Source organism: Oreochromis niloticus, linkage group LG11 (genome assembly GCF_001858045.2).
Source record: "Oreochromis niloticus isolate F11D_XX linkage group LG11, O_niloticus_UMD_NMBU, whole genome shotgun sequence".
NCBI lineage: Eukaryota > Metazoa > Chordata > Actinopteri > Cichliformes > Cichlidae > Oreochromis > Oreochromis niloticus.
In genome coordinates, this window is record NC_031976.2 from 37,965,331 (window position 1) to 38,081,805 (window position 116,475).

At 49.4% G+C, this 116,475-nt stretch overlaps 9 protein-coding genes across 13 annotated transcripts; 4 read left to right on the plus strand and 5 right to left on the minus strand.

Annotated features, from left to right (window-relative positions):
- Positions 1-5,331: 5,331 nt before the first annotated feature.
- Positions 5,332-10,884, plus strand: aldh5a1 (aldehyde dehydrogenase 5 family, member A1 (succinate-semialdehyde dehydrogenase)). Its single transcript, XM_019364400.2, is given in 11 exon segments — positions 5,332-5,999; positions 7,285-7,368; positions 7,863-8,033; positions 8,142-8,258; positions 8,365-8,508; positions 8,594-8,737; positions 8,814-8,883; positions 8,886-8,971; positions 9,068-9,231; positions 9,366-9,424; positions 9,696-10,884. Coding segments are annotated over 11 exon segments (1,542 nt in total). The 5' UTR covers positions 5,332-5,708; the 3' UTR covers positions 9,908-10,884.
- kiaa0319 (KIAA0319 ortholog) lies at positions 9,950-19,027 on the minus strand. 2 transcript variants are annotated; one of them, XM_019364396.2, is made up of 16 exons: positions 18,818-19,027; positions 17,922-17,979; positions 16,892-17,538; positions 16,730-16,817; positions 16,452-16,550; positions 15,261-15,401; positions 15,029-15,188; positions 14,801-14,949; positions 14,554-14,705; positions 14,195-14,333; positions 13,951-14,110; positions 13,739-13,875; positions 13,519-13,641; positions 12,129-12,219; positions 11,962-12,053; positions 9,950-11,471 (listed from the first exon to the last, which is right to left on the minus strand). In XM_019364396.2, the coding sequence occupies exons 2-16, from the start codon at positions 17,962-17,964 to the stop codon at positions 11,314-11,316; spliced, it is 2,379 nt and encodes a 792-aa protein (XP_019219941.1). In that variant the 5' UTR covers positions 17,965-17,979; positions 18,818-19,027; the 3' UTR covers positions 9,950-11,313. The 2 variants fall into 2 exon arrangements, with proteins under 2 accessions (XP_019219941.1, XP_005462472.1); XM_005462415.4 differs by having other exon boundaries at positions 15,261-15,389; positions 18,818-19,025.
- A 648-nt stretch (positions 19,028-19,675) lies between these two features.
- On the minus strand, positions 19,676-46,253 carry dennd4b (DENN/MADD domain containing 4B). Its single transcript, XM_005462412.4, is given in 30 exon segments — positions 19,676-22,160; positions 22,880-22,938; positions 23,065-23,230; positions 23,315-23,411; positions 23,814-24,053; positions 24,133-24,271; positions 24,437-24,612; positions 24,695-24,799; positions 24,959-25,054; positions 25,056-25,257; positions 25,341-25,578; positions 25,658-25,813; positions 25,929-26,073; positions 26,428-26,556; positions 26,797-27,003; positions 28,336-28,450; positions 28,764-28,897; positions 28,976-29,121; positions 29,247-29,462; positions 29,548-29,648; positions 29,972-30,147; positions 30,391-30,535; positions 30,622-30,680; positions 31,452-31,518; positions 31,678-31,919; positions 32,151-32,320; positions 32,618-32,687; positions 32,786-33,041; positions 33,884-34,240; positions 46,117-46,253. Coding segments are annotated over 29 exon segments (4,536 nt in total). The 5' UTR covers positions 34,222-34,240; positions 46,117-46,253; the 3' UTR covers positions 19,676-22,014.
- LOC109204080 (mucin-1-like) lies at positions 35,096-40,527 on the plus strand. The gene is made up of 6 exons (XM_019364275.1): positions 35,096-35,139; positions 36,700-37,021; positions 37,252-37,479; positions 37,529-37,793; positions 39,130-39,209; positions 40,378-40,527. Exons 1-6 carry the CDS (start codon positions 35,096-35,098, stop codon positions 40,525-40,527), a joined length of 1,089 nt encoding a protein of 362 aa, XP_019219820.1.
- A 1,836-nt stretch (positions 46,254-48,089) lies between the features above and the next one.
- Positions 48,090-76,683, minus strand: LOC100694646 (CREB-regulated transcription coactivator 2). 3 transcript variants are annotated; one of them, XM_003457594.5, is made up of 16 exons: positions 76,416-76,682; positions 69,708-69,809; positions 68,339-68,449; positions 67,402-67,463; positions 66,110-66,178; positions 64,923-65,029; positions 64,580-64,606; positions 58,507-58,586; positions 58,141-58,190; positions 57,465-57,730; positions 54,513-54,988; positions 54,203-54,421; positions 53,940-54,125; positions 52,472-52,543; positions 51,868-52,069; positions 48,090-51,786 (listed from the first exon to the last, which is right to left on the minus strand). In XM_003457594.5, the coding sequence occupies exons 1-16, from the start codon at positions 76,581-76,583 to the stop codon at positions 51,596-51,598; spliced, it is 2,388 nt and encodes a 795-aa protein (XP_003457642.2). In that variant the 5' UTR covers positions 76,584-76,682; the 3' UTR covers positions 48,090-51,595. The 3 variants fall into 3 exon arrangements, with proteins under 3 accessions (XP_003457642.2, XP_019219946.1, XP_005462466.1); XM_019364401.1 differs by having other exon boundaries at positions 53,940-54,122; positions 76,416-76,583; XM_005462409.4 differs by lacking the exon at positions 66,110-66,178 and having other exon boundaries at positions 76,416-76,683.
- A 2,191-nt stretch (positions 76,684-78,874) lies between these two features.
- Positions 78,875-86,101, minus strand: slc39a3 (solute carrier family 39 member 3). Its single transcript, XM_003457570.5, has 4 exons — positions 85,766-86,101; positions 84,420-84,673; positions 83,588-83,718; positions 78,875-80,407 (listed from the first exon to the last, which is right to left on the minus strand). Exons 2-4 carry the CDS (start codon positions 84,619-84,621, stop codon positions 79,739-79,741), a joined length of 1,002 nt encoding a protein of 333 aa, XP_003457618.1. The 5' UTR covers positions 84,622-84,673; positions 85,766-86,101; the 3' UTR covers positions 78,875-79,738.
- A 2,252-nt stretch (positions 86,102-88,353) lies between these two features.
- On the minus strand, positions 88,354-102,636 carry nat16l (N-acetyltransferase 16, like). Of its 2 annotated transcripts, none has more exons than XM_025911838.1 (4): positions 102,513-102,636; positions 90,320-90,439; positions 89,998-90,222; positions 88,354-89,252 (listed from the first exon to the last, which is right to left on the minus strand). In XM_025911838.1, the coding sequence occupies exons 2-4, from the start codon at positions 90,392-90,394 to the stop codon at positions 88,698-88,700; spliced, it is 855 nt and encodes a 284-aa protein (XP_025767623.1). In that variant the 5' UTR covers positions 90,395-90,439; positions 102,513-102,636; the 3' UTR covers positions 88,354-88,697. The 2 variants fall into 2 exon arrangements, with proteins under 2 accessions (XP_025767623.1, XP_013121065.1); XM_013265611.3 differs by lacking the exon at positions 102,513-102,636 and adding an exon at positions 91,438-92,871.
- creb3l4 (cAMP responsive element binding protein 3-like 4) lies at positions 94,406-99,751 on the plus strand. Its single transcript, XM_025911837.1, is given in 11 exon segments — positions 94,406-94,485; positions 95,040-95,183; positions 95,313-95,441; positions 95,444-95,576; positions 96,297-96,406; positions 96,483-96,572; positions 96,655-96,761; positions 97,501-97,569; positions 98,112-98,196; positions 98,327-98,417; positions 98,772-99,751. Coding segments are annotated over 10 exon segments (1,266 nt in total). The 5' UTR covers positions 94,406-94,485; positions 95,040-95,042; the 3' UTR covers positions 99,083-99,751.
- plekho1b (pleckstrin homology domain containing, family O member 1b) lies at positions 100,460-113,773 on the plus strand. The gene is made up of 6 exons (XM_003457592.5): positions 100,460-101,842; positions 102,545-102,691; positions 106,456-106,596; positions 109,516-109,620; positions 110,877-110,975; positions 111,485-113,773. Exons 1-6 carry the CDS (start codon positions 101,816-101,818, stop codon positions 112,139-112,141), a joined length of 1,176 nt encoding a protein of 391 aa, XP_003457640.1. The 5' UTR covers positions 100,460-101,815; the 3' UTR covers positions 112,142-113,773.
- Positions 113,774-116,475: the final 2,702 nt, after the last annotated feature.

The window sequence follows — 116,475 nt, forward strand, 5'->3', positions numbered from 1 at the left end:
CCTTTTTCCTTAATTATACCCCCAACCCTCGGTTCATGACATTTGGGTGATCCACCAAAGTCAGCCTGCAACAGCGGAAATATCACGTGTTCATGTGTCTGTACCCCCCAAATCTGTGGCCATCGAAACAACGTCCTCCTGCCCTTCTGCAGAAATATAGGGAAAACATTCATTACAGAAATTTCCAGTAATGTCAGTGAGTCATTTCCAGAACATGAAATAAAAGTCGTTTTTTATGTTAAATGGGAGCTGTACCTCGTGTTTATCAGGTGTTACATGGATTTTAAGAATCACACGCCACATGTCAGACACTGTCACAACTGTAAGGAGAAAACTTATGTGATGGTTTCTGATGAATCTGGATAAAGTGGCTGCAGATGCTGCAGTGTGCACCGAGCGGTAAGAAGGTACAACACACTGAGCCCAGAGTGCTGGCGTTGATTGTAGAACTGATTGTGGAACTGTATGACTGTAGAAAACTGTTTTCTACAGTCATTGGTCTGGACTGGGAGGAGACCATCCTGTCCTCCTACAGGAGGGTCCCTGACACACCCACTTCTTTACCGTGGGTTCAGAGTGTGGGATGAGACTCCTCTCTCAGACTGTGCCAGCTGAAGTAGGCCTTGGCTCGGCTTCATTAGACCACTGTGGGAGATGTTGATGGAGGCTGAAGAGAGAATATCATCAGCATAAATTCAGACCTGCTGGTAACCATCACTGAGGTTCACTCATTTTCACCTTTATTCTGTTCTTCTTATTCTGTCCATGGTCATCCCCATATTTAGATTGTAAGCCCAACAAGGGACAATTGTTGAAAATTAGCAGTAGCTATAAACCTATGTGCGGTACATCAGTCTCATGTCTTGCACGTGAACTATGTTAAACTGCACTGTCCCTTTTAAATAAATAAATAAATTCAAATTCAAAAGAAACAACCCAAAGTCTCTGAATGATCTTCGTCCTGTGGCCCTCACCTCCCTGGTGATGAAGGCCATGGAGAAGAGCATAAAACAACACATTGTAAGAGCAACTGACCCCCTGATGGACCCACTTCAGTTTGCTTACTGAGTTTGCTTACTCTACACCGATGACTGCAGATCCACACAGCCCAACTGTCACCTGGTTAAATATACTGACAACCCAGTTCTCCTGTCACTGCTGTCAGGGCCTCACAACACCACGGGCCCGCTCTGCAGGACTTTGTAGAGTGGCGTGACAGCTCCAAACTTGAATTGAACATGAGCAAAACCACAGAGATGGTGGTGACCTTCTCCAGTAGGCAGAGGGATCTGGCTGCTTCAGTCACCTCCACCATCCACGGGAAGCCAGTGGAGGTAGTTGAGGAGTACAAATACCTGGGAACCATCTTTGACAACCTCCTGAAATTCTCTGCCAACACAGAGGAGATTCTCAGGAGGTGTCACCAACGGCTATACCTCCTTAGGAAACTCAAGTCCTTTGGAGTTAGCACACCCATCATGATGACTTTCTACTATGCCTTCCTGGAAAGCATCATGAGCAATGTTCCCTCTAAACTGCGCACGTGCGCAATTGCGCACTGCTGGCACGGTCTCTGCGCACAGAAAATCTGCGTTGCGCACAAAAAAATCTAACCTGAATTGAAATTAAAGTTAATACTTTAGCAATTCAGTTTTGCAGCGTTAGTCAGTAAGTGACTGGCTGCTCCTGTATGGGATTAGAACGATGCCACCTTATCCTATAGTCCAGCCAATGATGCGATTCACATTCGTATATACGCAGCCAATCAACGTCGCTGACAGGCTATGACAGCGTCCTTATGTGCCGACACCGGTGTTTTAGCGAGCAAAGCGGCGTGGCTGATGTGCAGTGAAGCCACATTAATGACAACGTGTCCAACCATTGGAGATGTGAGCAGGACAGACGGAACAACTGACGGGAAAAGTGTGGACTTTATACCAGTTTTTAAATTGTGTTGATCGGCCACGTAAAACCAGAGTTATGATAAAAATATCTGCAATGTTTGGTTTTCTTCCTGAATACTGTCGTTGTTTATATTTACTGCGGGAAGAAACGGTAAAAACGGCGTTTTATAAGGAAAACGCTCGAAAGCCTGTGAGCAAAAACAAACCCCCACCCCCTCTCTCTTCCCTATTGGTCGAAAAAAGGACCGTGTCGACCAATCAAAAAATGATATGGCAACGTGGCATCTAGTTGTTAAGAAACGGGGGAAGTTTTAGGAGTGACGGCGGTGTTCTGAGATGTGAGAGATTTGAGACGTTTAGCGCAAATCTTGTGTAGTTAGTGTGTAGTTAGTGTGTAGTTAGTGTGTAGTGTAGTCAATAGTTTTGTTGTGTGTGTCAGAACAATGAGGCGGCTGCTGAATGTTACAGGTGTTACAGCAGTGATACATCTCCTGCTGTCAGGCCTGCAGGTATCAGGCTGTTGTTCTCCTTTATCTCATAGTGGACAGAAATTATTTTTGGAGTGGCACAAATAATTTGTGTGGCATCAGATTTGATGCAGAACAGCTGATTGTTCTGTAAATAGTTTGAAATGTTTATTAAAAATGCCTTGGCTACATTTAAAAAAAAAAAAAAAGCTGCAAAAAACTTTGTTGTTTGCCAAACTGAGTTACTTTTTTGAGGAGTAACTATATAATTAATTGCCCAACATTGGTCATTATATGCTGTATTTTGCAGACAGAGTTACAGACTCTCTCCCAGACCACAGACTCATAATACAAGTCAGAGCTTTATGGAAAAAAAAGAAAGTTGTGTTTTCGAAATTGGAGTTCAAGTTATTTTTACTTCCAATAGTGTTAACATCCTACACAGGTCAATGGCTAGATTCTTTTTACATGTTCATTGTAAGTGGGCTAAAGCAGTTAATTAAAAGTAGTCTAACATAAATGTAAATGCTGTAATTTGATTATTGTAATAAACCATGTAACTTGGATGGATTAGATGCTGGTGTGACCACAGTGCACATGTCTGATGTCGCTCACAGTGGTCCAAGGGACGCTCAGGGAGTTTGTGTGTTCGCTCAGACACATGAAAGATTTGAGGGAACATTGATCATGACCTTCTCCATCACCTGCTGGTTCCACTCCCTCAGCCTTCAGAATAGGAACAGACTGCAGCACACTGCATCAGTGTGCTCTAAAATCATTGGCCTGCCTGTCAGAACTCTGGCACAGGTTTTCAGCCAACAGGTCCTTAGACAGGCAGCCAAAATCATCAACGACCCCTCTCACATTCTTCACCCCACATTTCAATGGCTCCCCTCTGGGCAGTGGCGGTCCTAGCCTGTTTGACGCCCTGGGCGAACACTCCCTCTGGCGCCCGGTTTTCACTAACCCTACTAATTGATGTTATCTTGTTGTATCTCTGTTGTGGTCAGTGCTATCCTCTATGCTGTTGCATGCTGGGGCAGCAGGTTGAGGGTCACAGATGCCAACAGACTAAATTAACTGATCGAAAAGGCCAGTAATGTTATGGGGATGGAGCTGGACTCCATTAGGGTGGTGTCTGAGAGGCAGGTGTTGTCCAAGATAAAGACAATGTTGGATAATACCTCCCACCCACTCCATGACATGACGTGCCGGCTAGTCACAGAAGGACGTTCAGTGAGAGACTGAGATTACAAAAAAGCACCACTGACCGACACAGGAAATCATTCCTGCCTGTTGCCATCTCTCTGTACAACTCCTCCACCTAACACAGTGTGAACACTGCAATAGTTACAGCCTTTTTACACACACTCTTTTCTACTCTGGAATATTCTTGTCAATTTTCTTGATATTTATTTATAATCACCTCTGTTAATCCTTGATATTTATAACTGAGTGATCTGTATATATTAGTGCTATTTCTTAAATGTATAAAATCTGTAACATAATGTATTGTTTGGAGTTTAGTCTGTTACTGTTGCTATTTTTACCATTTCTTCTTGGAGCAACTGTAACCCACATAATTTCCTTAGGGATTAATGAAGTATTCTGATTCTGATTGTTTCAGGATGACCTGCCATTATCCAATGACACATCTGCTTACCTGTATCTTTTGCTCGTTTCTCCTCTTCTTTTCTCTTTTTTCTAAACTGAGCACCTGATGGCTTTGAACTTTTCTTGTCCATCTTCCATTGGTTTTAATTTTGCACTCCAGTATGAACACCCATCCCCCAACCCGAGGATCACCACAACATAACCTTAGTTCACAGATTGACTTTGTCTAGGGTTTATTTCTGGGATTTCGCACAACCCAGGAATCAAATCATGAATACATAATGGGCTTGGATTTACAACATTATGAATGAAATGTGCTCTATTTGGAAGCTCTATTTCTTAATCTTCTTATATTTATTGTTTGTTTACTTGCACTGCTGTAACTGGAGCCTCGTCGTCTCGTCTCTCTGTATACTGGACTGTATGTAGCGGAGATGACAATAAAGTTTACTTTGACTTCAGCAGCGCGCAGGCGCACCGAGGGCTCTCGCGCTCACTTTTCGCGTATAGAATTTTGAAAAAACATCGGTGCAAACTATAAGTCTGTATCATGATGTCTGGTGTTTTCGTGTTTGTTGGTTTGTTTTTATTTTGTTTTATTTTGCGAGTTGGTTATTAGATGCTGCTCCAGCCAACCAGAGACTCCCCCGCCGCCCCGCCCTCTCCTCCCTGTGCCGCAAGCAGCAGGCGCACCTCGCAAACGGAGGGCGCCCTTACTCCCAGCAAATGGGCGATAGAAAACCGATCGGTGTCTATACCATTCCCAATATTCGCTGGCATGACGTCGGGGCAGCATGAGTACGAGCAATTTTTTTTAATTATTTTTTTTTTTTGCCGATGCCCGTGATGCCGCGATGCCGCCCCCACCACGATGCCGCCTCGGGCAACCGCCCGTGTCGCCAGTATCAAAAACCGCTACTGCCTCTGGGCGACGCCACCTCTGCATTTCCTGCAGGGCTGAGAGGAGGAGAGCCACCTTTGTCCCCAAAGCCACTCTGCTTTTTTTTGTAATTAAAGTTTTTTATTAATTTGAACATTTAAGAAAAACATAACATAACAACCCAAAACAACAAAAACTGCACTCAGTGAAGAAAAAATAAATAAATAAATAAAATAAAATTATTGGTCTACATATGATGACAATGTGAGATACAGTCTGAATTAAGAATTAACTGTGTTTGCCACTCTGCTTTTTAACTCCAGCCGATAAGAACATTTCCCACACCCAGAAACATAAACTACACTCTTCTTATACTACTGACACTTTATTCACTTTTACTCACTTACAGTTATTTATCCACCTTTCAGTCACTTTAATTTTAAAACTGTGTAATTTTAAAACTGTATATTCTGTGTATTTATTATTTCATTGCCTGTTCTTATTGTTCTTATCTTCAACGTTATGCTGCTCGGCTGTTTGTTAATTGCCCCTCGGGGAAAAATAAAGTCTTCTGATTCTGATCATGTTACGATGATGATGATGATGATGATGATGGTACTGGTGCCGGTCTGTGTGTTTCTCCCGCCTCTAAAAGCAAACTTGTCCCCGGCAGAGACGAAGAGCTCCGGGCGGAAGGCCCGCTGCATTTGAACGGAGTCACGTGACTGTCGCACCGGTTGAAACCGACAGAAAGCCGCAGGAGGCTCGAGCTGCAGATCTGCGCGGACGAACGGATTAAACATCCAGCACAGAGTCCGACTCCCCGGCTGCACACCCCCCGGTATGTCCGCTGTTGTCTGCGTGCTGAAGACCCGCTGCTTCCTCCGGCAGCTCCTCCCCGGCCTGCCCGCCGCCATGCACAGAAGCTACAGCCTGGATGTCTCCGCTCCGCTCCTCCGGACGCAGGGCTACGTGGACGGCCGCTGGATCTCCGCTGCCTCGGTGTTCCCCGTCCTGGACCCGGCCACCGGACAGGAGATAGTCCGGGTATCGGACTGCGGCCCCGCGGAGGCCAAGCAGGCGGTGGACGCTGCGTACAAAGCGTTTCACTCCTGGAAGCAGTACACAGCCAAGGTAGGCTGCGCACTCACAGAACTCCACTTTAAAAACCGACGATTTAAAATTATTGTCGCATTTCCGCCCTGAAAATTAAACGAAACAACCCAACGCTGGCATCTTCCCGACTGACAGAAGCCAGGCTTTTATTCGGATATCATAAAATTCACCGGATACTACAATATGTGCAGGTTTCACTTTTTAAACGGGACTCTCTGCCCGTACTCAACGCAAAGCACTGGAACTCTTACGTAAGTGATCCACATTGACTGTCGGAGTTTCTTCAATGATCTTATTCACAGACGTCAGACTTTAATACGGCTAACACAGAAACCACCAGATTTAAGGATTTTCACACAAATTCAAAACTTTCTTTTATGGCCTTCTCCGCCCACCGTACTCCACTAAAAAACTATAAATGTACCTTCAATTATAAATATCGACTCAGTATTCTGTCAAACAGCTTTTGTAAACATTAAATGTTTGGAAATGTTTATTGGGTTAACTCATAATTACCAGGAATCAGTTTTTAGACTAAACCCAAACTTTAACGAGCGTCTTCCTGTTGCTGCGCCACTGCGAGCGGACAGGAGACAGACATGTGAGCCGAGATGAGCACCGTCCCTTAAACAGTCACAAAACACAAAGGCTGCAGTGAGGAGACACGGAGTTTCCCCGCTAACAGCACACTGTTCAAATATGTCGTAATTGTACAGAGTTTCGCGTGGACAGCAGGTGTGCTCCTGCAGCGTTGCGAGCATGTTTAATGCAGTTATCTGCTGTGAGGTTCTTGTTCTTAGAGACGTTAGCAGTGAGTGTGTGGATGCAGCTGAGCTCTGCTTGAACCGTAGGTTAAATGTTTAAACACTCGCAGCCTCACAGGTTAATGTTTCCCTCAGTGCAGAGACAAAGTCCGGCTTTGTTAAAGGTCAGCAGGCTGACTGAGCTCCACCTTCATACAGTCACCAACACAGGAGGTGACCCGCTGAAGGATGAACCAACGAGCAGGGACAGAAATCTGATCCATCAAAAAGAAAAAACTGCAGGAGCAAACTTAGGACTGGATGTGTCCTCACTCTGGTCCTTGACTTTAAACTTTTTCAGAGTATTTTCTCTGATAAAGTTTCTACTTTTTGCTGTAAATGAGAGAATTGTTTGTTTCTTTTGATGAAACTAAAGTTCTCTCTTTGCGTCTCCATCAATATGAGTGAAGCATGGTGGCGGGGGACAGGTGTGAACGGTTAAATTTGATAATGAAGGCGTGCAAGTGACCCGTGCTGTGCTCTGATTGGTTGTCCTGCAGGAGAGGAGCGTCCTGCTGAGGAAATGGTTCGAGCTGCTGCTGCTGCACAAAGACGAGCTCGCCCAGCTGATCACGTTTGAATGTGTGAGTATGAAACATGAACTCACCTGTAGGACACCTGAACATGCAGTACATGTCAGCAACGAGTGAGTACTTGTACTGTAGTACTTTTCAAATAAATACTGCTTTAAAATGTTTGTTTTACTGAAATAAGAAAACATCAAGTTTTTGTAAAAGTGATTATTGTAACAAACTCTTCATCCTGCTGTGTGTCTGTGTGTCTGTGTGTGCGTATCTCTGTGTGTGCGTCTGTGTGTGTCTGTGTGTGTGTGCATCTGTGTCTGTGTGTGTGCGCATCTGTGTCTGTGTGTCTCTATGTCTGTGTGTGTGTGTGTGTGTGTGTGCGTATCTCTGTGTGTGCGTCTGTGTGTGTATCTCTGTGTGTGTATCTCTGTGTGTGCGCATCTGTGTCTGTGTGTGTGCGCATCTGTGTCTGTGTGTGTGCGCATCTGTGTCTGTGTGTCTCTATGTCTGTCTGTGCGTGTGTGTGTGTGTGCGTCTGTGTGTGTGTGTTGCAGGGTAAACCGATGCGTGAGTCTCTCGGGGAGATCTCGTACTCCGCCTCCTTCCTCGAGTGGTTTTCTGAGGAGGCGCGGCGAGTTTACGGTGACATCGTGCCGTCTCCAGCCAAAGACAGAAAGCTCCTCCTCCTGAAGCAGCCGGTGGGCGTGGCCTCCATCATCACACCGGTGAGCAGCCCATGACATGCGTTTAAGGGCCAGTGGTGGCCTTCAGGGCAATGAATACATCACATGACGTCCTGCAAAGAATTTAAATGCGCTGTTGTTCATTTCCAGTGGAACTTCCCCAGCGCCATGATCACCAGGAAGGTCGGCGCCGCGCTGGCCGCCGGCTGCACGGTGGTGGTTAAACCAGCTGAGGACACGCCGCTATCGGCTCTCGCACTGGCAGAGGTGAGTACGTCAAACATCTGGATAGGTGTCGGCACTTTGTTTCCTCGTGTTACACAGATCGTTGACTCACTTCCTGTGTTTTGGCGTGGGTTTTTTTTCCCCTCAGCTGGCGGAGCAGGCGGGGATCCCGGCAGGGGTGTTCAATGTGGTTCCGTGCTCCAGAGAGTCGACGCCCTCGGTCGGGCGGGTCCTCTGCACCGACCCTCTGGTGGCTAAAATCTCCTTCACTGGATCCACGGCGACCGGGAAGGTCAGAGCTGAGCGCCGCCTGCCTATTTAAGGAAGCGTTTCACTAAAAAGCAGAAACGCTTCCTTAAATAAAACTTTGGTTTCAGGTGTTGCTGAAAATGGCCGCTGACACTGTGAAGAAGGTATCTATGGAACTGGGTGGCCACGCCCCCTTCATTGTGTTTGACAGCGCAGACCTTGACAAAGCGGTGGGCGGAGCCATGGCATCCAAGTTCAGGAACTCGGGCCAGGTGAGGGTATCTCCTGCTGACCTGTTCCACAGGTGAACGCCGACGTTGTGCACGCTAACGCTTCTTCTTCCTGCAGACGTGCGTGTGCTCGAACCGGTTTCTGGTCCAGAGTGCCGTCTACGATCGCTTCGTGGAAAAGTTGGGGGAGCGATGGATGCCGAGCTGCGTCTGGGTCACGGCTCGGAGCCCGACACCACGCAGGGGCCGCTCATCAACGCCCGCGCCGCAGAGAAGGTAAACGCCGTTTCCACGTTAATGCCAACAATAAATGACTGAAGTTTATTTAAAGACCACACCCGCACGCCGCTGAACGCCGTCTCTCCCCGTCAGGTGCTCCATCAGATTTCGGACGCCGTCTCCCGCGGGGCGAAGGTGGTGAAAGGTGGGAAGCGCCTCGACGGCTCATTCATGGAGCCGACTCTGCTGGCCGACGTCACCGCCGACATGCTGTGCACGAAGGAGGAAACCTTTGGGCCGCTCGTGCCCGTCATCAGGCAAGTCCAGACGGGTGATCGAGATTAAACCCGACTCAAAGACGGGATTTGTTGATCTGCGGGTTTAATCCCGGCTTGACGCAGATTCTCGTTTATTATGAAGCCGTCTGAGCTCACCTGTGTCTGATCTGCAGGTTTAACACGGAGGAGGAGGCTCTGGCTGTTGCTAACGCGACCAGCGTCGGGCTGGCAGGTGAGTCCACCTGCGTGCAGCTGATTGGTTCCTACACTGCAGATCGCGGGCTGTTCATGCAGCGTCACAGACATGTCGGTTTCTGAGAGCTGTAAATTAGCCTCATTATGCTTTTTCCCGCCCCGTATGGACAAACGAGGAGGGGCATGTTTGCAGTTAGTTTAGCGACGTCTCTCTGGACTCCGGCTCGGCCGACTGTAACGTCTGACACCATAGAAGAAAGGTTCACGCGGCGGCGCCTTGTAGCTCTGACCTTCTCCTTTGTTCTCAGGTTACTTCTACTCGCAGGACGTGAGGCAGATCTGGCGGGTGGCGGAGGCGTTGGAGTTGGGGATCGTCGGCGTCAATGAGGGGCTGGTGTCCACGCCAGAGGCCACGTTTGGCGGGGTGAAGGAATCCGGCCTGGGCCGTGAGGGCTCCAAGTACGGCATCGACGAGTACCTGGAAGTGAAGTACGTGTGCTTTGGAGGCCTCAAACCATGAGGAGGAAGAGGAGGCGGTACAAGAGCTGTGACTCAGTGGAGGTGGTCGGATTCTTTTATTAACACGTGATAACTCCTTCAATAAAGTTTGAATTCATGCAGGATCAAAAACGTTGTTTGTAAATCACATTTTGAATCAGCTGTCGCTCCTCGCTTCTCTTTACTCCTTATGCTCACACAGTCGGCATCAGCGCAAAGCTTTTCTGATTGGCTGCTTATGCTTGTCATATTACACGATGGTTCCGCCCACCAAAACTAAACATGAAACATCAAAGTTACATGAAAAGCACAAAAGTTCAACATTTACAATGTATTTCAGCCTCGCCGTCAGAGCGCCGGCCTCGCTGCAGCACACGAACCATAAACGCGCGTTGGTCAGTCGCTCGCCACACGGGTGTTTAAACTTATCTGAACCCATCTCTCAGACTGGTGCTGAACTGCCTAAACTCATACCAGTAGGAGGCGCTAATCAGTGTTTTTAATCTGCCCTGCTCTGCTGTGATTGGCTGGTTTTGCTATCAGTGTTAAGGGATTGTAAACTGAAGGGGAGGGGCTAACAAACCGCCACATTGGACCACTGAAAATTAACGAATAAATGCGATCAAACTTATTTTTTTTTAAACTAATTTTCTGCTTCACTCACGACGCAGCGAGTGTCCATAAAGCTTCACTCACATGAATCCTCCTGAGTCGGAATAATTTATTCATTCCTAAAGAAATTATGTACGTGATGCGCGACACGCCTGATTCTTTGGAAACGAAGCCGACAGAGCGACAGCCGGGCGCCGCACGGAGCCATGAAAACATGAATGGGTACAAACCTGTCGACTCGGCTACATGTGAAACGTTAGCATTTTAATGAAATCTGTAGCAGTTTAATAACTGGATGTTTGTCTCTGTAACTTTAGCGGATGTGGTCAAAGTTCATGTGTACATTTTGTATTTGGGACTAAATTAAAGACGAGTTTGTGATACTTCGAGCTGTGTTGGTGTTTTTATGTCGGCTCACAACCTTCATCACAGTTTCACTTTAAAAACTGTCTGATTCACACGCTGCTTCTCGTTAACCAACAAACATTGAAGTTGAACCTGGCGGATGGCGTCTGTGAGGCGGGCTCAGATGAACCATGACTCTGCCGTGTTTCCTAGCGAGCGCTCTGTTAGCTAACGAGCTCACAGCTGTGAATCGGACGCCTGGCAGTGGTGTGATGCGATGCCTGACATGTCCCGCCCTCTCGCTCTTCCTGTTATCTGTCCGAGCAGACGCGCGTCCGTCCTCCGGGTCTAGAGTTCCTCGCGTCCTTTGAAATGGGACACGTTAGAATTCTCTGGAATTCTGGGTAATGTGGTCTCTCATACATGTCCCAGAATGCACCATTCAACGTCTGCGAGAGATCGGCCGTCCCGTCATCCGAAGGCGTCGCCGTTGCGGGCGGCCATGGCGCTGATGCGGTTCCTGCTGCGGACCGGCCGGTCGCGGCTGAAGATGGTGTCCTGGTCGCTGTCCAGCTCCGACTCGGACATCATGAGGCTGGAGTTGTGCTCCGTGCTGCGGTGCTTGATACCTGCACAGGGGAAAGGTCAGTGGGGGTCACCGGTGTAAGTCTCAGTTACTGAATAAAGATGGAGGACGACCTCCCGCCGCTCCGGGGAAACATCTGCTCCAAAGAACACCAGGACATTCCCAGGAACGTGGGAACAGTCAGGTGCTTTAAAAGAAGGAGGCGGCTTCGTTTCGGTTCATGAAGACGACTCGCCTTTTACCTGAGGTCCCGAGGCTCGCTGAGCTGAACTCAGTCACATGACCCAAGGTGGAATCCTTTAGGCGAACGCATAGGTCACCTGGGAAAGGACGAAAGCAGTGAACCACACCCTGGTCATGTGACAGCTACAGAGTGAATCAGCGACCCCGCAGGACCGCCTCCAAGGTGACGGCTACCTGAGCCGCCGTCAGGTTTGAGAACCGAAGATGAAACGACTTCATGAACCAACAAGAATGCCGCCGCAGCCCGACCTGGACGATCTCCGCAGGTGGATTGTGGGGATGTGACTCACTGAATTTGGGGCGGAGCTCCACCCTCTCCTGCTCGTCCATGTTGTCCAGGATGGTGTATTTGGTTTTCTTCCTCGCTTTGGTCTGTCGTCTCCTGAAAGCAGCAGAGACGAGTTCACACACAGAAACACACCCGGGATCAGTCTATCACCTGCAGCGGCGTCCTCACCTCTTACAGCAGCAGATGAACGCCCAGCCGAGCGACAGGATGAGGACGACGAGCACGAAGCTGGTCAGGATGACGTACAGGACCCTCCACTCTGTCAGAGGAGCACAGCCAATAGGGTCAGCGGCTTGTGTGGAACTGTGCTGTGCTGTGTGATGCGTACAGGTACATTTACAGGTGTGCACACAGGCTTCGCTGCTCGTTTGGAGGCCAGCTTTGATTCACATCGATTTTAGTTTGAATAAAAAGTGCTCTCTCTCTCTCTCAGTGCACTCAGAGACCAGTTTACCATCACATCTCTGTTTTCTGCATTATTCTCTGCTCATCACGCCGCAGCCTGCTGCTGTGCTCAGTGCTGTCGGCCTCTGACGGCAAAGCCTCATCTCTGCTGTTCAAACTGAAGACATTGAGACTTAAACGATTGCTCAGCTGTGTCTGTAATCAAACTGTGACTCTGCTTCACTTCAGCAGCATCAGGTCATGTTCACATGTTGATTCATGGTTTGCTTCAGTTTTTGATCGACTGCAGAATATTTTGAAGGTTCTCTGCTATAAAAAGCCAGAACAGGAAAATCTGCTTCCTGTTTTATCCTCAGTTACTTTGACACAAAGACGTCTGCTGTGATGCTCACACCTCTGATGGAGTCTCACAGTGTCAGCTTGGTTTTATAGATATAAAGTATGGATATGTGCTGATAAATGATCAGAGTTATAATATTTCAGACTGAGTGTGAAATGGCTTCTAACCTCAGTGAGATTTAGTTTCTCTTGTAAGTAAATTAGTTATTTAATTAATTTACTTTTTCTTTTATTTGGCTTTCATTTATATCTTATGTGATTATATAGTTCCAATGTGCAGCAGTTTGTGTCAGCTGTGGTTATTTTAAAGTGCTTTATAAATAAAGGTGATGATGCAGCGTTTCAGCTACAGCCTACACACATCATCAACAACAACAAGACACAGTTCTTTCTGTTTTAAGCCGGCGAGGCGTGATTGGGGATGTCGCTCAGTTGCGTCCGCCCCGCAGCTGCATCACAGACCACGCCCCCCACAGCTCTGCAGTCAAAAACAGGCTGACTGCAGCCACTAAGAGTGAAAAGTATTATTTTTCATCTCTGTTCACAAGTTTCTGGATTTCTTTTTTTTATAAGACTGAACTTTATGTTTCCATGTTTGTCAACGTTCACGTTCTGTTGACGAATGAAGCAGTCGAGGGACAAACTTTACAAATTTGTTTGAAATGAAAGTTGTTTAAAACAAAAATGACTGAAGGATTCGTTGTGAATGAGTTTGTTATTTAAATAAAGTTTTCTGTCGTTTCTTGCTGCCATGTGAGGAATGATGTAAAATGTGGAGAACTGCTGTGACTGAAGACTACAAATCAGACTTTACCACAGTTGCTCTCTCCGTCGCCGAGGTAACGACGAATCAGGTTCTCGGTCCAGAAGGGGTCGCAGGCGCACTGCTTGGTGATTGGATCGCACTGACCACGCCCGGAACAGCTGAGCAGACACACTGAGGGGAAAAACGAGCATGTTAAACCCAGGCAAACGCCCCGCCCCTCTCTGAGTGCACAGGTGTTACAGGTGAGCCGTGCCCCGGCTGGACTCACAGACGGTGTCCACCCTCAGGACTCTGAACAGCAGGTAGTCGCTCTTCTCGAAGAGCAGCTGGCTGCGCAGCACGCCGACCAATCGGGAGGCGGAGAGGGGTCCCGAGGCGCCGCGCACGGAGAACCGCAACACGGTGCTACAAGCAGAGAAATCATGACAGGTTAACGCGAGCCAGCGCGTGGAGCAGCGGGTCTGCGGCGCATGCCGGTACCTGATGTGGGAGTGTCCCTGCAGCGCTCGCACCTGGACGTCGCTGTCGAGGACGGGGATCAGAGCGGCGAGCTGTCGGACCACCGTGTCCCTCTGAGCCACGCTCACCTGAGACACCGACACCAGCATCTCCAGCTCCACCTGCTCGCCGCCGCCGGGCTCTGCGGGCACACGGGAGGACACGTCTGCGTCGGCACAAGCCCGGGTAAAACAAAACGAAACGTACGGCGAGCTTTCAGCCTCACCTGGTCGCACCTCCACGGTGGCCGTGGCGGAGCCGGAGCGCCCCTGCGCGTTGGTCACCTTCAGCTGGAACAGGTAGGTGCCTTCGACCAGGTTAGCGAGGTAGAGCGAGGGCTGAGTATCGGAGCCGTACAGGACGTCCTGGAACCAGCAAAGGTCAAAGGTCACTCCGTCACACACACACAGTGTTTCCCCCAGTGCGAGGTCGATCAGCCGTCACTGATTTAAAGTTTAATCACTGCAGTAAAATTAAGGAGATGATTCCGACCAATGGTCACAAACCTGCGCTCGTTAATAAAGTTTGACTTGAAGCGTCACACTCATTCTTACGTAAACCACCACAGCGCCGGTCGGTACTGACCCCGGCAGCAGGACTCTGGCTGTCTCGGGTCCACAGGAAGTGGACCGCGGTCTGATCGGCGTTGGTCACCGAGCCTCTGAGGACCAGAGAGTTGTTGGGCAGAGTGAGCGAGTGGCTGCCGCTGGCGTGGGCGACCGGAAGAAGACTACTGGCTGCAGGAGGAAGCAGACGACCTTAGATTAGCCCGTTTGTGATTTAAACTGACAGGAAGAGCTCTGCCTTCCCTGAATAACACCGAGGCGCTCACCTTCCAGGACTCGGACGGTGAGCGAGGCACTGTCTGTCGCCCCCTCCTGGTCAGAGACAGTCAGTCTGAAGGTGTAGCGCCCCGCCCGAACCCCTGAGGCTGTGGCGACAGGCTGATCCGCGTCATCCAGCCTCAGACCGGGAGGCCCGCTGGAGGAAAAACACGAAACCCGACTGAACAAATTTGATCTTTCAGTCACAGAAATATGAGAAAAGCCTCCAGACCCACCTGACCGCCTCCCAGCGGTAGCTGACGATGCCGCGGTCGTCACTGCTGCCGCTGCCGTTGAGCAACAAGCTGCTCACCGGGAGAGACAGGCTCCTGTCGGGGCCCACGACAGCCACTGGACCACGGTTTGACCCTCCAACGTGTGACACCGACGCTGAAGCTGGAAAAGGTTTAAAGAGACGGCGTGAAATCGGTGTGAAGACACAGAAAACAATAAACCTGTTTAATTTACCTGCTGACTCAGTCGCCGCCGTCGTGGTGGTGGCTGCTGACAAGGTGGAGGTGGTGAGGTCAGAGGTCACAGTCAGGTGGGTGGTGGAAGGTGGAGTTCCGGCTACAGACTGAAGCACCTTCACAGTGTCTGTGCGAGAAACTAAGGTTAAATGTCGCATCTGTTCTGCATTTCTTACACAAACAAAAGCACCTCCTCAGTGTTTAGGCATTACAGAGCCAAACATGAAAATGAGGAGACAAACACACCGAGAATGAACACACTGAACAGCTTTATCATCTTTTTTTTTTATTAAAATGTGTTTTATTATTTTGAAATCAAGCATCTAGGAAGACTGCTCTGGACCAGACAGTCCTGAATTTTATTATAAGGGACTGCCAACCCCTTAGTATTGTGGAGAGTGTGAGGATCCTTTAACGTACTGGGGGAAAAGGAAGACATCCGAACCTTTCCCACCTGGCTTTACAGTTTGTGTGCCCCAGCTTCATCTATACCTCTGAGTTTTCCAAAACTGGGGAAATGGTGTCAAAAAAACGCAATAGACTGAATGCAAAAATATTGGATAAACTTATTTTTCTGAATAGAAATGTATAATAAACTGTGAGTCAGTTACATTTAAATGGGTAATGTTACATTCACAATACCTTCATTTTAATTTTCACTTAATGTCATTCACAATAAATGACTCTCGGCCATTTGACCTTAGAACTGAAGAAGCTTCTCGGATGAGAGGTGAAACGTCTTCAAGCAACTTAAAGAAGTCCAGACGCTTTTCTTTGCAAACTCCTTTGTCATTCACAATATATTTTAAAGATGTCTACAATATTTGAACTGTAAAAGATATAAAATGATTCCATGGAAAGTACAATACCTTACAGTGTACAAGTATGACGAGGTCAGTGAATCAGTGTCTGTTGTGAGTCTCAAGTAAGTTGTCTGCAATGATATTTAAGGTCCAGCAGGTGTCAGTATGGAGCAAAACAGCAATGGATACAGTTTGGGGAATGTGCTGAAACGCCTCACGAGGCCTCATCTACCCATCACTACTATCTACAGTGACCAGCAGGAGGCGACTCCTCTGGCTGACACGTGACCTCAATAACCTGTTTTTCCTTTAAAATTACTAAATCAAAATATCAAAAAAAGATCAAATGTTGATTTAAACAAACATTTTTTTAGTCATAAACTCACCTGACGTGGGTCTGCTGGTGGGTTCAGGAGCAGCTGGAGCGGCGGGTTTCACCGTGATCGCTTCTACGGGGTTTCCAAGATACACCAGCAGGGGTGGAGCTGCAGGTGGAGGATAAGTTACTGCTCCACCGGTCAGAGGGACAGGACCTCTGACGCTCTTCAGACATGTTTGCTAAAGTTTATCTTTAAAACAACAAACTGGAGTGAACCTGCGACCTGACGGAGGTGTGACCTGATGGAGGTGTGCTGACCTGACCTGACCTGACGGAGGTGCTTACCTGGGTTTGCTGTGTTGCTGCTGAAGGTGTGGGCTGGAGCAGAGCTGGTCTCGGGTCTCAGGGGTGGAGAGGTGGAGCTGCTCTCCGTCTGCAGGGAGAACAATGACAGGCTGTAGTGTGGTCTCCATGGAGACAGCATATGAGCTCACGCTCTGAACTCACCGATTTCTGTGGCGCCACCTCCGTCTGTCTCCCGGCGCCACCCTCCTCTCCCCGGCTCACGTTCGGGGCCACGCTGCTCTCTGTTGGCCTCCTCTCTGGACCATCCTCAGCCTCCGATTGATTGAAGCTGCCCCCCCCCTTCAAAGGCGGCTGATTAGTCTCCCGTTCTGGGCTGGCTCCGCCCCTCTCCTCCTGGCTGCCCTCTGAGTACTCGACATCCAGCATCCCAGGGTCCGGGAAGCCCCGATGTGGTGCGTTGAACAGGGAGAGATCCTTCAGAGCCTCCAAGTCGCCGGGCGCCTCGGACGAGCGTGAGAGGGGCCTCCAGCGTCCGCTGTACGGCTCCCCCCTCACCAGGGACTGAAGCACCAGCGTCTGCGGGGACGGACGCCGCAGGAAGGCGAGGAGCGAGTCAGCACCAGGCGTCTGCCGGGGCTGGCAGTTCTCCCTCTGCTGGCAGCTCAGCACGTAGCAGCGGCCCTCGAACAGCCACGCCAGGTCGTAGCCGGGCAGGTCGCAGCACGCCGCCACACACTGCGGCAGGGACGCCACGCCGGGCACCCGCAGAATACCGCTGCTCTCGACCACGGGAGACACCACAGCCTCGGAGAAGGTCGCCCCCTGCCAGCACTGAGATGCCACTGCAGCTGCAAAAGAAACACGTTTACCTGATCCGAGTTCAATAATCAGGTTTAATAAGATGCACCTGCAGCCTGCAGGGGGCAGTATAAAGGCAGCTCAGCTTCACTGCATACCTCAGACAGGTTTACCATAAATGGGCTTTTTACAAGTCTGATCGTCTGAGGGGAAACGCCACAGAGCCTGCTGTAGTCGTCACTCTGTGTGTGTTTTTACTGCACACTTATAATTGATCCTTCCATCACCAGAATAAGATTACAGGCCGACAAGTTTAAAATTTCAGTTTAAATAAATGAATTACAACGTGTTAAACAGTCCTGGGTGTGACACGTTTTAATCCGTGCGGACATTTTTAACACGTCCACATTTGGAGGTTTCTAAATGTTTTTACCTTCCACCGCGTGGATCAGTAGCAGAAGCATGTTTTCCCACATGGTTGGTCCTTCAGCCTGAAACGATCAATCACAGCAAGTTAAAAATCCTCGCTGCTCCTCACACACCTGAAAACGAACCCGTCAGCAGTGACGTGGTCCTCCCTGCACGGTTTCAGCACCGTCACGGTGGACAGCGCCACCTGGAGCCCCGCCCAGCTGCACGAAGCCGCCACGCTGTCACTGAAAACAAACGCAGCTTCGCCCCGTGAAGCCAAAAAACCTGATTTGATTTTAAAATCTCCCCATAAAGCAAACACATGCGAGTTTAACAGGAGCTAAATGCACAAGAATCACATCCAGGCATCACTGTGGCTGTTCCACGCCGTTCAGAAAATTACTAGCTTATGTTCCATTATTTATAAGTATTCATATTCATAACAATTGAAGCACCCAGATTAGTCATTCTTTAATTCGGCAAAGGTTTCGGCCAGTAAACCCGAAACCTTGCGCTAAAAAATCTAAACTCTGTGAGGCCGTTTGAGGGAAACCTGACAAACAGGACGAGGCAGGAAAAAAAGCCTGATCACTTATAAACGAGGCGAATCGCAGCGCGTAGTGAAGAAAAACTGAATTTACGTTAGTCATCTGATTCTTTTTGTCAATACTGAATAGAAATCCCTAATTTTGATGATTTTTAAATGTAGTTCTGCATGATGAAGGCTAACAGCGCAGATTACGATGAGAATCCAACCTGCCGTCAAATGTCGCCGTTTGTAACATTTAACCGCTGCCAGACAAAAGCAGACGTCACAGTGTGCGCACGTTTCACCGATTACACCGTCCTCGCGCCGTTTGCGGGCTTTTATTATGGAACCCGCAAACGGCGCGCGGGTTATTATTAACCTGGATGTACCTGACTCCTGCCGGCGCTCCAGGCCTCCCAGCGGGCCTCCCAGCGGGCCTCTCCGCTCCTCACTGCTCCTCCCGGCCGGACCCCGTCAGTCCCGCGGGCCTCATACTGGACTCAGCGGTGGGGGTTCAACCTCAAAGATTTACCTGCTCACACTGTGCCGCTGAGAAAGCACGAGCGCCGTCGAGTCCGCGAAAATCATACGCATACACATCCGGTAACACCTTTCAAAATAAACCCTACTAATGCTAGTGTTTCAAATGAAACCGTTATATCAGCATCATGTCAGGGGAAATGAACCGGAAGCGAGCGTACACTGGAGGCTTTTTATGGATATCTGCTTCATGTAACGCAATTTAAACACATTTTTCTTTGTTTGAAAAGTTGTCCTTTACTGGAAATTTCAAAACCCAACTACGCTTTTATTTTGTAGGGAATAATGTGTGATTTCCGTTGCGGATTAAATGAACTGCATTAATTTGCACTTTGCTCTCCATTGTGTGCCTTTATTTTGTCTCCTGCGTGTTATTTATTCCTCCACGGTTGGCGTGCAGCAAAATGATAATAAAGGTCTATTCTATTGTGTTCTATTCTTAAATTGTATTAAGGCTTAAAGTTAGCATTTTGGGCGCGGCCTCTTTGACTGACAGGTGGTGGCTCCATCTGCTGGCTTCACCTGAACTGGACTCGAGTTTTCAACTATTTTTAATGACATCATGTGACCATGCTGCCAGGTTACGGAAGTTGGAGCTCCAGTTCAATCGGATATTCACTAAAATGCTAACGTGGATGTTTCACAATGGTCAAAGTCCAGCAGCCCAGGTGTGAAATATCACACCAAAATAATCATAAATCCATAAATTAAATGTTGTTGCAAACTCTGCTCACTTTTATTTGTTTTCTTAAAAAAAACATTTACAACTGAAATCACGAGCATTTATAAATTACAACACCAAACACAGTATCAGTTTAAATACGCTCGCCTGAGCCAGCCCCAACCACAGGCGGTCAGCTGGTTGGTTAAAGACTCGTCATGTCAAACGAGTTTAACCACAGTTTGAAGTTCACGTCTGGCTCCGGGGCGCTCGGCTGCAGCAGGTACAAATTCACTGATGAAGCAGTCGTCAGTTCCCCCCCACGCACACACACACAGTTTCAAATTCATTCCTGTAAACCAGAAACTCACGTTTATTCAGCCCCTCCGCATGCATCTGCAAGCTGTCCAATCAGAGGAAAGCTGCCATCTTAAAGAGACGATAGCCAAAGCAGAGGGTGATTGAGGGGCTGAGCCCAGACACAGGAGCATTATTTTGAACTGTGAATCATGCAAAGCTGCTCCATGACACTAAAAATATGAAGCTGGAATTAACAGAAGGTCCCACATGACCTCCGCCAGGTTCCAACAGAGGGCGAAAAGTCGCTGGTTTGATTCCTGCTGCTGCCGAGGTGCCCTAGAGCAAACTGTTAGCTTTGTGGGTCAGCTGACAGACCACACATGAACGTGCATCACGTCACAAACTGAGCATGCTCCATAGCGCCGCTGAGCATCTGGTTCAGGACAATCACACACGACCCAACAAAAACATCAGCCGTGCAGTGATTGTGGGCTCAAAAGGAAATGTGAAGTTTTTTGGTTTTTAATATTAAAAAAAAAAAAAAAAAAAAAAAAGATCTGCAGAGGCTCCACCCACTGCTTATCTGAACAACCAATGAGCTCTCAGATCAGGTCAGGTGTGTTACCCGGAACGCCGTGGACGCAGTGATGCGGCACTCCTGACACAGAAGAAGCGTGCTGCTCAAAATAAGCAGGGGTGCTATTGTTGACAGAAACCACACCAAGCTGCTCAGAGCAGACGAGGAGAACAGGAAATCAGAAACAGGCCACATTTCAAAATAAAAGACCCCATGCAGGCTAAATGCTCCTGTTACAACTTGAAGACCATCAGAGACGTGACGGAGCGATTCAGGATTCTGATCATTTGGATCTGTGGATTCATCGGTCAGGCCTGCACCGTCTAAAGGGTCGCTGCTGGTGCTCGCGGGGCGGACAGGAAGGAGAAGGCGACGCCTTCAAGGGGAACTTATCTGTAAATTGGATCGTTTATTTCCTCTGACCTCGCTCGTCCCAAACCAGACGCTCCGAGCTGAAACCAGCGACGCTTTCGAGCATCAACACATGACAGCGTGCATTAAATCCCTCCTCTTTCCTCTTCAGCCTTAACGCTGAGTCACTCAGCTCCATCAAAAAGCTCTGCTCTGCATTCTGAAACACACCCTCTCTGCTTTATTAGAGCCATAAATATCTACACTTTGTTATAATACAGATTTCACATCACACAGCACTTCCCGAATGAGTGCGTCGGGCCTCCAGGTGAGTCTCCAGGTCCAAAGAGAGATGATGAGAGGAACTTCCTGTACTGCCATCTGGATTCTAGCAGGAAATAGTTCAGGCTTCATCCTGGAGGTCAGGCAGCGGGCGGTGGATGGGGGGATTACAGCCGTGTGTGTGGGAGGTTATTCTACTCTTTATGATTGGTCGCCGTCGCTGTCGGTTTTACAGGTGACCGCTGTTGTTCTTAGTTTGCTAACTCTCTCTCCGAGACTTTCACTCCGGCTCGGTCTCAGTGGAAGCGTCTTCGTTTCTGTGACTAATTCCTGAGCTCATGTCAGGTCACGTGCTTTAGTCGCATTTCTCTAGGTCGGCTCCGCGTCATTGTGACAGGCCGACCATCTTCTGGAAGATTCCCAGCACGATGAGGACGATCAGTCGTGCAAAAAACAGTAATAAAAAACACCTGAAAGTCCTTCTCGACCACGCCTTAAAAATAGACTGTGAGGCTCGCCCATGACCATGCAGTGCATCTTTAAATCAGGCAGCCCAGCCCGAGCTTCTAACGAGCCCTCGCCTTTGACGCTGCACCAATCACGGCTCAGAATGCTGCTGAGAAAAGTGCGTTCCTTTTGTCTCCTGCTGCCGGATCTACTTTCAGGATCGTTGATGGAGGCGTAGAGCAGCTGGATTCACACCGACGAGGCAAAAGAAGGTACAGAGGACAGGAAGGAGCACGGCACTCCGACCTCCACCTGGAGGCAGCAGAGAGGTGAAGAACACGAGCAGGTGAAGGCAGCGGGGATCCGGCAGCTCGCCGTTTTCCCTTGGCAGGGATGAACGAGCGCGGGGGAAGTCACCGGGACCGGTTTCAGCATTCGAGAGGCGGGTGGAAGCTGCGTCTGCAGTCGACGGCCTTCGGGCTGGGAGGCTGGGCTCGCTTCTTACGCAGCTCCTCCCGACCCAGAGTACCGCTGAGCCGAGAGTACGCCGCCTTGTACTTTTTATCGAACGCCGCTGTAAGAGAGAGAGAGGAGGAGTTACCATCGAACAGCTGACCTCAGAGATGATGAAGGTTAAAACCTGCGAGTCTGTGATTGAACTACAGACCACACCTATGTAAAGGAACAGCCCTTCCTCTGATCTTAACACTGTTTAACCAGTTACTCTGCTCTGCTGGGAGCAGTCTCCACACATCAGCATGAGCATGTCGGCTGACGGTGCCTCGAGGAACTCCTAAGAAACGGCCTCAGTCATGCTGCAGAATGACACGACAGGAGGAAGGACCTGACCAGGAGTGATCTTCAAGCCCTGCAGGGCCTCACGGTTTGGCTCCCTGATAATCTCGCTTTACCTTCCACAGGACACGTGTAACACGTGTGTGGAGATCATCTGAAACCAGGCTACACCTCCTGATGACGTGTTAGGAGATTAAATGGTGGACTCCAAGTATTAGCACCATCAATTTAGGGATGGATGGGTGGATGGAAGGTTGGATGCATGGATGGGCGGATGACTAAATGGATAAGTGGATTGGGTGGATGGACAGGTGGACAGCCTCAACCTCTGACCTCCAAAATCTAAACATTTCTTCCTTTGGTCCATGTCTGTAATTTATTTACAGACGTCAGCTTCACAGGAAACGCCCACAAACACAAACGCAGAACATACTAATAATAACAATGCTAGCTGCTAGCCTGTGGTGTGTTCTTATGGAGCGTGGTCGGGAGTCTTACCGACGTGATCTTTGCCCATAGCTGCCAGCGTGAGGAAGAGGAACTCTCTGTACAGGCTCCTGTCAGACGCAAAAAACACAAAGTTCACCAACAGACAAACAGACGGCGGTAACAACACGTCTCACCGCATCAAAGTAAAACCTCAGCTGAACGTTTATCAGGTCGTCTTGCTGCTGCCGGCTCACCTCTGGATCCTGGGGGTTCCTGGCTGTTTGGCCAGCGTGTCCAGGAACAGCGTGACGGCCTTGTGCACCTCGTTCATGCCCACCCACCGCAGCACCTCCTCCAGGAAGGACAGGGTGAACGGGTGGTTGTGCCTCCGCCAGCTGTAGCTTCTCATCAGGACGCCACCTGTTGGAAGGAAAGAAGAATGGCGGCTTAAACGCTGGTAAAAACGTCAACAACTCAACAATAAACGCTGTGTGTTCATCTCACTGTGGATCCTCCAGAGGACGTAGAGGGGGGGCCACTGGTCTGTGTCGGGGGTCAGGGTGTCCCACAGGAGTCTCACTCTCACTGCCGAGTTCTCCGACTGGGAAACATGAACGACAAGAGTCAGCCAGGCTTCAGCTGTGCTGTTGGAGCCTTTTTAATGACATAATCTAACCGATAACGTGGCTGCCGTGAGGTCACCGCGCTAACGGCCTGAGCTCTGGTTTTTTTTGGATGTTACTGATTAGCAGGTGTGGCTGTGAAGCTCCTGTACAGTCTGCCGATGCAGACCCAAAAAGCCACCCTGGTGGTGGAGATGATGCTAAAGTGGAGGCTTCAAATTCAACATCAGGAAACCCAGCCGGCACATTCCCACAGCACCGACCCCACATTCTCCTCCACCGAAGTCGACCTCATTTCTTTCCCATTTTGCCCTTTTTGTTTTTTCTGCTCTTGGACACGCCCACCTAGGCTGCCATAATGTCACCTAACTGGATGTTACCTGTGTGAACTGGCTGACAAGCGGTGAGGCTCGGACCAGCTGCAGCAGGTTGTTGGGCAGGCCGAGGCGCTGGAAGTACCAGACCAGGTTCCAGAAGATGATGGAGTGGTTGTCCAGGAGCTGAGGCTGGGCCAGGACTGCCTCACCTTCGTTCTCCAGCAGACTCTCCAGCTCCTTCCTCAAAACCAGAGGGCTCAGGTAGGCCACGGTCACCTGGGGAACTCCACCCACTGATGAACCCTGACGGAGGGGGTGGAGTCTGTGAGTGAGATGTCCGGTGAGGACGATGTGTGAGAGAAGCAGCTTTGCGGAACGTTACCATGGTGGTCCTGCTGGTCTCGGAGCTGGAGTCCTCGCTCAGCCCGTTACACTGGGGTCGCAGGGACGCCTCGTGACCACTGGGGGGCCTCACGGCACTCTCCACCTCGTCCTCCAGGTTCCAGTTGCAGCGGTCCGCACTGACAAGGCAAAGAAAAGTCAGCTCTGGAAAAGAAACACCGATTTATATAAACGATCTATGCTTCTGGAGTTTGACCACCAGCAGATGACGTCTGTCCTGCAGGAACACCTCTGGTCACGTTAGAGCACAGCAACATGCTAAACCTGCCCAGGTGGGCTTGTACCTGCTGACGGGTCCAAGGTCACAGATCTCGGCGTTCAGGAAGGGAACAAAGGAGGAGCCGCAGAACGGACAGGAGGAGTTCAGGTTGGAGTCGTCCGATGTCCAGCCCGCCATGATCTCCTCGTCGTAAACCAGCGAGTTGCAGCTACGACAGAGCGAGCAGCTGGACATCAACACCTGGACACACGGGGGGAGGGGCTCAGGTTAATCAACAGGACCAGTCCAGTTGCTGCAGCCATCCTAAAAACACTCCATTTACCTCTATTCCCACCCCCTCCTGATTGGCGTCCCAGGACCGGCGTAGAGGATACGCGGGACTCGGCACGTCCATCAAGTCGAGATCGCTTCCTACAGACAGCGAGCTCTGAGAAGACAGGAAGTAGATTAGTAACAGAGAGACCCTGTTAACACCTGCGAGGAGCAAAAACAAGGAACACACTTTAATATTGGAATGTATGCAGACGATGCTCATGAACCAACAGCTGACAGAGCGCACGTTCAAACGTGAAGACGTCGCCGTTACCTCTGACGTGGCGTTGACCAGCTTCTCCTTGGCTTTCAGGAGAGTTTCGGCCACTTGACCTTTCCTGGACGGCCTCTGGTCCGACACTCTTCGTCCAATCACTCCACCTCCTGCCCTGCCCCCCTCCCGGCCTCCGGTCGCCCACACTGGCAGCTCGTCGCACGGACACTCGGTGTTTGGTCGGCGTGAGGAGTTGCTGCAGTTTGCCCGCCAGTCCTCCTCGGCTCGGGGAGGAGACGTTGTTGTAGTTCTCATCTACAGCTTTGTTCCTGCCGGCCGAGCTCTGCACGTCCGCAGGTCTGAGGATCAAACATGCACACGGGTGAAGAAACATCCAATCAGAGGCCAGAATCGATGTCAGACAGGTGAAGGTGAAACTGACCGTCTGTCTGCCTCAGCGGGCTGGCAGCTGAAGTCCAGCTCCGAGTCGGCCAACTCCACGCACTCTTTGTAGAAGCTGGAGAGGCAGACCTGACTCCGCTGAACCAGAACTCCACCAGAGGGCGCTGGAGGCGGCGTGGAGGTGCGCCGCCGTCCCAGCGGGGGTTTACGGGAGACTGCATCCGCGCAGCCATTGGCCCCCGCCTCACGGAGGACAGACTTCTTACCCGGTTTGACCTCTATGGGGTAAAACAAAAGAGTCGGTGATGTCACAGAGGAAGAGGAGGACGCGATGAAGCCGAGCAGGTCGCGTCTTACTGTCGCTCGCCGTCTTCATGCTGCTCAGACTGTTGCTCTTCACCAGAGGGCCAGTCAGAGACTCGTGACTCGAGCTTTCACTCAGACCGCTCCAACTTGACTGACGAATCAGAGTGGAGTGGGGGCGGGGCCTTCGGTCAGACTCCGCCGCCGTTTCTGTAACCAAACATATAAATGAAAGGTCAGGGCTACTTCCTGCATAATGGTGGGGTCATCCATCAACGTTTCCTGCCGTCTGAAAATTAAAATTATAAACTTAAAGATGTCTGACCTCCTCGCGACCCCACAGAGCCGCTCTTCTGCCGCCGTTTGATCGGCTGTCTGAACTGGGCCACAGCCAGCAGGACGTTCCTCAGCTTGGCCCAGCGGAGACGCCCGCCCTGATTGGTGGACGGCCACTTGCTCTCCAGCACCGCCTGAGGAGAGAGAATGGCGTCGGCGAGGACGTTCAGAGTTCATGCTGTAACTGCAGGAAAACACCTGAACAGGTGATGCAGGTGACGAGCAGCGTCGTCGACACGTCACTGAGCAGTCACCGTGTGTGAGACCGTGTGTGTGTGTGTGTGTGTGTGTGAGAGAGACCGTGTGTGTGTGTGTGTGTGTGTGTGTGTGTGTGAGAGAGACCGTGTGTGTGTGTGTGTGTGAGAGAGACCGTGTGTGTGTGTGTGTGTGTGTGTGTGTGTGTGTGTGAGAGACTGTGTGTGTGTGTGTGTGTGAGAGAGACCGTGTGTGTGTGTGTGTGTGTGTGAGAGACCGTGTGTGTGTGTGACCTTGTTGTAGTATCCGTAGGTGATGGTGTTCGGTGTGATTCCCGCCTTCTTCATCTCCAGCAGGACTCGGACAGCAAGGACCGGCTGCCCGAACTGACCACACAGCTGCATCAGGATCCGGTAACACACCTGCACACGCACGCACGCACGCGCACACACACACACACACACACACACACACGTTCAGTATAACCTGGTGCTCATATCATTATATTCGAGTCCGTCCCACGTGTCAGCGCTCGGGGCTCCAGCGACCTGAGAGTTTATGTCACACCTGACGCTCGGACGGATTTCTCTAAGCGTTTCCTCAGGGCGACGAGCAAAATAAACATTTCACAGCAGCGACCTTTGAGCCCGTCCGAGCCTCACCTCGTCCGGCAGCACCACCTTGCGGTTCTCCATGTGTTTGAGGACGTCGTAGGCTGTGTGCAGGGCGCGGACCTTGGCGGTCTCCGCACGGACGAAGGTGGGCAGGTAGATGAACCAGAGGCCGTAGCAGTGACCCAGCAGGCACTTGGACCACATGTCCGGCACCGCCGAGTACTTCTGGGCCCGCTTCTGAGCCAACTTGATCTCCTAGAGGGAGGGAGGGGGGGAGGGAGGGAGGAGGAGGTGGTCAGAGCAGATCCTGCAGGTGTGGCAGCGACTGAATCATGACTTTAAAATCAGCTTTTTAAACTTAAACACAGAAACGTGAATATCACAGCATGACGTCTGAGTCACACTGACTGCACGCTGCATTACAGCCTAAATGAAGTCATGCTTACACATTTAGCCCTGAGATTATTCTGGGCTGTCAAGATTATTGCAAAGTTTTTAACTAGTGTTTTAATGAAAGGCTTTAAAGGTCATCCTTCGAACTCTCAGTGAACAGCGGAGAGCCAAACAATGTCACCTCGAGTTTGGATCGTTTAGCTGCAACACGCACGCCGCGAGCCGTCTAATCTAACAGCGACTTCTAGGACTGGACGCTAAATACAGCTGTAAATGTTGGTGAATGATCTGACCTGGAGAGAGCACGTGCAAAAAAAACAGGACGGGGTCCCGAGACAGAACCCTGTGGAACTCCAGATCAGGACACGGTCCCAAGTCTGTTACAGGGTTTAAGTGCTCCAACCAGCAGAATCAGGATCGTCAGTCGTGTTACCTTCCTCTGCTCCCAGCACCAACGCCAGCCAAGAAACCTGTGGATCCTCCTTCAGCCGTCAGACTTTGACCTGAATCATAATCCCAGACTGTGAACTCACAGGACTCAAACTGGGGATCGGACTCATTACTGAACGCATGTTAGTGGTCTAACAGCTGAGTGTTAGACCAATCACAGCTCTGATCACAGCTCTGATATCAGTTATGATTATTCGTTTGATCAGGATGCCTGTCGTCTGTGTTTGCAGAGCGTCCAGTGAGTTAGCGCGACGACAGCAGAGAGCGGGCTGAGGCTGGGCGAGGAGCCTCGAGTGGACATGGGAGGAACTGTAGGCTGTGATGGTTTTCAGTGAGCAGTAGAAATGAGCTCATTCACTCCCACTGATGACACTGCAGGTCTCCTTCAGGAGGAGCTTTAACAGCAGTGCGATGTGTACATGATTAAATCCTCCCAGCATGCTCTCCTCCTGCTCCTCAGATCAGAAAACACCGTCTGAGTCCTCTGAATGTTTAATGAGCGCTGCAATATTGATACCAGTTCATTAAATTACAATGATGCAAAGGACGCCTGTTAAAGCTCCTCCTCTCGCCTTCACTCAGAGGGAAACTGGGTCACAGCTAACTTCAGCTCAGAGGATGGGAGGAAACCTCCACGCTCAGCGCTCTCCTGAACGCATCGCTGCTCCCGTCGGAGCGTGCTCCGTACACACGAATTAACACAACACGGGACCAGATCATTTCTGCTCAGCATCTTTGTCTTACCTGTTTGGTGCGGCGGGGGGCGGGGCTACTGGGGGCGCTGCCCTTGGCCGGGACGCGGAGTTGGTCCTGGGGTTGGTCAAAGAGCTCTAGTTTGAGGGTGGGGAAGGTCTCATAACTGGACAGGTGAGAGGGAAACAAGTGTGAGCAGGTGGTACGGCTATCGTGGCTCCTCCTCCCCGAGAGGACGCCATACAGTCTGTTTACACGCAGCAAATAAAAACGTGTTTAATGAAACTTGTTGAAAGCATCTGTTTACATCGAGACCCTCCATGATGGCAGGATGGAAGCTCATTGGCTAACATACAGAAGTAAACGGGTCACCTGGGTTAGCTGTGAGGAAAAGCTGAAAATATCCCGACCATCCTCCCGCCTCCACAGCAAACAAACCAACCCACCCGTTTCCACGTCCCCTGAGGGCGGAGCTGTACCTGTAGAGGGCGGGGCACTCAGACCCATCAGGTTCCTGCGGTTCCTCGGGAGGCATGATGAAGACGGTGTGCTCGCCGCTGTGCGTCTCGTCCAGATCGATCAGCCTCACCTCCTCCGGCTTCTCCACGTCCACCTGCTCAGCGAGAGAACACCAATCAAAACCTTAGCTTCATGCTAGCCGAGCAACGCAAGAAAGCGTCGCCACTCTAACCTTCTGCACGCACTCGTCGAAGAACTCGAGGCAGGCGTGGCGGTCGCTGACGAACGAGCACTCCTCGATGAACTGGGTGAACATCTGCGTCTTGGTCAGCTGGGTGTAAAACTTCTGCTGCGTTCGATCCCGAGACTTCAGGAAACCTGCGGCACAAAGAGGAAGAGGAGAAGCGTCACTCACACGGCTGCGTGTGCATCAGCAGCTCACGACGATTGTGTCAGATTCACAGCTCTGCACACAAAAGCCAACAGCGTTAAGAAGGGCGCACCCTGCAGGTTGAACAGGGAGCTGCAGTCGGTGGTGGTGTCGGATGGCGCCTGCGTGATGGGCAGCAGGAAGGCTCTGTACCCTCGCAGCAGGCAGCTCATGAAGCGCAGGAAGGCCTCTTGGATCTCCAGCTCCAGCTGCTTCTGACGCCTGTAGATCTGGTCGTAGTCGGTCAGCAGGAACTCCAGCGTCGCCTCCTCCTGGCCAGGAGTGCAAACTGCAGCCACAAGAGGTGAGAGTCACTAAATGACGCAACTGTTTTTACGCATTGGTTTATGTGTTCAGCCGTTACAGTCGCTCACTTTTCTCCAGCGTCTTGTGGAGGTTGGTGAGGACGTTGAACAGCATCTTGCCGTGTTTCCTGGGCAACGAACGCCACGACAGCGGCTTCTTGTCATCTGACCTGAAACGAGGAAAAAGAGGAGGAAAGGTTTTGTCCAATGAAGATGACGCTGAAACATCAAATGCTGCAGTTCCTCTGACGTCCAGCAGAGGCAGCAGAGAGTCAGTCCCATAGACTCCCATGTTAAAACTTTGCAGCAGAAATAAACATGTTTACAGCCTGATACACAAACTGTTTGGTTCCTGTGGATAATCAAAGCACCTGTTACACTACAGAGGAGATGCAGGAAGAACTCAGAGAAGAGTGCTGATGCTACGAATAAAGGGAGATCTTTTTTTTAACCATCTATCCTCGGCTTGGTGCACAGGTGGTATCAGACTCACTGGAAGATGGTGTTGGCGTCCAGGTCAACACACACCACGTCGGTGGGCGGGTCATGCAGGTCGAAGTAGCTGGAGTGGACGCCCACGATGAAGGGCATTGGTGCCAGCAACACGTCTGCCATCTGCAGCGGGCACAGAGGGATGTAGGGACAGAGCCAGCGGAGCGGGAATGTCATCTGGACACAGAAACAGGAGTTACAAACTTCCGGGACAGATTCAGATCTTTTCAATCTGTCTGATGAACCTGCTGACGGGACCAAAAGGAAAGATTTATCCTCCTGCCTGGAACAAACTCTATATTTGCTTTGGATTCAGTGCTTTTAAACTGCGGCTCAGGGGCCAGTGGGGGCCCTCAGGTACATTTTAATTGGCCCACGAGAATAAAGATGAAGCACTGGGACTTTTGTCATTTGTCTTACGGAGACGAGGGCCTCGCTGACGGAGGTGAGGACGTCGGGTCGGAGCGAGTGCAGCAGCAGCTTGTGTTCGGTGAGGACGGCGAGCAGCAGCGTGCAGGCGTTTTCTGGGCCAAGGTTCTGCAGCAGCTTCAGGAAGCTCGCGCCGCTGTCATAAACACACAGAGGTCAAAGGTCAAACACAGGCGTGACGGTAAAGGTAATTTGGTTCATTTGGATAAAGCTGGCACTCACCTGAGCGGGAGCGGCGAGGAGACAGGCTGGCAGAGCAGCAGGTTGTCGTATGGTGAGAGCTGCAAACACACACAGATGGCATCAGTACACACACACACACACACACACACACACCATCTTCTCAAGAACTAAACAGATCTTTGTACCAAGTACCAGACAAAGAAGGATTATTCTGAACTGTGACTCATGCAAAGCTGCTCTGGGAAAGTCCAGGAATAAACCGACTGTGATGTGATTAATCCGAATCAAGTAAAATCACACGTGAAGCCCTCACTGATCATCACCCAGTGTTTTTTTCTTATTAAAAATCATGATTTCAGGATGAGAGTGATTCATGGAGAGGCTCTGAGTGGGCGCCGTTACCCGGTTTGTTCTGCAAACAGATCGCCTCCTACGTCCTGTCAGGAGGGAGTAAAGAATAAAGTCACAGTGTTTTCGTCCATCTACCTGTTTTTCCGTCAGAAAAACACGATCCGATCTACAAAATGAGGATAATTACACAACTTCAGTCACATTTGATCTCAGTGTTATTGACACCGTCCAGCAGAGGGAAAACTTGGCAACTGTGGGGAGGAAGAGCTGCCTTTAAGAGGAAGCAGTCACACAAGTAACACATTTGTCCACCGTGCTGCGTCACGGCGCTCTGCAGGGGCGCTCGGGAGGAAATCCAATGCAAATCCTAAAGTTGTGACCTGGAGGACAGGTTCGCAAACACTTCCTGTTCCAGTGCACACAAACCTGTGTCAGGTTTATCAGTGTGTAACAACGTTACTGCCCTGTGAACATTTCAGAAGGCGAAACATTCACACGGTTGGTTTGTGGGGTCTTACCTGAACGAGAATTCGAGGACGCTGAGGGGAAGGAAACGGGACGTTGTGCATGAAGCTGGAGATGTGTCTGCAGGAGGGGAACAAAAAGCAGGAAACGGACATCAGTACGCATCACTTCTGTGCACAGATCAAAACGTGATAACGTGTTTTTAATCAGCTGGCAGACGTTTATCAGTCAGAGGCCGGTGTGAAGGCCTCTGACCGAGAGAGAAGGCGGTTCACGGACTTCTCGATCGGCAGCACGTGGGGCCCGGAGATGGAGTATCTGTAGACGAAGGTGAGGAACTTCTGGAAGACGGTGAAGAAGGGCCAGTGAGAGAGGACGCAGATGCTCTTCTTCACCTGCAGGCTGCGGTTGGTGATGGGCCGCCGGTCGACGACGCTCAGCAGACCGAGGCGGATGCTCTGCCGCTCCGACAGCAGCTCTCTGCAGAACGACTCATAAAACTGGATGGCAGCGCCGTAAACCTGCAGGGACGAAGCAAAGATGGAGACGCAACACCGGTTCATGCTTGAGTTAGGAGCCAATTTATGGTTCAGAGGTCAGACTGAAAGACGACGTCGCTGCTCTGTGTGAATTTTATAATAATGGTTTTTAAAGCATCAAAGTTGTAACTGACAAAATTTTTTATCACAAACAGTAAACAACACAACGGATCACCTCCACCTGCTGATCATCTATGGTTCCAGTTAACCCACCTTGTCCCCGGAGGCGGAGGTGAGGACGAAGGTGGAGAAGACGGGCAGCTGGTACTTGGTGTTCTGAGGCCAGCTCTCCACGGTGACGCCCATCGGCAGGCAGAAGACCGGCACCGACTCGGGCAGAGGAAACGAGTCCAGGTCCTCCTCCGGGTAGCGGCTGATCAGATCTGCGGGGCAGCGATACTCTGATTACTTCAGCACAGATCCTGACCTTTTCTGTTCTGCTTGGATTTTATTCCGACCCTCTGTTCTGGTTTTACACGTTCTCGTTTTTCCTCCCTCGTTCCCGAGCGCTCCCTGCGTACTGCGAGCTCCATATGATGAAAGACCATCACCTATCTGAGCAACTGGGAGCTGTGGTGCACAGACTGGGGAACCCTCCCCGTGTCTCTGCACCAGCAGCGTTTCTAACCCTCGCCCTCCTGCAGGAGGCTGAAAACACACGGGGTCACGCGGGTACTCACCGGCCTCGAACACCAGGGCGTTGGCTGTAGCCACGGCTCTCTTGTAGCACACGTGCAGCGCTGGACCCCACTGCAGACACACAAACACCAGCACAGCAACAGGGTCAGTGATGCAGCACCCACAGGGGGGCTCAAACCCCCGAAACATCCCCGCCTCCCCGCACTCACCATGCCTGTGTTCAGGTTCTTGTCAACTCTGCAGAAGGTGTGCGGCGCCACCTCGCCCTTGCTAGGCAGCAGCAGGGCGATGTCGGTGACGCCCAGCGTGTGGAGGCCCTGCGAGTCCAGAGCCCGGCGGTACGTCATAAAGACCCGATGAGCTGTGGGGGCGCCGCCCGCGCTCAGGCTGGCTGAGCGGCTGTACGGCGTGGTTTCAATGACGTACCAGCCCTGCTTCAGCTGCTCCTTCCCCTCGTACAGAACCCTGCAGAGAGGGCAGTGCATCAGAGCGCCTCCATTGGTCGCACCATCAGTGCGATGATCGCTAACCACAGAGCCTGAACCACCGCAGGGAGGAACGCTGCTCACACCTTTTCTCACCCTGCCTTCCTCACCCTCTCCCTCCCTCACCCACAACCGGTCCCTCAGGCGACTGTCCTTCCTGTTTAAACAGAGTTCTTCCTCCCCACTGTCACCTATGCTGCTAGCAGGGGGCGGTCTGGCTGGGTTCCCTCTGAGGTTGGAGGTCTCTCCAAACCTGCAGCTCCACCTGCTGCTACACTCCATGAAGTCAGAGATTAAACACATAATCTGAAAGGAGTAAGCTCGTTATTCCCCAACACTGAGTGTAAACTAACGAGGTGAACATGAGAGAGCACGACTGCATGCCCACTGCATTACATAATCCTGTGGATGACATAACCTCGGCTTTAATAAGCACTGCATGAGCCAAAAACCCTGCAGCTGCATCAGAGCCTCGCACACTCCAGCTGTTACAGACACTCAGAGCAGGAACACGAAACAAGAACGCTGGATGAAAAAAGTCTCATGTTTAGGAAAAACTTCACACTGTAAAAAATAAAGACGATTTCTTATTGATATACAGCTGAATATTGATAACGATGCAAAATAAAACACGTCGAATGTTTTTAACATTAAATTCTCACAAAAATGAAGAAAATGTTTTTTCATTCAGCTTCAACTCTGAATCGAACAAACACGATAAAATCTACCATCACTCGGATCTCAGGTGGAAATCGTGCCGGCACCAGTCTGAGGATTCAAACACAATCACAGCTCATAACCACAAACGTGTGTGTGTCTCACCCCAGGTCCAGGATGGGCGGCTTGTCCCGCCCTCGGCGGTAACACAGGTACAGGTGCGGGTTGTTGATGAGGCCGGCGCTCAGCTCGGCCGAGTGTCCGCCCAGCGTCTTCTCGATGCAGGTGAAGCCCTCGGGAACTTCCTCCCCGAGCCCCCGGGCGATCACCACCAGGTCCGTCACGGGCTCCGCCGCCCGGCCCGTCGAGGAAGAAGACGAGGACGTCGTCGAGGAGGCGGCAGCGGCCTTCCCATCCTCGTCCAGGGGCCTCCATGGCCCCACGGGGTCCAGGCCAGCCACTACAAAGTAGTCCACCAGCTGGGGACATTTCTCCTCTGTCATGCCTCCTGTCGATCCTCCACTGCAGGACACAGAGAGCACGGGTCACCACAGCTGGGACAGCAGGCGGGCTGCAAAGCAGCTTGCAGATGAACATCAACAGAAAATACCGTCAGTCATACCAAATACTTTCATTACTGCAAACGTGAGCTCTGGGTGACATCACCAGCACGCGTGACCCAACGCCGTTATTTACACAAGCTCCAGGGTAATAGATTACTTTTTCAAATTAGTTAGATGAGATTATTACTGGGTCGTAAATCTGACGTATTATCAACACACACACACACACACACACACACACACACACACACACACACACACACACACACGACGTGCTGGAGGTCGGGACAATGACTCGCAGCCCCGAATCAACCAATCAGAGAGCAGCAGAGAGGCTGCTGTGTGGATTCAGATCTGCCCTGACGTGCGTCGGGGCGTGACGGTAAACACCGACGCCGATTCTGCTACAACGTGTGATTAAACTGAAGAGAGAGAGAGAGTGTGTGTGTGTGTGTGTGTGTGTGTGTGTGTTTTAAAGTCAGTCTTCTCTAACTGTAAACTCTCTCTCCTCTCCGATTGGCTGTGGAGCCTCTCACTGATGTTTTCACGCCATCACGTCACGTCACAGCGAAGAACCCGATTTAAAAACTCGACACGTCACTGCTCATTCAGATGAGACAGGAAGTGAATAGACAGGAAGTGAATAGACCATCAAATCCAAATAAACAAAGATCAGAAAATTAATCTGCAAAAAAGAAAAAAAACAAACAAATGAAAGGAAAACATGAAATAAAAACTTTTTACTGATTCTGCTGATGTCACTAATGTTCACGGTACAGCACTGGGCTATGTAATTAGCTGGTTGCTAGGCAACATGAAGACATCTCCATCAGCGGGCTCAGCCGTGTGCCAAGTTTGGTTAGTATGGATTTAAAAGGCACATGATCACATGACCACAGTACGCCGCACAGAGCCATGTGCAGGTAAACAATCATTTAATATTAACATTAAACATGAATTACAGACCAGCTCGGTCTCAGCTGAGCGCAGCGTTCGGGAAACCCGGCTAACTTCAGCCTCAGCGACGGCATTCGGACAAACTCCGATCACAGCTTTAAGTTTAAAACGAGTGTTTTTCAGTCGCGGCTCCACCTCAGCATAAACGCTCAGCATCTCTGTTTCACCTGAGAATATCAGAGCGATTCATCTTTATGGTTTATTGATGACACGGTCGCTTCTTCAGCTCAGACTAAATTTAAACTTTTATAGCTGATGTCAGCAGACGCGTCCAAACAGCTGCTTTCCTTCCTGTTCTGTGAGGAGGAGATATTCAGTCGTGCAGGGCGGCGCCGCACTTGTCGCTGTCATCGCAGGGTGAAAGTGAGAGGGACCAGTTGAAGAGGAAGGAGAGGAGGAAATGCAGTAATTGGAGGGTCAGAGGTCAGCTGGCAAACAGGAAGCGGACAGGCGGACTGCTTCCTGTTCATCGATGACGTCACACAGCGTGACGAGCGAGGTGATAAAACACGGTGTTATCTCTTTAACACAAACCTGCTGTCCACCGTCACCGAGCACAAACACACCTCCACCCCCTCAGCAGTTTGCACATCCACACACAACACCACCCACCGAGGAGTTTCCATCCCAGCATCACAGGGCCGCCTGAAGAGATGGACCCACCTACAGGAGCTCCGCCAGACCAGTTCGAACCGGCCCGAAACCAATGTCCTAGATGAATCAGACCCCAAACGAGTCCATCCTAACCCAGAGTAAAACCAAACCAGTCTCCATGAGCAGAATCCCAGTTAAAACATTTCAACATAACCTGAGATGCTGCAAAGCTTCTCATTCATATTTGTCAGCAGGCTCTGTGTAAGAGTCAGAAAAGCCTCAGTTTGACCTGAAACCAGAATAAAGCTCAGCATCTGAGACTGAAAACACAAAATCCCGCAGAGTTCATCTTCATGCTTCAGTGGAAGCTTTCTAGGATATCTTACCTGGATGGTCGAGCACGCATCCACACATGAAATATCTAAACTACGTGACCCCGGGGGAGGGACGCGACGCTGGTCAGCACCTCAAATAAGAAAAGGAGAAACTGAGCTGTAGTGAGTCACAGTCAGCTGCTCTGGTAAACACTAAAATACTTCATCCTGTGCAGATACGACACAACTTCCCCGGTGACAAAAGAACCGTTTACTAAGAAGGGAAAAACCCCAAACACTGTTACCTGACACCTTTAGACCAAGACCACACCCAGACCTGGTCCACGCTGTGAAGCCTGAAACAGGAGTTTAAAGTCAAACACGAGCCAGAAACAAACCCATCCAGGTCTGTGACGCAGGAACACGCATGGGCTGAAAGTCCAAACCAGCACTGACCCATCCAAACCCATTCTTCACCCAGCTCCTAAACCCAGTCTGAACCCAGTTCATAAACCCAGTCTAAACCCAGTCTAAACCCAGCTCCTAAACCCAGTCTGAACCCAGCTCCTAAACCCAGTCTGAACCCAGTTCATAAACCCAGTCTAAACCCAGCTCCTAAACCCAGTCTGAACCCAGTTCATAAACCCAGTCTGAATCCAGCTCCTAAACCCAGTCTGAACCCAGTTCCTAAACCCAGTCTAAACCCAGCTCCTAAATCCAGTCTGAACCCAGCTCCTAAACCCAGTCTGAACCCAGTTCATAAACCCATTCTTCACCCAGCTCCTAAACCCAGTCTGAACCCAGCTCCTAAACCCAGTCTGAACCCAGTTCATAAACCCAGTCTGAACCCAGCTCCTAAACCCAGTCTGAACCCAGTTCATAAAACCATTCTTCACCCAGCTCCTAAACCCAGTCTGAACCCAGCTCCTAAACCCAGCTCCTAAACCCAGTCTGAACCCAGCCCCTAAACCCAGTCTGAACCCAGCCCATAAACCCAGTCTGAACCCAGTTCATAAACCCAGTCTGAACCCAGCCCATAAACCCAGTCTGAACCCAGTTCCTAAACCCAGTCTGAACCCAGTTCATAAACCCATTCTTCACCCAGCTCCTAAACCCAGCTCCTAAACCCAGTCTGAACCCAGCCCCTAAACCCAGTCTGAACCCAGCCCATAAACCCAGTCTGAACCCAGCTCCTAAACCCAGTCTGAACCCAGCCCATAAACCCAGTCTGAACCCAGCCCATAAACCCAGTCTGAACCCAGTTCATAAACCCAGTCTGAACCCAGCCCATAAACCCAGTCTGAACCCAGCTCCTAAACCCAGTCTGAACCCAGTTCATAAACCCAGTCTGAACCCAGTTCATAAACCCATTCTTCACCCAGCTCCTAAACCCAGCCCCTAAACCCAGTCTGAACCCAGCCCCTAAACCCAGTCTGAACCCAGCCCATAAACCCAGTCTGAACCCAGTTCATAAACCCAGTCTGAACCCAGCCCATAAACCCAGTCTGAACCCAGCTCCTAAACCCAGTCTGAACCCAGCCCATAAACCCAGTCTGAACCCAGCCCATAAACCCAGTCTGAACCCAGCTCCTAAACCCAGTCTGAACCCAGCCCATAAACCCAGTCTGAACCCAGCTCCTAAACCAGGTGAACACTGGCTCGAGTGCAGAGCTCGAGCAGCAGCTGATTCACAGAGGTCACATGTAGAATCTGCTCGTGTTCACGTAAACACAGCGCGTCACCTGCTGTCTGCGCACACCTGAGGGGACTGACCTGGTTAAATAACTGTGACATCAGACGGCACGCCCTGGTCTTTAAATCAAACGCACCAGCCTGTGTTTGCTGAGCCGGGAAGTTATAACAGAAATTTCAGCTGAAACAGCTGCTTTCATCAGTCAGTTCCCTTTTTAATATGCAACAGTGGAAACACACACACACACACACACACACACACACACACTGGAAATCCCAGAGACGCAGCAGATTTCCTCACAGACCAGCATCAAACACTCAAACCTTTAAAATCCCGTCGTTGCCAAGCGTGAGGGGCATTTCAGCACAACCACACACTCTGACCTCTGACCTCCAGAACACAGACATCACCCGCTGGTTTAAGTCACTTCTGAGGTCTGGATTTTACATTTTAGCTTTTTGTCTCCAGAGTGAAGGGTGGAGCAAACTCCTCTCATCAAACCAGAGCCCCGCCTCTCTGGACGGTAAGCTCGCCTAACCTGATGTCATTAAAATGCTCCAAACAGCACAAACACGGTGGGGCTGTCGGTGTCGGGCCTCCCTCTCTGCAGCAGTCTAACCTCTGACCCTTTAAGCAGAGTCACTCAAACATTTCAACAAACTGTTCGAGCGCAGCAGGAAATGAAGCACCTAAGAGGAAGTGAAACGGTTAATAATAATCCCGATCGCAGCTGAAACCGGAACCTCTCCTCTGCTGCGAGCGGTGGTTTCTCTCGCACACCTGAAGAAGCGCTTGGTTTTCTCATGCTCCCCTGGTACTCCCTGACGCTGGTTAGAGGTCAACGCGGCGATGACACGGCGTGAGGGAAAGTAAAACAGTTGTGTAATCAGGTCACCAAAATACATGAAACTACATACTACAAGCATGGAACCACGAGCAGGAGGTCACACCTGAAGAAGATCAGATCTGACCTACAGGTGCAGCCAATCATCTGCCTCCATCTGCTCCTATCCCAGCATCCTCCTGTGTCACACACACACATCTGCACGTGTGCAAACCAAAAATCAGCTCATCACCTGTCACACCTGGCTCTGGTGATGTGAGCCACATGTCAGTTGTGTTGTTTGGGCCATGAAACACCTGAGCTGTAGGTGCCTGACTCAGCCCAGGTGAGGCTCAGGTGTGCCTGTTCTGTTAGAGCCCAGAGGACGGTTTCAGCTCAGTCAGGACCCTTACTCCTCTCTCACACATGCAGTGTCTGAGCTCTGGTCGGGTCTCTAACTTTCACAGACTCCACGCTTCACTTCCTGCTGAGCGACGCAACGATCCCCAAACCGACCAATCTGGCAGCTCCGGCAGGACAAACCAAGGTGCCGAGCTAACGAGACGGCGAGGTTTTACTGACCACGAGCGTGACGAAGCCTAACACACGAACAAACACAAACGGGGTCTTACTGTGACGGTGGATCGGTCCGTGCGTCCCGCCTGACGAGCTGTCAGTCACACGCCTCGCTCGCTGCAGCACGTTAGAGCGAGCAGCTGCCACAGGAAGTGAGCGGGGCAGCGAGCGAGAAAAATAGAGCTTTCATTTCCAGTGTGAGCGCGAGCGACGAGGCAGGAAGGTGTGAAAGCAGCGTTCTATTTCCCCCGAAGAAGAGGTGACAGCAAAGAGGAAGTGGGTGTGTCTGTGTGTGTGACAGAGTGTGTGTGTGTGTGTGTGTGTGTGTGTGACAGAGTGTGTGTGTGTGTGTGTGTGTGTGTGACAGAGTGTGTGTGTGTGTGTGTGTGACAGAGTGTGTGTGTGTGTGTGTGTGTGTGTGTGTGAGACAGAGTGTGTGTGTGTGTGTGTGTGTCAGAGTGTGTGTGTGTGTGTGTGTGTGTGTCAGAGTGTGTGTGTGTGTGTGTGTGTGTGTGTGTGTGTGACAGAGTGTGTGTGTGTGTGTGTGTGAGACAGAGTGTGTGTGTGTGTGTGACAGAGTGTGTGTGTGTGTGTGTGTGTGACAGAGTGTGTGTGTGTGTGACAGAGTGTGTGTGTGTGTGTGTGTGTGTGACAGAGTGTGTGTGTGTGTGACAGAGTGTGTGTGTGTGTGAGTGTGTGTGTGTGTGTGTCCGAGCTATGGGGTAACTGGTACTGGCTACTGGGGGCGGGGTTTGTTAGATCACAGTGCCTCTGTGTCTCCCGGGGCGTCACGCTCCGGTCACTGGCATCAGCAGCCTCAGTGACATCACTGTCACATGACATCACAGCCTGATGGAAAGTGAACGTCTCACATTTCCTTCAGGTACCATCAGGCTCTGGGTGTTACGATGGTGCGTCACTTCTTACCAGGTACATCGCCATGGTAACCAATGCTGCACACCTCACCGTTCAAGATTAGAGATCGACAGGTATGAAACCATCGCCTGCTGACCAATCAGATCTCAGGAAAAGGGCGTGAGCCCAGAGAGAGTCAGAGGTGGGTTTATGTGAGCATCGGTCACGAGAACACTATTGTTATTGGTCTGTTAGGACGAGCATGTGACCCTGTGTCCAATCAGGAAGCGTCCAGTCAGACCATTAAACTTCCCCCCCGTCTGCCCCTCCGAGGCAGTGGTGCCCGTTACGTTCCGTTAGTCATACCAAACGGCGCAGAGGGCAGACCGGGGGAACCGTACGAGCATGCTCAGTACTTCACCTCCACACTGTAAACACATATTCAACCCGGATAAAACCCTGACCTTTAACCCTGATGGTCGGTGATCAGCTGAGTTGATGTGCAGCTCTCGGTCCTGAACCACGCCCACTCAATTTTTACCTGGATGCTTTCTGCACCCTCGAAAGATGTCAGGTGATTACTCAGCGAAACGGCGTGTAGCTCGCCGAGGGACCAGAACAAAACCACCGAGTGTGCATCAGAGGTTAGCGAGCACGCGCTCTGCCTGAGCAGCTTACTGGGACCGCCCTCAGAATGACCCTGAACCTCTGACGTGTGGGTGAGATTCGCTGAGGCACAGGTGAGGTCATCCTCTACACTTCTGGAGCTTTTGGAACGTGTAGCTTTCTGAAGAACAACCTCAGTGAAGCAGACCGGCATCATCATCATCGTCGTCGTCATGATGTCACTGGGTGCCTGTCACTCCAACTGCACCGGCCTTCTTCTTCTTCTTCTGTGGTCTCTTTAAAACAAACACTAAAACTCTTCATTATGACCGCCATGCCGAGCTCAGCAGTTCTCACCTCCCTCAGAGCCCCACAGCGCAGCTGTCGGAGACTCGATGAGTTCGTCACTGAGGCTTCTCACAAAACCGCGGCGTGTCGCTAACCGTGTTCACGTGTGTTAAAGGGGAACAGGTGAACTCTCACTGAAGGTGCTCATCAGTCAAGCTCCAAGCACAGGAAGGAGGCGGAGTCTGCCTGGACAGGTGCCTGTGTCACCTGTGACACATGTACGTCTGATGTCACCCAGTTACAGGTGAGACGCGTCCATCGGTCTGTGCTCACCTGAGCTCAGAATCCACAGCAGCAAAGTTATTTAGTCCATAGTTAAACAAATTCTTCAATCTGACGACAGCAGGGAGCTGAAATTTCCCATAACTCTGTCAGGAAGTGCATTACTCCTCTGGAATTCTTCCAGGAATACCTGAGGTGTTCAGGTGGGTCGGCCTCGGTGTGAACGCAGCTCCATAAACAACAAATGGGGAGAATAAGCTGCACATTACTCAGCGATGAAGACCTTGGGTGTATATGCAGTCGTCATCCTCAGCTGAGGATCAGTCGCCTTCAGTCCGTCTGACTGAAGCTCGTATCCCGACCCGTCCTCGGCTGCGGCCCTCGGAGCTTAGAAATCCCACAGCAGGCCGAGCTATTTAAAGCATCGTCACAAAGGCCCGGGACGGTCAGCGACGCTCCGGCTGCTCCTTAAACTCTGACCGGCAGCCGGAATATTCCTCACACAGACAGCACGGAAGGAGATCCAGATACACGAGTCTAAATTTAGTCTGTCCACAGAGCGCCGGAGCTCCGAGGACACGCTGCCAGCTTCCAAAATTAAGTCACATGATGATGATGCAGCAACTGTGACGAAGAGGAACAACCGAGACACACAAACAGGCAGCAGGACGAAGCTTCAGCTGTTTGCTTCATTCACACCTCAGACCACAGCACCTGTTCCCACATAGGACGATGATGTCATCACGGATAACAGTGATGACATCAGTGCTAATGTGAATGTGTCAGGAAACACCAACGACAGCACAGGAAATAAAACACTATTCGTCACAGTGTCTGCTGCTTACAAAGCGTCATCAGCATCATGTTATTATTATTATTGTTGTTAGTGTCATATTAACCTGACTGATGTCAGCAGAGTCCAGGTGAGTCCAGGTGAGCACCTGAACCGGAGGATAAACACGAGAGAGCAGCAGGAGACAAGAACGGATTACAGAGGACATCCTGAAACAGTGTGTGTGTGTGTGTGTGTGTGTGTGTGTGTGTGTGTGTGTGTGTGTGTGTGTCTCTCTGTGTGTGTCTGTGTGTTGAAGGTTTGGAGGCTCAGCAATAAACTGAAGGACAAACAGGAGAGCGGCTGACACACCTGTGCACAGGTGAGCCGTTAGAATAAAAACTGAAGAGCACCGAGACAGACAGCTGACTGTCTGCAAGCAGGAAACCTGCACTTCCTCTGCTTCTGGAGCCTCCAGCAGTCACACTTCCTGTCTGCTCTAAAACAGGAAGTTATACCAACCCAAAACAAAGATGCTACGCTTTCAAAATAAAATCACTTACAGATTAAAAACACGACAGCTGCAGGCAAACACCGAGTGTGCGGTGTGATCGTCCTGACTGAGCGACTCCTGCATGGTTCAACAGACTAAAAATGACCTTTGACCTCTGTTTAGTGGCTGTAGCTCAGGAGGTCGCTGGTTCGATCCCCGGTTCGATCCTCATCTGCTCCATAAATGGGGCAGCAAACTAACCCCAAGTTACTCTGTGATGCATCCATGGGAGCGTGCAGTGTGCGTGTTGGGCAGGAACTGCGCCACGTAGAGCGACACAAGAATCAGACCAATCAGGCGTTTTCCTCGACGTCACCTCCACAACAACACGCACACTGTGTCTTCTGCATGTTGTTGTTCCAACATGGCTGACGCCCACCTCCCCACCGAGGTCGAGGAGGTCAGAGGTCATTTTTCAGACTCTGCTCTAAAACCAAACTAAGCAGGCCTTCGCCGGGTCGGGTTCACGCTGTTCCCTCGATGACATCATCATTAAAGACTGCGTTTACTCGAGTCACCTTTGAAATGTTTGACGATCTCAAACATGTAAGAAATACTTTTCACAGCGCTGCATGTGACCACGCTCAGACAGGAAGTGAGGATGCTCAAACTAACTCGACGTCATGTTTGTTCACAGGACGCGGCATCTAAGATGGATCTGACACATGTGTGATGTTTAATTTCATCATCATCATCACAGTGATGTCACATTTTACTTCCCACTCTGCTGAAAGTCACCAGGATTAGCCCCGCCCACTGTCACGCGGCACACTCAGTCTGTGGAGCGTTTATATTTTGTTTCCTCATTACTTTGAATTTCATGTTGACCTTTAACTCAGTTTCAGTGTCAAATTTAATTGTTTAATCACTGGGTCGAGGTCAAGGGTCGAGGTCAGGGGTCAGGTTCAGGAAACTTTTTAGCAAATCAACAAACAATAAACACTAAATCGGTCTAAAGTTCACTCGTGTTATTCTGAAGAAAAAAACTCTGGACTTCGGCCAACATGGCTGCAGGCACAAAGCATGCTCAGACCGCTGAATCCATGACACCACGCACAGCTAACAGGTCAGAGGTCAAAGTTCAGCTTCCTCCTTCTGAGTCTGCTTCAGTCACAGGAAGTCATCCTGCATTGACTGCGGATCAATCCGCTGCTGAAAATAGTCCCTGCAGATTTCAGCTTCAGGAAACCTCCGAGGCCTTTTTCAAAAACGCGGACGTGTGGCGACCGTTCAAAAACACTTCCATCATAGGAGGACCCGCAGACAGAGGTCAGAGGTCAACCCAACCAGTCCTGTTACATAACTGTCAGCTCACGCCCCGCAGCAACGTTCGGGACATGAAACCGTCCAAATGTTGGAGCCTGAGTCGTTGCGTAATCTCCTGGAAACAGAGTGGCTCATGCGTCCCAGTTCAGTGCGGAGGCAGTGAACGCATCACAGGAAGAATGCTGAGCCACGAGTCTGCAGACGAGGCGTTCCAGTTTATTCTCCATTCGACTCGTTACGGTCCCATTCCACCACATCCTGCACCCCTAAAACCACCCGGTGCTAAAACCAGCACAAACCAGTCCTCATCCACAAACCACTAAAACTAAACCAGCTCCTGACCTGGTCTCAGAGTTGACCCACCAACTACCTGCTGCCCCACAGATTCAGTCCTTCACTATTTACAGTTAATCAGGTCAAAGGTCAGCCAGGTGTTACACCGGAGGTCAGGTTATGAAGTTTTGGGTTCAGGTGGAGGGCTCGGCCTCAGGTTTGGAAACGTGACCACGCCCCCTTTATTGTTACATTCATAATAACCTCCTCATATCCTCAACCAGCTCCGTTTGAGCTCAGTCAGACTAAAGGTTAAAGGTCACATTCAGGTATCAAAGGTCTCATTTCTAACACGAAATAGGAGCGCTCCCATCAGCACGCCTGCGAGCCGGCGCCAACCCCGCCAAAACCACCACAACACCACAGACGTCCAATCAGGAGCCTTATTTAAATAACTACTGCAGGGCCACGCCCTCTGATGACATCATACAGTCTGGGCTGTTTTCATATCAGCGTCTGACACGCTCCTGAGTGCGTTCTTTGTGATCCGTCACATGACCGCAGCTTCGCTCTGCAGCTACAAATTCTTTACAAGAAGCGACACATCCTGCAGGCGTCTCAGGTTTCCTTGCCGCCGCGTCTGCCAACACTAACGCCAGCTGCAGGCTCAGCTTTGCTGTGTTTACCTGTTCTACTCTCACGGACCAATCACATCCTAGCCAGGCCTCAGGAAGGAAGTCATGTGACTTACATGAAGCTAGTTTCACATCAGAATTATTAACATTTCATTTTCAGTTTGATTTATTTTGAGTTCTTGCACTTTTTAAATATTTTCTTTTTTATATTAAAATTCTTTTTTATATTTTATTAAATTTATTTTTAAAAATATTTATTTTTATTACCACGATTGTTGCTGCTCATGTGTTCACTTTTCCTCCTTTGTTAATCACCGACATGCCGTACAATGAAAATATGAATCTATTGATTGTTGCTTGTATCAGCAGCAAACTGATCGATCGGTATCGATCAATTTTCAGATGATCGAGCTCACCGTGCTCATTTCTGATTTGTCAGTTTTTACTTTAATAATCTGATGATTTGGTTCTCCATGAGAGCAAACCTACAACACACACGGACAGGGACAAATTAAAGGGAAAAAAAACGGGAAGGTGAGCTTGGCTCTGACTGAGGAGGAAGAAGAGCCTCTGTGGATTTCACCTGAGCTCAGGCTTTGTGGCTGCAGGTTAGAGGGCCCTGTCCACCTTCAGGAGTTTGAGGATGATGGTGGAGAGCCAGAGCTCAGAGCTGGAGGAGTGATGCAGAAGAGAAAGCAGCAGCAGCAGCTTCCTCCATGCAGGCTTTTCCTTTAATTTGTCCCCCGCTGAACATGACTCACAGCCTGTGTGCAACAAGGAGACAGACAGGTGTGCAGACAGGTGCTTGGGGGGGGGGGAAATCAGCTGCTGGACATCCAAAACCTCCTCCAAAGCATCCCCAGCGGGGTTCCATTATCGGACAGCGCTCTGCACGCTTCAATAAGCAGGTTCGTGACTGAAGCACGTCCGAAAACCGAACCACGGTGAAACCACCACAGAGCTCCGGGTTCGGTCTTCTCTGAGCCCGCGGACCGACGCTGGCCGTCCCCGGAGCGCAGAGCGGCCCCGGCAGGACGCGGGTTCCATTATCGGACGCAGAATGCCCGCCTGGGTGCGCTCGTTTTCGAGTCCCGTTCTGCGCATTTAACGCAACGCGACTCGCTTTCGCGGACAGCGGGACCACGGCGAGCCCACTGAGGGGCGCTGGAGCATGGTTCCGTTCCTCCCGATTCGCACACCGGGCGGCTGCAGATGTTGACATTAAACGCGGTTCCGTTAAGCTAGTTCCACCCGCAGCTAGCGCGGCGGTCGCTCCGAGCCGCGCGTGAAACACGGCCAGGCCTCCCCGGTCCCGGTCCGGTCCCCGGCCCCTCCGGTCCCCCGGTACCTGTGTGTCGGTGCTGGTTGTTCCCGCTGCGGGCTCCACGGACCATGATCAGGTCATTCTCTCACATGTGACGTCCATGTTTGTCCGTCTGCTCCGAGGAGCCGCAGCAGGCGAGCAGCCAATCAGCGGCAACAGCGCCGACAGCTTCCGGTAAACCCCTTCAAAATAAAATCATTTTAAATGGCCCTCAACCGCAACAACAAAATTCCAGTGTCTCGTTATTTCGCCATATTAATTAACACAATCGTTACATTTGATATGATTTAATGTTTTTATATATTAAGTTACCACAGAACACCTGGACAGGTGCTAACACTGAGAGACAACCAGTCACTCTCACACCTGTGGGCGAGAACCCGCAGACTCGATACAGACAGGACCTTCTAACTGTGAGACACCCCCCCGCCCGATAAAAACAGGTAAACATATGAATCTCAAGGCTTTATAAATATATTTATATAATAATACTCTAAAAATTCAAAAGTATGATCAGAATAAAATATCAGAATATATTTCAGCTCGTTATTAGCAGAAAGTCTGAATTTTGTTTCACACAGGGGACATAATTTCACTCACTGTTTCATGTAAAAAGGTGAAATGTTTGGAGGTTCCAACTTCAAACACAGGACAGGTGAGGACGGACAGGTGGGGACCACCAGAATGGAAACTGAGGGACGAAGCAGAGCTGCTGCTCCAAAGCAGCCTCCAGAAAACCTGATCACAGGTCAGCAAGTGCCTGATGACCTTTGACCTGGGTACATTGTTCCTCCATAATCATGAGAGAAAGAGCTCGTTCAAGCAGCTCTTCTTCTTCAATACTCTCATGTTTTGGGGAGTTTGTGGTGATCTGCAGCTCTGAGATCCACCTTAGGCAGGTAAGGTGCGCTATGACATCAGAGGGTTGGCTTTAAAGGTGGTGAAAGACAAATTGCACCTGCTCCCCTCTGATTGGCTGGCAGGTGAGAGCGACCCTCTGCTGAGTGTGAACAGGAGAACACGCCAGATTTTCTGACCACCTGACCTGCCCTGAGAGTCAGGAGTTGCCTCTTGGGGGCGCTCTTCATCCATTTTTCATCAGCTGCAGCTGAAATTATCTGCACCTGCAGAATTTACCTGAGCAACTTCACTCCATCTTCATCAGTCAGTTTGAAGCCTGTCATCGTCTGAGCATCCTCAGAACATTCACGGCCCAGACTCGAACTGGTCCAAAGTCAGGCTGAGGCGTCCTCGCGTCCACACAGAGGTCAGCGCAACCATCTGCTCACACCGATCTCTCATCGTAAACTGATCGGGGCAAACGCGACGAAGAGCTCCGATGAGCTCTGCTGCGGCGCTGCTTTCACACCTTTGTCATCCTCAGAAACCAGGAAGTGAACACCTCACCTGCTGAAGCTCACAGCTTCATCATCATCAGGCTCCTCAGGCCGATTTGCACCGTCACCGCTCAGGCACGGTCATTGTCAGTGTTCAGGAAAACATCCTGCTCACCTGCACAGGTGACCTGCACAAGCAACAACACCTCAGAGGTCAAAGGTCGTTCCTCCCCAAATCCTCTTTAGTTTTACTTTACAGCCTGATCAAATCAGCTGTTCATGGCGACCAATCATCCGTGAGAAATCAAATGTCTCGCTGCTCCACCCTTTTTTACTAAATGACCCATCCGTGATGTCACCAGCGTACTCCTCAGAGCTCCCCATGTAACGTGTTGGTCTCTCTTGGCAGATGTTTGTCCTGCATCAGCCACTGTAGGGTCAAAACACACATCCAGCAGCAAGAGACAGGTACTGCCTACTGACCAATCAGAATTTTGGGAAACCGCACCCCCCTCCGCCCAGTCCTGGAGCGCTGCTCAGCAGTCAGTAGTCCCGATGTTCCTGCAGACACCTCCCAGTATGTTCGCTGGTTCCCAGGGTAAGCAGCATCACACCTCTGTGATACTTTAACTTTTCACAGAAACAAAGGAAGAGTCAGCGTTTCAGTTTCAGCTTTATTTCTTTATTTTCTGTAAAACACGGTGAACCTCCAGCCGCTGCGCTTTAAAAACACCTCTGGGTTCAAAACGTTTTCATATGTACAACACTCAACGTTCCCTGGTTATGACAATAAAAATCTCAATAGAAACAAACTTTATTATTCAAATATGAAGCGACAGACGCAGAGCGCTCAGCTGTTTTTGTTTTTTAGTTTTTTAAACTCTGGAGTCTAAAAAATATGAAAAAAAACTGAACATCAATGAGAGAAATTAATATCATATATCAATAAAAAATATGAAAAAATATGAAATATGGCCTTTAACTGATCCCTAATCCACACACAGGTCAGCAGCGCCCTCTACTGGCAGAGACTGAAACTGCAGGTTAACTACACATTTATTGCATAACAAGGAAACACACACACACACACACACACACACACACACACAGAGAGGTGAATTCTGGGATTTCTTCCTCAGTTTTGAACTTTTTGACCTACTGAACGTCGTATGAAAGGAAAAAACAAAACAAAACATTAAACAGGAAGTAAAACACGATTTTGTTCCGGGATCGCCGCACGAAGCTTCTCCGTCCGTTTGATCGAACGCGTTTGGGTTTTATTCTAACAGAAGGGGAAAAAAAAGAAACGCTGCTGCTGAACACGTCGCCGATTCCACCAAAGAAACTTTTAATAAAATATTTAATATTTTTATTCGTATTCATGGTGCAAACGGTGACACGGGCGAAGGAAAGGAAAAAAGGAAGGAAGGAAGGATGGAGGATTGACTTTTTGTGGCATAACATTAACATGTCACATGATCAAAGCTTCATCTATAAACACTAAAGTCACCTCTGAGCTTTTCTTTAAAACTTTTTTTTCCTGCGTCTGTGATGGCTGACGTCACCTCGGCACAAACGTCCTTATATGGTCATCTGCTCCCAGCCTGCAGGTGCTGCCCTTCTGCAGGCTTCCAAAAGCTGACCAATAAGGCCTTAGCGTTTGTAGTGAGACTGGAGGTCCGATTATCCAGAACTTTTCAGCCTGGAACAGGAAATGCTTTTCAAAATTATGGCTCTGCCAAAATCAGTCATTTATACGTTTTTAAATGATTTGTTACGGCGGCCTGTTAGGGTCATTACAGGAAAACTAGAAGAAGAAACGTTTAAGAAACAAACCTGTGAAACGTGTCCAATTATATTTGTAATATTCTCTCAGATTCAAAAAGTAGAAAAAAGCATTTTAATAAAATTACGATTTTAATCTCAGAAAATATTCGAGCTTTTTAATCTTTGTGTACCTGAAGTGGTTCTGACACAGACGCCGCCGCGGTCCGAAGGCGCCGCCTCGCCTCCTCCAGGAGGAGGTGCAAAGATCACACGTCCAGACTCGTGTGCAGCACTTTGACTTCTCGGGTTTTTCATGACGTGACCTGATTGGCTGACGCCTGTGATGACGTGAAGTGCGGTGCATTTTTATTGGCTGCTCTACGGCAGCCTGTTAATGTGAACATATTGATCAGATCAGGCTGTGATCACAGGAGATCAATGAGCTGATCGGGTATCGATCGACGGAGCGAACGCTGAAGATGAAGCTGACCTCTCGTCTCGGGTCACTGAGACTGAACGAGGAAGTCAATCGATCAATGACTGGAGCGGCTGCTGCTCCTGACGGCCGACTCAAGGTGGGAGGAGCTTGTCTGCAGGTCCTCAGAGATCAGCTTTATTTCGATTTTCTGTCCTCGACTGTGACCTTTATCTTGTGAGCGACCTGCAGGGGGCAGCAGTTACACCTGAACCTCCAGTCCCACTGCTCTTCCTCACCTTCGTCGCCTCCCGACCTCCTCCTGAAAACCAGCGAGGCTGCTCTGAAGCTCCTCCCCCAACACTCTTGCTTTGGATTCAAGGTTTCCCAAAACCTTCCAGGCTGGAACAGGAAGGATTTTGGGATTATGTTTTAATCGTTTGGTGTGGTTCCTACGGCAGCCCGTCAGGGCCATGATAGAATATTTTATCTTTAAATATAAAAAACATTTATTTTGTAAATTCAGAGAAAGTTGAATCCTTTCAGGATTATAAATAATTTTTTCTAATAAACGTCATCAGGCTGCTATCAATAAACTATTTGTTTATTTTGGTTATGATGTTGAATTTTCAGATTAAAGCAGCAAACGAGGAAACATTTAAAAATCATTTTCCTCGTAAATGTACGACTTTTATATTTTGCCTGATTTTATTTATTTTTTGCTCCTCGTGAAACTTCCGTAAATTTAAATTCATTCAAACATTTTCAGAATAAAATAAAATCTGTTTAAAACATGAGAAATAATTTGTAGTCGTGCAGCTTCCTGTCAGGCTCTGATTGGCCAGAATCACATGTGTTGATAACGCGCTCTTACATTTGTTTTAAGGCGGGGCCTGGACTCTGCTGGGACCTCGCCGTCCTGGGCGAGCGCATCGCGACGAAGGCATCGAACACGAGCTTCTGACATTCAAGCAGTCAGACGGACGTGCGGCTGATCTCACAACGGCGGTGGCGAGCTAAACGTTTTCCTCTTAAATATGATTTTTATATCTGAGTTATTTACAAAAATAAAAACTTTATACTCGAGTTCATAAAAACACAGGAGGAGGAGGAGGAAGGCTCGTGCTCCTCCTCCTCTTTGAAAAGCATCACTTCGGGTTCTAAGGTCAGCTGATGATCTGCAGGCGGCGGGAATGTGGACGTAACAGACAGACATCAGCTGATCGAAGGCACCGTTGATGCTCCGCCTTCAGATCAGCTGACGCTCACACAGAGAAGCAGCGAAGAGCGAGCGGATCGTGTGATGACACGGGACGCGTTGACTCACAGCGCCGAGGCGGGTGTGTCCATTCTTTATGTACAGTCTTCGTGCAGCCACGGCAGTTCTCCAGCTGAGGGGCGTGTCCTCCTGACGAGCCTCGGCGGGAGAAAACTCGAAGCGCCCCGTGTGACCACGGCGACGCTCAGCTGTTGCAGGTCGACGCTCGTGTCCGGTCAGAGGCAACATAAAGGTGGGCAGGTCCGAGCACGCTCAGACGTCAAAATGAGTTCTGCATAAAAGAGCGGAGTGGCCCGAGCAGAAGCAGCACGCAGGGTCAGAGGTCAGGGGACAGAGGTCAGGGGACATGGCTAAGTTCCTGTTAAAGTGGCTGTCAGAACAGAAAGTGGCTTCTACACCGCTCTCACGCCTCCGCTCCTGTGGCGCGACGCCATCATGGAGGCCGGGTGTGGGCGGGGAGCGGTCAGAAAGCTGCGGCAGGTCTCTGACTTCAAGCAAGCGAGAGCATTTTCAGTTTAAGTGCCATTGACAGTGAGGCTCCGCCTCCTTCAGTTTACCCCTCCCCCAACACAGATCTCAGCTCCTTCATCGACGAAGGTGCATTCTTCAAAAGCTCACTCTGCAGACCAGCTGTGGGGGAGCGACGGGAGGGCGGAGTCCTCTCAAGCTCCAGGTGCGGGCGCCGTTCCCGGAGCGTCGGCGGTGTCACTTGAGCCGGTCGGAGCGGAAGGAGTCCTCCACGGCCGGGTCGGCCAGCATCAGGTTGCCCTCCAGCATGTCCAGGGACAGCGGGTCCATCCGGAGCTGGTCGTCGAGCGAGAAGGAGTCCATCTCGAAGCCGGGGACGTGGGACAGCGCGCTGGCGATCTCTTTGGACAGGCCCGTCGGAGAGTCGCCTGCAGATGGAGGGGGAGGGGTTTAGAGGCGTGCAGGAGAAACAAACAGAAAACACGGCGCTCGGCTCGCGTCTCACTGACCTGTGAGGATGATGTTGGGCACGTTATGTCGTCCGTCACCGCCGCTGAAGTTCTGGTTCTGATTGTTGAGGAGCTGCTGGTTGCCGAGGTCCTGCAGGTCTAGCGCCCCCTGGCTGTTGGAGGGAAACTGGTTCTTGTCTGCGCTGCAGCTCAGACCGCTGTGGTTCAGGGACAGCACGTCGGCCTGGGTCTCTGTGGCGAACTGCAGCAGGAAGAGAAAACTGAGGTCACGTGACTGGATCGCGACAGGTTCAACGTCTGAGCGTTGAATGATGTCATGGCGCAGGAGGGTCATCCTCAAACACATCAAAACCTGAAGAAGTATGAACTTTAACTTCTTTAACCAACCACGCTACATACACACGAAACTCTTCCCACTTTTGGGAAAACTACCCTCCACCTGAGCTCCACAGCCAATCATCTGCCTCCATCTCCTTCTGTACCACCCACCCTCTGCACATCCTCCTCTTTTCCACCTTCACCTCCACCCTCCCTCCTCCGCACATGCTCAGACAATCTCAGCCCCTCTTACAAACACCCTGCAGCTGTACTGACAACCAATCAGCTCCTTCTATTCAAACATGTGACGTCACTCCGTCTTTACCTGATGCTCAGATCTGCCGGTGAGCTGCAGGCTCAGGTAGGGGTCGTCCAGCAGAGAGCTGAGCAAGGCATCCTGGGAAAAAAAAAACCCAAACAAAGTGATTAAATCCAGTTTCAGCCGAGGACGTAAAACACAGACGCGCACAGACACACACACACACAGCCATCTTTAACATGTTCGTGGGTGTGATGAGTTTTTATTTAATCTCTTAAACTAATCTAATGTTTGGTGTCAGCCTCATGTTGGTCACATGACTCTCAGCCTCCTCCTCGTTAGCGTGCTGCCGTGTTTACGGCCTTCTGCCTCCTCCAGGACACAGACACACACTGGCGTCTGTCCCGGGAACGCCACGATCGCTCAGCAGACAAACTTTCATAGCAGAAATCCTTCGCTGACGTTAAACTACGAGATCAACGCTCACAGTGCCGCTCCTGATTGGCTTATTTGCCTTTGTAGAAACCACACTCCTGCTGCAGTCATATCCCAGAAGTCACAGCCAGGTGCCTCCGGCATGTTTCACATCCTGGAAGCCGGAGCAGCAACACACTGAGCGAGGAATGGTCTCTTTCACGCATGACTCCTCCCCCTGTGACCTGCAGACGGATGAAACTTGTGCTCATTTTACAGACGTCTCCGTCAAAATAAAGACAGAGCGTCCTCCTCCTGGCTTAGAGCCCGCTCCACAGGTCTCCGCAGGTACCCCTGATGATCCTCTAATCACATGAGCCAAGGTGTGAAAACGGGTGTAGGTCACCAATCAGCCAGGGTTTCAGGTGAGCTCATTGTGAGACCTGGCCCCACCCTATCATGTGATTTCCTGAGGTCAGATGGCCCAGGATGTGAGTGGGCGTTAAGGCGTCTGGGGAGGGAACTCAAAACTGGATTATAGATGGCAGACAATTGGTGTCGTAAACCACCGCCTCTGTTCAAAGATGGTCGCTCACAGTGGACATAGATGGCCTCTTTCACTCCTCTTTCAAACCATCTGTCCTCTCTGTCCAATATGTGAACATTGGCATCCTCGAAAGAGTGACCTTTGACCTTTAGATGCAGATGGACTGCTGAGTCTTGTCCTGTGGAGGTGGCTCTTCTATGTTGTGCCATGCGCTTGTGAAGTGGCTGTTTGGTCTCTCCAATGTAGAGGTCTGGGCATTCCTCACTGCACTGTACAGCATACACCACGTTGTTAAGTCTGTGTTTAGGAGTTTTGTCTTTGGGATGAACCAGTTTGTGTCTGAGTGTGTTGCTGGGTCTGAAGTACACTGGGATGTCGTGCTTGGAGAAAACTGAGTTTCTCTGGGTCTTCACTTTCCACGACTTGAACAATCAGAGCTGCTCGTGCAAGGGCGCCGCGACCTTAGCGTCTGCAGAACGAAGCATTACGCTGCAGTGACAGCGGCCGGCTCCGCCTACTTTAAGGTAAGTGGGTGTGTGTTTAACTTGAGCTCTGGCGGCAGAGGTCACTCACGTTGTAGATATCGGCGGGGAGGCCGGCGTGCTGCTGGTGCTGATGGAAGCCGCCGGCTCTCTGCTGCTCCGCTTCCTGTTTGGCGTGGCACAGCGAGGACGAGGAGGTCTGGACGCACTGCTCCGGCACGCCCTCGCTCTTCACGGGGGGCGCCGCGCTCGTCTGTGGTCCCATTGGCCTCTGCTGCTGCGAGGAGACATGGCGGTGAGCGCCAGAGCTAATGGGGGGGAACTTTAGAATCAGGACTGAATTCAGGGACGTACCGCTCCGAAGTGCTGCTGCAGGTGCTGGTTCCGCATGTTCTGCAGGTGGAGCTGCTGCTGGCTGCTGGGCCGCGGCTGCTGGAGGCGGAGCGGCGGCTGGTGGTGGTGCTGGGGCAGTGGTGTTTGCTGCGCGCCGGGTTGGTGCTGGTGGGACTGGCTGAGCGGGTACGGAGGCAGCCGCTGATCCAGAGGAAGCTTGCTGGTGTCCAACGGGACACCCTGCGGAGGGAGGCGGGACGTTAACCCCGGGAAACTCAGTTAAACTGCATCACTTCCTGTTTGTATCGATTTTGAACAGGTGATCGCTTACCTGTGTGATGGAGGACAGGGTGGGCGAGATGGTCGGGGAGAACTGTTTGGAGTGATGCCGCCGTGAGTCGCCGCCCAGCGGCAGGATGAGTGGGGACAGCTGGACGCGGCGACGCGGCGACGTGCTGAGCTGCGGCGGCGGCTGGCCCTGCCCGCTCATAAGTGTCGAGTAGGAGGAAGAGCAGGAGCCAGAGCCACCCACGCCGCTGCTGTAACCAGGGTTACCGCTGGACGCAGACTGGAGGGAGGAGTTACTGAGGGACGAGTGCAGCGATTGGCTGCTGAGGGAGGATGGCAGCGATGGCGAGGAGCTCAGGGATGACTGCAGCGAGGGGTTGCTGAGGGACGAGTGCAGGGAGGCGGAGCTAAGAGAGTTGGAGAAGGAGTGGCTGCTGAGCGATGACTGGATGTTGGGGTTGCTTAGTGATGACTGCAGGGAGGGGTTACTGAGCGTGCTCTGTAACGATGCCAGGAGTCCTGAAAGACACAAGAACAACAACAAAACGTTATCGCCGAGCACTCGATCAGCTGATCGCACCTCGCCATCTACCAGCTGGCGGCTCATCTGAATGAGTCACATGACCTTTTCCAACATTTCAGGCGCTTCAGCATTTAACCAAAAGTTTGTGGAGGCGGCGTCCTCAGAGCCGAGGGCGAATGAGGACACGAGCCTGCATGGTTTCTTCTTCTCTGCTGATTATTGATCTGCAGATGAGACGATTAGTTGATGCGAAATTGCCACAATCGTCTCATCTGACACATTAAAGACGAAACAGACAAATGAGCCGTGTCGTCGAGGGCAGGGCCAGAACCTTGTGGTCACGTGACTCAGACTTATCCAATCCAGCTCCATCGGCACTCCCTGCTCTCTTTACTGTCCCACTCCTGATCAGGAAACTTTCAGTTTTAGAGCCACAATAAAATTAAAAACTTGTGTTTCTCCTTCCAACCCGACTCCGACGCACCTGCGCTGCTCCTCACTGCAGCAGGACAAACCACGAAAACAAGCCGTCAGTCAGGAGCTCACATCGGCTTAGGGGATCGACCCCGCGGAGACCACCGGCCTGTTTTCACCTGAGCGCCGTCCCAGCAGGTGTAAACATTCCCCAACCACCACCAACAGGCTGTAGGTCCTGTCTGACCTCATTTACAATAAAAACGCGTTCCCTCATCCACCTGGTCCGCAGCCTGTCAGAGCACGGGACGATGATGCAGATGGCAACCTGAGGTCGAGCACTCAGCCACTTCCTGCTTGAGGTCGCCTCACAGACGATTCAACATTTTCCGACGGTGCTTCCTCCCTCGACAAAAATCCTCCTCTCGGGTTAAATTTAGCGCTCGCCCACAGACTTCCTCTGCCGACTCTGACAGTAGAGCTCAAAGGACGAGCCGCTTGCTGTCAGAAACGCCGCAGCAGGAAGTGTGGCCTCTGCTGCAGGGACTCCACCCTAAACTCTCGTCCTCCTACGGCAGCGTCTTCCCGATTCTCCCAGACCTTCACACGTTTCAGCAGCTAACAGCACGACCTGTCTGACTCGCCGTCACAGACATTACTCTGAAACACGGGACCACAGACTCACTTCCTGTACCGTCTGCGGTCCCACCGAGTCACCGCTGCCCCAAACAGCCGCTCGAGAAACATACTGAGACTCGATGTTAGTCGCCACATTAAAAACCCCGCCGCCGAGTCTCCTCTCTCGTCCCCTGAACGCGTTTTTCCATCAGTCTGCTCTACGGCTGCAACGATTCATCGAGTCATTTGAATAATTTGATTATAAAAAATTCTCCACGCAGTGCTTCGTTTAATGTAGCGCCCCCATGTGTTCAACAACATAAACACGAGTGCATTTCCAACTAAAAACAGACGAGCAGCGCGAGTAAGACGTGTGACCACGCAGAGCCCCCACTGTTAAACAGAAACACTGACAACACAACAGGAGGCGGAGTCTGTTTACACACCACAAAGAGGCGGAGCCGTTACCATGAGCTCAGTTCGAGTGGAAGGAAACAGCAGATGTTCCTGGGATCACCGTGAAAACCTTTACTGGGTAAAGCGAGCTGGAGCAGGCGATCAACAAACTCTGACGTGAAGAAACGCGAACTCTGCACCGGCTCCACCCACCGCCGTTTGTTTCACGCAGAGACAAATTTGCAGAAATTCCTGATACTGATACTGGCCGACCGCGGCCGTCCTATTTCACGTGGAAGCGAACAGGGGTGTGTCTAAAGGGGGGCCTATCAAGGCTTTTGTAACATTTTTCAGATTAAAAGTGAAATAATGTTAAATGTTGTTTATTTAAAAGCTTTTTTCACCAACCAATACAAACGTACATGAGGCACTGAGACCTGAGGGTCATCAGACTGGACGCTGAATTATTATTCATATTAATTAACATGTGCAGCATCATGACGTTGTTCTCAGCAGCACAAAAACTGGGGTTTAAAAAATGTTTTATTTAAAAATGTAATTCTAATATAGCGCGTGCATACAATCAGGGGGTTTAGTTTATGTTGTGTGCAGTGAAACTTTAAAACACTGCAATGTTTTAAAACCAACGTTCGTTCTGACAGACCTGTGCTTTTTCTCGTTTGAATATTTATTGCTCATTAATAAGAATAAAGTATTTCTTATCCGAGTACTCGATTAACCGATGGAATAATCGATGTGTGAATGGGTGGATGACTGAATGTAGTGTAAAGCGCTTTGAGGTCCTTAGGGACTAAGTAAAGCACTATACAAATACAGGCCATAATCGATAGATTACTCAATTACTAAAATAATCGATAGCTGCAGCCCTTTTCTGCTCTCACCTGCACGGATTTCACACCTGTCAATCATTTCACTGCTAACACGACAGACTGCAGTTCAACGCATTACAGAACGTCTGCGGTTACGAAAAGACGTTGAACACCTGTAGCCACGCACAAACTCACAGGTCACAGCTTCACTTACCTGGTGGGTGGTGGAAGCTGCCGTTTCCTCCCTGCGCGTTGGCGGCGTTGATCCCCAGCTGGGTGAGGGTGGAGGCCAGGTTCCCCGTGCTGCTGCCACCACTCAAAGAGGACGACCCCGGGAAACCCGGCTCGTCCTGGTCCAGTGGCGTGGGCAGTGGCGAGGGGAAGTGGAGGCTGGAGAGGTCAGGCAGCGAGCCGCCGGTGTTCAGCGCTGAGGGGACACCATGAGCCGGTGTGGACGGCTGCTCCGGGGAAGTGAAGATACTGACAGGAAAGAGAACAAGGTCAGAGGGATTCACACCACAGCTGAACTTCCTGAAGCTTTACCTGTCTCCAGGTAACGGTTAAACCAAGCTATTCTTAATGAATCAGGCCAAAGCATCACTCAGACTGACAGAGCGTGGCTAACAGGGGCTTCAAATTAACAGAGCACGGCTAACAGGTCTTCAAACTAACAGACAACGGCTAACAGGGGCTACAAACCAATAGCGCACAGCTAACAGGGGCTTCAAACTAACAGACAATGGCTAACAGAGGCTACAAACTAACAGACAACTGCTAACAGAGGCTACAAACTAACAGTGCACAGCTAACAGGGGCTACAAACTAACAGAGAACGGCTAACAGAGGCTACAAACTAACAGAACGGCTAACAGAGGCTTTTTGGGACTTACTTGATGCCGGGAACTTCGCAGGACTTCGGCCGCGATGACAGCAACGGCAGCTGGGAAATAAAAATCCAGAATAACGGAAATGACTCAGAACCATCAAACACAAAATCACTGAGTAAACTTTAGAACAACCTAAAAAACACAAAACTTAAAATGTCAACATGTTTCTAAAACGGACTCTGCAGCAGCTGTGTGTCAGAATGATAAAGGATTTAATGAGATTTTGACTCATTTAACTTCCATAAACTAGTGAGAAATGTCCTTCACATACTCTCAGGACATTTATGGAGATTAGAGGGAGAAATTAATATAAATGTGAATATTTAATGTAAGGGTGAAACAGACAGATGGTGTTTCTGTGGGTTTTACCTTCTTGGTGTCCCAGGGTTTCATCAGCTTCCCCTCGTCCAACACGTTCTCCTCGATGGGAGGGACAGGATACGGAAACACTGAGGGACACAAAACACCGTTACTCACTCACACATGGAGAGGAGGGCTGTGACGCTTTAATGTGAAAAGCTCAAAGAGGAAACAGCTGGCGTCCTTCATGCATTTGTCATTGTTGTACAAACAGCACAAGATTATCCTACTAGCTCTACATTCCTTTGAAACCATGTTGCCTTTGATAACTGTACAGCATCCCTCTCATGTTTGGCCTGTACAGTCTCTTATAGAGATTGAAGATGCGACGTCAAAACCGCAAAGGATTGTAGGTACGAGTGGCAAGTGGTGCTGGGCATGCAGGCTTTCACAAGAAAACAGTCACACAGCGATAAAAAGAAACAAAAAATGGCAAGAAGCTGTTGTATTGTTAACTGCAATAGCCGGTCGCATGACAGCCACGGGAAGCCGACGGGTAAAGAGATCGGTTTTTATCGGATTACGTCGTGGAAGAGAAATTGTTCAAGCCATGTTTCCGAAGTAACAAAGAGCCGGCAGATGGCCTGGATTGCAGCCATTCAAAGACCAAATATAACGTCCCAGAACACTCCAGCTCACATGTTAGTCTGCTCCAAGCATTTCCACAAAGGTAAGTCTTCTGTTGTAGTTAATAATAATAATAATAAGAAGAAGAATACATTTTATTTGAGGGCGCCTTTCAGAAACCCAAGGTCACCTTACAAAAATACAATTAATAAATGGAACAGTAGTCATAAAATACATAAAATAAGTTAAAATGACAAAACAGCGTGACAACAGATAAAATCAGCATTAAAGCGAATAAGCCAGTTTAAACAGATGTGTTTTGAGCTGTGACTTAAATACGGAGAGGGACTCAATATTTCTTAGTGCAGGAGGAAGAGAGTTCCAGAGCCGGGGAGCAGAGCGACTGAAAGCTCTGTTCCCCATAGTAATAAGGTGTGAGGACGGAACAGTAAGTTGAATAGCAGATGATGATCTGAGAGAGCGGGAAACAGTGGTGATATGGAGCAGGTCACACAAATATGAAGGAGCAGATTTATGGATACACTTGTATGTAAGAAGTAAGATTTTAAAATTTATCCTGGCTTCTATGGGCAACCAGTGAAGCTGCTGAAGAACTGGGGTAATATGAGCACTTAACGGAGTACGGGTTATGATCCGAGCTGCAGAATTTTGAAGAAGTTGGAGTTTATGGAGGGACCGTTTAGGGAGACCAAATAGGAGGGAATTACAGTAATCAATACGGGATGTAATAAGACTATGGACAAGGATGGCAGCAGCATGGGGGGTAAGGAAGGGACGGAGTCGGTTAATATTACGTAAATGGAAGTAAGCAGACCGGGTTATGTAATTAATGTGAGACTGGAATGAAAGAGTATTATCAAGTATGACACCCAGACTCTTAACCTGAGGGGAGGGAAGGGTGGGAGAGTTTTCAATGTTAATGGAGAAACTGTGGGATTTGGTTAAGATAGATGGTGTACCAACAAGTAAAACTTCAGTTTTATTACTGTTAAGTTTGAGGAAATTGGAGGAGAACCAGGATCTAATCTCAATAAGACAGTCTGAAAGGGAGGTAGGTGGGAGGGATGAATTGGGTTTAGAAGAAAGGTGGAGCTGGGTGTCATCGGCATAACAGTGAAAATTGATATTATATTTTCGGAATATATAACCAAGAGGGAGCATATAGATAATGAATAGAAGAGGCCCTAATACTGAACCCTGGGGCACACCAGCAGAAACAGGAAAGAGAGTAGAAGAATGGGATTTAAATTGGATAAACTGAGTGCGGTCTGAGAGACAGGAGGTAAACCAGGCAAGGGGGGTATGACTAATACCAATGGAAGCTAACCGGTTCAGGAGAATATTGTGAGAAATGGTATCAAACGCCGCACTAAGATCAAGAAGGATGAGAATGGATAGGAGACCAGAATCAGCTGCCATCAGAAGGTCATTGGTAATTTTTAACAGAGCAGTTTCTGTGCTATGATTGGGGCGGAAACCAGATTGAAATTGCTCATAGAGATTATGGTCATTGAGATGTAAATGAAGCTGGGCGGCGACAACTTTTTCAAGAATTTTTGAAATGAAGGGGAGATTTGATATAGGGCGAAGATTATCAAAGTTATTGGGGTCTGCACCAGGCTTTTTGAGAATTGGGATAACAGAAGCCTTTTTCAGTGCTTCAGGAACAATTCCAGTGTTCAGGGAGGAATGAATAATATTGGTTATAAGAGGTGCTAACGAGGGAAGACAGGCTTTAACTAACACAGTAGGGAGAGGGTCAAGTTGACAGGTGGATGACTTAGATTTTTTAATGAGATTAGATACGTCAGTTATGGAGGGAAGAGTAAAGCTTGAGAATAACTGACAGGAAGACAATGGACGAACCAGGAAATCTACTTCAGAGTCAGGAGCTCCTAAAGAGTTAAGTTGACGGTGAATGTCTGAGATTTTACAAGTGAAAAAAGAGATAAGAGAGTTGCAAAAATCAACAGAACACATGTGGGAGGGGAATGTGTCTGGAGGTTTTGTAATTTTACTGAACAATGAATAGAGGGACCTGGAGTTACCTTCATTAGAACTAATTAAACCAGAGTAGTAAGCAGATTTGGCTGAGGCAATGCAGTCCTTATAAAACAAAACATGATCATTGTGCATTTCTTTATGTACAGTAAGTCCGGTTTTCTTGAATAGACGTTCGAGTTGGCGTCCTTTAGCTTTAACGTGACGCAGGTCGGAGGTGAACCATGGAGCTGAACGGGAAAATGACACAGTTCGATGTTTAAGGGGAGCAAATATGTTAAGAAGGTTATGAAGGTTGACATTATAATGACAAACGAGTTCATGTGGGGTTGAGGAGCAGTGGATAGATGGAAGATCATGGACGGCAGATGAAAAAACAGCTGGGTTGATATTACTAATTTTCCTAAAAGTGATATTACGAGAGATACAGGTTTTGGAAGCGGTTATGTTTGCATCAAAAGAAATAAACATATGATCAGACTGAGGAAACAATGTGGCTTTACAATGGGTGGGGGTAATGCCAGAACAACAGACCAAATCCAGGATATGACCTTTGGAATGGGTAGGAAATTTTATGTACTGTAGAAGCCCAAAACTTTCCAGACAGGAGGTAAAATCTCTGGAAAGAGGGATTTTATCATTGTCCATATGAATATTGAAGTCACCAGCAATTATCAGATTTGGAGAAAGTACAGAGAAATGAGTGAGAAGAGCAGAAAATTCATTTAAAAACTCCTTGTTTGGCTTAGGTGGCCGATAAACAGTACATATGATGGTGGGGGTAGATCCAGGGAGCTGTAGTGCAGTGTATTCAAATGAATGGGAGGGAGGGGCAGAGACAGGGAGAACTTTCCAGTGCCTCCGGTGAATTATCGCGAGACCTCCGCCCCTAGTTATTACGTAATTTATCATAACATAATTGTTGATGTAGGATACAAATTAGTCTTATATTGATTTGAATTGAATTCGTTGCGCTATGCTGCTTTGTTCACTGTGGCTTTACGGGCTAATGTTTGTTGTGTTTTGTAGGAAAACCAGCCTACAAAATGCTGGAATGCGATCCAGACTCGGTATGACCAAGGTTGATAGAGGGTGCCCCTCTGCATTGTTGATTTGTTTTTCACGAAGCAGCTAATAAAGCGTAATGGAATACAATTTTTCCTCTTTCTTGTAAGATTCTACAGGTCCTTCTCAAAAAATTAGTATATTGTGATAAAGTTCATTATTTCCTGTAATGTACTGATAAACATTAGACTTTCATATATTTTAGATTCATTACACACAACTGAAGTAGTTCAAGCCTTTCATTGTTTTAATATTGATGATTTTGGCATACATAACTCATGAAAACCCAAAATTCCTATCTCAAAAAATTAGCATATTACATCCGACTAATAAAAGAAAAGTGTTTTGAACACAAAAAAAGTCAACCTTCAAATAATTATGTTCAGTTATGCACTCAATACTTGGTCGGGAATCCTTTTGCAGAAATGACTGCTTCAGTGCGGCGTGGCATGGAGGCAATCAGCCTGTGGCACTGCTGAGGTGTTATGGAGGCCCAGGATGCTTCGATAGCGGCCTTAAGCTCATCCAGAGTGTTGGGTCTTGCGTCTCTCAACTTTCTCTTCACAATATCCCACAGATTCTCTATGGGGTTCAGGTCAGGAGAGTTGGCAGGCCAATTGAGCACAGTAATACCATGGTCAGTAAACCATCTTCATCTCCATAAAGCTTTTCAGCAGATGGAAGCATGAAGTGCTCCAAAATCTCCTGACAGCTGCATTGACCCTGCCCTTGATAAAACACAGTGGACCAACACCAGCAGCTGACATGGCACCCCAGACCATCACTGACTGTGGGTACTTGACACTGGACTTCAGGCATTTTGGCATTTCCCTCTCCCCAGTCTTCCTCCAGACTCTGGCACCTTGATTTCCGAATGACATGCAAAAGTTGCTTTCATCCGAAAAAAATACTTAGGACCACTGAGCAACAGTCCAGTGCTGCTTCTCTGTAGCCCAGGTCAGGCACTTCTGCCGCTGTTTCTGGTTCAAAAGTGGCTTGACCTGGGGAATGCGGCACCTGTAGCCCATTTCCTGCACACGCCTGTACACGGTGGCTCTGGATGTTTCTACTGCAGACTCAGTCCACTTCTTCCGCAGGTCCCCCAAGGTCTGGAATCGGTTCTTCTCCACAATCTTCCTCAGGGTCCGGTCACCTCTTCTCGTTGTGCAGCGTTTTCTGCCACACTTTTTCCTTCCCACAGACTTCCCACTGAGGTGCCTTGATAAAGCACTCTGGGAACAGCCTATTCGTTCAGAAATGTCTTTCTGTGTCTTACCCTCTTGCTTGAGGGTGTCAATGATGGCCTTCTGGACAGCAGTCAGGTCGGCAGTCTTACCCATGATTGCGGTTTTGAGTAACGAACCAGGCTGGGAGTTTTTAAAAGCCTCAGGAATCTTTTGCAGGTGTTTAGAGTTAATTCGTTGATTCAGATGGTTAATAGCTCGTTTAGAGAACCTTTTCATGATATGCTAATTTTTTGAGATAGGAATTTGGGGTTTTCATGAGTTATGTATGCCAAAATCATCAATATTAAAACAATGAAAGGCTTGAACTACTTCAGTTGTGTGTAATGAATCTAAAATATATGAAAGTCTGATGTTTATCAGTACATTGCAGAAAATAATGAACTTTATCACAATATGTTACTTTTTTGAGAAGGACCTGTATAATAGAATGAAACAATAATGCCAGTTATAAATAAAGTCTATAAATTGAATGAATTACGAAACACTCATTTTATTTCTATTAGATCTGAAAATGTTGTGTAATACTACAACCTGAAACGACAAATAGATGCGTTTGCCTGTACAGGAGATAAAGGAAAAGAATGTAACAGCAGCTGTGAAATGGAACAGTCCAAATCACCAAAGTAAACTGGACCTGGGCTTGTTGCAGGGATCTGAAGTTAATGAACATCTTGTGAGTGTCTGCACTCACACTTAGGACCATATAATAATAAATATGTGTGTGATGAAAGTTGGGCAGCACGCTGACGTCCTTACTCCGCTCTGTATGCTCGTACGGGTCTAACCCTTTCACTCCTTTGATTTTTTCCTCGTCCTTTTCTTTTGCCTTTTCGTCACGTCTGTCTTCGTACGGACCTGCCGTGTTCTCCGTCGTTTTGTACACAACTATTTTTGGGGCAAATAAAATGCAAGTAGGGATTAAAACCGCAGAATTAATGATTACCGGTGCTGGAAATACTAGCGCCTGATGCAGTGTTTGATTTTGTTGCCACGGGTACCCACAAAGCAATGCGCGAAAGTCATGTGGTCTGTCGATCTCTATTGTTCTTTACTTTTGTAAAGATGCTCATCTGCCTGACAACAAAGAATATTTCTATTCTATTGACATCCACAGTCATTCATCAGTGACAGAGGAAGCTTCAGTTTGACCTTTGGACGTAGGATAAATGTGCATTACTCACTTCTTCTGCCCTCGCCGTCGCTCTGACCTGCAGCATCACACACACACACACACACACACACACACACACACACACACACACAGAGGTGATTACAAACATGCTGAATCACAGAAACCGCTCAGGTCGTCACCTTTACAATCAAAGCTGGATTTAAACGTTTTCCTGTAATTATTAAAACAGGATAATCCTGCTGAACAGTTTCACTTCATCTTTCCAACATGTTTGAAGCTTCGCACCCTGAACACGGACCGTCTTTCACGTCTCTGATAACATACACCTGCGCCGGCGTCTGTTCAAATCTGACTGACGCAGCGGTCAGCTTGTTGTGTTCGGTTTCACTCACCGCCGATTCTGGCATTCTGAAGGGCGAGCGTTGGTCCGCCGGTGCTGAACGGGTCTCCGGAGGGCGGATTCATCACGCTGGTGTGGAGCGCTGAGTCGGAGTTGGTCCTGAGGGGCGAGAGACACCGACAGAGAGTTAGAGGGGGAGAGAGAGAGAGGAGCAAAAGCTTGGAGGAGGTGAAGGTTAGCGAGCGTGAAACAAAGAGATGAGGAGACGCCAAAGAAACGCTGTTTCAAACTACGGAGAGCCAAAAATGCCAAAATGAAAAAAAAAAAAAAAAAGACTCAAAATAAATGAATTTGCCTTTAAAAACAAACAAAACGTAAAAAAAATAAACGCAGACATTAATTAATTTTTCCGTTTTAATTCATCTGTTTATGTTTTTACTGATCCTCGGCTGTTAGTCATGTCAGAGAGTAATAACATAGTAATAACAATGATTATTTTGGTCTTTTCTCCATTTTGAAAATTAAACTGAAACAGAGTGCACAGTGCTGATTAATCATTAACTAATAATCATTAGCATGTATCGCGACTCTCCTCGCGACCCGATGTTTGGATGTTTTCTTTCAAGATTTAATATTCGTCCCGGACGAGCAGCTAAACTCCGACGACGTCGGTTTTCTGTGTTTTACTGCTCACTCATCGACCTTTGACCTTTCACTCTGATTTGCTGCCTTGGAGTAAACACCCGACCTTCAGGATCATCTGCAGATCGAGTTCCAGATGTTTCCACAGGGGTGAAGGTCATGTGATCTCTCGTCTTACTGCATTTGTGCTTCTGTATGTAAATGAAGGCAGAGTCATTCTGATCCATTTACTTGGGCCTGATGTTTAACCGACACTCACAGGAAGTAAAAACGTCTAACAGGTAATAAGAGGAAATATTGGAATGTTTAATGTGATTTTGGCACTTTTGGCTCTCCGTAAGAGGCTCGCTCTGACTGCAAACAGCTGCACAACATGACCTCTGACCTCTGAGAGCAGCTGCTGCACCCGAGCTCAGAGGTTTTCACGAGCAGCAGCTCGGGCCGACCGATGAAGGAAGGAAGAAAGCTTCAATGTCTGAAGCATCGAAAAGATCTAATTCTTCTAAAAGTCCACTCTGAAGGTTACAGCTGCAGGAAGGAAGAAGAGGAGGAGGAAGTGAAGGTAGGAGGAGGAAGAGGAGGATGAGGAGGGTTCACCTGTTGAGTGCAGTGGTGGGGAGACGAAACAACTGGCTTTTATCCCCGGGGAAGTTTCCAGACCAATTCCTTTATAATCGACAAAAACAAAGTTATTTTGGTCCGACGAGCAGGAAGCAGCAACAAGAAGTCAAAGGGTGACGAAGAGGAGGAGGAGGAGCAGGAGGAGGAGGAGGCTCAGAGACAAACAAGCCAAGCAGAGAGGGAGGCTCCGCGGCTTCGAGCTGCCGATCAGCCGGAGGCGTTTGCATCACAGAAAAAGAGCACGGCATCCTGCTGTACGGTGGCCCTGAGCTGCCAAACAAACCCGAGTGCTCGAATTCTGTTCGTTAGTTTGTGACGTCAGGATGAAGATCGAGCGTCGAGCTTCTCCCACTTTTCATGTGTCTCATGGTTTTCGCTCCCTGTGGCGGCATTCGCGCTCGTCCTCGAAAGATTTCAGGTCGCGCGGCTCCTTCAGTCCTCGTAACGCTCCGGCTGGGGGGGCGGAGAGCTCAGCTGGAGGCTTTTTGGACCTCCTCCAATCAGCTGATTCTGCATATCGTGACATTTAACCGCCCCGCCCACATGCCCTTCCTGCTTTGTTGTGATTTTTCTGAGTGCGTTTTCGCCCTTGGGGGCCACCGTAGTTTGTGCCCAGACCTCCAACCTGATCAGCTGACTGCAGCAAGCACGCCACCGTGCTCCTACAAAGGAGGCGGAGTGAGCGCAGGCCGACCTGAAACCAGTCAGCAGCAGAAACCTGCAGGGGTGGAGCTTCAGGGGATGCCTGGAGGTCGGAAGCCGGCCTCCCTCTGAAGGAAACGCAGTAAGAAAGCAGGAAGCAGCAGAAGAAGCCAAGAAGAAAGAAGCAAAGATTCCCAGAAGAAGAGCAAGAGGAACACAGAGGTCTGGTTTGGAGACGCCGGCTGGCTCCTCTCGGTAAGCGCTCGGAGCGGCGGGACCTCTGAAGCCTCAGAGTCACCTCGCCGTCACTGCAGCGGGGAGGCAAGTCTTCCTCAAGCGCTGAGGCGGCACGAGTTAAACGCACGTCACACTCACAGGACATCTGTGTACAGATGTTATTCACGGCTCAGACTGCAGCAGAGTTTCTTCTTCACGGCCTGAGGAGGAGCTTCATCTCCTCCTCATCCGGTTTCTGATCTCAGAGGAGCGTCATGGTTTTACTGCAGAGACACTGAGGCTTCAGGAGGGACAGCAAGCCGGAGCGAAACGAAAGAAACAGACCTGCCGACAGACACACAGATACACAGACAGCGGGGAGAGCAGGGGGCGGGGTTAACAGACAGCACCTTCTCCAGCTGGGGTCGGGCGGCGGCGACAGGTAGGCGGGGCTGTACGGGGAGCTGTCCATCTGAGGAAGCAGTGGGTTAAGGAAAGCACAGAGCTTCATCAGTTTCAGTTTCAGGAGGAACTAAACGAGCTTCAGATGGCGCCGACACCACGCTGACCTGCTGTGCAGAGCGAACGTCCACCTGTAGAAACTCACCTGTGTCGTTTCTCGGGTGCTAAATCAGCTCGTCGGGTTTGAATGACCCTGTCAGGACACGTTAACCCCGACAGCCCGATGTCGTTTTTTTCTTTAAACTTATTTGTAAGTTCTCTGATTCGTCATCAGAGTTTTCTGCGGCGTTCGAGGCTGCAGGACGTAAGCGGAGGAGGATGAGCTCTGAACTCTGAGCTCTCACCCTCGCAGGGAACGCTCAGAGCTTCACCACAACTTCTTACTCAAACCAAGGTCAAAGGTCGCACTTCTGTCAGGCGGGAGGTGTCGAGACGAGCGTGCCTCCCTGACTGACTTGTTTCGCTAGTTTCTCGTTTCTCTGAGCAGCTTTTTCACTGCTGCTGTGACACAAACTGAGCGATTCCAACGTGATCAGTTCCTCACAGTGGCTCTCAGCATCAGCCCCGCCCCCTCGCCCCATCGACACCGAGCCTGCAGAGGACGACTGAGAAAGCGCGCGACACAAATGACCCGTCCAATAAACCATCAACATCTGTGAGCTCGCTGCCCGACGCCTTTCCTGCACTTCCTGTCTCCTTCTGTTATCCTAAAAGCCGAAACGCCGGCTTCATGACGCATCACAGTGACCACCGAGGGGATTTTACCGCCACACCGAAATCTCTGAGGGCTCACTGTCAGCTGACAGGTTTCAGTCTTTACAGGAAGTCAGGAGCACAGGAACAATCTGGAATAAGACGTGGAGCCTCGCGTAAACGGAAGGATACTTTGCGATATGGTCGGACCGGCGAGACGAAGCGGCGGTCCCTCTGCACTCGCTCCACCAGCCCGTGATGCCGCGTCGCCCGACTGGACTCCAGAGTGGACGGGAAGGAGCCCTGAGGAGGATAGAGAGGGGGACAGAGAGGGGGAGAGAGAGGGGAGGACAGAGTCAGCATCATTTCCACACCTGTAAATATTAAGGAAAGAGGAAGCCTCAGACACTTCAAAATAAAAGCCCATAATCCTGTGACCTGATCAGCATTACTCTGCTCACTATTTGTAATCTCAGATATTTACTCATTCACTGACACATGTTGCAGTTACTGAAACAGCATTTGTCTGATCTTCGAGTACAATTCAAATAAACTGAACAAACTGAGGTCAGCCTGTAGGGACCAACGGCTGTTTGTAAAGTAAAGCTCGTCTCCCGGGGCGACCGCGGTCCCAGAGTTCACCGCACGACCCCAGGGGAGGACTCGAGAGCCCCGAGCAGGTGAGACCCTCGGAGATCAGAGGATCAGCAGCTGCAGGAGGGCGTTAATGAGCCACACAACAGAGACCCCGCTGGATCAGGGGGAGGGGCTTCTGCAGGCTACCTGTGTCTGTTTGGGTCGCTCTGATGCAGATCAGATCCTTTAATGTGGGATCAGCCGTCCGCATCAGACCCACAGGAAGAAACTCAAACACCTGAGGGACGTTCTGTCCACGCTCAGCTCCACTGCAGCAGAGGAGGAGGAGCCACAAACAGCGCCATTACAGACTGAGTGTGATGGAAACACTGGTGAGTCAGATATGATGAGCTGACTCAGGTTTCTAACTCCTGCTGCTCACATCTGATTGGAGCTCACAGCAGAGACCCGGCGCCTGACTGAATCCAGAAAAAAGGAGAGATAACACTGAACCAATCGTCTTCCTCGTCACAAAGTAATCAGTAAACACTGACGTTGAGTGCAGAGTGATGTTTCCTCACATTTCTTTTTTCAGGAAGGAAAAAACCAAAAACATTAAAAATGTACACGAGGAGAGTAAAAAGAAACAATCAGGACGAAAGATTCAAACCAAAAGAGAAACTAAGAGCATGAGAGGCGACGACAGAGACCGTCTGTGGCTTTGATCACATCTGCCACACGCAAACCACCGAAAGCATCAGACCGCCTTAAATCTTCTGTCCCACAGGGCTCCGTCCTCAGCCCACCTTTATTTCCACCTTATATCGATCACTCCAATACTCGAATGTAGGCAGTAACGTTTACACAAAACAGGCGTCTTTATCATGTCAGCAGAGACCGACCGATACTCTGACGCTCACTGACCTGCACCTACGACATAAGAAGAAAAGAAACAGGAAGTGACATCAGGGTGAAAGTTGCTCACCTGGAAGTCCTGAGGGGTCCTGCCGATCTGGTTCACGTTTGGTAATGAGCCGCCATAGTACGGCCCCTGACTCCTGGCAAGGCGGAGCTTCTGGGCCTGGAGCTGTGAAAGAAAAACGCCATCAATCAATCAATCAATCAGATGAAACACACAAGATGACCACAGCCTCAGCGAGCCGTAACTCGCCAACCGTGCTTCCCCAATACAGACTCTACCTGAGCAGGTAACCAGGTGAAATGATCACCTGGTTACCTGCTCATTTCAGTGATGTCGCTGGTGGTGTTACAGATAAAACACGTCAGAGTGAAAAAAGCCCCGCTTTGTTCTGATCGTCTACACCACGTTAACCTGTCTAAGAAGCTTGGAAAGAAAAGCGTCTGGACTTCTTTCGGTTGCTTGAAGACGTTTCACCTCTCAGCAGAGAAGCTTCTTCAGTTCTAAGGTCAAATGGTGGAGAGTCCCAGATCTGAACCCTGTGGGAGTGTCCCCCCCCAAAGAGGGACAAAGGGACCCCTGATGATCCTCTACCTAATTACATGAGCCAAGGTGTGAAAACAGGTGTGGGTCAATCAGTCAGGGTTTCGGGTGAGCTCATTGTGAAACCTAGCCCCACCCTAACCTCCGCCTGACTCCGCCTCTGCACAATTCGCTCAGCATGCACAGAAAAACGCCGCTTCCTCGCACCGGTCTGCACCACAGATTTGGGATTATTGATGACATCACTGATGACGAGTGCATTTCGGTTCTTTCACTTCAATTTTTTCTGTGTTGTTTTTTCGTCGCAAAAACATCCAAATACAAAGATGGCGGCCTCACTGAGGGCGCCGTGGTTACCTTACACCCGAGTCTCTGAAGCAGAATTATGAAGAGAAGAATCTTTGCAGACCTGTAAATACCAGTGCATACATGAGCAGCAAGGGGGCGGAGCCAGAGCGCGCTCAGGCTCAATCCACTGACAGACAGAACTCGTTCAACCTTTTGACCACACCCCTGCGGACTCCAGCTCCAGCTCTGATTGGACAATCACCAAAGAGGAGCACAGCGGCAACTTCCTGTTTAATCTTCGCTTTAAACAAACCCGAGGGACGGATCTGTCCGTCAGAGGAACAGATTTAAGTCATTCACCGTCCGCACGGCTGAAATGCATCAAACCAACGACGGAGCCGCGCCGCGTTAATGTCCGAGGTCTCAGAATCGACCCGGCTCCAGGAACTGGGGACCGAGTTAAAGCAGTGTAGCGCAGGCGCCGTTTCTTTCTTATCTGAAGTGAAGTGACGGCACCAGTTTTCACGGTTTAATCGAAGAGCAGCCGAATCGCCTCCGCAGATTTTACAAAGATGCTCAAGATGTGAGGAGACAGCGAAGGACGAGTTCTGCTCTGATGGTTTCAGGTTTTGTGTCCGGTTTATTTCACATCCACGTATTCCTGAAGCATTCCTGGAAACGGAATCAAAGCACAGGCGCGGTGAGGAGGAGGAGCCAGGATCGTTCTGCTGAGCCAGACACAGCACCTCCTCCTCCTCTTTAACATCAGCTGCTCCTCCATGAAGGACCAGAAGGACACCTGCGGTAAACTTCAGGAGAAGGAGGAAGGAAAATGTGCTGCATCCTTAGTTTTCTAAGCGGCGTGTTGGGACGCTCCCATTTCCATGTCACAGTAATATAACCACGCTCGACTTCGTCCACAAACGCAGTTTATTTCAGGCTGAGCGGAGCAAACGAGCAGCGATTCCGTTCACGCGTCAGGCTGCAGTTTATGGTCGTGCTCGCCAACACGGGGGTCAGAACAAAGAAACACAGCAACAGGTACACATGTCTGCATCCCAGAATACGGACTATGGACAGATGTACTGATGAGCACATCTGTACAGCAATATAAACATCTGTAGACTCAGTTATTTGTATATAATCTGCTCTTATTGCACTTAAAGTCAAATCAAATGAAGTCAGAATACCGGCTCTGAGTGTGGCGGGTCGACGTTGGGCTCTGGAGGGCCCCACAGACCAGAGCCAGGACCGCGAGCGGCACAACGTCGAGGAGGAGGAGGCCTCTGCAAAGGAAGCTGATGATGTCACTCCAAAGATGTGCACAGAAACCATCAGCAGCTCAGAGCACTCGCACGGCGCCGTCAGCGCCTACTGTGACGCCACGAGGCTGTCATCTGTTCCCCACTTCTGAACTTACTCATCACAACACACAATTTCCTTTTTTGTCCGTGAAGTTTGGGGAATTCAGAGACATCAGGCCCGAACCACACGTCACATCCAGAAAGCCTCTGTTCCTGCCTCAGGACTCTGGCCGCCGCCCACCACTGCCATCATCTCCATCGTGAGAAGAGGCGGGCCTCAGAAAATAAACTCAGACTTCCAGTGCAGAGCACAGAGCAGCAGCTCAGCTGGAACATCACAAACTGCACTGAAAAGCTTCCCCTCGATAATGAGATGACCTCCCTCACAAAGACACCCCCCAGCTCCAGCTCCACCCACAGTGTCTCCTCAGGCTCTGAATGACCTCCTCTCTGCCGAGGCTGACGAGGACCACGACCCATCTCCATCGCTTCAGGCTGCAGGCAGCGTACATGCTGCAGTATACATCAGTGCAGAGACGGCGTGATCAGCATGAGCTCGTCTGTCTGCCTCTCAGTCAGGACAAAATGTTTTTAACCCCTGCAGCGCACAGCAGGAGGCCACGCCCACAAAAACTACCTTAAGTAACACCCAAACAAAAGCTCTGACAGCCTGTTCGTGCAACTATTTTCTTGTTATACTGTCACAGAATCAGAGTTTCATGTTCAGAAATGCAACTTCTTAATGGACTAAAGCTGATTGACTGTAATTCTGAACATAAAATTTGGAAAACTGCTTATGTTATAATTAAAGATGGCTCTCCGTCGCTTCCAGTCCTCGCCTTGAATCTCAGGTTCAGACTGTTTTTATTTGATAATATTTCCACTGTGGTTTGAGAACTTGAGGCAGTGTAATCACAGCAAACCACTTTGTGCTGGTGAGAGCTGTTTGTGGATGCCTGAGCTAACTGAACGGCTCCAACACGGATCCATTTTATTTTGTAAAAATCCTCCTCTATGCTGACGACGCCGTCCTGTGTCCACGTGACGCTCCACCTGTAGTGTGAGAACGCCCGACCGCTCTGCTGAGTTTCAAACTGCTGATAAGGTTTATGATCTGGGGGGGGGGGGGGGGTGTTATCATCCTTACATCTTAATGGAAATGTGCACTGCCACAGATCTACATTTATTTGAAGAACACACCCTGCTCTAATTTTATCCCAAGAAAACACTTGAAAGCCGACATCCTGCCTGTGAGAGCGTGACGGTGATTTACTGCACATACAATCACCTCCTCACAGCCCTGAGTCAGTGACCCGTACACGTTTCCTTACAAACTGACTCATTGCTGAATTCTTTGGGAGTCGTGAGTTTGGTTGCAGCTTCAAATGGCTGCTTTTCAACAAGCCTTGAGTTTGGACATTTTTTCCCTACTTCAGATATGGAAGAGTTTGCAGAAACAGAGTCATAGGGACTGCGATCAGTAAGGAGCAGGGCCGCTCCTCTTCAGAGGCTGCTGGGAGCGTCTGTGTAGCCTGCTGTCCTTTGGAGGTGTCGCCCTCTGAAGCCCTGAAAGCAGCGAACTCACCAAACTGGAGACGTCTTCGGGAAGATCTCCGTGCAGTGGCTTCAGTTCATTAAACACCTGAAACACGCTCAGAGCTACAAACTCAGGTCTATGGGGGGTTTACCCACCTCTAAACAACCAACACCAGCACCGCTGACCAGCAGAGAGCGAGCACCAAACACTATTCATGTTCAGGGTTCGATTATTCTGCATTCATTCATTTCACAGGCAGAAAAACCATTTACAGCACCCGTCTGTCTGAAACTCGTCCGTCCTTACAGAGGAACTAAAGAGGAGCAACCAGCTGCTGCCCACTGGTTAACTCATCAGCAGCAGGTGTGAGCACCTGTGTAAAAGCAGAAGTGTTGCAGCACTCAGGTGTGCTAACAGGATGCCACAATCTTCCCAGGAGTGAACATCCCACCACATTCATCCTGAAACCCCCCCCCACAGATCTCTGACTCTACAGGCCTCATTTAGAAGGTTAAAGGTCACAACAGCCAGCTGAGGTTTGTAACGCTGCAGCAGACTTCAGCAACAGACGAGAGTAAAGTGCACAGCAGCAAACGGCTCACTGTGAGCGCGGTGAAGGAGGGATGACGATCCGAGTGGACCGTGAACTCCTCTGTATATCAGAGTATTCCAGAGCCAGAGTGAGGCCGTGTGTCCTGCAGCTGAAGCTCGGACCAATCGGCAGGACGGTGATCCGAGCACAGACTTCAATGAGCTGAAGCAACGCTGTGAAGAAGAGCGGACCCAAACTCCACAGAGATCTGATAAAGGCTGATAAAGTCACACAGGAAAGCGTCACTGCTGAGGGAGGCTCTACGAGCTGCTGAATCATGGGGTGGACTCCGTTTGCCTCACACTGCAGAGGGTCCAGTGAGATCCTCCTTCTTCACATGACTGTATGAGTTCAGAGAGAGCTCGGTCATGTCCTCGGGTTAAACTCCTGGATCTGCTCCAGACCTGCAGGTTTCTACCCGACGAATGACCAAGCAGCTCTGACACGATTCACCTGTCAGCGAGGTCAAGCCAATAATGATGGAGATCATGAAATCAGAGGGTGAAACCATCAAACCTGAGGATATTTTCTGTTTTATCACGCTTTCATAATCCCTGGAGGCCAAAATCTTTACAGAAGACCTAAACAATCAGCCCTGATCCACAGTGCCCGACTAAATCCATCTGAGCTACACAGAACCAGCACAGAACCAGGACCGTTCTCAGGACCAACTCGACCCCACAAGGAAACTAAACAGCCCCTCATAATGATAAGAAGCTGCAGCTGCTGGTCCTGGACCTGCTCGGTGCAGCACCTGCTGCAGCTTCTGGTCTGAGTGACTCTCCAGAACCAAACCAGGACCATCAGCAAGAGCTGCAGTTCAACAGAGAGGGGAAGAAGCCTGTCTGACCTGCAGCAGCGTCCAGAGCAACTCACACCTTCCAGACAGGAAGAACAGAGCAACTGAACTTTCAGAATAAGAGTGTGGGAGTGTAAAGATACCTGCACAGCCTCCCACGTTCATAAACAGTGAGCTGAGCCGTTTCTCATTCACTCGTGTATGAAATAAACACGTTTATGAAGGATGTGACTGGATGTCAGCCTGAAGCATTTGTGTTTCTGTTCAGCCGTCGGGCCCACGGCTCTTTGGTTTGAGTCCAGGAGAAGGTGTGGTCTACTCTGGTCCATAAGTAAGTCCCACCACTCAGCAGCCACCTTCAGGCATTTCCTGAACTACCTTTAATTTTGTGCTCTATGTGTAGAATCACTATCACATCTAAGGTGAAACTAAAATAAATAAAAGGTTTATTTTGAAGCCTTCATTTCAAAATAAAGGTTTGCTGACTTTGACCCAAAATAAGTCTTGAAGGATGAACTTTTACCACTGTGTGATTATTTCAGTGCCACATCTCTCTGTGTGTTCTAATACTGTCCACTTCCTGCTGTGACAAAACAAATTTCCCACGTGTGGGACTAATAAAGGTTATCTTATCTTATCTTAATAAAACTACACAAACGCACCTAAAAACTCCAAACCCCACTGCAGCATCACGGGCTGGACTGAGAGAACAAAAACACCAGCTTCATTTAAGCATAATAACCCACAGCAGGGAGACCAGGATCAGTGAAGTCACAGCTTCAGAAACACACACCTTTAAACTTGTAATAATTCGTCAGAAATGACCTCAAACATCAAAAATAAACTGACAGCCAGACTCCCACATTTTCCCAGGGCAGTAAACACACCAGCAGAGACCACCTGCCTTCACACTCCGACCCTCTCACCTGCTTCACACCTGAGGGTGTGTTTCAGATCACAGTGACACCCACACATCACCAATGACAGGGTGACATTAACACATCCGAACCAATCGCCCACCCTGACATTAAAGAGGCGCCGCCAGGCCAGAGTCCGTGTAAGGCATGCACGATTTAAGGTAAACTTTCCCGGACAGGGTGGACAAAGATAAAATCACCACGTCAGATCTGTAAAACGCACACATTTGTTCCACAAGTCAAAGCGGTACGAAACAAATCAAAAATAAAATCAGACTATTTTCCTTAAGAGACACAAAACATGAGTAATGGAAGCTTCCTCTACCTGCCGTGAAACCAAAGCCTGTCAATGGCTGACATTAACGCCGAAGTTGCCAAAGGGACAAAATAAACACCCCGAATTAATTAAGTCGTAGGTGTTGGATGTGTGTGTGACGTGAGGTGACGTCGCGTTAAAATGTCCGGTTTTTGGCCGGAGTTCTGCGGGGCGCTGCGGGGCTGACAGCGACGTTCACGTAACATAGTAAACAAGACAAGGTAGCCGCGTTAGCTTCGAGCGCTAACTGCGCTAACGATGTATCGGAAATGAAGAGCAGCGCGTCCCGGAGAGCACAAACACTCAACAAAACCCACACACTGCGTCCCCACGAGGTGATCGCCGCTAAAACTGCGCAAAATCTCAGTAAAGCGCCGCGCAGAGACACCGCACAGCGCTCTCCCGGAGCCCGACGAGTCCGGGCAAGGCCTCGCTTCCTCCAGCAGCTCTCCTCCTCCTGCCGCCGCCTCTCACTCACCCTGGTCGAAGTGATGTCCATCATGACCTCCTGGAAGGCGGCCGTCTCCTCGGCCTGCCGCTGGGTGTGCAGTGCTATCTTCTCGCTGAACTTTCGCGGGTTGGACGCCCCGGAGCCGGCGCCCGAGGCGGGTCCGGGTCCACAGCCGCCTGAGCCCGTCGCAGACATCTTCACCGAGCGGACGGGACGAGCTGACGTAGTGGAACGATTTCAGAGAGGGGCGGGGTGAAGAGGGATCACTCCGCCGCTTTTTCTGAGCACCAAAACCAGCAGCGAGTCTGCGCCGAAAGCCCGCAGCGGGACCAACCGAAACCCGGCCGAAAACACCCCGCCGGAGGACCGGGTTCACAGCCCGCTGGAGGACCGGGACCGGGTTCACAGCCCGGAGCTGACGAGGCAACAGCTCTGTTGTTGGTTTTTCTTTTAATTATTTTTTCAATCCTGAACAAACAAAACAGCGTGTTCAGTCCTTTTGTGTTCATCTTGCTAATAATTAAAAATATTTACAAAAGTAATTTAATTGATTTAAATAATGGAACGTATTTCTGTTCTCTTAATCATTCATTCATTTCATTTTTAATTCAAAGTTGAATTAAAAAGTCTGTGTGGGGGGGGTGTCCTATGGTAACAGCTACTTAAGTGAGGTCACGTGGACGTAGTTCAGCGTTTCTTCGTGGGAAGTGAGACCTCTGACTCACAGACCAGCTAAGATGGCTCGGCTGAGGTGTGTTGGCGCCCACTGCCGGCAGAGTTCAGCCGCTGCAGGCTGAACAGCTCCTGCTCCTCAATTTCCCCCAGCTGCAGAAATTAGAGGTCAAAGGTCAAGGTGGGGATCCTCTTCTTCCTTACTGTGTGAATATGAGATTAATCCGAGTCTGTGGACGACAGAATGCAGAAGAAGAAATCTTCAGACCACCTGTAGTTCAGCCGCGTCACCTCGTTTTTGAGTCTTCACTGTGATTTAGGGTCAAAGTTCCTGTTTTATTTCTGATGTAACGATGAGGTCAGCTGATCACTTTGGCCTTTTCATTGTTTGCTAATAAAGTTTTGTTGTAAACACGCTCTGTGACTGCTGCTGTCACCTGTGTCAGGGCTCGTTCGCCACCTTCGTGCGCGTCCTTAAATTCAGCTCCTGTCACGTTTGTGGTGATTGTGTTCAGCTGCGAACGCTCTGCTACTGTCCTCTCAGGTGCACTGATGAGGTCACACAGGTGTCACTGTGTTGCTGAACTGTTGTGCGCTCACACTGTGTCATCACTCCCGTATGTGTTTTTGGCTCACCAGTGAAACTGTGACATGAACGAGGTGATCACACACACACACACACACACACACACCGTGTCAGCGTCTGCGGTGGGAAAGCTGAAAGCTGACCGACCGCAGGTGGCTCGGACTGAAGTGAAAGAGGAACGCTCAGCGGCGCTCCGGCTGCTTCCCGTTCTGATTCTTCACCTGAACAAGGACACGCATCACATCCTGACATCAGCGAGGTCATCACTGAAGAGCAGCTGCCAAGAAACCGGCCTATAACCACGGCAACCACAGGTTACTAGGGAAAAATGAACCGGCTGTCAGCGACCCAGAAACCTGCAGCGACCACTCAGAGTTGACGTTTACCGCAGGGGTCGCCGTTCGGTCTGTAGGCCCGTGCCACCGGGTCGTCGCCACGGTGGTTTGTTTTTCGCTACGCTCCAAGGTCACGTGGTACAAACTTGTTTTCAGGGCAGTTCTCATTTAGCTTTAAAAACACAGAACACTTGTTTCCTGTTTCACAGGAACACAGACTGTATGTAAAAGATGGACCTAGCACAGTGACCGCCGCCATGTTGGTTTTCTGCCTGCAGTTTACATAAAAACACTTTTTTGTTTGTTCCTCAGATAAAATGAGAATAAAAACGTTTTCCGTCGGCTCGAGCGCCCGATGTGTTTGGATACGATGGACGGTCGGCGGCTAAAGCTGAGGACAAAAATCCATCATGATGCGTCATCGCTGCTCAGACTGTTTTCACGCGTGGCGAGGTGGTCATGTGACTGTCGAGCTGTCGGACTTCGTCCTGGATCAGTGCTGCTGATCCACTGATAAGTAATCACAGTTTATCTTTGCCGAGTAATCAGATTACAGGAGCTGAGAAAGCGTCACGCAGCAGAGGTTTGACTTAACGTCTCTGAAAATACTCGAGTCTTATTGTAATCGACTACTTTTACTTCAGTACAGACGTGCGTGTCTGTCCGCAGCAGCTTTATGTTTCTGCATTTCTGCTTCCTGTCGCTTCGTTTGACGAGCTGCTCGGTGCTGCGGCCATCTGTCCCGTGCGGCTGCAGGACGCCGCCTCATGAAATAAACATTCAAACACGCGTGTTTATTTTCTGTATAATTTGATACAAACTTGATTACAGTAAATTTACATGTTTAAAAATACTTTAATTACAAAAAATAAGTGTTTGAATCCTGCTGTCAGTTAAAATAGAGCTCTCCACTAAAAATATACTCTCCTCCGGCTCGGCGGCTCCAAACGTTCCAGTCAGATTTCTGAAGGTTTTCCAGACGTCGGCTCAGAAATCCTCGTTTAGCAACACGTTAGTCCTAAAAACTGAAATCAGCCACAGCTCTGGGTCGCTCCTCTGAGGCGAGCACATCAGAGGTTTGTGGTTGGTGGATCACTTCAGGCTTTCCTCGGGATTTTGTTCACGAGGAGGTCGGAGTATTGGTCATGTGATCGGGGTCTTTGCTCCGTTGGTCGCTTCTTCGATGCAACTAAACAGCCAAAGCGTCTCCACGTGGAACCTCCAATAAAAGCTGCCAAACAGGAAGTTCGGACGGGTCGACGACCTGCCGTCACGCTCCGTCAGCCATCAAATATGGCCGCTGTCCCGCTGCACCCCGAACTCTGAGATCGCGCCGCAGCAGGCCAGTCTGCTTCCCATGATGCACTTCTTCACTCCCTGGGGGTTCGATCGCCTGCTGCGGCTCCTTAGCTTCATCCCGCCTCCCTGAGCCTGCCAGAAGTTTCTTCCTGTTAAAAGGGAGTTCTCGCTCCCCGCTGTCACCAGGTGCGGCTCACGGGGGTTTGTCTGATTGGTGGGTTTCCGTCAAACCCTGCAGGTGGTCGGAGGAGACCTCGAAGGAGGACACGAGCCAAACTTTAACGGATCAGGTTTGTGGGGCTGTTCTGCTCCTCCCCCTGGCGCTCTCGCGTCGTCGTTGGTTTAAGTCTTCCTCTCTCAATAACGTCAAAGAAATTAAAAACGTGTTCCTAATGAAGCTCTGAACCATGTGACGCATCTGAAGTCGCACACGGAGCTCGCCCTCTCGCCATCTGCGTCTACAGTTTGATGAAGAGCACGGCGGTCACTACGGCAAAGCCCACCAGTAGCACAGCCACCTTGGCGATGCGGTTCCTGCCAGCGGCAAGCTCGTGCGGCAGGATCTCCATGAAGGTGATGTAGATGAAGGTTCCCGCCGCCAGCCCCTCCAGTGTGCAGCGGGCCAGCTGGTGCCCCGGCGATGTCTTGGTCTCGCTGAGGCCAATGCCCAGGCCAACGCCCAGCGGCGACATGACGGCGAACAGCAGGAGGCAACCGACCACCACAGAGCGGCGCAGCCGGGCCTGAGACAGCTTCACCGTCAGGCTGAAAGAGATGATGCTCTTGTGGATCATCAGGGCGAGGCAGATCTCCAGCACCTCCTGCCCCTTCTCCAGCAGCCCCACCGCCAGCCCCTCGAACACCGAGTGCAGCGACAGCGAGAAGACCAGAATGAAGGCGCGCAGGGCGGACTGAGATCCAAAGTCCACGTGGAAGTGACCGTCCGAGTCCGCCGAGTCCTGGCGGCGGCGGTGATCGTTGGATTGGATGCTGGAGTCCACCAGCAGAGAGCGCCGCTCCTCCGGGGACGGCGACGTCTGGTCCTTGAAGGCCAGGATGATCTGCTCCAGGACCAGGACCAGGAAGAAGCCCATGGCCACGATGAACTCGGGCAGGGGGAACTGCAGCTGAGGGAGGAAGAGGAGGAGAAGAAGAAGAGTCAGCTTGAGATACCTGTGTCTGGATTTACCTCCAGGTCCAAAACTAAGAAATGTTCAGAAATCTGAATGTCCGAATAAATCATCGGAAAAACATCAATATTTAATAAAACGTTAAAAGTAGAAACTCCAGAAGATTCTCATCGTCATAGAGACATGATCAATAACACGTGACGTACATAATCGGAGCTGCAGCTACAACCAGATTACATCCCTGGAAGTACCTGGGACAATTTCGTGGCCTTTGCATTTTTTAATTTCAAGCCATTTTCACTGTAATTTTTGTTTTTAAATTTTATTTTAAAATTTCAGTCTGAGTTCCTTAAATGAGCTTAAATGGCTGAGCTACAGACACATTCTCTCGAACCTCGTGGTCGATTTCTGCCCCATTGAAAACCATTATAAACGCTATTTTTCATTGCACGATTATTATAACTTAAGTTAATGCAGTCCTCTAAGTCTGCTTTAAAAAGTGAAAAAAAAGTGGTGTTGTGTGTCACTATAAATGTTGGATACTGGTATGTGTGCTTTTTTTAAAAAATATAAAGGTCTTTATGCCTAAAAAAAGGAAAAAAAAAGACACAAACACACTTTTTTTTCAAAAGTATTTCACAGTATTTTCTCTCAGACGGCCACACTGCAATGCAAACAAAGTAAATATAAAAGCAAGGACCAAAACCAAATTAGATTTTATTTTTCCCTTCAAGCTCATTTTTTAAACACGGCTGCAGTTGAATGAACCCCGCCCCGGAAGTAGTCATTGACGGAAAGCAACACAGCCACAGAGCGCTTGGAACGGAGAACGGAGCGGCGCACCATCTGCAACTGTCACGGATCGGGTAGCGAAGAGGACATGGACGGGAACAGTCACAGGAGGATTTCAAAAATCTGACGGACAATGGCGAGGCTCCGCAACGTCCTATCAGCCCACAGGTTTGATCTCGGTTTGTGCCAAAGCGCGCACTCCCGAACAGAACACGTCGCTCCCGCTGTCGGGAGTACCCACAAAGTGCGGTTTTCATTTTGTGAATAAGTGAAAAATTAGTATGGTTACATTACCATTCAGTTTGAGGGTTACAACAGAAAATTATATTTTAGGTCTAAGATGGCGCGGTCACGTCCAGACGCCTTCCTGACCGCTCGCTCAGACTATGCGCCTTTTTAGTTGTTTACTTATTTTGTGCTCTGTTTTACATCCCTAAATCCTCCAGTTTTATAGTCTACGACAGCAGATCACTTCTAAGCATCGGTGATAAGGTTGCACATGTAATCTTGGACACTTTTAAACCCGACCTGTCCTGGCCGCCTGTGATACTACGAGGCGCAGCCGAGGCCGGGTGAGCGGCCAGAACAAAGAAGCGCCGGGGAAACGCGCTGGCGTTCGGAACTTTTTTGATACATTTCACTGCGTGTTGTACTTGTATAACTATGCATGTGACAAAAAAAATAATCTTCAATTTTATTGTTCACACGTGCTATGTGACCTGTCGTGCCAAATTAGACAGAACATGTTCCACTGCGTTGGGATTATGCACGAAGTAGTGTCGTGGTTTTGTGAGAAAGAAAAAGAGTGAAAAATTAGTATCATTACATTCAGTTTAAGGGCTACAACAGAAAATTATATATTTGTTTTCACGTGGTATCGGACGTGTAGTGCTGGGGACACTGACACCGGGACCCAAACACCGTCCCACCGCTGGAGCTGCGCCGGGCACCGGAAATCACAACTTTCCCTGATTTCCAGCAACATAAATGTTCATGTTCATCCTTCTAATATAAATGTTTTTCTGGTTCAAAGTGAACCTGTATTGTTATTTAGACAATTTTTTATTTTATTTTAGAACACAACAATAATAAGCATTTAGTGTAAGCAAAAAGTGAAAAACATGATAAAGCTCTATATTACATTTAGTGTGCTTCTGCAAAAAAATAGTAATTGATCAAAATGAATGTTGGTGCCAATCTCTGACCCATCTAAAGGCCTAATTATTAAGTTTTTTGTGTTTTTCGGCTAAAAAAACAGTGCACTCATGTGACGAAACTGGGATTTAAAGGGTTAAAACAATGAAAATATAATTAAAACTCAATATGAATATTTTAGGCAGAAGTAGTTTTAAAAGACTGACTCATTTAAAGTGGAAAAAAATATTAATATATAACATTTTTAGAGCACTTTTGGGGCGGGAACATTTTTGGTCCTGAGGACCACGAAAGGATGGATTTTTGAGGTTCTCCCAATTAAATCTCCAAATATGATTTTAAATGTCAGATTTAAATATGACATTAAACCATAAAAATTCATAAAAATGTCCAAATTTGTATATTTTTTTAAATCCTCCAAGTTTAGATAAAGAGGAAATAAACCAGCTGCTGCTTCAAAATAAAAGCATTTCAACGCTGACAAACTGAATTTCCAGCAACGAGCTCTACGGAGGCCCGACACAACCAAATCTATAAATAAACTTGATTCAACAATTGTGAGAAATAATATTAAATATTTATTATTTATTTAAAAGTCCTTATTTTTGTGTTTATTGCAGTATTACTTTTTTTCCAGAGGGTTTTCCTGTGGACGTGCTGATGGAAGTTTGTGGTGTAGTAAACTGGTTGTGGTGGGAAAACAAAGACACTCGTTAACATCTGCGTGGCCGCTGACTGCAGGCTGGGTGCAGCCGGCCTGAACAGCTGGAGTGTCGGAGCTTGTCAGTGTGACTCACACAGGCGCTCCTCGTCCACAGGCCTCGTTTATAAAGCGCTTTACGAACACCAACATTACGACTCACAGACGGATTTGTCTGTTCGAGTGCAGCGAGTCAAACAGTCACTTCCTGCCACAGACAGACGGTGAAGTGAACAGTTTATCCTCGCTCTAACATCAGCTCATTGTTGCAGCACTAAAGTGTTTCCTCAGAGTTATCGATCCTGTCACCAGTTAGCGAACATACACTTATGCAAGCCTGTCAGCCGCAACCAACCAACCACATGACGTCACATTGATGCTGACACAAGATGGCGCTAAATCTGTGTCAGTGTCTGAGAGCAGGATCAGTGGGGTTAGTCTGCTCAGACGTTAAAGCATCTCTGAGCGTGATGGCGAGGCTTTACCTGCCGTTTCTCTTCAGGCCTCTTCAGGCGTGTGCGCTCTCCTACCTTAATCCCGGCGCTGCTGAAGGCCTCATTGATGCTCTGCAGGTAGTCTGGCAGCAGGTCCAGCAGACAGGTGGCAAAGAACACGCCTCCAGCAAAACAGCTGATCAAGCTCAGCAGCAGGCGCCGGATATCTGCAACACGGAGAACACGGGTCAACCACACTGATCAGTCACACGGATCAATCACACTGCTGCAGAGTCATAGGTTGAAACTGAAAGCAAACAGAAACTCAGATTCCTGAAAGGCGCCGTGTAACGCCCCTGCAGAGCGGCGCTCATGGATTCATGTTCTCGTGCTGCAGCTGATCGAGTGACTGCACAGAGATCACACGAGGTCACATCTAATCAGCTGGTCAGGAGAAAACAGGAAGTCGAGCTGTCAGATAAAAACATTGGAGACTAATGCTGGAGCTCCGAGCATGACTTCGGGCTCAGCGGGATCCAAACCTAAAGCCGTTATCCTGCGTCTCCCCACTTCCTCTCATCTATTTCCCATGTACTGCCAGAGCACGTCAAGCCCCACCCACCTGCCTTTAAGAGGCATGGCCAATCGGAAAATCGTTGGCTAAAAGTGGGAGGAGCGTGTTTCTGACCTGCAGGACTCCGTGTGAGAAAAAGAAGAATTGTCCATGCAAAGCCGGTCTGAGCACGAGCAGAAGAGCACGGCTGATTTCAGCCACCCAGTCCAAATATTTTCTCTCTGATATTCTGAACTCCTCTCAGAGAAACCGATGCTGGAAACGTTTATCTGCTCAGCCAAATGGCGACTAAAATGATGAAAACCCTGCCAATCACAGGCTCGCACGCCCTGTCGGTAGATGTCCCCAGTCTACCTGGCTGCATGCTGAAGCGCCCCGCCCCTCGGACGATGCAGAGTGGGGCAAATCCGAACAGCACCGTGACAGACAGCAGGACCACCAGCGCTCCCAGTTTGATCTCCAGGACGGGGACATCAGCCGGGTTCACCTTCAGCGCCGCCGTTTCCTTTGCCAAAGACACAAGGACGGAGGAGGACGCTCCGCCTGCGACAGTCATCTCAGCTCTCTGGGCCGGACCCCGACCCTGGACTCGCTCTGAGGACAAGAGTCTGTCAGACGGAGGAAGAACAACACAGTGAGACACACGTTTCATTTGAATTATGATTTCATGCAGGTACGGGCGGACTGCGGCGCTCCACCTGGATCACACCTGTGGACGCTGCACACCTGTGAGTCTGCAGAGACTAACGCATTACGTACTCCTAACAGCTGACGATGAAAGCTGACGTATACGTTGTTCACAGGCTCCTCTGAGCCAGACACACACACACACACACACACACAATCAATCAGCATGAGGACGGTGCTGTTAAAGTTTAACCCTCGCCTGCGGGTCGCTCGGTGAGGTCACAGCTTCGCAGCCCTCCTGTGGGTGGGTGTGTGTGTGTGGGTCAGGGCGTGGGCGGGGTGATGAACTTCCTGTGTGGTGCTCAGCTCATGCAGTAAACAGAGATGTTTGTGATGTGCAGAGCGCCATGAGTCATGTGACCCCAGGAATCGATAGGAGCAGATAAGCAAACAGAGGCAGCAGCGCGCTGACAGGAAGTGCGGTGAAGAAGGCGGAGAAACTGAAAGTGGCAGCAGGTGTGAGTGACTCAGACGGAGGGGCGGGTCTGATCTGATTTGGGGGGGATTTCCACGTTATTTCAGGAAGTGTCTGAAACCGGAGTGGGCGGTCCTCCTGCAGTTCCTCTGCTGTGCCGCAGGGGCAGCAGCGAGTCAGCCACAAACAAACATGTTTACAGGCTGAGGCAGACTCCGGGCTCTGCACAGGTGAGCGTGCTCGGATTACACCTGATCACCTGACCCCTGCTCACCCCAGCACTGGGGTCATCGGTCAGATGGGTTTGTATCGTACTGCTGGCGAGTCGAATAACCGAACACTAAGCACGTGCGCAGATTTACCACAACTGTAACATCTGCTCCGTAACAAAGGTGTGCAACGACTCTTCCTCGCGCAACTAATCAGACGTTAAAGGGGTTTTAGTTAGTGCGCACGCGCAGTCTGTGAGTCATGGAGGCGTAACCGTGGTAACCATCGTGTGTTTCCCGCTGATGATCCCGAGGTAACAGAATATTTTTACTCTGAGCGGCTCACGGTCCCGCGCACGGACTCCGCTCAGGTCTCCGCCCAGCCTTACCTGTTCAGCCGCGGGCTCGCGCTCAGGTGAGGCTCTCGGTATCAGAGCTGATCGGCGGTGTGAGCTTCTCTCGGTGCTCCTCTCCGGGAAGTGGTGACTCAGTTCCCATCAGCTGATCCCGCCTCGTGAGGGAGCTGCTGTGAAGCGCTCCACAACAAAACCCCGCATTTCCTCTTTACAAAATAAAAGCCCGTCGGTGTTTGGTGTCCGGTTCGGTCATGGGTCCAGCAGGAGGAGACCCCGGACCATCAAACGCTTCCTGTCCCTCATGTCTGTGACGTCATAATGCTAAAGTTTTCATTTATGTGGAAAAATAACAGATTTTCTTTATGTTTACCCTCGATGATCAGTCATTAGTAACAGTCTTGGTGTGTACTCAGTCATCCAGGTAAGTAAAGTAGGTTTCCGTCCACATGAACAGAATCAGCTTTTTAAGAGCCACGTCTTACGTTTTTAATCATTGATCTGTAATATGTATGGATCTGTGCGTGGGTTCGTTTAGCGCCGCAGCACAGGTGCTCTGTCACACCTGATCCTATTGATCCAAACGTCTGACCGGTGATTGGTGGGAGAGCAGAGCCTGCCTCTCCTCTGAGGTCAGCGTTCGTCTTCAGCTTTATTTTCCTGATGCGCTTTAATCTATTCAATTAATAAATTATTGTTTTAAAAAAAGTTGGTGCGTTTTTATTTCGCTGCAGTGAAAACTGTCAGAAGCTCATCTTTATTTTTATTTTTAGTTCTCAGCCTACACAAAGGCATTTACTGATTCTTTTCTCAAAAACTAAACTTGAGGCTTTTATTTTGAAGGCCGCATTGCCCTGTCGTTTCCTGACTTCACTCTGCTGGAGCGGGAGGCGGATCTTTCCAGCTGTTGACTTTGTAGCTTAACAGGAATCCCGAAGAGTCCGTGTTAGTGTCACTTTCCATCACTCATTAATCACAGAAGGTCAGAGGTCAAACGCCCCTGCCTGGAAGTCTGTTAGTGACTGTGTGCGTGACACTGTGAAAGCTTCAGAGGTACATAAATTACATGACGCTGCATCAGCGCTCTGGCAGCAGTAAAACGTCTGATGAGCTGTTTGTGGTTTGAGCAGCTGTGAAAACTTCGGGATCAAAGGTCACAGTAAGCACAAACTGAAGTCCCTGTCCTTTGGAAGCAACGCCTCATGATCCAAAATCATCATGGAGACACAGATACCATGGAAACCACACCACAAAAATTCAAAATGACTAAAAGTCTGCTTCATTTACATGAAAAAACATAAAAAAAACAAAGCAGATGACCTGAAATTTAGGACCAGTCACAGTAAAAAAAATAAATTATACACAAAAGGTTAGACAGATGCCATGAGAAAATACAGACGTCCAACTATCAACTTCATTTAGATGCAGAAGCACAGAAAGGAGCCTGAAACACTCTGAAATAGCCAAAGACTAAAATGTGACGCACAGCACGAAGTACTAAACCACAGACTGTAAACAAAGATGGACAGAGTTCCTTAAACCTGCATTCTCTCTGTTGTCCAGCAGGGGGCGACTCCTCTGTGATCTCTAATGAGTGGCAGGTGTGGCTGATTACATGATGCTTTGATTTGATTACAGCCCACACTCAAAGTTCACAACCTTTAAAGCTCTCCGATAACTCTGGAGAAATCCAGCACAGCGTCTGAAAGGTTTTTATAATGTGAGAAAGAACAGTGGGATTCGGGGAATCTGAAGGTTTGTAGTTTCCGTCCACTCTGAGCCGTCTTTGGCTCCCTGCAGGAACATCGAGAGTCAATCAACAGACCAACATTTAACTTTTAATTCACCTTTGTAAATGTGCATCTGTAAACAGTGGCTGGAGGACAGAAACAGAAAAATCTTCTGACTTCACTCGGACGATACCAGAAACTGACCTTTGCCCCCAGAGGTGAGGTCAGCTGGTGGGTTTCCCGTCTGATTCGGTGGATTTACAGGCCGAGGCACTCAGAAAGTCCACAGGAGCCACATCAACATTCAAATATCTGATTTTATTTAGATTCAAGCAGCAACAACCTGGTGATTACTTATTGACACAGTCAGAATTTTAAGGAGGTTTTGTGCGTCAGTCAGCAGGTGAAGATAAAGGTGTGTATCCGGTAAAGGTGCATCACATGAGATCATAAACAGTAAACCTTATCTTCCGGAGAAGTGATAAATTTTCCACATACAGACAAGCGTGTCGACACTGTTGTGTCTGTCACACACAGACAGTAAATATCACTTTATGTCCATCAGACGTTTAAAAGTCTTAGATTTAAACACGAAGCTTTGTTTAGCAGAGAAACTCTTGTCATAGGTACGTGTCAGTGCGAGGAGCCACTTGAGGCACCGCTGTTAACCATTCAAGGATGAAGAAAGTCCTCACAAAGCCATTTCAATCCTCCAAGAACACAGAGAAAACGTCCCGATTGTCACACGTGGCTTATGAACATTTGGAAAACTGGAAAATATCTGAAACATGCTGAAACTATACGAGAACCCCTAGCAGCTGACCTAGAACCAAGGTTCTAGGTCAGCTGCTAGGGGTTACCTCTGACTGACAATGATGATTTACTAATGAACTGTTAAAACTCACACTAACACTCAGACAAGCTGCAGATCCACTTAAGGACCAGTGCAGCTCTCTGAGGAGTCTCTGCTGGGCCTACAGATCCTTTTAGGAACCTTCTAGAACTGTAACCCAACCAAGGCACCCATGAACTCCTCACTTGAAATACCTGACATCCCCAAAGCTTTTAAACAAATCTATAACATTTAATTAAAACTGCATGTGGAACCTCACGGGATCCTGGGAATCCAGGACAAAAGGTTTGGAAGTGTTTGAAGGAATCCTGGCAGAGGTCAAAATATCCGCCGGAACATTCAAGCTTGGTTTGGTCTCCGAGAGGAGCAGTCACGCCGAGTCCAGTCAGAGGTCTGTCTCCAGTATGACTTCCTCCCAGTAGTCCTTAAAAAATGACACGTTTGCATCGTTCTGACAGAACTGACGTAACCCCGCCCACAGCCCAGGATCCACGTAGGTGTGGCAGACCAGGTAACCTTTAAGACTCGGCAGGAAAGCTTCCAGCTGTGCCAGAAACACGGCGCACACCGATGCCAGACTGCGGCCAAAGATGTTGATGTTGAGGCGCATGGCATTGTGGCGGTAGGGTACGGCGTACGGTGGCGTGCCCAGACTGAGGGCAGCGGGCTTGAACTCGCGGTCTACGATCCACGTTAGGCCTCTGCGCTGCAGTACCTCCAGGTTGGCCTCCACCGGCTTCAAGGGCTCCCAGTCGTTGATGACGGTTTTGCCGGGCAGCAGGTTGGAAACCACGTGCTCGGACAGGACCAGCGTCTCCGCCTGCCGCCAGCTCAGCATGACCGGACCACAGGAGGAATCGGCGCGGAGCAGAAGTTTGGATTGAAGCTCAGTGATGAAGGAGCCCAGGTTGACCACCTCACAGCACAGAGACAAGATGGCCTGCAGGGGGCGACAGAGAGGACAGGGTGAGTCTGTGGTTTACTTACCTGTTCTGGTTCGACTTGTCGCAGTCGCTTGGGAAACAAGTCCAAGTTCAGGCTTGGTCATAACACGCCACCAGACCATTCGTGCTGTGATCCAGTCCATCAGCCAATCACGTGGCATGTGTGCTCTTTATCCCCGTCACGAGTCTGAGGCCAAACTAAGAACCGCACATCTGTAGTTTCCATTCATTGGACGGGGAGGGATCGTTTACAGTCCAGGCTGGAAAAACCAGGTGGACTCTTCAACTGTAAGTGCTCAGAGCACGCTCAGTCTTAGGATGTGTCTGCAACGTCACGGTAACCACGGCAACAAAGGCCACCTCGCACGTAACTAGAAGCCAGCTGTGATCTCTGACCAAACGTCAGTGTGATGACGCTGTGCTGGTCCTGCAGTCCTAGCACGAAGGAGAGTAATTATAAATTAATTAGAGTCGTTATTTGTTTTTTAAAAACCATTTGATTTCTTTCCTATGAATATCGACACATTAGCTTTACTTTTCAACCATGAGGTTCATGAACTGAAAATCTGCGTGCTTCAGGAGGACGCGGCATTTCTGCACAGCAAGGTCAGAATAAAGGGAACGGCTCCGCTCGAACAGACGCATCAGCGTCTGCAGACAGCTGCACGATGTCCCTGTGATGAAGAATTATCATTATCACCAACTTTGGTCACGATCACAAGCCAGTGGACTGTGACACACCTCCTTCGCTATGAGCCTGTACTTGGCAAGCGTCTGCGCTGAAGGATTATCTCCTCGGCTCAGCCTCACAGCAGAGACTTCTGGGTAGTGGCGGCGGACGTAGTTGGTCACATGCCTCTGGAGGGCGCCGGCGATGCCACTGCCCCTCAGATCGGACACCACCCTGCGCCCCTGAAGCACAACTGTCTGACCGCCGTCCACCAGAAGCGCAGACTCCAGCGCCACCTGCAGGGAGATGGAGAATCCAGCTCAGTGTGGACAAAGCAGAGCCGTGAAATGAAAACTGCGGTCTGCTTCCTCGGGGCTCGCCTTCACGCCTCACCACTCTGCCGTTGATCCGGGCGATGAAGACGACGCGTCTGGACTCCTGCAGCCAGCGGTGATAGAAGGCGGCCATGTAGTCGAGCCCGTTGTAGTCCTCAGGCGTGCAGATGTTCAGGACCTGTGGGACAACACAGCGCTCTGTTAGGAACGACGCTCCGAGGCCACCTGGCCGTTCCTGACTCCGCCTCAAAAAGACATCAGAATACAGACAACTTCTAACTGGCGCAGAGAAAACGACGACACACGGGTCCGTGACGCTCAGCACTGATTTTAAGTTTGGCTGTTAAAGCCCTCCGTCGATCACCTCCACAACATCTCCCAGGTTAACCACAGGTCAAAGGTCATCGCTGCTCCCAGCAACCACCCTCGCCTGAAACTAAAGGTGGCCGCTCTGTCTGTCTGTCTGTCCCCACGGAGACCCCGTCCAACAAATAACGCTTTAAATCAGCTCTGACCACGTCGTCCGTCTGAGGCGCTCAGAGTTCATCACTGTGATCGTATTTAACTGCTCAGAGTTGATTCAGGTATCGATTCTAATTTGTGAGTCCTGCAATTCATAACCACGTTTTTTTCTACTGTTTCATGTGTGTCATTTGAGAAATAAACCGGCCTGACAAACCGAGGAAGCAAACCGGAAATGAGGCGATGAAGTTTTTTAGTTAGTCACAGCAGTAAATTATAGGATGTTCAAAGTTATTTAAAGCTGTTCGGCTGGAGCAGCTGGAGTTAGCGTTAGTGACGTGTTTCCAGGGGTCTACCTGCCCGGCACTAAACTACACACAGCAGGGAGTTAAACAACCTCATCGGTGTTCGTTTTGAAAGCTCAGAGGAGCGACGGGCAGTGCCGACTGTGAAAGTCTGACATGATGAACACAGCTGGCTGCAGATGCTTTGCAGATGTTTTAGCAGGTTTCCATCTGCAGCGGCATGCACTCCTTCACCTTTTATTGTTTTATGGGCAAACGCCATAAAGGCGAAGAGAACCGCTCGAGCAGCCGCGGTCAGAGTCGTCCTATCAGCAGCTTCAGCCTGTGCTTTCAAACCGAGTTCACATCTCACACTCTGACCTGTGATCTTTAGAGAGTCATGTGACTATAAATGGAAAACTGTTGGCACCTGTTGGAAGTCCTGCTCCTGGGCCAGGCAGTACACCACATCAGCTGCTTCCCCTCCTGCAGACATCCTGGTCCTGTTTCAGTCCCTGAGGTGGTTCCTGCACGCTTCAGTTTCCAGAACCTCTGAAGCACTTTGCACCTGCAGAGAGCGGTCGAGGGTTCCTCTGTGAAGCTCCTGGAGAGACCAGAGGTCAGAAAGCTGCCTGCTGAGCCAATGCTCAGGGCTGCGTTCAGCATCCACACCCCTGCAGCGTTCAGCTCTCACAGCAATAGTTTCATCTGTCAGATTACCATCGTTTGTGTCTCTGAGTGCTTTAGTGGTAAAACTGATTCAGATTTTCAGAATAAAAGCTTTGTTTCAGCATTAAAACATGTGAAATCCTTTCTGCGGGTGTGTAAAGTTCAAACTGTTCTTCTGCAGAACTTCAGGTGACTGTGAATGCAGCTTCTGAAGCCACGCCCTCTGCCGAGAATTTCACCGGCGGCGGATCCATCAGCATCCAATCAGATGGTGGAGGTGGGAGATTTAAAGAGTTACCTGTAAGAGGAAACCTTCAGAGACCAAACAGTGACACCTGGTGGTGAAGTGTCAGCGCTGCAGTCACGGTGATGGGGCAGGTGTTTAGGAGCAGTGCTCTGGTTCTGGTTGGGTTTACTAGTTTACACATACAGTTGTAAATACTAACAAAAGTGAATAGAAAAACACAAAGGGGAGGAGCCTCATGTTGGATTAGCAAACATGTCAGCACAGAGTGTGCTCGTAATTACAAATGTTCAGGTTTTCTGCTGCTTCAGCCTGAGGCACACATCACATTCGTGCTTCTGCATCCTCTGCTGAGTGGCCTCTGACCTCTGACCTGCTGCTCAGGTTCAACAGGTACTGGTCAGAGTGAATCGAGTTGCTGTGAGATTAACTTTGAGAAAATGCTTCTCATGGCCGTCAGGATGGGCATATGGGTGAAGTGTGGGGTCAGGCCTCTTAGGTCTAAATCATTTGGTTCTCCTCTCAGCGTCTCTACCAAGGAACACCCGAGGCCCCCCCCGAGTCCTCACAGCTGACGATGACACAGAGTCATGTGACGGCTGATAACACGGGAACCGTCAGAGGAGCCGTCATCAGAGCACCTTCAGCAGGAGCCTCAAACCTCCAGAGCCCAGAGGCAGGAGAGCAGGTCCAGGGACACGTGAAACATTTGCAGGCTGCCAATGGAGGCGATCCCTCCATCTTTGTCCAGGATGGGCTCCTGCACCGGACGCACGGTCATTTATCAACTCTTAACCTTCAACAACCTGCTGCAGATTTGAACTCACTGTTCAAACTGGCTAATTCGCTTTAGTGCTGATTTTATCTGTTGTCAAGCTTTGTTTTGCAATTCTAACTTATTTTATATATTTTTATAACTATTGTCCTTTTTATTTTTTCTTTTGTAGGTGACTTTGGGTTTCTGAAAGGCACCCTCAAATAAAATGTATTAGTATTATTATTATCATTATTATTATTATTATTATTATTATTGCTGCTATTACCATTACTATTATAATTACTACTGTAATTACTATTATTATTACTATTAATGACTATAATGACACTAATAATAATATTATTAACATTCCTGTTGGTGGCACTCAGACAGCAGAGGGCTCTGTTTAGTCTGCCTGATTATAAGAAGAGAAGAAGAAGTCGGGCATGCGCAGAGGAGGCTGTGAGCTGCCAGCTGGACTTTGTGTTCCTCTGTGAAGCGACACGAAGGTCCGTGTGTGTGTGTGTGTGTGTGTGTGTGTGTGTGTGTGTGTGTGTGTGTGTGTCTGTGTGAGTGAGAGAGAGAGAGAGAGAGAGAGAGGAGGAGGAGCACTGCTGATGAAGATCCGGAGCGTTTTAACCGGAAACGACGACAGCAGAGCTCCGTGTGTCAGCTGTGAGTATCCTCTGCTGCTGCTCCGGTCCGACCGGGACCGCGCCTGGAGAGTCCTGGAAAGTTTTTGAATGGCACACAAAGAGGAAGAGTGAGAAAAGTACTTGAATACTTTAGTATAGAAGTACTCTGTTACAGTAAAAGTACAGGAGTGTGTTATGAGAAGTCAGAAGTGTCTCTGCAGGTGTGACCTGTGGGAGTCTGCACATGCTCAGTTCGACCCTCTTCTGGGTAGACAGTAGGAGCTTGGACCATCTGTTTTGGAGGTAGGTGAGTTTTCCTTCATCTCTGACTGAGTAATCTAAAGTAATCCCATCCTGGGTGTCCCGCCTTAACCGGGGACCTCATTAGTGAATGAGCCCGGTTGGATGAGCTCTGCTCCACCCTGGCTGTGATGAGCGTGCTCTGGGTTGGAGCGTGTCACCTTTTGTGTTTTTGTGATGTCGTTCGTCTCAAGCTGAGACTTTGCAAAGACTGTATATCAAAGATGGACATGGTTGCTGTGACACTGACCACTGGTTGAAGTCCCGCATTGATTGTTGATGTCATCGGTTGTTTGCAGCCACCAAACGACCAATGAACCCCCCCCTTCTGCTCTCTGATTGGACCAAAATCTCCATGTTTTCTTCAGTCAGACCACAAACTCAGCATTCGAGTTCACTGAGAGATCAGCTGAGCTCATTATCTCAGAGTCGCCCTCTTCTGGACATCAGGGAGAGTGCAGCTCACAAGCACAGTTCTAACATCCGTCCATGGACTCTGTTGGTTCTGTTACCGTATGAACGTCAGCTCTAATCAACCCGAGTTTATGTGAGAGACAGAAAAGTTGATGCAGTTAATTAACCTTTTGTGTCATGTTGGACCTCAGTCTGCAGGAGGAACCTCCTCGTGGTTACTTTGGGTGCTTGCAGGCTGCCGTAGCGGGCTGTAAACATGTTGTAAAGTTTTAACCTGAGGGTCTGTAGGGATCACCTCACTGCTGGACTGCAGCTTGCGTCCATCTTTTACATACAGTCTAACAGGAAGACCTTTGCTAAACCAAAATTGTGACAACAGGTGATGGTCCAGGTGTGGCGGGTGCAGCTGAGGCTGTCTCGGTGGACTGTCTCCCTCTGAAGCACGACCTGGATTCACGTGTGAGACTTTTTTTTGATCGGCTCTTGTGACTTCAGGTAAATCGGAGGATTGGAGGCGGTCTCAGTCTGCAGGTTCCTCGCTGTCGTGTTTGGAAGCTAACAGACGTCGGACAGGTCTGGTTTGTTTGCAGAGAAACACGTTTGGCAGCCTATCAGGTTTCAGCTCAGGTGTGTGCATTTGGGTGTGTGCCTACCAGGATGTCCTCCTCAGAGCTGCTTTACCTGCTCTCCACACACATACACACACACACACACACACACACCTGCTTTGTCTGTTTGTCAGCTGCTGCTGGGTCATGTGACCCACACAGATGCCTTCTGCACACTGCTGCAGCGTCTCAGGCTTTCAGAACATTGAACATTGGTAAATGGTAAATGGCCTGTATTTATATAGCGCTTTACAACATTGGTGTCGTATTCAGGAACTTGAGCTGAAGATCCTCAGCTGTGACCTCTGACCTCTGCTCTGCTTTCCCACACAGTGTCCGCCTCTTGCTCCTCCTCCTCCCCACACTCTGTCTGGTACTGATCCAGGTGTGTACCTGTGTCTGCAGGTGATGGATGCAGAGAGCGGGGAGCTGTTTCTCGGCGCCATGGCATCCGGGAGCTGGCAGCTCGACGGTCCGTTCTCCTCCTCAGAGCTCATCCAGGCCGGCTCAGAGAAACCCCCGCAGGACTGGGCGGTGGACCCCGAGTGTGTGAGTGCCTGTGATCACATGACCACTCAGAGAGGAAGTGTTTATCTGAAACTTTGAAGCGGCGGCGAGTTTTTCCATGTCTGACGTGGCCTCGCTATTTGTGACTGTGTAAAATATGACCTTCATCAGACTCTCAACGACAGCGAGTCTGAGGACGTCCTCCACGCCGTCGATCCAAACGAGGTGTTTCCCAGCGGGCCGCCGGCTGACCCGTCATCAGAGAGCGACAGCGGGATCTCCGAGGACCCGCCGTCGAGAGTCCCGTCACCACGGTGACAGTAGCGGGCACCCAGCTGGCGCCAACGACAGTCTACCAGCTGGTTTATGACATCAGCGGGCTTGGCGGTGCTAAGACTGGAGCTGGACAGGAGAACATCATCTCCATCGAACTCGGTGAGGCCACGCTTTGTTTCTGCTGTTCAGGATTCAACGAATCAGGCGACATTCAGCGGCAGCAGCTAGCTTCGTGCTCGCGTCGACTGAACTTAAAGAAGTTTGTTTAATTAAAGCATCAGCAGATGATTCATGCTGAGAATCAGCTGAAGTCCAACTTTAATGTAGTACCAGGTGGCTCCATCAGGTGTGTGTGAGTATTACCAGGAGTTATAGCATATATTTTCAGATGGCCCCGCCCCTCCTTGAGCCTGGTTCTGCTGGAGGTTACTTCCTGTTAAAGTGGAGTTTTTCCTTCCCACTGTCGCCAAAGTGTTTGCATGTTTGTCTCTATGTTTGGAGGGTCTTTACAATATAAAGCGCCTTGAGGTGACTGCTGTTGTGATTTGGTGCTACATGAACAAAGTTAATTGAATTTAATTACAAATTCATTCTGATGTGAAACTGCGAGCTGGTTTTGCCCACGGGTGAAACACTGCCCCCTGCTGGTGAACGTCATGGTTAGTTTGGAACGATGATGATTTTAAATCATTGTTTAATATTTTTAGGTGGCGTTCATGGCACAAGACTAAAGCTTTCAGCTTCCTGTTAAATGACCTGGCGTGAAGCCAAAAACTATGACTCCACCCATTTTAAAAAAAAAAAAATCGACAGTGTGATGTAAGCGTGGCAGAAACAGGAAGGAGTGGCGTTGTTAATGGTGGCGTGCTGTCTCTGCAGATCAGTGGAGCTCTCAGCTGCTGCTGTCGGACTCGTGTGTCGTGAGCGAGCTGCCTGTGGTTTCGGCGCCGCGGCCTGCTGTTCCTCCTCCCAGCCTTGACGACGACCTGGTGAGCCTCTGCTTCTTTTTTTTTTGTCCTTCTTCAGGCTCCGCCCTAAGGACTCTCTCTTCTTCTTGTGTTGCAGCTGTGCCTGGATCTTCAGCTGACCGAGGAGGAGCAGAAGCTGCTGACCCAGGAGGGCGTGTCGCTGCCCAGCAACCTCCCCCTCACCAAGGTCAGGCGCACAGACGCTCTCAGGCCGCAGCGTTTCTGTCTCAGGTGCACGCTGCTGACTTTGAACTGAACTTTATTCACAGGCTGAGGAGCGAATCCTGAAGAAGGTCCGGAGGAAGATCCGCAACAAGCAGTCGGCTCAGGACAGCCGGCGGCGGAGGAAGGAGTACATTGACGGGCTGGAGAGCAGGTAACGGGCCAGCTGACCGCCGCCACGTCTGCTAACAGAGACTCCGTTTCCAGACGTGTTGTGAGGTTTTTCCAGCGAGTCGATAGTCCGTCCCCCCGCTTTCGTTTATCAGCTCTCACTTTTAATTTGAACTTCCCTCCATCCTCCAGGGGTCGTGACCCCGCTGCCCTTCAGCCATCTCCAGTGTCGTAGTCCGGGTCACGAGGGTTAACACTGAGGGCGGCGTTGTCACATGTTCACCTCCAGATTGGCTGCTATGAGCAGGAGAAGGTCGGGCTCGCTCTGTGTCAGTCAGAGCGGCTCAGGTGTGTTTTTGTTGTGGGTTCAGACTAACAAGGGAGTCACACCTGTGTGTTAAATCGATGCCATAGGTGCGTCGTGACCACAAACCCCGCCCCACATCGCGTTTCCTCCTGCGACTTCTTCAGCTCAGAGAAACCTCAGCGCCCCCTGCTGTATTGGTGATGAAACCGCAGCGCAACAGAAACAGCGGCTTCTGTCAGTCACGCCTGTACAGCGAGCGGCGCCGCCGGGTTACAGAAGTTAAATTGTCATTAATGAGGACGGCGCTAAACGTGTTTTTAAAGCTTTCAGCCTCACAGGCAGAGTTACGTCTGTGTGAGCAGTGATCTAACTAATCTTTACATGTATGGCTTCATGTCCTGTTTAAAGTCCTCACGTTTACACCTGTGTGTGTGTGTGTGTGTGTGTGTGTGTGTGTGTGTGCGCGCGCTGACAGGGCGGCGGCGTGCTCGATGCAGAACAAAGAGCTGCAGCGGACGGTGGAGCAGCTGGAGAAACGTAACAAGTATGAACACGCATTACTGATTATTGATCGTTAGGAGATTGCATAAAAGGTCACAGAGAGGTCACTTCCTGTGACATAAACACAGGGAACGATGTCGAGCTCACACTCTGTAGGTTTTATTGTAATCTTACACAGTTTGGTGACATGACAGTTTATTTATGAGCTTTTCCAGGACAGTTGATCAAGTGACCCTCACTCCTGAATCCTGACTCAGCGGGCAGGATGAAGGAGGAAAGTTGGGATTAATTGTTGGTGTGTTGAGGAATACCACAGACATGTTATTCCAGACACTTCTGTCACAAACGGGATCAGAAACGTCCACATTAGTGAGACCTCCCTGTGGTTCTGACTCCCACCAGCAGGAGGCACTGCGCTCTTACTTTAAATGTAAACCTCGGACAGCACAGTCACGAGGACCTGAGTCTGTCTGAAACAGATTTACTTTTTAGTTTCTTTTTGAATTTCCTGCTGAGTTTGCTGCTTGCTGATTGGTTCACCTGCTCAGGTAAGCCCTAACCAGCCCCTGTGTTCCTGCTCCTCAGGTCTCTGCTGGCTCAGCTGCAGCAGCTTCAGTCTCTCATCAAGCAGACGGTCAGTAAAGGAGCCCAGACCAGCACCTGCCTACTGGTACGACCACCTTAAACCCATTAAGGTGGAATGAAGTTTGTTTTAGTTCTGCTCCCACACACACACACGCACACGCACACACACACACACACACACACACTCTGACCCTGCTCCTCGTGTGTGTCCTCAGATCATCCTCGTCTCTCTCGGTCTGATCATCCTGCCGAGCTTCAGCCCGTTCAGCCGCCACCGTGCAGACGATGACTACAGACCCACAGGAGGTCGGTCCCTCATGACATCACTTCCTGTTTGAGCATCTGTGATGGCAGCACAGGGTTTAGATGGAGGCTTTTGGGGAAGCTGAGAGTTTGTAGGATCGAACCTCTTAAATAAAAATAGTTCTTCAGGCGCTCGAGCGCGGCTGATGCTTCCTGACGTTCGCCGTGTAAATATGGCGGCGCAGGTAAAGACGTCTGGTTTACAGAAAGATGCGTTTCAAATCCTGGTGTCGTTGGTGTGGAAGGAATGTCGCCTGAGAGACTGGAAAATGAATCTTAGGAATAACTTTGGTGGCATTTTCTCCTTGGCACTTCGAGCCGAACCTCTGAACTCATGATTTATTTTCATCTTTCCAGTGATTTCCAGAAACATCCTGACAGATCCGTCGTCCTCCCAGCCGACCTCAGACGACGCCTACGGTGCGACGTCCCTGCAGTCTGAGCCCCCCGCTCTCAGCCAATCAGAACCTCCAGAGGGAACGTCGAATCTCCCAGAACCAACAGAAAACCACGAACACGCAGCCGCCGACGGTACGGAGGGGAGCCGGTCGGGAAACGACTCGGCGGTTGTTGCCAAGCAGATGGAACCCGGCGGCCTCAGCCAGAAGTCGACGGTCCGAGGAGGACGGCGCAATCAGGCAAAACCGGGACACGCCGATGAGATGTAGAAACCGGACTTCCTGTTTTAAAGGATGTAAAAACCCGACCTGCCCGATCGATCAGCTGATCGGTGCTGATTTATGGTGGTGGATTTCAAATGATCAAAAACACCAGACGGTATTTTTCACACCGAAACAAACCCTGTTAGCGTGCGCCAGATCTACAGACATCTAGCACGAAGGTGAAGGTTCAGACTCGCCGTGGCTTTTCACTGTCGCCTGTTAGCATGCTAAGTCACGAGTACGCCAAAAGTCTTTGTTTGTTTAATAAATAAAAGGTTTTCTTCAAAAATACTTTGTGTGCGATGTAAGCAAACGTTACTCGTTTGAGTTGCAGCATCGCTCACACACCACGTAAACGCAGCGTGTGGAGGTTAGTGGCGTGGTGTGGTGTGGCGACCGCTTTTCTTTTTCTTTCTGGGATGAAAAATGAATCTGTTGTGACGTCTGGAGTGATTATTGCCAAGTTTGATTAATGTTTTTATATTGTAGCGTGTCCTGATCATAAAGGAGCTAAATCATCTACAAACTGCCGCGAGGAGCTCGCGCACCTTTGTGACACGTGGTGACATCATCATTTCAGACTTTGGCCACGCTGAATGTGCAGAGCGCCCCCTGAAGTGAAACGTGTGTAAATGTCTTTCTGGGTGAATTAAACTGTTTTTGCTGATCTCAGTTTCTTGGATTGATTCGTTTGATTTGCTGCGTCTGAACTTTGACCTTTAAATGCTGTCAGACTTCACGGACCTGCCGGTTCCTGCAGGCCGAGCAGAGGAACTCGTTTCCATTTCACCTCCGTACCTCCCAGCTTCGTTTCAAGATCTGCTTCATTAAAGGGAAACTGAGCGTGTGCAGCAGCGCAGCGAGGCCGACTGGTCTGACTGGAGCTGCCAGCTGTTATTTTTTTTTGGAATGAATAAAAAAATAAAGTGACGTTTCCGTGCTGATGTTTGGAATCATTCAGACACTGCTGCACTTCACACATGAACCACCAGAGGGCGTCCCAGACCAAAGGCAGTGAGTCTGCAGCTTTGATCTGATTGGTCGTCTCATGAAACACTAAAAATAAATCGATGTTTATAAAATCAGGTTTTACATTCGTAAATCTTGCAGGTCACCCGTCACATCTTTGATACGTTTTTACTTTTTGATTTATTATATCATGAAAACACATTTTTAGATTAATATTTATAGGTTTCTTATAATTAAGTTTTTATTATTTTTATGATGCGTTTTGATATCTTTTCCAGTTGTGTCTTCATAATTATTACTTTAACAATTTGTGTTTTTATTTGTTCTGATTTTTATGATTTGAAATTATTTTTGTCAGTTCCTTATTTTAATATTTTTTCTATTTCTGAGTTTTTTTTCCTTTTTAATCATTTATGAAGTTATTTTTATTGTTACTGTTTATTATTATTTATAGGTGCTGTGCTGTTGGCCGTGGGTGTCGGCTGCTGGTGAGTCCGAGCTGATCGGGTTGAACCTGCGGCTCTAATCTGCTGTTGTTGTTTTGGGCGGATTGTCCCTTTAATGATGGGGTCGGGGATAATCTGCAGATGAGCCGCCGCCTCTCACTGTGACCCAGTTTGTGATCTGCACTGGAACTGAAACTGACTCCAGATCAGAGCCGAGCCTGGAAACATCTGTAGGATTAACCAGATGCAGATCAGAGACGAGGACTTCAGAGCAGCTGCAGACTCGTGAGGACGTGGCGTCTGCGGTTCTTGGCATGAGTTCAGAGTCGATGAGGATGTCGGGACAGTCTGATGCGCGTTTCATCACAGTTTTGGTCGATGCTAACAGTCCAAGCACGAGCTGCAGTTCATGCGACGGCCACAGGAGGGCACTAATTAAAGCTCCTGTAATGGAGCACAGTAAAGACAGTCGGTCGTGTTGGTTCGGTGAGCAGGGACGGAGAAAGAGTCTGCGTTTTATCATCATTCTGATTAAAGTTTGTTTCCCTACATTTGAGTCGTTTGGTTTCTCGGTCGATGACACGCTCGCTGTGAGCTGATGGCGCTCACCTCCATCCATAAATCACCAGCAGTTTCTTCATTTTTTGAAGCTCTCAGGTATTTGTCAGTACTTTAGAGATCACCTTCCTCCTCTCTTCCCCGCTTGTGTCCACAGGCTGAGGTCCGTTACCTTCGCCAGTGTCTGTGTGACACGTTTCACCCTCGTGGATTATCTCTGTGAACACGCCATAATCTACATCATGCTGTGGATTGTCCCGTTAATGATGGGGTCGGGCCTGCAGGAACCAGGCCCAGCTTCAGCTTCAGGTCTCGGTCTGTTCAGCCCAAAAGGAGGAGACTGTCCTTGCGTGTCGGAGGCAGCGGAGCCTCTGCTGGACACCAGAGGAACTGCAGGTTCGAGCGTTACTGCCCACCCTGTGACGTCAGCGCTTTCAGCAGCTGTCACTCTCGGCCACTCCCGCTGTCCGCCGGAGGGGGGCGCTGCCGAGCTGCCGATAAGCCGCTGAGCCAGCGGGGAGACGGGGGGGAGGAGGAGGAGGAGTAACCGGACACCCAAGCACGGAGCGGCTGCTGGCCGGTCATAGTGCAGCGGAGCCCGGCGGCAACCACAGCAGCGGGTCGCTGTGCGCAGTGAGACCGAGCAGCAGAGCCGAGGAGCGGCGGTTTGACTGCTTTAACGGCGCTCCGAGCCTCCATCGAGCGGATAACGGAGTTCCCGTGAAAGTGGGAGAAGTGTCGCGATCAGCCGCCGGACACCGGCAGCATGAAGAGGAGCAGCTCCGGGAAACGGGTGAGTGATACCGGGACAGAGGGCGACCCCCGGGGCTCTCTCCGTTAAAGCGGAGCTCGAAGAACAAAAACCCGAGGATTAGTTTTATTCTGAAGGCTGAGAGCCGCAGGCTGCCCAAGAACCCACGTCCGGTTTTCACAATAAAGGCCTCACTCTGCTGATGCTTGAAAAGTGCCAAAAGGCCAACAAACAGACGGAGAAGTGATGTTTTTAACAGTGACCCGGTCTGTGAGGGTCTGTGAGGTCCAGCCCGGTCCTGGAGGCTTTAAAGTGACCTGAATGTGGTGTGATGGTTAATCTGCTCAGCAGCTCCAGTTTCAGTTACAGCCTTTAATGGACTTGCATAACAACCATCTGACCCCAAATCGGCTGAACTCAGAATGAAAGCAGTTAGAGGCGGGCTCTGTCGGTGCTACACACACCTGTCTGTTCACACAGGTGAGGGTGAGGATGAAGAAACAGAGAAACAGACGACATAAAGGACAAAAAGTAAAATAAATCAGCGTCTCCCAGTCTGTACAATAAAAAACAGAGTAGAAACAGTAATAGAAGCATGAATAGAAACACGAGTAGAGTATTATAAATAAAGACTAAAAATACAAACTGAGGAGATGAGGTTGATTTAGGCTGAGCTTCTGAAGCCGTGCTGACAGGTTTCCCTGCTGCTCACCTGCTCTGACAGCTTCCTGTTTCCTGTCGCAGGGCGCGTCTGAGTCGGCGCCACAGAACGCGCCGCCTGATAAGGTGGGCTGGATCAGGAAGTTCTGCGGCAAAGGGATCTTCAGAGAGATCTGGAAGAACCGCTTTGTGGTTCTGAGAGGAGACCAGCTGTTCATCTGTGAGAAGGAGGTGAGTCAGAGAGCGTGGGGCCTACAGGTGATCAACAGTTAACACTCACTCAATCAGTCAATCAATCAATCAATCAGTGGACATGATCAGAGGTAGAAGGTCTCTGATCCTCACAGCGTGATCACCTGTAACCAGCAGCCAGGTGACACCTTACCTGTGATGTCATTAAGAAAGTTAACGAGGAACAGATTTAAAGTGACTGTGCAGCTTTTTCATGAAACTGTTACAGGACCTTACAGGAGAACTGACATGTTAAACCTGTTAACCACGAGACATCAGAGTACTCCAAAGTACCTCAGAGTACTCCAAAGTACCTCTGTGTACATGCATTGAGAGTATTGTGTGTAGTATTTTTAGCCTTCCTCCAAATTCTGCAGTTCAGTTTGCAAACAGAAAGATTCTCCTCGAGTTTCATCAGCCGACATTCTGCAGGAGTCGAGTTTCAGTCCGAGCTACAGATACGCAGACCGCTCCGGTTTCACTGCTGCAGCACAGCAAAGGCGTCCTTACAGAACCCTTATCACACAGGGAACGTCTTCATAGAACCCTTATCACACAGGGAACGTCTTCATAGAACCCTTATCACACAGGGAACGTCTTCATAGAACCCTTATCACACACAGAGCCTAGTTTCCCTCCTAAATCTTTCTCTCTGTGAAAAAGTTTTTTTAACACGTTCTCTCGGGTTCTGGGTGTGGTACCTGTGTGCAGCGGTGCAGTAACGGACACTGTGGTTAGCTCGTTCGGTGGTCAGTGAGTTAATAGCTTTGTTCCAACACATGAAGCAGGGCTGTTTCCTGACCTCGTCAGCTCATCTTCCGCTTTTTCAGATTCAAAGATTTTAAATGGTTGTAAAATCTGTTTTGTGTTGTGTTGTTTCACCTCTCTGTGTGAGACGGGGCTGGAAATATCTTTTTGCTCCGTGCATGAATTAATGTGTGTGTGTGTGTGTGTGTGTGTGTGTGTGTGTGTGTGTGTGTGTGTGTGTGGGTGGGTGGGTGGGTGGGTGAGGGACATTGTGAAATGAGGCGGCCTCTGGTTTGTGTTTGTGATGATGCGTTCACATCAGTCTCTGTGGTGCGTTCAGGTTCCTCAGCTCCATTTCTTCAGTTCCTCTTTTCACCCGTCACTCGTTTGGCAGCATCAGTGTGAAATTACACATCGAAGCTTCCTGAAAACTGTCTCACCACCAAATTAGGATGTGTCTGTGTGCGCGGCGTCTCTGCTGTGGGTCGACAGACTCTCTTCTGCTTCTGTGGCTCTAAGTTCAGCGTGTGTGAAGCTTCAACATGTCAGCAGCTTGACTTCCTGTCCTACCAGGAATAGAAACCCAGTGTGACACCAGGGAAACCACACACACTGAAATACACTCTGAAACCACACACACACAGGTTTGTAATCCTGTCTCTGTGGGGACTGAACCACGTGTGGGCACATCGTCGTTTTCGTCTCTCAGAGTTGGCAGCGTAGTTTAGGACAATAAAGTTTTAGTGAAAGCGTCGTTCCCGCTCTTTTATGGGTTTATTTGTTTTTTTAATCGATTATTTGTCGTCAGCTTGTTGGTATTTTTGACCCACAGCAGAAATAAACTGAGAGTTGTGTAATTGGTGCCAGAGGAGGAGGAGTTACGTAACAAGTGTCGCATCCATCATAATCAATCACTTCCTGTCTGCTGTTACAGCAAAAAACCATCAACAGCACAAGAATCACCTGCAGCCTCCGCCTCAACGTTCCTGTGAAAACTGACTCAAATATAACTGGCAGGTGCAGCAGCCAATCAGAATGAAGCAGGCTTTCTGTTGTCTGTAAAGAGAATCACATCTGTGTGTGTGTGTGTTAAGCTGCTGTAATCCTCAGGCAGCATCTGTGTTACACACATCTGTCTGCATGTGTGTGATCAGGTAAACAGCTGATCAGCCGTCCTGAGTCTCAAGTTTCTGGTGTCGCGGTCAGACAGACTCCTCCTCCTCGTCCTCCTTGTTGGACTGCAGCTGGCAGTCCTGGTTCGGTTCTGGAGGTTTGCTCGGACCGGACCCTCCTGCAGGTGTAGGACAGCGGTGGTTTGCTCTGACAGAGCGTGCGTGGTTTTGGTTTCAGTCACTGAAACATCGGACCTCATTCACGAGCGCAATCCCGATGACCCCGTGACCTCAGAGCACCGCCAGGGGCGGGGCTACACTGTGAATGATAAGTCACTTCTATATGACTGACTTGTTTGGTTTCAAAGCCAAGTGAGCATGCTCAGATCCATGGTGCCTGAGCTGGTGGCCTCGTGCTGCACGCTTAAATCCAGCGTTCCAGGTTCCATTCCCACCCGAGACCCTGTGCTGCTCTCTCGCCCTGCTTCCTGTCTTCTCCTCACCCAACTACATCTCCCATAATCCCTCGGTGCACCACCCCCTGACCCCCGATCTAGCAGACACCCTCCACCCTCATCACCATGAGAAGAGGCCTGCTGGGTGGAGGAGGGGCTGCTTAGGAGGATTTTTGTTGGTTTCTACAGCAACCCCCTCCTCCCTGAACTCACCTCCCCACCATGCATCCCCACCTCTCCACCCCCGTAACATTGCAAAGAGGAAGAGGAAGCTTGATGTGTGTTATAAATAAGTGTTTGTGTGTGTGTGTGTGTGTGCGTGGGGGGGGGGGTCCTGCCTCCCAGGAAGTCTCACTTTAATGCCGGTTAATAATGGATGCTGTTTCCATGGAGATTGATGAGCTGACGTGACATGAGAAACCTTCAGTTAGCACATGCTAACACGCTGAGAGCTGCTGTGATCAGCTGATAGCAGAGGGTCAGTGCTGCTCACATCCAAACACCTGCTTTAAAACACAAGGCAACGACCAATCAGCTTCCACGCTTCAGAGCACCTCACAGTGGCGTTAGCATCAACATCTGTCCCTCAGACTGAAAGATGAGCTCCAGATGTTCAGCTGATGTCAGACTACAACTCCCATCAGGCTCAGTGAGTGTGAGTGTGCAGGTGATGCAGCAGATACAGGAGAAGGCTTTCACTGAGTACCATTCAGGGTATCCACCTGGATGTGGGTGTGGCCTAACAGCCTGTCACTGGAGAATAAAGACATGTTGTTTTGGTCATGTGACAGAGACACATTGGCCCTCGTCTACTGTGTGCATGGAATGTGCATACAGCCACACCCCCTTTCTCAGTGGCGATGATGTAAGAGAGAAGCCGCCAAGGCCAGAGAGACGCAGGACGTCCGTCTGGAGTGTCTGAGGTCAGGTCACCACGAGACCGTGTTTAACATCAGTAAAAAATGACGCCCGGGCCGAGGTCACGTGAGCGATGATGTCCACCAATCACAGAAATAATTATGATGACGGATAAGGTCACCTCAGGTGGCACAGACAACATTAGGAATCCTGCAGTTTCATTAAAAGGTTAAAGGTCAAAGCGCGTCCATTCAGAGTTTAGTAGTAATAAAGACATTAGTGACCTTTGTCAGGAGCTTGTACACATAATAAATAAAAAAATAATGATACGAATAATGAGGTGATACTGATTAATCAGGAGGATGAAGGTTCGTACTCATGCACAGATTTACACTGTTAGCAGATGAGGCCAGGTGAGGTCAGGACACCTGACTCACCTGTCCAATGACCTTTGTTACCTGCTGTAACGACCTGTGCCTTAGCTGTTCCAAGGCAACAGCCGCAACTTATCAGCAGCCCTGAAAAAGGCTTCCAGATGTCTGTCTGTATTACCTGTCTGTATGAGTTACCTGTAATACCTGTGCGTCTGCAGGTGAAGGAGCTGGGTCGAGCTGATGAGGTGTTGGACCTGTCGGACTACGAGCGCTGCGAGGAACTCCGGAAGAACAAGAGCCGCAGCAAGAAGAACCACAGCAAGTTCAGACTGCAGCGCTGCAGCTCGCCAGGAAACACGGTACACCTGACACACCTGCACACACCGTGCTGTTGCCAGCTCACTGTCAGGTCGGCCTCACCTGTCTGCTCTCAGCCTGCTGTCCCAAACTACCAAAAGCCACCACACCTGATCCCTCGTTATTATCATCCACCTCCAGCTTATCCGAGGGAACACCAAGGCGTTCCCAGGCCAGCTGAGAGATGTCATGTCTCCAGCCCCCTGGCTCTGCCCCCGGGGCCTCCATCTGTATCATTAGTATTATCATCATTATTATTATTATTATTATTATTATTGTTGTTGTTGTTGTTGTTATTATTCGCAAACAGCCAATGGGATGAGGAGGAGTCTTTCTAAAAGCTGGAATCAGGTCACAGAAACATATTTTCAGAACATCAAGGCTCTCCTTTTTCCCGGTGATAAGCGTCAGTAAGCTCCTCCCACATGTTGGTGGTGTCACGAGAATCCTGCGGCCTGAGATTCATCTGTATTTGAGTCGCCTGTCGTGTCCACGTCCACTTCCCATGGTGTTTGGAGTGACCGCCATAAAAAGCTGCAGCAGGCGAGTGTGAAGCTAATGAAAGCTGCGTCCATGTTGGACATGCTGGTCCCATCAGAGTCCAGAAGGAGCGTGAGCAGGGGAGGACTCGCTGTGATTAACACCATCCACGCCTCACTTGTCCCATAAAGAGCAGCAGCAGCGGTGCTCAGCACAGAGGCAGAGCTCTGATTCATCAAACCTCCTGTAACCTGAGGTCATTGATTATTCATGTTCCCAGGCGGCTCGTGTGTCGCCCGGTCTGCACATGTGCAGAAGCTCAGAGTGAATCTGAATGAAACCTCCGTCTGAACTGTGGAGGAAAGCAGGTGGAGCTGTTATTGACCCGACTCAGCAGCAGCTGTCAGCGAGCACAGGTGGAGCTCCAGCTCCACGAAGCCTCGATAGCAGCGCGCACACACACACACACACACACCAGATGTTCACAGATATCCAGAATGCCCTTGGGGAAAGGGGGAGGGTGGGATAAAGTGTCCTGCAGACTGGGTGGCAGATTCTATTACACACACATACTTGTCTTTGGGTACTTGTGAGGACCATCACTGACATGTGTTACCTGAACGGGACCAGGTCTTGACCCCCGAAAACCCTCCGAAGTTGAAATATGCCAGAACCTCTGCTGCAGGTTTCCTGGTGATGTCATATACAGGACAAATTCTTGGAGGGGTGGAGACCTGATATCAAGGTCCGCCTCCTACACCGCCAAAGTCTCTGTGTGGTCGAGCCACGGCCTCTTATTCACACAACACATTCTGTATTACTGGAGGGTTATTTTATTTATACATCTTATTACTAACTAACATTTTTCTTAAACTTCACACAGATATTTTATTTTTAAGCATTTTAAGTTTACTTTTCTATTGATACAAATATAGGAAATGGTTTTTCTTCATTTATGTTTCATTTATGTGGATTTTTCCATCTATATGTATGTATTTTATATATTTTTTGTAATTTTTGTTAAGATATGCGGGCGATCTTTATCTTCAAGCTCGGGTCTTCTAACAGATGCCTGGGAGCTTGAGGGTCCTGCGCTCTTCTCTGAGGTCTTACAATAAAGTTTAAACTCCAGGCGTGCATGAAAAAAAGTTTTATGAGCTTTAGCAGAGTTAAATGTTAGCAGGAAATTAGCTAACTGGTTTACAACTAAAGAGGGTGTTTCATGTTCTGAGTGAAAGATCTCTAAATATACCGCTCTGCAATGACTGTGGGCGTTATCAAAATTAATTTCAGAGCTGTTTGGAGGGTCGTGAAGTTGGCCTAGATGACATGATGATGTGCTAGCTGGTGGCTACAGAGCTATAATAAGGCTAATATGAACACATTAGCACAGGAAGATGGAGGACAAGAGTCAAACTGTTCTCACTATGAAACCAGTGCTGTCATATTGCAGAAAGAAGAAGCCAAAGACGGAGCAGACTTCAGCCCGGAAAACATCTGAGATGATTCATTAATCGTGAATCGGGTGATTTGGATTACTCACTGTGAAAACGTCCTGATCTTGACCTTTATGTCCACTCTGAGAGGGGTTCTTTTCTAAAGAATAAATATGTTTTGTGACTGTTTCCCTTTTTTCCGTTACTTTATGCAACCTAGAAAAACCCCGCTCTAAGCATGTTTATGTTCAGAAGTCACACAGTGCATGTCAAGACTTTTATTGTGAAAGGAAGAATCAGGAATATTGCACCTTTCTATCCGTGTGCAGAAACAAACAGCTTCTGTGTGCAGTTTGGGTAACGACAGGATAAACAAAAAGTTTTTTTGACAGAAGGGTTGAAACGATAGCTCCATTTTATTTATTTTACTGCGTTCTAGTGCAGTAGAATCTCTTTCTGTGGTTATTGGTGACATCGCAGCTCTGCGTCACATGATATCCTCCATGTTGGTTTGAAGTGTGACAGTGAGGACTCTACAGGTCTTTGCACTAATAGTGGTCCCCACATCGACAGCCAAACATGTATACACACACACGCACACACTCAGCAAGTGTCACCCACAGAGGCTTCGTAAACCAGCTGGAGGGGTACGGGGGCGGGGTCCTCATGTGTGATGTCAGCAGTTCGGTGCTCACAGTAAAGAAGCTGGCTCTTCTGTTATAACGTACAGACGTCTGTGTGAGACCTGCTCTGAATAATAAACACAGGTACTTTCAGCTGGTGGTAAAATCATTTCTGCGTCTGTGGCGTCTCCATTAAAAGCTCTAAAAGCCTGAAAAACTGTCCTGAACCAAATATTAAAACATTAAAAATACAAACCGCTGATAAACACAAAATCATCAGAAGACCGTAGTGGACCTTCATCTTCGTGCTTTGGCGGCGTCCGATGGTCACCGCTGTGGCGTGAGTGTGGACTAACTCTGTTGTGTCTCTGCTCTGTTGCAGGTTCCCAACCTCGTCTTCCTCGCCGTCAGTCCAGAGGAGAAAGAATCCTGGATCAATGTCCTGAATGCCGCCATCACCAGAGCCAAGAACAGCGTTCTGGACGAGGTGTGACCTTTGATTATCTAAACAGGAAGTAAACAGGAAGCCCTGCTGTGTTTGGTCAGTTAGATTGGGCCCGCCTTTGTTTGTCACCAGCCTGAAGGAGCAGATTTGGCCGTTGGACAGATTGTAGTTTTTCCCAGGTTTAAAGATGGAAGAAGTTTGAATCAGGTGAGGACGTCTGGGACAGTTTCACCTTTGAGCTGTAATTTGAGCTCTAAATTAAACTGAATCGAGGTTTTTGTTTCAGAGTGTGTCTTTGGTACAAACTGGGTCATTTTTCACGGGAGGTTTGATGGACGTGCAGAACTGTCCGTGGCCATCGTTCGTCGAACATGTCAGTGAAGCTAAAATCAGACAGATTCTCAGGCAGCTTCTGAACATGTTTCTGTGGTTTGATTCTTTTATAAAGGAAGTAGACATGATGAAAGCAGAAGTTACTGAACCTGAACATGCGTGTTTCATGTGACTGGGCTGCTTCCCCCACTCACTTCCTGTTACACGCCTGAGCGGCGTCTGATTTTAATGCAGGTCTGACTCTCGATGTTGACGTTTCCTGCGACTTTTCTATTTTAATGTGTTTATTCGGGAGCAGCGCATGTGCCAGAGCAGCTGTCTGCCTTTTCCACCGCTCGATACTCACGTCGATACTCACGTCGATACTGCGATCAATAGTCTTTCACAGCGTGTTCCAGGCTGAACTAGTGGCACATGCATGTCCTATTGATGATGTGCTGTTTTCCATCCAAACTCTGGAGATCACGATATGTGGTGGCCACGCCTTAGATTGGGTGTTAAAGTAGTAAAAATAATGACTCAGACTCTGGTGAGGAATCCATCCAATCACCAGGTAGAAACACGCCTCAGAAGCATAAACAGTCTGACTGTCAGCAGGACGTCCGATCCTGGTCTCGTGCTGGCTAATGCTAAGTTACCTACATGGAAGCGTTCACGGCTCTGTCCATCAGTCTGTCTGTGAGAGCACCGATGATGATGACTGCAGTTTGTTTAACTGCTTCAGGTGTCTTTATGTGATTGATAAAAGAAAATTAAATGAATGAGAGGTAAAACTTGAGGGGGTAGGGACTAAGAGGTGTATACTTCTGCCTACTCCTCTTCAAACAAAAGAATGGAGTGATATTTTCTGATGATTGTGAATGCACATGTTTGAAATAAAAATGAACTGAACTGAATTGTGTGTCTGGAGGAGCTCCCACAGTGATTGGTGGCCACGTGCCTTCTTCTTCCTCGTTTGTTTTTAGGTGACGGTCGAAGACTCGCAGCTGTCTCATCTGACTCGAGATCGAGTGAAGATCCCTCACAACCGCCGACTGCCAACCAGAGGTCACCTGCTGGCTGTGGTCAGTATCCTCCTCTTCCTCTGGGACTTTATTCTTCAGCAAACCTCAAACTTCTGAGGTGAATGATGAGGCAGGTTACAGGTTAGCAGCTGGCACATCCTGTTTGACACTTTTTACAGTGGGCTGTTTGCCTTTTAATGATTTATTTTGGGATTTGTCGGTGGGGTTTTCACAGTTTTATTCAGATTTTGGGGCAGTTATGAGCCGCTTTGAATAGTTGGAAAGTTTTTCCACAGTTTTTCATGGTTTCTCAGCAGTTTGTAGATGCCCTTTGGTGCTACTGTTTTTCTTTGTTTTAATAGAAGCATTGAACAGTTTTTATTTTGGGGTTTTCTTTGGCACAAATCATTTTTCCTCTGCTTTGCACCCAAACTTTTGTTCCGACCTGTCAGGAATGTGCAGACCGACTGTGGGACTCTTCGTTCTGGTGGTCAGAGCGGCCGCAGAAAGCTTTTTTCCGTCAGATTCTGTGTGTCTTTGTTGATTTTCCTCCTCTGTCTGTCTATTAGGCCTCCACCTCCTCCTCGGATGGGATGCTGACTCTGGACCTGATCCAGGAAGAGGATGCTGCAAACGCTCAAGGAGCCGGCTTGGAAAATTCTGCATCCCACCTCAGTCCGGACTGTGCCAGGTCCAAAACAGATGGCTCGGTCTCAGCTCGGACCGCCGAGGCTGCTGGGAAATCTCATAGCCTTCCCCGTGAGGTGACGGTGGTGTCGGAGACCCCCCAGCCAGAAAAACACCTCACGACGGCAGAGAAAAACCGCTGCGCCTCCATGGATGAGATCCTGAGCCACTCCGAGATTAGAGCCGATAAGAGTAAAACGGCAGCGGGGAGTCGTTCATCTGCCTCCGCACCAACCACCGCGATGGCGCCCGTCAATCAGCTGCAGGAGCTCATCAGCCAGAAGTTAGAGAAGACAGAGCGGCTGCTCAAGGAAGTGCGGGGCGACGCCGAGGGTGAGCGGGGAAAGGTGAAGTGGGGGAAGGAGTCGACCGAGGCAGAAAGACTCCTGAAGGAGGCGAAGGCGGCCTGGAGCCAGGCGCAGGAGGTTCTGGAGGAGGTGAAGGAGCTCAGGGCGTTGTACCGACAACTGGACTCCACCTCCCCTATCACCTCTTCTAAAAGCTCCAGACTAAACCCAGACCGCAAGAGCCTGATGTGAGCCGGCCGGTACGACTCAGCCCGGCCTGGGTGAACGGTTCTGTCCGATGGACTTCAGATGAAGATGGACGAACCACTTTGAAACTCTTTAAATTCAGGTTTTAGCTGCTTCCAGGACTCGATACCGCAGTACACGAGGCATAGATCCCTCACAGACTAACCTACAGGTCCCCTCAAACCTCCAAAACTTAACAGGAAGTGTTCCTCAGAAGGTTCCTGATTCTGGTTGGTCAGCTCGTCGCTGCCTTCGATTAACCTGAGTAGTTTCTCAGTTCAGGTTCCTTTAAAGGAAACTTACCTGACGTCAGCATCAGAGAGACCGGAAATGTGCCAAGACAAGTGTTTGGAGACGAGGAAACTGTGGATCCCGATCTCATTCTGGTCCACGGCCTTACCTGTGGATCCTTTATGCTCTGCTTCCACGGACAAACCTTCAGTTTGGGACTTAAAAACTGAAAATCAATCAGTCAACGGTATGAATGCAGGGTGTTTACTGTGGAGGTCAGAGTTGGAGGAGGACTCTGAGAGTGACGGTACGAACTTGTCTTCCTGCTGATGATTGATTTCCTCCCACAGAAGCCGCTCAGCTTCATGTACCAACTTTTCTGGACTTCCATCAGAACCAGTTAATGCCACTAGTTTTGTTCTTTGCTGACTGCAGAGGAAGTCGGAGCGATGTGGTGGAAAAAAGCAGTTCGTGCAGTTGTTATGAAGGAATTTAAAGTCGGTATGTGAAGTTTTGTTTTTGGGTCCATTTCAGCCGTCACCCACCTGAGACCAGAACCAGAACCAGGTTCATCAGAACAGCTTATTTTCACACGTTGTTAGAAAAGTTCACCCAGAATAATCCAACCGGTCATCGTCTTAGCTACCGTCACAGAAGCCGGCGAGGATGAACCGATCTACGCTGCGACCGGCTTCTGCTTCCCGAGTCGTCCTCCTCGGACTCTTCTTCTTCTCTGAATGTCGCCACCTTCAGTCTTAGCTGGAAACTCAGGTGTAAAAGTTCGTCAGGAACTGGACCAACTGTCCAATCAGAGCTCCTGAGGTCCGTACTATGAAGCAGGTTCAACACTCCAAGATACCTTTAACAGCCATAGCATGACCTTGAATCACGCGAGTGTCTCCATGGAAACGACCCGTCACACTCATGGAGAGTTTCTTCGCGGTGCAGACCTGTGAGCGTGCTCAGACGGTTTACCAGAAACTGTTTTTGTTTGGGGTTTTCCGATTCCACGATAACAATTAGCGAGTTTCCTCGGAGCAAAAGTTTATTTTTTTATCAGATTTGTATTGAGCTGGAAGATGATCGAAGTTCAATGGGAGCAATAAATAACAAACAGGTAGTTTTATTTTTGTGTCTCACATTCAGCACATCCGTCAGAGGTGGGTGTGAGAATCAGTTTCTGATTGATTGTGATTGATTTTATTGATCTGTATGTCCCTGTTTCCTCTGATCTTCCTGTGTTTTTTTGATCATTTTATACTTGCACTTCTCCTCGCCAGCTGCTGTAGCCTTAAACCCAGAGGGGATGATGGGAGATGTAGTCCTGAAGGGATGTGAAGCAGGTGGTGATGCTGTGAGTCCTGATCAGTTCATGTGCTAAAATAAAACCTGCAAATTCAACCTGGACCTGTGCCGTCTGTTTAATCTGCTAATGAGGAGTGTGTGTGTGTGTGTGTGTTTGTTCCTGTTTTGATTCAATGTGGGGCCTCACAAATTGGTTTGTAATAACTAAACATTAAAATTCATCACACTGGAGGTGCTCGGGTTAAGTTTATTCTGTGGAATGTTAGATTCAGATTAGATTTAAGGTTTAGATAAAGTAAATTTATCTAAACCTTCCTCCCACCGTCCAAAGACATGCAGTTTGAGGGGATAGGTTAATTGGATAATCCAAATTGTCACTAGGTGTGAATGTGAGCGTGAATGGTTGTCTGTCCCTGTGTGTTGGCCCTGCGACAGACTGGCGACCTGTCCAGGGTGTACCCCGCCTCTCGCCCTATGACAGCTGGGATAGGCTCCAGCGCCCCCCGCGACCCTGGAAAGGATAAGCGGAAGCGAATGGATGGATGGATAAAGTAAATTGTCAGTTTACCTCCACAGACACATCTAATCAGGAACATCCAATCAAAATCCTCAAATTTCACTCTGCAAAACTGGAGCTCCGCCTTCTTGGATGGTCTGTTAGTACAGTGACCTCACAGCACACACATTACTGGACCGGTGTTGTCATTAAAAATGGCCCATAAGGCTCTGACAGCACAAACACGGTCCAGAGGTTCAGTTCAGGTGACGCTAGCAGACGGCTAGCAGCTACAGATACCTGTCGGTCAAAGAGGCCACGCCCCTAATAATGCAGGTTTTACATCATCTACAGAGACCAAACGGTTCGAGTATCATCCTGTGAACACGCTTATTGCTGCTGTAACGTTTTAACGTGGGAGTCACTGCTGCCTCTGCTGGACATCAGAGGATCTGCAGGAAACGAATGTGAGTTCATGTAAAGTCCTCAGAAGTGATGAAAACTGAGCTTGAAGTGTGTGAGCTCTTGCTGCTAAGAGACCTGCTGTCACCGACTGACTCGCAGCTGAGATAAGAAACACCTTCAGGTCACACCTGCAGACTCACCTGTCTGTGCTAATAAACACTGAGCATGCCAGTTTTCAGGGCGCTCTCCTCAACCTTGGCTGAAAACACCTCACAGGCATTCGGATCAGCTCAGACTAAAGGCAGGAAGCATCATCGGGACTTCTGCTGGTTAAAGGTTGCTCCTGCAGAGGAGCCGGCTGGTGTGTGCAGAGGCTGAGCTGAGACGCAGGTGAGATACCTGCAAGGGGTTCAGTTACAGTGAGATTCAGCAGACAGCATGCGCCACATTTATTATTCTAAACCTTTAAGGACGAGAGCGGGACACTGAAGGCGTCGTGACCAGCCTGTGAAAACAATAGAGTCGTGAAAAGGAGAACAAAGCTGAGGAAGAGCAGGCGCAGTGGCGTCTGAGCTTTAAAGTCCTTCGCTGGTAACTGCCCTGCAGTGGACGTGGCTGCCCTCTGGCTCCTCCCCTGCTGCAGTGGTTGTAGAGCAGGTGTTTTCCAGCATCAGCAGGTGAGGCCAGTGTGCAGGTCGCTCTGAGACGTCTCATTCAAACTGGATGCAAACTGCAGATCATTTGTTTATCAGATGGAGTCTGATGATCGAAACAAATCAAAGACATTTACATACACACACACACACAGCGCACAGGTGAGGCACACACAGAGGTCAGCATTAGCCACCTCCCTGTGGGAACAACACCAAGTGCCATGAACAAAGTCAGTAAGCAAATGTCAGGTGAACATCAGATCGATGGATTGGCGTCCTCTGCAGCACAAACACAAGCTCAGATTTACTGATTAGAGAGTGTGTGTGTGAATCTGTGTGTGTTCAGAGTTAAACGGCGTGATCTCATCAGTGTCAGCTGACTGCAGGTTTCATCATAAACACCACTTCTGCATCATGACTGACCAGCGATGGACTGCGAGGTCAGTTTCATGATCATAGACGGAGCCCGCGGCCCACTGAGGCCTTGCTTCTGAACGGTGACCTTTGACCTCTGAGACGGATTATAATGGTAAAAGATCAAAGAGCAGCTTTATGCCGAGGAACCAGGTAAGAGGAGCAGGTAAATGATTTGGTACCTGAAGCTTATCAAATCAGTTTTATGACTTTACGAGTCTCATGATGCACTTTGACCGCCTGATTGTCACCACGACGACGCTCTAAGATGCCCAAACTCTCATCTGTGAAAAACGGAGACTGCTTCAGATTTTGTTTAATTTCCTCCATTAAATAGTTTTTATAAAAGTAAAACATTTTTATCACAGCAATCAGAGCTGCGTGTGCTTGGCTCCGCCCCTCGCTGTGCTGTACATCCATATAAGGACAAAATAAATCTTCAGAGGATCGTGTGCTCAAGACAGCAGTATATCGAGTCACACCCCCCCCCCCCCCCACACACACACACACACACACACACACACACACAGCAGGAAGTGTGACTGAAATGACTTGAAATCATTTGATGAGCTGTCAGCAGAAAGAGCCAATCATCGATCAATAAATGATTCATGTGCTTATTACAAAATAAAACATATGAAAAGTGGGCGTGGGTAACCAGGGAACTTATTTTAACTTAATGACTTAAACATCTGGCCTGTTCTCAGGTGTGACACATCATGACCCTCACAGCGGGACAACTCTGCCCTCTGCAGGCAGAGAGCTGTAACTACAGCAGCAAACCAACAGGTTGGAAACCTGCAGCAGGTTTCCACAAAACAAAGAAATACAGGAGA

Coding starts and splice junctions, on each gene's coding strand:
- kiaa0319 (XM_019364396.2), bottom strand. CDS start 17,964: ATGTGGGAAAACATGCTTCTGCTACTGATCCACGCGGTGGAAG. Junction 12,220..13,518: donor CGACGGAGAGAGCAACTGTG/GTAAAGTCTGAT, acceptor CTCCTCTGACAG/AGTGGAGGGTCCTGTACGTC. Junction 12,054..12,128: donor TTCATCTGCTGCTGTAAGAG/GTGAGGACGCCG, acceptor TGCTGCTTTCAG/GAGACGACAGACCAAAGCGA.
- LOC109204080 (XM_019364275.1), top strand. CDS start 35,096: ATGAAGACATCTCCATCAGCGGGCTCAGCCGTGTGCCAAGTTTG. Junction 35,140..36,699: donor TCAGCCGTGTGCCAAGTTTG/GTTAGTATGGAT, acceptor TCCTAAACCCAG/TCTGAACCCAGCTCCTAAAC. Junction 37,480..37,528: donor CTAAACCCAGTCTGAACCCA/GTTCATAAACCC, acceptor TTCTTCACCCAG/CTCCTAAACCCAGCCCCTAA.
- LOC100694646 (XM_003457594.5), bottom strand. CDS start 76,583: ATGTCTGCGACGGGCTCAGGCGGCTGTGGACCCGGACCCGCCTCGGGC. Junction 65,030..66,109: donor CCCACCACTGCACTCAACAG/GTGAACCCTCCT, acceptor CTCGCCCCTCAG/GACCAACTCCGACTCAGCGC. Junction 58,191..58,506: donor AACCCTGGGACACCAAGAAG/GTAAAACCCACA, acceptor TTTATTTCCCAG/CTGCCGTTGCTGTCATCGCG.
- slc39a3 (XM_003457570.5), bottom strand. CDS start 84,621: ATGACTGTCGCAGGCGGAGCGTCCTCCTCCGTCCTTGTGTCTTTGGCA. Junction 83,719..84,419: donor GCGCTTCAGCATGCAGCCAG/GTAGACTGGGGA, acceptor TCCGTGTTGCAG/ATATCCGGCGCCTGCTGCTG. Junction 80,408..83,587: donor TCAGCAGCGCCGGGATTAAG/GTAGGAGAGCGC, acceptor TTCCTCCCTCAG/CTGCAGTTCCCCCTGCCCGA.
- nat16l (XM_013265611.3), bottom strand. CDS start 91,503: ATGTCTGCAGGAGGGGAAGCAGCTGATGTGGTGTACTGCCTGGCCCAG. Junction 90,223..90,319: donor CCCGGATCAACGGCAGAGTG/GTGAGGCGTGAA, acceptor ATCTCCCTGCAG/GTGGCGCTGGAGTCTGCGCT. Junction 89,253..89,997: donor ACAGGCTCATAGCGAAGGAG/GTGTGTCACAGT, acceptor CGCCCCCTGCAG/GCCATCTTGTCTCTGTGCTG.
- plekho1b (XM_003457592.5), top strand. CDS start 101,816: ATGAAGAGGAGCAGCTCCGGGAAACGG. Junction 101,843..102,544: donor GGAGCAGCTCCGGGAAACGG/GTGAGTGATACC, acceptor TTCCTGTCGCAG/GGCGCGTCTGAGTCGGCGCC. Junction 102,692..106,455: donor TGTTCATCTGTGAGAAGGAG/GTGAGTCAGAGA, acceptor GTGCGTCTGCAG/GTGAAGGAGCTGGGTCGAGC.